The following is a 121896-nucleotide window of genomic DNA, read 5'->3' on the forward strand; positions in this document are numbered from 1 at the left end:
ATATTCAGGCATCGCTGCGCCACTGGAAATACCATCTTTCAAGAAGAGACGTTAAACCGAGGCCCCGTCTGCCTCCACAGGAACTATGTCAAGGAAGAGCAGGGGTGCTATCCCCAGTGCCTTTGTCAATATTTACCCCACAATCAACAGAAACAAGATCAGATTGTCTGGTCATTATCACATTGCCGTTTGTGGGAGCTTGCTATGTACAGACTGACGGCCAGGTTACCAACATTACAACAGAGACGACACTTCATAAAGTACTTCACTGGCTGTAAAGTGCAGCGTGATGCCCAGGGATCATGAAAGACGCTATATAAATGCAAGTCTTTCTTTCTTTCAAGCAACGTTTGTTCTGACTGCTGATGATCAAACTCCTTCATTAAGGCAGTTCTTTCACCTCAAGAATTATTTCTTTGCCGTGTAAATAGAGCAGCAAATGGCAGTCCATTCAATAATACCCCACATCTGAGTGGATCCTGCTCTACTGGTGACCGTTCGCCCTCGTCTTCTAATTAATGGAATCAACTTTGGACTTAAGCCTATTGCAGATTTAGTAACTTCCATTTGCATAAGTGTGAGGGATGCAAATCACTGAATGCCATTTCTTTTATTATTCAGTGGCCGTACTTGCATATTTTATTCAGCTGTGAAGACAAAAATTGCTTCGCTATTTTTGTCTCAAACTATGCAATTATCTTAATCATAGGTCCAAATATGTGACATGGAAGTAATTTACATTTTAGCTCCATTTATTCAATATAACTAGAAATAGCATCAAAGTGCAAATACGTTATTAAAATCCCCATCACTGCCTCTGTTGATAAGGCGACAGAGGGGCTCATGTTAACTTTAAATAACAATCTAATTGGAGCAGAAATTGGATCAGGAGGGATGTGTAAGACAATGAAAAAGTTAAACTCTGCCCCAAAGTCTGAAACTGAGCCACATAGGCCACCAGCTCTGGGGTTGAAGGAGGAGTGGGGGATGTTTTTTTGGCTGCGTTTGTGGCCAATGCCACGCATGCACAGTTCTGGTTTTCCCCTCAGACTCTGTACCTGTGTTTCAGGGGGTTCCAGACTTATTTTAGCCGCCTGTGTGAGGGGTACCTTGAGAGTTGAAGATATTCTATTCCTGTGCAATGACTAGGGGCGAGATTCTCCTTCGATCGACGCCGGAAACGGGAAACGCGATCAGGTGGAGAATCCCACACCAGCCAAAAATCGAAGCCACGGCCAAGCGCCCGATGGAATGCCACGCTCGGTGCCTCGACCGCGGCATGAATGTGTTCTACGCCGCACGTATAGTAAACGCCGTTGGCATATCACTAACGGGCCCGTCCCGGTATTCTCCGGGGCTCCTGCGATGCTCCGCCTCCACCCGGAGGAATTACCAATGGCGAGGTTCACTTGTGGTTTTAAAAATTGGGAAACAGGTGCAGTGGCTGCTGAGGGAGAGATGGAGGTAGGACATATTCCCAGAGGCGCAACTGTGGCCTGCCGGTCCTGCCGCAAGCATAAGGGCGTAAGGCCGGGCCGAGGGTAGTAGCGGGGATTAACAGGGGATAGGCTGTTGCGTTGGGGTGACCCCAGGACCGGGTTTTCCAGGCACAGACCGCCATTGCCGCGGCCTGCAAGGTAGCCACCTTGAAGCACATCCCACTGATCACCCAATGTTGCCCATGGTTACGTAGAACGACAACAGTCTATGGATGGTAGGGGAGAGGGGGGGTGGGAAACATGCAGGAGCAGGGGCTGCAGTGCAGGCCGGGGTCAACCTGAAGCCTGTTAGTTCTCGTTGGGCACGGGGGGTATGCACCATGCTAACATGTCGCCCTTTCACTCCCTGCAGACAATGGATTTTGGAATCCAACCAGGAATGGTTGCCATCATCCTAGCTGGGGGATACACTGAGGTTGTACAAGCAGGGACTGCTTGGGGAGGACTCTACAGCATTCAGGCCTGCCCCAGAGGAACAAAAGCCAGCTGGAGAGGATGGAGAGCCAGCCGCACAACAGCCTGAGGAGGAGGTCGAAAGGAGGTGCCTCATGAGACCTCATGTGTACCAGCAGAACCTATCATTTGAGGACGTACCGGACTGGGCAAGCTGTCGAAGGCCTCGGCTGAGCAGTGGGACCAAATAGCATGGCACAAGTGGAACCATGGGAATAAGGGGGAGGACCTCCACTCCCGGTGGCTGTCAAGGTGACGGTTAACCTGAACGCTTTCTCCACAGGGTCCTTACAGGCACAGTGGGGACCTGTCTGAGATCTCACAGACCTTAGTGCACAGGTGCATCCGTGCCCTAGCCCCTATCGCTGTCCTGTGAGCTGCACCCATGTCAACGTAACTGGTGTCTAACTTTCTTGCCTTACAGGCCCTAACATTCTATCAGGGGTGGAGGCGGCTGCTGAGTTTCCCGCCCTATGACCTGGGTCCCCTTTGGCGTCTGTCCTCTGGAGCGACAGGTCCAGCAGACTCTCGGGCCTCTCAGATAGCATGTTACCACCATGTTCTGCCCGTTTCCCATCGGATACGCCAGGGACAGGAAGGGGGTGTCTGAGGCGCTGTGGTGTCCTGGGCCCTGCCCTACGGGGGTCACCGGAAGGGGTCCCATCACCTCCTCCTCCCTTGGGGTGTCGGTGGGCCCCGGGCTACTCCTTGGGATGGGGGTGTGGCCGGAGCGAGCTCCAGGGGCTCCCCGGGCACCGTGAACTTGCAGTAATGGAGGGCCGCTCTCGTCCGGACCAGGGTCAACAATGCTCACGGTCATGGAGCACAGGGCCTGGGCCACCTCCCTCTGGGACTGTGCCACCTCCCTCTGTGACTGGCCCAGGTCAGCCAGTCCCCTGGCAATGCTGCCAAGGCCCACAACCATGGCCCGTTGTGACTGTACCAAGCCCTGGAGCGCCACAGTAATGTCCAGGTGCCTCAGCCACTGCCCACACAGAGTGCCCCAGATCTTGGACATCCTAACCCATGGCTGATACCTTCACCCCAAGGCCTCCACCCCTGACATTACCCAATGCAGCGTTGGCCTCCCCCTGCATCACGAACCAGCTGTCCAGCCAACTGAACTAAACCTACCCATGGTTTCTCCATCTATATGTAAATCTAATAGAAGTGTAGGTCTGTGTGGATAAATATTTCCTGATTATCAGTCTTAAATCAAAAGTTCAAAGTGAAGTGAATTTTAAAAAGGCTTTCTGGCAGGATGGGCACAGCAGGGTCATGTCTGCTGTTGCTAATGATTGTGGACGCGCACATAAACAACCAGAGGTCGCGTTAATCAGGTCAACAACAACTGAGCAAATAACTGAGGAACTAGACAAAGTATTAGCAAGCTTTGAAACACCGGAGCAGATTGTCAGTGATAATGGTTCGCAGTTTACTTCAAAGGAGTTTGAGGACTATATGAAAGGAAATGACATACAGCATATCCAGTCATCTCCAGATCATCCAGCAACAAATGGATTGGCAAAATGTTTTGTGCAGCCATTAAAACATTCCAGCAAAGCATCAGAGGATCAGAGAATACCATCTCGAAGAGTAAACAAATTTCTAATATCTTCTCGGAACACTGTATATGCTACCACGCAAAGTTCACCAGCAATACAGAGGAAACTACAAACACAGTTTGATTGGTTAACTCCAGCTGATAGTTCAGATATTGTTAAACAACAATAACAAGCATAAATTGCTAGTAGGGTGAAAAACTCTAAACGGGAGAGTGCTAGCTAGGATTGACATCACTAAGAGGAAATGGGTACCTGCCTTGGTCCTAGCAAAGGCAGGTCCAATATCATACCGGACAGACGGATGATGGGAGAGTTTGGCGATGTCATGCTGATCAGCTACTTACTGCACAAAGTGAGTTTGCAGAAACTTCTCAAGAGGCCCTACCTGTAGATGATCCAGGGAGCTATACTTTGGAACGGAGACCAGAGTTTAGATTCTGTTTCTGAGGACTTTTCGAAGCCTATGATGACAGGTACTGAAGTAACTACTCAAGGAATGAGGGCACCTCTGAGGTAGCCAGGTTCCAAAATGCCAAATTCTACCAAAAAGGAACCGATGACACCGCAGAGATTGTACAAATGTATAGGAATAACATCTCAGGGGATCTGTTCTATGAATGTTAATTGATGTTGCACTATTGAAGTGAAGAGGGAGGGGTGTAATGTCATACATTCGTGTCGGTCCTGCGTCACGTGATGTGTAGTGACATCAGCAGAGCGTTTGCGCCGGCTTTGAGCAGATCATCACCTTGATTACATAAGCAACACCCTTAATAAACTCTCATTGTGTTTTACAGCAATCCAGAGTGTGGGCACCTCCATGCCTTTTCTTTTTGCGGCAACAAAGAAATATAACAAGCACAGTGGCCTCAATTTGCCAGTGTGTATGGCTGTCAGCTGAAGCATGCTAGCTGCAATGTGAACACGCGTACAAAAGAAGAGGGCACGAGGAAAGATGGACTTTGTAAATATGTTGTCATTTTGCTCGGTTACCTTTGAGGGTGAGAGAACGTGCTTTCAGGACTTTACCTCGGGCAATTAAACAGATATGGTAGAGTTGATGACCGTGTAGTTTGTTCATGCTGCATGGGCACATTCCACACTTCCTACCATCTCCCTCACCTCAGTCCACTGAACATTAGGAAGTCCACTGGCATGACTGGAGAGCTGTCACCTCGAAACTGAAGCCAAGAATAATCATCTGATAAAGTTCTTCAATTAAAATATATTTTTTGTTTAGGACGTTTCATTCATCAATAAAGTAACCAACAGACATAATCCTGTCAGGCTGTGTTAGCTGAAGTGGATGTGTCTTTTGAAATCCACCAAATCAACAACGCCACAGATTTCCACATGGAATTTGTATTGCCTTACAGAATATTAAGCATGAAAATCATTCAGAATGTATTTTATCTATCGATATGCTCACTCACAGACACGCAGTTGTCTGTTGAAATTAATATGGTTGGCACATTTTTGTGGTTTATGAGATTCCCCCCACTGAAAGTGAGGCACGGATCAGGGATTTAGGGAACTTTCTCCTGGAAGATGAGGCACAATTTAACGCGGGTGATCAAACCTTTCCAAGACATTCTGACTGGAACGCAGCGTAGTTCCACAGAGTTCAGTTTATAACCGCTTAACACTGAAGCTGTGAGAAGAGTGTGCGGGTTTAGGAAAGATATTGAAGAGTGAGTTAGCAGACTGAGCAAATACATCTAGTAAGAATGGCCTTTCGGATTAGGAAAATTCGAATTACAATCCCTGGCTTGCGCTGAATGACAGATGAGGGACCTGAGCTGCAAGGTATGTTTTCCTTAGAGTTAAGGAGATTTGATGGAGGCTTACAAGATCACGACGGAGGTGGATAAATAGACAAAGAAAATTTGTTCATGTTCGCTGATGGTTCAAGGACTAGGTGACACAGATTTAAGAATTGGGCAAGAGATGAAGCACACTTTTTACAGTGAGTGGTAATAACTATAGTGATATCATGGTTGTGTTGTAATTCACTAACTGGCCACTAGGAGTCTCATTAGTATATAAATGAATGTTAGAGTCAGGTGACCTCAGACTGACTAGGGAGCTGGGAGAGAGGTTGCTTGTGCATGTTCATACTGTTATTCATCTGTTGCTTTGTGTATATTTGACCCACAGTTAATGTTAATAAGTTGTTTATAGCTTTAGCTGCAAATGTTCTTGTAATATAAATCAGGCCATCCGAGAAGAACATTTACAGATCTCTCTGGCAAAGCATTCAAAGCCGGGTGAAAGACCGCGGTACACACATGGGGGAGACCATTCTTTTGCATAAATTCCTGAAATAATTAACTTGTAAATGTAATGCCGTTATCCAACATAAGCAAATCTGGTAGATCACAAGATGAGAAAATTTGATGTCGCTTCTCAATTGTCACAGGTGTTGCAATATTACTCATGATGTGTGCTTCCAACCATTTCAGATGTACATCCACGATAACCAAAAGCATGAGGTTCATGAAAGTTCCTGCAAAGTCCACAGTCTTCAGTCTGGGTCATGGCTCATCAGGCCACTCCCAAGGATGAAGTGGTGCTGGTGGCGCCATCTTCTGGTTCATCAGATCCATATTAGGCCACCAAACATACAACCTGGCTGGACTTTTCACTCTAGAGGCACCTGAACGAGTCTCATGAATTTCCTCCATGACTTGCAGCTGACCAAGGGGCAGAACGATCACAGGGGGACTGATGGAATCATTTCACCCTCTTTGTCCAACTATGAAGATCCCGTTTCAGCCTTTGTCAGCGTTGTAGATGCAAAATCGATGGGTTTTATGGGCCCATCCTCCATTAAATGAGAGAGTACCACCCCACACTAAAGGGCAAGGCATAAGTTCCCTTTCAGGATCAAATGGACAAACAGACTAGCCAAAAGCAGCAGCATTTACAGATCTTTGAAAGCTTTCTTCTGTGCATAAACTTTCTTCCATTTAGTTACTTTGTACAGAGGCAGATACAGCGGAGCCAACACCATTGACAGGTCTGACAAAAACTTAGAAATAAGCCTTGCGCAGCGATTCTGTGGCCCAGATACTCCATGCTTTGTGCATGGAAAATTCACTTTATTCACTTCCGGTGCAGTCCCACCTCTGAAAAGCTTTTAATAACTTGATCCAGATTGCTGTGGGTGCTCCTCCTCAAACTTCCCTGTAATTAAGACGTGATTCAGGTAGATTGTCAGCTGCGAATGCCTTGTAACAAGTTGCCCTTCAGCCTCTGAAAGATCGCCGGACTGGAAGATATGTCAAAAACCAAACGATTGTTCTTGAACAACCCTTTACGCATAGTGATGGTCAAATATTGCTTTGAATATTCCTCTCACAAGTTGTTATGCCAGGCTCATGTCCCGTTTTGAAAGGATCTCCCACCTCCTCCTCCCCCCCCCCCCCCCCGCATGAGTTGAAAACAAATCTTCTACCCTAGGTAATAAATAAGCACCCTACTTGGAAACCTGGTTAATGGTGAGCTTGTAGTCACCACGTACGTGCACCGTGCCATCATTTTTAAAGACAGGAACAATTGGAGCTGCCCAACGCGAAAAATGATTCCAAGCCTCTGTAGCCGCTCCAACTCCTCCTCCACTTTCCTGCTCACGGCATAGGGCAATGTCCTGGGCTTGAAAAAGTGAGGAGCAGTCTGGGGGTCTACCTACATCTTCAGAGTTGTACCACACTCAGCGTACCCAGTTCGTCCTTGAGCGCGTCCGGATACTTCCAGGCAACATCCTCGGTCGCCCTCCTGTGCTTGATCTCACCCCACTGCAATGGAATTTTGTTGAGCCAGTTACACCAAGAAAACTCGGCCCCTTCCCTTTGACCACAAGGAGGCGCGCAGTTGCTTCTTGACTATTACATGCAATATGGATTTCCAACGCCCTAAACAAAGGTATGGTCTCTCTGATATACATCTGAAGATTAATGTCAGCCACAGTAAGGACTGGCACTCGGTTAGAGTCCCAGGTTGACTTGTAGGTCTCCTCACTAATTATGTACGTGGATGTTCCTATGTCCAACTTCATCTTCATTTGCTTACCATCGAACACCACTGCGGCAAAAATAGGCTCTGCCTGTGTCTCATTCACATAAAAAATGTAAATATGCTCCTCCGCCTGCTCCGAACTTTCCACATGATGCACAGCTCCTTGTGGCTTCCTCAAGTTTAAATTTATTTTGCTCAGCCTTTGCCTTGCTCTTCCCACCCCTGCATTCCTTCGCTAAATGCTCCTTCTTATTGCATCGCTGACAATGTTTAGAAACTTGCAATGCTTCTCACAGTGTGGCCTTCCACACCTAAAACACGCCACTCCTTTCACCTTTCTGCTTGCAGCCTCTTTCTGTGCTTGGTGCAGCCTCCACCCCAACCCCCCCCCCCTCTCCCCCCCCACCCCCCACCCCCCCCCCCCAACACCCGGCCTGGGTACCACCATTAGCCTGCGGAATGTGTTTACCATTGTTGCCAGCCATTTCCATGCTCTGAGAAATTTCCAGAGCCTTCTTAAAAGTCAAAATGGTTTCGCCCAGCAACCGACGCTGAATGCTGTCCTCATTAATGCGGCAGACCAGCCGCTCTCTAAGCATATCTTCTAAAACTGCTCTGAAAACACAGTGTCTCATCCTCGTCATCACAAGATGTGATAACTTGAGACCACAAAGCAGAGAGTCGAATGCCTTACCTAAAAGATGGAACTTCCTGATATAAATAAGTAATGAAGTTTAACAATGACAGTACTAACTGAGAAAGAAAACAGGAGCTCGAGTAAAACATGCCTTGCTTGCAGGTCACCTCTTGCAGACTGCAAGTGCCCGCCCAAAGCTTGCGCATGCTCAGATGCCTCAACAGGTGCCAGTAAAGCAATTACATAGGAGAAAGGTTCATAAGAACTGTACTCAAAATGACAATACCTGCATGCAGGCTGGATGCAATCTGGTCTGGGCTTGGTCTGATAGTCTCCTCAGTTCAATAGTCTATCAGCATGCATAGGTGGCCACACAGTTCAGATCCAGGTTATGAAAATGTAGTCCAGCAAACATTGAGGCCGGAATTATCCGACATTTAGGATTCTCTGTTCCTGCCAGCAGCGCTTCCCCGCCTGCAGGGTTCCCGGCGACGTGGGATAGCTTCAATGGGAAATCCCATTGGCGGGAACAGAGAAGCCTGCCACCAGAGAACAGCGTGCCGGAGAGAAACATGCAGTTGGGAGAACCAGAGAAGGCAGCCCTAAGTAACTTCAGAGTCAAGACAGCTCGAAAATAAAGAACTAGGCAGTAACGGGCCGGTGTGCAGAGGCTTGGAAAGACATTCGCAAACATTACTGGACTGCTTATTTTCAGCATCCCAACCATGTCAACAAACAACCAAAACCACTCACCGTCTGAGGATATAGAGTGGAATAAGATTCTACAGAAGCTTACAGTGCACTATGGGGATGCACTTAAAATGCTGTTTTCTGTATTGCTCTTCATGTTAAAAAATGATGTGTTGACTTTGGGCAAGGGGCAAAGGACATGAATAAGACCTATCCTGTCTTAAATGGATTACTCACAAGAAACAATTATAGAAGCTTAGCTTCAGTCCCCAGAGAAGAAAGTTAAAGGAAGATAGTTCATCAAAGTATATGAAATATTTATCAGGTGAAGAGAAGGCGAACCTAGATTATTACTTCAGGAAAACACTATGAAAGGATATAAATGGAAAATAGCAAAAAGAAAAGTAAGTAGATAACAGGTAGTCACACAAACAGTTGTAATTATGTGGAATAATCTTTCAGCCAGGATGCTGGGTGCTAGAATATTGGATCTGTTCGAAAAGGAGGTGAATGCTATGATGGGGGTTAGTTTGTAAGAGGGATGACTTCTTTGGGCTCAATGATTTCCCTCATCTCTTGTCTTAAGTTATGTCAATGGCTTTGATGTGAGTTGAAGCCAAAACCTTGTGTTCTCGTGCTTTGAACACCAAACACAACCTCAGCAATTATACAAATGTAGAACACCATAAATACTGTGAATCTGAAGATCTAAATCTGCAATTCAGAGACAGAAAACGTTTTAAAAATGGTTACACCTGAAACCTTTTCTCGGTTCTGACGAAATGGCATCAAGCGAAGGCATAGGCTTCCTTGACAGGCACTGCCTGACCTGAGTGTAGAATATCCTCTGCAATTGCTGCTTTTCTCACACAGCACTTGACAGACGTGAGTAGCCAGCACCGGGGAGAATTAATGCTTTAGGGTTTCCGTAAGTATCAGTGTCAGAATGCGTAGCCGTGAGTAGGTGTTGCAAAATGTGGATTATGGGAATGTTAAAGTCCTCCCCTAAATAATCCGCCTCAGTTGTTCACTGCATGTGTGGGTTATAATTACTGATCAATACAAGAAAGTTCAAGCCTCCTCTCCAAATATTTCCCTTTGATTGTTTGATAGAGCTAACCAGGCCAGCTGATTGGTGACTCCAGTAACTGGAATTGTCGCATTTTATCTACATGGTATCTCAAACCTGTCATTTTAACAAGGGCACAGAGAATCCATAGAAAGGATAGGGTGCAGAAAGAGGCCATTCAGCCCATCGTGTCTGCACCGGTCCTCTTATCACTGCTAGAGCGCAGTGGTTAGCACTGTTGCTACACAGCGCCAGGGTCCCGGGTTCGATTCCCAGCTTGGGTCACTGTCTGTGCGGAGTCTGCAAGTTCTCCCCATGTCTGCGTGGGTTTCCTCCGGGCGCTCCATTTACTCCCACAAGTCCCAAAAGACGTGCTTGTTAGGTGAATTGGACATTGGTGAATTTTCCCTCAGTGTAGCCGAGCAGGCGCCGGAATGTGGCGACTAGGGGCTTTTCACAGTAACTTCATTGAGGTGTTAATGTAAGCTTACTTGTGACACTAATAAAGATTATTGTTATTAGTGTTATTATTGAACAAAAATCAATTTCCAGATTCTGTATATAGTTGCCCAGGGTGCTGCATTAGGTGCGTGTTTCTTGTAGGCAGAATAATTCAGATTTTCTTTTGAATTTAATTATATAAATGAAAATCGCTTATTGTCACAAGTAGGCTTCAATGAAGTTACTGTGAAAAGCTCCTAGTCGCCACATTCCGGCGCCTGTTCGGGGAGGCTGGTACGGGAATCGAACCGTGCTACTGGCCTGCTTGGTCTGCTTTCAAAGCCAGCGATTTAGCCCTGTGCTATATAATAGTAACGTTTAGAAATAAGAAGTGTGCGTGAGACCCCAAGACTCCTCTTTTCTTGATAGATTGACTCTGCCGACGCACCTCAATCTCACTCCTCGCATCTAAATGTCTCTTCTTACTAGCTGCTTAAATGGGCTTCCCTGGTAATACGTCTTATCCCGGCACCAATGTAGCTTTTCCTTGTAAATGATGTTTGTTTTACGTGACACAGAGTTAGAATTGTTTAGTATACTGGTCCCATGAAGCCTGGTTGATGCTAGTTTGAATTCAATAAGTAAATAAACCTTTCTGTATTAGCGATATTATTAGCCACACCAAACTCTGCAATTAAACTCACAAAGGGTCAAGAGACATGAAATTGTAATCTTTTTCTATTCTCTTGCAGATGCTGCCTTATTGGCTGGGAGTTTCCAGCACTTTGACCTTAGAAGGAAAAGTGACGAGTTCAAGAGGAACTTCTGATACTGTTCTAGAACTAAGGCATGTTCTAGAACTAATGTATAAATTTATGTATAAATTAATGACAATATATATTCTTACCGTGTTGGTTATAATTGTAATAACTAGGGCAGCACGGTGGCCTAGTGGTTAGCACAACCACCTCACGGCGCTGAGGTCCCAGGTTCGATCCCGGCTCTGGGTCACTGTCCATGTGGAGTTTGCACATTCTTCCCGTGTCTGTGTGGGTTTCACCCCCACAACCCAAAAATGTGCAGAGTAGGTGGATTGGCCACGCTAAATTGCCCCTTAATTGGAAAAATTAAGGTAATCTAAATTTATTTAAAAAAAAAAAAAATAATAATTGTAATAACTTGCACGGAGCACACGGGGCTCGGTTGATTGTTTTCCCCGTGTGGCTCGAGGAGTGTGAGCTCCCCTGCTAACTACAGGGCTGGTACCATGCGTATATAAGATAGGAACCGACAGAGAGAGAGGACCTGGTGAGGTTCAACCGGGCTCCATTGTAAATAGTACTTATTATAAATAAGCATCTTCTTTATATGACTTGTCTGACTCCCTTCATCTTTATTAACATTATCACTGCTCACGGCCTCTAAATAACAGGAATGGTTTGTATTCATCGTTCACTCTCCATAGTCAACATCCACTGTCAATAATCACTGTGCACTTTTCTCGGTCAAATCTTCAAAATCAAAAGAGATATTTTCTTAATCAAAGAACTTTTTTGCAATAGCAACTATTCATAAAATATTAAATAAGAAAACGATCACATTGTTAAAGCAGTTATAAACGGAAATAATAAATCACCTTTGAATGGACAGAATGCACTCAAACTGAGCCAGAAGGGAGCCTCTGTTCACTCCATTTCTCTTTGGTTCTACAACTTTGAGTCATTTCACTCTCGCTGGTCAGAAGGTATAATAGCAGCCTCATCCCCATTGCTACTCTTTAATCAGCTACATAGAACCTCTGCACCTCTCTCCCCAGTAATTCAGTTATTAGGACAGAGGGAACTCATTATGCAGAACCCATGCTCCGCCAGTTTATTACCCTGAATGCTGCACTAACTAAGTGAGCCACCAATTCACCCTACAACAGAGATTCTAATACAGTGTCCCATTTCTATTTGGAACACACTAACATATTCTCTTCAGGGTGCCAACGCGACAGTTGATCGGATAACCTACTGGAGTGTAAGAATTTGTGGTATTTTCACTGCAAATGGCAAAACTCTAGAAAAGTCAAGCCAACATCGGCCTTGGCAAGAAGAGTACGGATCCATAGATACAAGTGCTGCATTGTTAAAGCCGTGTTAGTAATATTTATTTGAAGGGGATAGGAACATAGGAAGATTTACAACACAAGGTGTCATCAATTGCACCATCGCTTCTGTGCTGGCTGCAAAAGAGCCAATCCCACCTTCCAGCTGTTCGTCGGCAGTTGTGAACGTTACAGTACATCTCCAAGTGGTTTTTAAAATGGATAAGTATATTAATAAATAATAATCTTTATTAGTGTCACACATAGGCTTATATTAACACTGCAATGAAGTTACTGTGAAAATCCCCTAGTCGCCACATTCCAACGCCTGTTCGGGTACACAGAGGGAGAATTCAGAATGCCCAATTCACCTAACGAGCACATCTTTTGGGACTTCTGGGAGGAAACCGGAGCGCCCGGAGGAAACCCCTCAAACACGGGGAGAACGTGCAGACTCTGCACAGAAAGTGACTCAAGCCGGGAATTGAACCCGGATCCCTGATGCTGTAAAGTAACAGTGCTAACCACTGTGCTATATATATTATATTATTGTTTTATATGAATATAAAAAAGAGAGGTTGATGCCTAAGAAGGGAGATGGGGAGAAGCTTTTTCACCCAAAGGGCAGTGTGAGCCTGGAACTTACTGCCTAAAAAGTGGTTGAGTCAGGAACTCTCGTAACATTTAAGAAGTATTTAGATATTCACTTGCGCTGCCATAGGGCCCAAGTGCTGGAAAATGGGATTAACATAGTCAGATCTTTGTTTTTTTAAATAAATTTAGAGTACCCAATTAATTTTTTCCAATTAAGGGACAATTTAGCATGACCAATCCACATACCGTGACTGGCATGGACATGATGGGCCACATGGCCTCCTTCATAGAATCTATGAACTTGTATTTGCCATTTACCTGCTGTGTTTCACAAAACACCATTGAAATTGTGATAAGAAAAGAAAACGCTGGATAAACTCAGCAGGTCTGGCAGCAGCTGGGGAGAGAGAAACGGTTCTGTAGACAGGTCGCACGGACTCGAAACGGTAACTCTGGCCGGAATTCTCTCGTCAATGTCTCCCGCCAGTGGCGTAGCCGCGCCAGCGGGTTTCGTGATGGCGTGGGGCAGTTCCAATGGGAAACCTCAGACAAGGGGCCAGAAGACACAACCCCACCGCCAGGCAATGGCACACGGCCGGGAGCACGCGGCTGGAAAACCGGGGGATCCAGCTTTCTGTTTCTCTCTCCCCAGAGGCTGCCAGACCTGTTGCATTTATCCAGCATTCTCTGTTTTTAGTTCAGATTTACAGGATCTGAAGGACTTTGCTTTGAATTGAAATGTTGATACTTGTTTCGTATCGGAAGCCAGCTTAACTCCCAACGGCCTCGCCAGTTCAAATTTCATAAACACTGACTGATTTTGGTTAACTGGAAGGGACGGTGGGTTGTGATACTGTCCTTCATTTTTGGGGTCCTAGGTTTAAATCAATCGCTGCTTCGATGACAGTCTCCTATTATCAACAAGTAAGCTTCCACTGCTCTTCTGGACAAAGAACCCCAAAGATTCACCAACTTCTGAGTGAAGAAATTCCTCCTCATCTCAGTCCTAAATGGCTGACTCCTGACCTCTGAGACTGTATCCCCTAGTTCTCCCCCCCCCCCCCCCCCCGCCCTCCCCCCCAGCCAAGGGAAACACACACCCCGTCGGGGCCTGTAAGAATTTTGTACGTTTAAATTTGATCAAATCTCACTCCTCTAAACACCAGAGGACAAAGGTACAGTTTATTTAATAGACTGTAGACTGTCAGTATTACTAGAGAAAATGAACTAGGGGCAATTTCAACCCAAATCTGTATGCGTTGGGCCTCCTGCCAAAATCTGTCCGTCCTATCCACTCACTTCCTGAATTGGCTGGGGTTGCCAACTAGAATTAAATCGATTCCCGGAGGTTTCATCACATGACTTGCCCACATGCTTCAGCCATTACTCGAGCAGCACATCCATCCTCGTGACCCATTGTCTTCCTACACCAATCAGAAGATGCTTGTCTGTCAGCCGAACAGCTACCAGTGCCACGAGCTAGTCAGAGTAGGAATGTCAGGATATATAGGATGAATGCGTGGCTCGAGAGATGGTGCAAGAGGGAGGGATTCAAATTCCTGGGGCATTGGGACTGGTTCTGGGGGAGGTGGGACCAGTACAAACCGGACGGTCTGCACCTGGGCAGGACTGGAACCGATGTCCTAGGGGGGGGTGTTTGCTAGAGCTGTTGGGGAGGGTTTAAACTAATGTGGCAGGGGGATGGGAACCGATGCAGGAAGTTGGGAGGTCGTAAAACAGGGACAGAAGCAAAAGGAAGTAAGGGGGAAAATGCAAGGCAGAGAAGACATAGTCGAAAATCAAAAAGGGCGACAGTACAAGGTACAGTGACTGAGGGGAGCTCAGTGAATAGGCCCAGTAATACTACAAGGAATAAAACTGGAGATGTTAAGATTCAAAACAGAGGTAAAAAACCAACATAAGGGTACTTTACCTGAATGTTCGTAGTATTCAGAATAAAGTAAATGAGTTGATGGCACAAATCATCATGAGTGACTATGATTTAGTGGCCATTACTGAAACATGGTTAAAGGATGGTGACGACTGGGAGTTAAATATCCGAGGGTATCAAACTATTCGGAAGGACAGAGTGGATTGTAAGGGAGGTGGTGTAGCTCTGTTATTTAAGGATGACATCCGGGCAATAGTAAGGGATGACATCGGTGCTATTGAGGATAAGGTTGAATCCATTTGGGTGGAAAGCAGGAATAGAAAGGCAAAAAAGTCACTGATAGGAGTAGTCTATCGGCCACCAAATAGTAACGTTATGGTGAGGCAGGCAATAAACAAAGAAATAACTGATGCATGTAGAAATGGTACAGCAGTTATCATGGGGGATTTTATCTACATGTCGATTGGTTTAACCAGGTCGGTCAAGGCAACCTTGAGGAGGAGTTCATAGAATGTATACGCGATAGTTTTCTAGAACAGTATGTAATGGAACCTACGAGGGAACAAGCGGTCCTAGATCTTGTCCTGTGTAATGAGACAGGATTGATTCATGATCTCATAGTTAGGGATTCTCTCGGAAGCAGCGATCACAATATGGTGGAATTTAAAATACAGATAAAGGGTGATAAGGTAAAATCAAATACTAGTGTTTTGTGTTTAAACAAACAAGATTACAATGGGATGAGAGAAGAACTAGCTAAGGTAGACTGGGAGCAAAGACTTTATGGTGGAACAGTTGAGGAACAGTGGATAATCTTCAAAGCGATTTTTCACAGTGCTCAGCAAAAGTTTATATCAACAAAAAGGAAGGATGGTAGAAAGAGGGAAAATCGACCGTGGATATCTAAGGAAATAAGGGAGAATATCAAATTGAAGGAAAAAGCATACAAAGTGGCAAAGATTGGTGGGAGACTAGAGGACTGGGAAATCTTTAGGGGGCAACAGAAAGCTACTAAAAAAGCTATAAAGAAGAGTAAGATAGAGTATGAGACTAAACTTGAGATTGGCAAGCTAATGGGGCTAAAGGTAGACAAGTGTCCTGGCCCTGATGAAATGCATCCCAGAGTGCTAAAAGAGATGGCTAGGGAAATTGCAGATGCACTAGTGATGATTTACAAAATTCACTAGACTCTGGGGTGGTCCTGGTGGATTGGAAATTAGCAAACGTGACACCACTGTTTAAAAAAAGGAGGTAGGCAGAGAGCGGGAAATTATAGGCCAGTGAGCTTAACTTCGGTAGTAGGGAAGATGCTGGAATCTATCATCAAGGAAGAAATAGCGAGGCATCTGGATAGAAATTGTCCCATTGGGCAGACGCAGCATGGGTTCATAAAGGGCAGGTTATGCCTAACTAATTTAGTGGAATTTTTTGAGGACATTACCAGTGCAGTAGATAACGGGGAGCCAATGGATGTGGTATATCTGGATTTCCAGAAATCCTTTGACAAGGTGCCACACAAAACGTTGCTGCATAAGATAAAGATGCATGGCATTAAGGGTAATGTAGTAGCATGGATAGGGGATTGGTTAATTAATAGAAAGCAAAGAGTGGGGATTAATGGGTGTTTCTCTGGTTGGCAATCAGTAGCTAGTGGTGTCCCTCAGGGATCCGTGTTGGGCCCACAATTGTTCACAATTTACATAGATGATTTGGAGTTGGGGACCAAGGGCAATGTGTCCAAGTTTGCAGATGACACTAAGGTGAGTGGTAAAGCGAAAAGTGCAGAGGATACTGGAAGTCTGCAGAGGGATTTGGATAGGTTAAGTGAATGGGCTAGGGTCTGGCAGATGGAATACAATGTTGACAAATGTGAGGTTATCCATTTTGGTAGGAATAACAGCAAACGGGATTATTATTTAAACGATAAAATATTAAAGCATGCCGCTGTGCAGAGAGACCTGCGTGTGCTAGTGCATGAGTCACAGAAAGTTGGTTTACAGGTGCAACAGGTGATTAAGAAGGTAAATGGAATTTTGTCCTTCATTGTCAGAGGAATGGAGTTTAAGACTAGGGAGGTTATGCTGCAATTGTATAAGGTGTTAGTGAGGCCACACCTGGAATATTGTGTTCAGTTTTGGTTTCCTTACTTGAGAAAGGACGTACTGGCGCTGGAGGGTGTGCAGAGGAGATTCACTAGGTTAATCCCAGAGCTGAAGGGGTTGGGTTACGAGGAGAGGTTGAGTAGACTGGGACTGTACTCATTGGAATTTAAAAGGATGAGGGGGGATGTTATAGAAACATAAAATTATGAAGGGAATAGATAGAATAGATGCGGGCAGGTTGTTTCCACTGGCAGGTGAAAGCAGAACTAGGGGGCATAGCCTCAAAATAAGGGGAAGTAGATTTAGGACTGAGTTTAGGAGGAACTTCTTCACCCAAAGGGTTGTGAATCTATGGAATTCCTTGCCCAGTGAAGCAGTTGAGGCTCCTTCATTAAATGTTTTTAAGATAAAGATAGATAGTTTTTTGAAGAATAGAGGGATTAAGGGTTATGGCGTTCGGGCCGGTAGGTGGAGCTGAGTCCACAAAAGATCAGCCATGATCTCATTGAATGGCGGAGCAGGCTCGAGGGGCCAGATGGCCTACTCCTGCTCCTAGTTCTTATGTTCTTATGTTTCTCATTGTCAACACCTTTATAGAGAAATGCACAAAGAAAATTACAAAAAAAAACATTTTTTTTAAAAGATCCCAATCAATGATGCTTTGTCAGGATTGCAGTGCCCCCAATTCCTGGAAATTCCAGGCCAATCCTGGAGGGCTGGCAACCTTCGGGATTTGACACAGCATTAGCTCAGCTTGGGGGTTGGTCAGTTTCCCCTTTGAAGAATTCTGCTTCTATGGTTTGAGCAATTTCCAACATTACACATTGCTAAGCACTGCTCCATTCCTTGCAAAAGGAGACCTAATTTATTCAGCGGCAGAGAGAGGGTTCTGATTTTAAAAGCATTAAACTATAGATGGGTGCGCCATTGGGTATAAAGTTGCAACCAAGCAAAGATTATTTTGGCCGGACAGCCTCATGAGAGATTACCAGTGGGGCCAGACTAATTTGCTTTCTCTATTACAATTTACAGAATGGCTTAAATATTTTCTCACAGAGCGTAACCAGGACCACGAAACTGCTCATTGAGGTGGGTACAATACAGCCTTTGTCCAGTTGTTTTCTTTAGCTCAGTTTCCCAGAGCAGTGAAAGGACAAATGACATTGAGCAAATCGAAAACATTTTGATTTTGAAAAGGATTCATAGCTCGGGGATTTCAGCCAAAGCTGTGTCTAAATCAGCTCAGGAAATGTTCATTCTGCTTCCGATACGTTAAGTGTGTGTATTGTGGGGATGGCAAAATGTAACTGTTGGCACAGTAACACACGATGACTACTTTAATCACATGGTTTCACTATTGAAACTGTTCAGCCTGTGCTGACTTATCTCACTCTGATGTCAAGATGAGTTTGAGCAGTACAGACATTTTGGTGGGTTTCACCATCAACGAAACAGACTGTCATAAGGGTCTGGATGACGCTGTTCTGGGTAAGTGAGCCTGCCTGTTCATTAAAAATTGTATTGAAGTGGGTTGTATGAACTGCATGCTCTCTCTGTCTGTCTCACAAGTGTTAATGGAAATGTGTCGGCTTCTATTTTGCAGGATTGAAAATCATGGACTTGACCATAGCCTCCATAGCACTTTGTATACTGGTGGTGTCTGGAATTATCTGTAGCCTCCTCTATCACAGGCGAAGAAGGTACAGTAAAATATTCTGAGGATGTATCAGTTAAAGGACATCCAGTTATTATTCAGACACTCATTAGCCTCCAATAGATTTGATTTGGTTTATAGTGCAACATAATCAAATGAAGGGATTGCCTTTCTGTTCCCCATTCAGGAGACCTTGACACACATTATCCAGCAGCTAATGAACACTGTGTTGTTAGAAACATCAATTTAAAAGGAAATATATGCTGAGGCATGGGTTCAATTCCCACACAATTCATAGCAATTATTTAATAGAAACCATTTGATGCACGGAACATATTTGATTGCTGTTGGATCGAACCTATTATGAGACCTACACTACGTTTTACTTCACATAAAGGTTACTTTATTGAAAGACAGGATTGCAAGGCAAAACCTACATGACATTCTGTTTAAGTGTTCAGATCAAAACATTATTGCAAGGAACGTTAATCCTCCAAGAAATGAAATCTCCTTGTCAGCCTTCAAAATACCCTCCATCTTCCTCATCAAGTCTAATAAATCACTTCCTAGAAACCACCGCAGGCTATTGCAAAGCAGGGGTTTACAAATTGTTACCTCGCCACCCTGACTTGGAAACACATCGGCGTTCCTTCACTGCCGCTGGGTTGAAATCCTGGAACTCCCTCCCTAACAGCACTATGGGTGTACCTACACCACATGGAGTGCAGCGGTTCAAGAAGGCGGCTCACCACCACCTTCTCAAGGGGCAATTAGGGATGGGCAGTAAATGCTGGCCTAGCCAGCGATGCCCACATCCCGTGAATTTTTTTTTTTTAAATCACTCGCCATCAATCATGAGTTGTAAAATGAGACTGACACATATGGCCTGCGGCGCAACAGATCTGTAAATGGTTAAACTGTAGGAATACCTGAAAATCTCACTCACTGGTAGCCTCACATCCTATTACTTGATATATTTCACCCATGCCACGTTCCATTGTCCGAAAATGGGGCAACCCTTCTGCTGTGGTTTTCCATTAGATCAGCTTAGATATATTCTGGGGAAATAAGCTATCTTTAATGATACACATTCAGACTTTATTAGAAACACAAAAGGTATTTATTGATAAGAAATACTTTACAAAGGCCAGCAGCCCACCCGGCTGCCCCAATCCCAAATGCCTTCTGCCTAAGGAAGGGCTCCTTGGGCAGCACGGTAGCATTGTGGATAGCACAATTGCTTCACAGCTCCAGGGTCCCAGGTTCGATTCCGGCTTGGGTCACTGTCTGTGCGGAGTCTGCACATCCTCCCTGTGTGAGCGTGGGTTCCCTCCGGGTGCTCCGGTTTCCTCCCACAGTCCAAAGATGAGCAGGTTAGGCGGATTGGCCATGATAAATTGCCCTTAGTGTCCAAAATTGCCCTTAGTCCAATTGTCCAAAATTGGGTGGGGTTACTGGGTTATGGGGATAGGGTGGAGGTGTTGACCTTGGGTAGGGTGCTCTTTCCAAGAGCTGGTGCAGACTCGATGGGCCGAATGGCCTCCTTCTGCACTGTAAATTCTATGACTCCACCTCCAGGGGTGAGGACCCGCTTTGCCACCCAATTGGTTCCCCAAGCCAGGTGGCCCTCTTCTGCTGTTTTGCCTTTAAAGGGACAATCACCACAGATCACCACACTGTCATCCTAACGTAGGATATAAAATGAACAATGTTACTTTCCCTTACCCAAAATAAAATTTGCATTTCATAGATTATCATAGAATTTACAGTGCAGAAAGCGACCACTCGGCCCATCGAGTCTGCACCGGCTCTTGGAAAGAGCACCCTACCCGAGGTAAACACCTCCACCCTATCCCCATAACCCAGTAACCCCACCCAACACTAAGGACAATTTTGGACACTAAGGGCAATTTATCATGGCCAATCCACCAAACCTGCACATCTTTGGACTGTGGGAGGAAACCGGAGCACCCGGAGGAAACCCACGCACACACGGGGAGGATGTGCAGACTCCGCACAGACAGTGACCCAAGCCGGAATCGAACCTGGGACCCTGGAGCTGTGAAGCAATTGTGCTATCCACAATGCTCCTTTCATGACCTCAGGACACCCCACTTCTGACGTGTAGTCACCATTGTAATGTAGGAAGTGTGGCTGCCAATTTACTGCTAGCAATGTCCCACAAAAAGCAACCAGGATTTACGGACATTGGCAGAAGGATAATAATAGTCAGGGCAAAGAGCTCTTTGAAACAGTCCCGCGGGATCTTTCTCGCGCACCTTGGATGAACATCTTATCCAAAAGATAGTCCCTCCCACAGTGAAGAACTGGGAGTACCGCCTCAGTTACCAAGAGTGGTACTTGAGCCCACAGCCCTCTGCCTCAGAGGGGAGAGTGCTTCCCACTGAACAATGGTTGGGTAATTCACCTGTCCACCAAAGGTTAATTTTGGATTCAAAATTCCGTTTTTGACAATCCCAGTCAGTTAAGGGAAAAGCCAGGTGAAATGAATTTTCTCCCCTTTTGAGCCTTGTTCATGTCCTGGATTACGGAATAGGCTCGTTATGTCCATTTCACAAACTAAACAAAAAAAAACAAAGTAACTGAGTCCCTAAACTTAGGTTAAGTTTTGTTTGCAGTAACGGCTTTTACCACCACAGCTTAGGAATGTTTGGAAAGAAACGATTCTGAGTTTGGCCTCAATACTGCACACGTTTCTAATCTTCATTCTCCTCATGTAAAAGGAAGCAAATCTAACACTTTGATGCATTTTTAATTGGAGCACTTTTCAAATGAGCTTGTACCACAATTGCCACTGTCGCTCAAACACATAACATACAGGGGCTGATCCAACAGATTAATTTACCAATTTCCGATTTGATAACAATTTTGTGGCTGCATGTGATGATGATTAATGTCAATGTGCCCATTTTTTCCTGTAAGTTAACACTGAACAAGAAATAGGAGTGGAATATTCGCTCCATCAAATGCTGTTCCATTCATAGCAGATCTGTTTATGGCATTAACTGCACTCTCCTGCCTGTCCCCTGTAACTCTTGACTCTTTTCTGGATCCAAAATCTATCTAACTCAGTCTTGGATATATTCAATGCTCCCTGGAGAAGAGAATTCCAAAGACGAACAACCCTCTAAGAGAAGAAATTCATCCTCACCTCAGTCTTAAATGAGGGACCTTCTATTTTTAAACTGTGCCCCCTAGTTCTACATCCCCCCACGAGGGGATCTATCCTCTTTGCATCCACTGTATCAATTCACCTCAGAATCTTAAATGTTTCAATAAGGTCACCTCCCATTCTTCTGAACTCCAATGAGTATAGGCTCAACCTTTCCTTATAAGACAACCACTTCACCCCAGGAATCAGCCGAGTGAATCTTCGCTGAACTGCCTCCAATGCAAACATATCCCTCCTTAAGCATAGGGACTAAAACTGTACACAGTACTCCAGGTGCAATCTCAACAATGCCCTTAAGAGTTGTAGCAAGACTTTGTTACTTTTATACTTCACCACGTCCTCTTGCGTCTTAGTACGTTCTAGTCACTTGCTATATTTGCATGCTACGTTTTTGTGATTCATGTACAAGGTCACCCAGATCCCTCTGTACCAGAGTATTCTGAAAACCTTTTACATTTAAATAATAGTCCACTTTCCTATTACTTCTGGCAAAATGGACAATGTCACATTTTCCCACATTATACTCAATCTAGCAATTTTTTTTTGCCCACTCATTTTACCCAGCTATATCCCTTTTCCAGACTCATTGGGATGAATTCTCTGCTGGCGGGTTTCTCCTCCGTTCTCGCCCAAAGCGGATCCCCGCCCATGGATTTCCCGGCGGGGTGGGGTGGCTGTAATGGGAAATCCTATTGGCAGCCACTGGAATGGAGAGCCCGTTGCCAGCGACGACTCGCCGCCAAGAAACAATCGGCTGCAGAGGCGGAGAATTCACCCCATTGTATCATCCTCACAGCTTTCTTTCCTACCTATCTTTTTTTTTAAATAATTTTTATTGGAATTTTTTACAGAAAATATAAAAATATAACAAGTAATAATATGCAACTAACAGCCCCATAACACCCACAAATCCCCCCAAACCGTAACATCACATGTATCACACTCCCCCCACCCCCCCCCCCCACAAGAAAACTTAACCATAAATTAAAATTAAATAAATAAAGTAAATAAACATAGTCATCGTCTCCCCCCACCCCCCCCCCCCCCCACCCCGGGTTGCTGCTGTTACTGTCCCAGTACCCTATCGTTGAGCCAGAAAGTCGAGGAAAGGTTGCCACCGCTTAAAGAACCCTTGCACCGATCCTCTCAGGGCGAATTTGACCTTCTCTAGCTTAATGAAGCCCGCCATGTCATTGATCCAGGTCTCACGTCCAAGGGTTTATTCCCGGATAGACTTTTTTGTCCTGAGCAGGGGATTGATTCCGAGGGTGCAGGATGCCGAGTACTCGGCCATAGCGATCTCGGACCATGCCCCGCACTGGGTTGATCTGGAGATGGGAGAGGTGCGGGACCAGCGCCCGCTCTGGCGCCTAGATGTGGGGATGCTGGCGGAGGAGGAGGTGTGTAAGAGGGTTCGGAGAAGCATTGAGGGGTATCTGGATACCAATGATACGGGGGAGGTCCAGGTGGGGATGGTCTGGGAGGCTCTTTCCTACCTATCATTGCATCATCAGCTAAGTTGAGTACTGCACAGTAAGTCCACGTTACATTTTGCCATCTGTTGTCATTTATGAAAACTCTGTTTCCTGTTAGTTAGCCAATCCTTTATCAATGAGGCTCTTATCTTGTGTAGTAGCCTTTTATGTGGTACCTTATCAAATACCTTTTAGAAAACCAAATACACTACATTTACTGGTTCCCCTTCATCCACCCTGCTTGTTACATCCTCAAAGAACTGGCAAACATGATTTCCCTTTCACAAAATAATGCTAGCTCCATCTGATTGTAATATAATCTCCAAAATGTCCTAGTGCTTAATGGATTCTAGCTGGCAGAGGCACTGTCGGGGTACCAGGTTGGCACTGCCAAGGTGCCAGGTTGGCATTTAGATGTGGCAGATATCGGGCTGGGGGTGCCCCACGCGGGTGTTGGGTGGGGTGCGGGGGCCTAAGGACATCTCCTTATTGTGAGTTGGAGCTTGGGGGTCACTTGGGGGGGGGGGGGGGGGGGGGCTCCAGAAATCAGATGCCATTTAAAAATGCAGCCGATCTCTCACTACACTGAGGAGTTCCCAGGAGCAGGGCCCCTCAGTGCAGAAAACGGGGCTATGTGTGGCCTCAGTAGCGCGTTACCCACTGAGGCCCCCTATCTAACCCGACTGACGTTTGACAGCGTTGTGTTTCTCGGCCTCCAACTACATTCTCCAGTTTGATTTGTCTGATTTAAATCACCTGGGATTATTGTAGTACATTTCTTACAAGTTTGAATTATTTCTTGATTTATACTCTGTCCTCTAGTGTAGGGTTGGGGGAAGGGGGATATAAACCAGTCCCACAAGTAACTTCTTCACTTTTCTATTTCTTCTCTGCACCCAAACTGATCTTACATTTTGATCCTCCAAACCAAGATAATTTTTCATCACCACACTGATCTCATCCTTCATTAATGGGGCTTCCCCCACCTCTTTTTCCTATCTTCCTGTCCTTCTGCATCGTCAATTACCTTTGAATATTCAAGTCCCAACCATGGTCACTTTGCAACCATGTCTCTATAATAGCTCTCATATTATTATAACTATGCTCTCAGTTCATCCATCCAGTTATGAATGCTGTGTGCATTCAGATAGATAACACTTCATAGCTCGTAAGTGACAAAGGCAACAGCGATAAATGCTTCGGGAATATTTGCCACCACATTTAGGTTACAAGGAGAGACATGGGCCAGGATTTGCTGCGCCCGTTCACATTGGGTGGGTTCGACGACGGGAGCAGAAAATATCGCGAAAAGTCCAAAGTCGCGCTTTATGTCTGCATGAAAGATTGCCACAATCGTCTCCTCCCTCTGTCAGTGGCTGGTCAGGTTTCATACCCTCCTGTCAATATTTCCATCCAGGCAGGCATGCTGTCAGAATAGGGCAAATCATAACTGGCTTCAAAAGGCATGTCCCGCTCCGAAGGGAGCTCGGAGAGAGCGCAGAGCTCGTAGAATGATTCAACATCAAACCGGTTTGACTTGGGGGACAGGAGGTTTTACACGGGGTACCAGAGTATGACTCAGCGGTACTTGGGCAACACTCGGGGGACAACTGGATGGCCTCGAGGGTACCGGTGTTGACTCTTCTGCAGGGCATTGGCATTGACCATCGCTGCCACCGCCTCCTACGGTGCTAGGTTCCAGTCCTTCTGCGGCGTCAAGGAATCCCTCCAGGGAAGTGTCTGAGAACTTCCGGGGCAGCCATCCTGGCGATCTGTGTGCTGGGGGCGACCTTTAAATATGGTGCCCCAAGAATCTAGCCCTTGGGCGAATTGCACCCAGGAATTACTTTTTTTTGATTCATGCGATGTGGCCTGGGCCAGCATTTATTGACAATCCCAGATGGCATTTAAGAGTCAACCACAATGCTGTGGATCTGGAGTCACATGTGGCCAGTCCAGGTAAGAACCATTTCCCTCTCTAAAGCACAGTAGTGAACCAGATGGGTTTGTATGGTCACCTTTGGACTTCATTCCAGATTTTTATTTACTGAATGCAAATTATTCACCATCTGCCATGGTGGGATTTGAACCCGGTTCCCCAGAGCATGACTCTGGGTCTCTGTATTACCTACCAGTCCAGTGACAATGCCATTATGCCACTGCTTCCCCTTATAAACGTAAGTATAAAAACGGCAGAGCTTATTGTGATTAAAAGCTGAATAGCCATTCCTTTTGACTACACCTTCATTGGCCAGCACATTTGGATGTTGTTTCACCAGACCATCCATTGTCATAGGAATGTAGGCACAGGAAGAGGAGTAAGTCACCCACATCCAAGAGTAAATAGTAGCTAGGTTTCTTAAAGTTCTGAAACGATTAGTAAATTAGGATGTGTAGATGGGACGTTGCATAAATAAGTCCTGCAATAACCAAGAGAGAGCACTTGTGATCGGAGCTGAAGCCTGTTGAAGAATCAAACTCAAAACATTAACCTATCTTCCTTTGGCGGACACTGAACAACCTGCGGTGATTTGATGGAGGGTTACACCCAAAGCGGGATGTGGGTTCTCTGGCAAGGCCAGCATTCATTGCCCATCCCTGTCGCTCCTCGCTCCCGGTGCAAACATATCCGCTGCCCATTTCTAGAATTTGCTCTTTGTGTTTCGGCCTACCTTAAAAAAAACTTCACAAAATCAGGTGTGAAGCAACGGCGATTGCACTCGCTCATCGCTCCCTGCAATAAGTACATCAAAATCTAGCCTGAGGAGATTTTATTTATAAAATCATGCTGCCCGGCCATTCATTACAGCATCAATTGTAAAACACATGATTGTTGACGCACCTTTGAATTTTGACCTGGAGAAGGCAGACAGCTGGACGTATATCAGTTGAAAGGAAAATGAGAAAAATGCAGGAAGAGATAGGACTTAAATAATTAGCTTTTGAGAAAGGGCTGTTGGTGTTTGGTTCAGCTAAACAGGAGTAACTACGTTGCCAAGGTGACCAACAGAAGTGTAATTTTGATGAAAGTGGTTTGGGCAATATACCATCAGACTTTAATTTGTTCACATTAATTGTAAAAGATCTGAGCTATTGATGTGTTCACAGTTTGATTTCCACCTCACAGGCGGCTTCAGAGAGCCAGGCTGTACGAGAACACGATCAAGAGCACGTCAAACGTGAGGCGTGTGAAAAGGAGACAGGGTTTCGGCAAGTTATCGATTTTCACCGGAAAACAAGAAAACAAGCACAGCACAAAAATATTCTTCATTTACCAAAATCCAACAATGGCATCGTCGGAGGAGTGCATCATTACCATCTGAATGGGGAAACCTTCACAAAGTTGCATATTTGCCTGTGCTCTTTCCTCAGTAAAGAACGCAAGAATAAAAAATGTAATTTACAACACACAATCACGGAAAATTACCTTTATAACTATATACACCCCCCTAGATTGCATTGCTTTCTAATCTCTGGCTGCAGCAAAGCTATCGCTCCTATCCACTAATGACAGCGAAGGCGGGTGGAAACCTCTTTGCCTCTTCCTATGTGCCTTGTCAGAGTGGCTCAACCGGTATAATTCATCGTTAAATCAGAAGTCATCAGTTATCAAGGTTTGAACACAGAGAATGCTGACTGTCGAGGGTGCAATCTTTTGGATGCAATGTTAAATCAAGCTCGCCAACAAAGGTGGTGATGAAAGATCCCATGGCATTTATGGAACAGGGACTTGCCCCGGTGTCCTGGTCAATATTTGTCCCTTATTGCTCACACTTGAGAGGCAGTGCAGTGCACAAACCGGCTGCTACGTTCACCTACAGGGCACGAATGGCTTTGCTTCAAAGGTAATTCAATAATTGTGAAGTGGCTTGAGATGTTTTAAGGATGCAATCCTTAACTCCAACCTCAGAAAAGCACCACCTAATTCCCCCATCAACTATCAGTGAGGCCTCTGAATGTGATTGTCATTTTGTGGGCTGGGAATTGTTAAATTATTTGCACAAGTGTCTTGCATTGTCAATGGTATACCATCTCTCAAGCATCTGTAATAACCCCCACCGGGATGTCCCGATTGATCTCCCAGTGAGGCTCATGGAATACAAGCTTCCCCGCTAAGGGGCGGAGGTCTAACAGTGGGGCTCGTTAAAACCCACCGATAAAAGCTGACCCAAAAGGGACCCGACATCTTCGGATGGGCCCGGCTGGGACTGATGTGTTAGGCAGGTTGGTTTGACGTTGACTGCAACCGGATGCAGGGAAGCTAGAAACAAACATCTGACACCGGAGATGATCCAACACTGTTTTATTTAACTAGTGGACTGCTGTACATGTTCAGCTGTGGGTTGACACTCTACTAATCACCTCTTACTGGCTTGACCAGACTTACTAGCTACCGCATGGTAATAGTACTCACTAACTTGTGCACTCTGACTGTCTCAGTAGCGGGGTCCTGAGAGAGGGAGTCTTAATGCCCTGTGGGCTTTATAGTGGTGGTGTCCTGTCTGGTGATTGGTTGTTATGTGTTGTGTGTTCATTGGTCATCCTGTGTGTCAATCACTGCCTGTCCGCATCTCATTATATACGAGTGGATATTATGACAGAGACTAGATGCACTCCCGGCCGCTTTGGGCTTTGCTTTGGACCAGCAAATAAACCTTTCCATTTGTGTCCTTCTCGGGATTCCTTGTAATGGCATCCAAACTGCTGTCAATGTATTTATAATGAAGGTTAAGTCTTTAAAGCTCATTAGAAAATTAGAGAAGCACCGGCATTTGCAAATATTAAAAGTGCAAGTATCCTGGCTTGTCTCAACTATAATCGAGATCAGTAATGTTGGGATGAGCTGGTAGCACTTGATTTGGTGCTCCTGTAATTCCTGAACATGCAATTTCTCCTAAAACAAAAGGTGAGATCGAGCGGCCTCTTTCGCCACAGGCACATTTCCCAGAACGGCCGCTAAATCTCGTGATCTGAGCCAAAACAATATTTGTGCCGGTGAGATCTCAGTTTGAGATCTTGCCCGCTAGTGATGAGGGCGTGGAACCGCATTGGATGATTTTACATAAATTTTTATATAATGAAAGGGCTTTACGTCACAGCGTCCACTCACGACACATTCCCCAACCCCTCCTCACACCCATCGCACCAGCACGAATCACGACTGGTTCACGAAAGCGAAAATGACCATGCCGGGGTCGCGGAGTTGCGGGCACTGCCAAAGGCAACACATGAAGGCAGCTCTGCCAAGTGGGGTGGGGGTAGGGTGTCGAAATAACCCTCCTCGATTGGTGGGAGTTACTGGTGGTCGGGAGGAGGGGAAAGAGGGGAGGACTCCAGTGACTGCAAGGGAGGATAGAAGAGTCCCAATGACTGTACAGCAGGGGGAGGGGGTGCCCCAGTGTTGCCGTTGTGGCTGCGGTGGGGGGGCACGTTGCCCCAATGCTTTGGGAGGGAGGGTTGGATTGGCAAGGGCCTTAAATATAATTTTTAGATCAGGGTGCCCTTTATGAACGGCACCCAATTCTCAGAATCCCAGTTATGCTAGTGTGTTAAAGCCCCCCCCCCCCCCCCCCACCCCCCGCGCAACTGGCTGTGAGATCTTTGCCAGGACTTTGAAATTGCACAGACTGCTGTTACATCAGGTGGGGAAAGGAGCCAGTGAAGCTGGCCAATTTCTCTCAGCTTTTCCCGCCTGATCCTGCACTCCATGTAATTTGGGAAAAGTCTGCCGAAAGTATCTGAGCAGATGTAACCAGACAATCCAATTGATGCATTTGGAATGCTAATAATTGGTCTGTTTCTCTCACAATACTTGCATTAAAATGTATACCGAGTCAATTGGGTTCACCTCTGACATCATATGCCTGTTCGCCCTCCCACTCCAGGATCAAGAATCTCTTTTCCAAATCTATTTCAATGTCTAACACAGTTTTCCTGTTTATGCTGCAGGCGCGTTCATAACACATCCCTTCAGTGGGCGCTCAGCAACTTTCTAGGGAAGAGAATGGATGGTATCAACATCACCGGGAAGTTTTCTATTTGACAGAAGCAACAATATCTTCTGATCCGACAACGGTGAATACAGTAGAGAGCAAGGTGGGAAAAGACCATTTTGTCAAACAAGCCTGCCCTGTCCACACTTGCTGCAGCCAAGCGCACCATAATCGCCCACACAGGGAGACAAGCGATACCTTGGACTGATTTAAGAGACATTTCTCAGAGAGCAGTGGTAGGATTCTAGAGTACAGCCTAACTCATATGAAAGTACTTGAGGCCTATGTACCAGAAGCAGCCCGGGGCAGGCAGCACTTCCCTTTCCCGGTCTTGACATCTCCACATGCTTTTCATCAACAGACACCAGGCAGAAACACAGCCCACAAATCGGGTAGCAGTTCGCAAGAAGCGCAAGTGAGTCTCCGTTGCTTACCAGAAGCAGAGTAAAGGCCTATGTGAGCACCAGAAATAAACTCAGCATCTTTAACCTCTTCCAGTCAAAATTTCAAATGCGGACTTGTATATGGAACAGTTGATTTTATAACCGGTGATCAGAATCAACAAGTCCAACAGTATTCCGGCTTCTATCGCTTACTTTGTCAAATGTCAGCCTTCATTCTACGGGAGCACTCTCGCTTCGAGTCAGAAAAGTACCCCCAAGCGCTTTGCAACAAGCCAGGTATTTTTAAAATGTAACCACCGCTGTAATGCAAGATCTCCCAAACAGCTTCAACGGAAATAGTTGTAAAATTTGTTTCTTTGGTGGTGTCCATTGAGGGATGCTTGTTGGCCAGGGCTGAACAGACATGAACTTCTAGTACTGCCACCTTCAGGAAGCAGATGGGATCTCAGCTTCATGTCTTATCCAAAAGATGGCACCTGCCGTAGTGCCTCACTCCCTCGGTACAAAAGCCAACCTTGATCGTGCTCTCTGGAGTGGGATTTGAACACCATAACTTTAAGAGATGCAGCAGCTCCTCCCAAGTATCGGCAATAACTCTGGTCTTCAAAGATTTCCAAACAAGAAATATAGCCTGAAATCACAATGTTTGCTGAATCATGTTTCAGCTCATCCGTAAAGATTACTGCTTCAACAAAGCTGTCTTTCAAAGTTACCCACTGTTGAATTTGGCCTATTTTTAACCTTGCCCACAACAACAGCAACAACTTGCATTTACATAGTGACTTTAACATAGTGAAATGTTCCAAGGGATTTCACAGGAGCAAATTGGTGAAGTGCAGAGATCTCAGAGGGTTGTAGGGCGGGCGGTGGTTACAGAGATAGGGAGGGGGAAAGCAAGGATCAGAATTCTAAAATTGAGGCCTTGCCAGACCGTGAGCTAATGTAGGGCAGCAAGCACAGGGTTAATGAAGGAGCGGGACTTGGTGCGAGTTAGGAAGCAGATTTTTGGAAGAGCTCAAGTAGTAAAGCAGCTTCTTATAAACAGTAATCTTAGACTTGAACACTTGAACTGCACCCTCATCATCACGGCTCACATTGACAGGTAAACGTCCTGTTTTTAAAAAGGCAACTCCAGTCCGACAACCCTCTGAGAACTCTGCTCATCTCCAATCTGCTCCCGTGGCGTGTCTTTGAACATTTTACTGTGTTAGAGCATAAATCAAAGATGCTATATAAATGCACGTTGTTGCTTTATAAACTGGCTATATTCAAGCAGTGGGCGACTTTAAACGACAGCTTTAATGAAGCAGTCATCTTGATGGACAAAATAATATCCTCTAAGTGGTAAAGCAGCCAAAATAGTTGACTAAAAATACATAAAAACCCACCTTTAAGAAAAATGTATTTCATTATATAAAGATAGCTAGCAAGGAATTAGTCTAACTCATAACATTTCAGAAAATTGTTACACAAAGTAATAAACAGTTACCAAAAAGTTAGAAGCATGGAATATTTTATTTGTAAAAATTACATATTAAATCTGAAGGAGACATCATTACAGCTTCAGTCAGTGTACTGTGGATGTTCTCTTCTCTGCTTAGGCGATAGGCATTATTGTGCATGATAAACAAACGTGTTCCCTTTGGTAAACTTTAATTTGTTAATCAGCGATTGGTTGCGCTTCCTTGATGAGCCACTGCAGGGCCTGGAGTCTTCCCTGCTTCTCCAGTTCCGCTCCAATCACTTCTCTGCACGTCTGATGGTAGAGGTTGATCCAATCGCGCTGAAGGACATTGATAAAAAGTGGCGTTATTCATCACAAAATGAAACCATAACAAACAAAGCTGCTGAGTGGTTGCATCGCTGGAGACCCGTTTGGGGAGCACCGGTCAAAACCGGTTTTGGAAGACAACGGAGAAATGAAAATTCACACTTTGGTGCCTGGGACACGCAATGTCAGTGGGTGTGAAAACAGGACCAGATGGGCTTCCCACACTCTAATGGGTGTCTGATGAATCTATAATTGCTCTAATCACATATGCTTCCACAGTATGTATGCTTTCATGTCAAATAGCCGCACACATTACGGGGATGGATATGAAACTGCAAACTTGCGCACCTGCTCAAATGCATTGCAGGGAGCAATTTTAAGACTCTCTTTAATCCAATTATTTCCCTCTCAAAATCTGGAACACTATTTTAGGAAGATATAAATCTACAAGTTAAGCTCTTTGTACATTTTAGTCCTGTCTCTATCCTTTTCTTAAACTAGTATGAAATTAATCTGTCTGTCCAAAACCTCAATTTCTAAAGACTTTTAAAGCCATTCATTTTCACCTCGCTCTTATTCGTTTTACCTCTCGTCATTCAGTTTGGAAGCGGGATCTTCTTTAAGAATTTTCATAGACTGAAATATAATTTAAATCAGCTAATTACAATCTCCATATGCTCCCATTGATGCTATAGTCTTGCTAGCAATCCCCGAGCATTAAAACTGACCAAATTACTTTTCCAGGATTATTTCAGCTCAAAACAGCGTCACCTCATCACTGCAACAAACTTTGTTCCCTCGTCACCAATTCCATCCCTCTCCTTTGCAACTTTCTGTTGCTAAACCAGACACTGAAAACCCGTCACGTTTGACGCCAAGATGAGCTCAGAATCACATATCTGCACCAAGATCATTTATTTCCACCTGTTATATTGCCCGAATCCATTCCTGCTTCAGTTTACCTGCTGCTGAACCTTCATTCAGGCCTCTGTTACCTCAAGCCTTGACTATTCCAATGCTCTCTTGGTCACCCTTCATCAACCGGATATCATCCGAAACTCTGCTCCCAGTACCCCAACTCGCACCCAAGTCCTGTTCCGCTAGACACACACCCCCACCCCTGTGCTTGCAATCAATGCTGGCATACAGTATGGTAATGCCACGGTTTTCATCCTTGTTTTCAAATCCCTCACTGCCTCATCACTACCCATCACGGGAACGTCCTCCACCCCTACAAGCCTCCAAAATCTCTGCACTCCTTAATCTTGGCATCCCTGATTTTAATCTCTCTCCTGCTGGCAGACGTGCTTCCAGCAGTCTAAGATCCAAACTCTAGAATTGGCCCTTTAAATCTCTCCCCCCCCCCCCTTTCACCTCCTTTAAGGCATCCTGTCAAACCCAACTCTTTGATCAAACGTTTCGTAGTCTGCCCTGATATTGCCTGCTGCCGCTCAGCACAAGTTTTGATTAACGGTTCTTATTCATTCATGGGACGTGAGTGTTGGTGACAAAGAGAGCATTTACTGCTCATCCTTAATTGTCCTCGACAAGGTGGTGGTGAGCAGCCTTCTTGAATCGCTACAGTGGTGTAGGTAACCCATGGTGCTGTTTGGGAGTGAGTTTAGCATTTTGACCCAGCGACAATGAAAGAATAGTGATATATTTCCAAATCAAGATGGCGTGTGGCTTGGTAGGGAACGTGCAGGTTCCATGCACCTGCTGCTCTTGTTCATTTTGGTGTCGAGCTTTTGTCTGGTGTTTCAGTAGACGTGGCGAGTTGCTGCAGTACGTTGTACAGATGGTACAAACTGCTGCCATTGTGCACTAGTGGTGGAGGGAGTGAATGTTCAAGGTGGTGGGTGGGGTGGCAAATCAATCGGGCCACTTTTTTCTGGATTTTTGATCTTCATGAGGGGATTCATGCAGGCAAGTGGCGTGTATCTAATCACGCTCCTGCCTGATAGATTGTGGACAGGATTTGTAGAGGCAGGAAAGGAGTTACTCATCGCTTGCGATAATGCTCATGAAGTACTTTGGAATGATTTTCTGCATTAAAGGTGCTTTGTAAGTGCAAGTCATTGACACTAAATAAAACCAGGAAAAAAAAAGTAACCATCAGAACAAAGCTCTACTTTGCAGGGTAGCACTGCAGAGGGAAATTATGTTCCGCTTTAATGGAAACACCTTAACGCCAGTGTAATATGGACATGGCTCCACAGCCCCCGCGATGACAGTGCATTACAAACATCAACCATTGCCACGTGACTTTTGCCACAGCTTTTTCACAACAAGATGCATAGATGGGAGATACATCCTCCACCTCGTTCATTTCCAATAATTATAATGGAATCTCACCTCTTTTCGTGTGAGTAACTCAACGTTGATCATTTTGGTTTGAATTGGAACTAGAGTCAATGCTTCAAATGTCAGGCTCTCTCGGTTCAGATACCGGTACTAAACAAAAATAGAGTAAGAGTTAATAAATCTTGTCCATAATTACACAGAGTGCGCTGTTCCAAAAGTTATGTTCGTGCCACAACCTACGAGATAAAATACATCATCTGAAGAAGGTAGCGTCCATTACCTAAAGTCAAAACCTTGGTAAGGCCACATTTGGAGTACTGTGCGCAGTTCTGGTCACCTCATTTTAGGAAGGATGTGGAAGCTTTGGAAAAGGTGCAAAGGAGATTTACCAGGATGTTGCCTGGAATGGAGAGTAGGTCTTATGAGGAAAGGTTGAGGGAGCTAGGCCTTTTCTCATTAGAACGGAGAAGGATGAGGGGCGACTTGATAGAGGTTTATAAGATGATCAGGGGAATAGATAGAGTAGACAGTCAGAGACTTTTTCCCCGGGTGGAACAAACCATTACAAGGGGACATAAATTTAAGGTAAATGGTGGAAGATATAGGGGGGATGTCAGAGGTAGGTTTTTTACCCAGAGAGTAGTGGGGGCATGGAATGCACTACCTGTGGAAGTAGTTGAGTCGGAAACGTTAGGGACCTTCAAGCGGCTATTGGATAGGTACATGGATTATTGTAGAACAATGGGGTGTAGATTAATTTGTTCTTAAGGGCAGCACAGTAGCATTGTGGATAGCACAATTGCTTCACAGCTCCAGGGTCCCAGGTTCGATTTCGGCTTGGGTCACTGTCTGTGTGGAGTCTGCACATCCTCCCAGTGTGTGCGTGGGTTTCCTCCGGGTGCTCCGGTTTCCTCCCACAGTCCAAAGATGTGCAGGTTGGGTGGATTGGCCATGATAAATTGTCCTTAGTGTCCAAAATTCTATGATCTATGATTAACCTAGGACAAAAGGTCGGCACAACATCGTGGGCCGAAGGGCCTGTTCTGTGCTGTATTTCTCTATGTTCTATGTTCATGATGATGTGATTTGTGCATAAGTGTGACGGCTAAACATTCACAAAGTATGATGAGAAAAATAGCTAATTTTGCACAGACACCGGCACTGTGCAACAGCTGTAGGTGCAGTTTAACAAACCAGCCTTTTGAATAAGCAGTGTGTTATAAGATGTGCTCGACATGAAACTGCTTAGGGCACAGAGGCTGATTGGCGAAGACAGATACAAAGAACAAGGACAGCAGATGTATCCAGCTATAACCAGTGTAAGGCAAACTGATGACCCCCAGGCCATGAGTGTACGTGGCTAAGAACTTTCCCAATGCTGGAAAAAACTAGCTACAAAAGGAGGCTAGAAGCCTCTGGGACGAGATCGTCAAGAACAACCATTGCGTAAGGAAGCCCTGTGTCCAGGATTCAAGGCTCAGAGAAGAAGGTGGCCCATTGAAGGGAGACTGACAATCTCACCTCGCAACGGGTAGCACTCGAGTCCAAGCAGTGTGTCTTGTGATTCGTTGTAACAAGTAATCAGTACTTCAACAAGTGGAATAAAGAGCAGTTCAGTGTTTATCTAGTGTTTTAAACATTAATAAAGATTCAGTGTTATGAAATATCTTGTGCAAGTGCTTCCTTTACACCACGTCAGTCGATATCTCAGTCTGAGAGAAAAACGTGATAAATCTGTAATCTCACCAGCTGACCAAACATGTACTGAATTGTTTGAACAGGAGTTTTTAAAAGACAAGGAAAGACACTTTCTAAAGATGGCTGCCACACGCCATCTGATATCTGATAATGTCAGTTGACCATGTTGCTGGAAAGTTTGAATGTGGAATTACAATTCAAACTTTGCAATTTGAACTGAGACAAATCAAGCTATTTAAAAATACAAGATCACCTTCTGAGGTGAAGATGAAAAAAAACAAATAAATCACCCTGTATGAAGAGAGGGACATTTCCTACAAGTCAAAGATCCATCAAAACTTGCCACAGTCTAAGGAAAAGAGATATTAAAATGCAAAGCTCTGGATATTGAAACAATGGCTGTCACAGACAGACAGACTGGAGCTGTGAAGCAACTGTGCTAACCAATGTGCTACCGTGCTGTTTAATGCTGAGTATGAGATACTAGCAGCCAATGTCTAAAGGTTTTCTGACTTAATTCAAGGAACAAATCATTGTTGAACCAATTGTAACTCAGTGATAGAAAGTGCGGCTCCCAATAAGGTGAACAGAAGGCCAGATTAGTGTTGAACAAAGGCAGATGTTCTTAATTTTATTCTCCTCAAGTTTTCCTCTTGCTGCTTGTTTTGGAGACAAACGCAAAACCAATCTGTGAAAACATTATTTCAGTGGTCAATCAATGGAACAGGCTCCCGAAGGAGACAATGGAAGCAGTTATGGCACTGATTTTTTTTTTTCAGGTGAAAATTAGACACATTTCTGGCAGGAAAAAATATTGTGGGTAAAGTCTGAGTGATCAGAGACATGATATGCTAAGTATATCGCGTTTGGGAGGAACACGTGACTTTGGACCTATTGCTCTCACAGCTCTTCATCACTGGGGCTTTCATTGTGTAAGGTCTGTTGTATGGCAACCTAATAAAGTTTGATTACGATGATTAGCAGAAACTTAATTATCATTCGATCATACTAGAACCAGGATGATAGAAGGCAAACTTGGTGGGCTATATTCATTTTTTATTTCTAGCTGTTTCCATTTTTCCTCATGATGGCAGTGAGTCCTGGGACACTCAGTGAATAGCCATGCTTCTTGCGTGACCTTGTAGTGGGTACTGCAGGGCGAAAGTGGGAAAATTGGGCTATTTGACCTTGGGGAGCAGGAAAGACAAGTCCAACCCCCTTTGATCAGTATTCACAACTCGTGGGCGCACTGCCATCGAGAGTCTCTGAAGAACAGACTGTGGGAAACGCGCACCACGTTAGATAGACACACAGAGGGAAAGGTACAGAATGGACCTGGTGAACTATTGTATCTGGAACGTCAGCCTGTTTCCCACTTTCCAAAGATGATTATCCTGCTGTGCCTATCCAGCTATTTGTTTTTAACATTTTGAGATTTCCAATACCCTGGGATTTTATTTATGTCTTGCTGGCAGAGAAAGAAAAAGAAACTATATCACCACTGAGGCAAAACAGAACAGCCAGAAAATATTCTGTCACAAATTCAGTGATACGAAGACAGGCAGCCAGAGGCAAATATTATGAAAGAACGGGTTCAGAATAGGTGCATGGGTAGCCAACAGTTAAAATTACACAGAATTACCTGCTTCAGATATTATCCAAGGAGCCTCTCCAAACAGAGATCATTGAGAAAAATTAATAGCTCATAATGAATAAATCAGTTACCCGAAGGAGAATAGACTGCAACTTGTGGAGGCTGAAAGATGCGACCGCAATCCAGGTTTTCCTATTCCAGTGCCCTAGAAGGCTCTATTTTAAAGCCATTGCTGTTTCCGCGACATGTTAATACTGTAATCTGCCACTGGAAGGAATTGAATATCAGGATATCTGTGCTCGGATGCTGTTTGCCTGCGTTGGTACTAGAACGTATCCCCGGGTTAGCTATCCAGAATACCCGGAGATTGAACAAAAGTCTGCACCGAAGTACCAAAGTGTTGCTCGGAGTGATAAAAAAGTCACAGTCAAATCAAAACGAGCGAGCAATTTCTCAGCAGCCAATTTCATTTGCATGGTACTCAGACATGCAGAGTATGAGGATCTCAATTTCAACTTCGGTCTGTGGTGTTGGCCATGTCCACTCAGCACTAATTGGAAGTCAACACCATAGCAGGCCTCATGTACTTGGAGTCTGCCCTCCACACACTGGCTGTCTCACCACTTGTGAAAGACAGTGGAAGACAGCCAATGGCGCTGGAGTTTGCAGGAGAAACATGCCACTGTCTCCGGCGAAGGATACACAGCATGTGCAACAACGGCAGCACGGTAGCACAGTGGTTAGCACAGTTCTTTCACACCTCCGGGGTCCCAGGTTCGATTCTCGGCTTGGGTCACTGTCTGTGTGGAGTCTGCACGTTCTCCCCGTGTCTGCGTGGGTTTCCTCCGGGTGCTTCGGTTTCCTACCACGGTCCAAAGATGTGTGGGTTAGGTGGATTTACCATGATAAACTGCCCTTAAGTGCCCAAAAAAGATGAGGTGGGCTTACTGGGTTACGGGGATGGGGTGGAGGCGTTTGTTTAAGTGGTGTGCTATTCCAAGAGCCGGTGCAGACTTGATGGGCCGAATGGCCTCCTTCTGCACTGCAAATTCTATGATTCTATAACAACAAAAAAGTGGATTGCGACAGTTTAAATCAAAACAAATTTGCTAAAATCAAAATATGATTTTTTTTTTAAATCATTAAATTCTTGAAAGTCAGATCTGGCCCAAGTTTGCTGGGCTACAATTTTAACAATTCTTAAAACATCCTATGTAATTTTTGTTTTGCGCATGGCCTTTTGACTGAATTTTTTCCCTTATAGCTACAAGATCATTATTTTGAAACTATTTGAAAATTGATGGTCAATCAATCTAATAATGGAGGCCACTGACAGTGTTGCCATTTAACCAAAGGTTAAATCCAGGCACACTAAATCACACATTTAACACAGGCACGCACAGGGATAATATTTGCCGAAAAGCCTTGGAGCATATACTCTGAAAATAATACTTTTTGTTTTCAACCAAGCCTCATTTCAAATTCTTGCCTCAGCCTAAATCTAAATGTCTCCAGAAACATTTCTTCTGACCTATTTTTGGGTGACCCTTGGAAAGTATTTGAAAAATACTGAGACTAGAATTAATCTCTATATCTTCTGTACTGGGTACAGAGCAAAGGGCATTGTGTGACATTACTTGCTGCGCAAGGTATCACGATAAGTGGCTGGGAAAATAAAGTGGATTCAATCGCAGCATGTCAAATTATTGAACGTTGAACAACCTGAGGTAATTCATGGGGCCACACAAGTGAATGAGAACAGGCTACCTTACCCCTCACCATCCTAGACCAGGGGCTGGTTTAGCACACTGGGCTAAATCGCTGGCTTTTAAAGCAGACCAAGGCAGGCCAGCAGCACGGTTCAATTCCCGTACCGGACTCCCCGAACAGGCGCCGAAATGTGGCGACTAGGGGCTTTTCATTTGAAGCCTACTTGTGACAATAAGCGATTTTCATTCATTTGAAGCCTGCTTGTGACAATAAGTGATTTTCATTTTTCATTTTCAAATGCTCAATTCAACATTGACACTATGAGCTTCACTCCGGGGTTCTTTGTTTAGAACTGCAGATATTTTAAATCCTTTTGCAGGACAATTTGCACTTCTCGCACCAGAAGTCTCGGATTCATTCAGAGAATGCTGCAAGCGAGAACAGGACAAGCAATTGGGTACGTCCTCAACCAATCAGATTGAAGAACCCTTACAGTCAGGCAAACTCTGAACCAGGAAGTTTCAGTTGGCATACTCAATTAAATGTCAGACCTTGCAAAAAGCAAAAGGGAAGGTTGGAAAAACAGAATTGAGAGAAACGGGGGGGGGGGGGGGGGGGGGGGGGGATAAAAAGACAGAGTAAAACCAGAAAATGTAATCTTCAACAATAATTAAAAGCTGAAGGAATGAGACTTCAATGCCAGGTGTACTGCAAGACGGAGGCTTCCGGAGCACCAGGGAAACTCAGACAGAAACTTCCCGCCTTCCACGTTTAGTTACATATGTGCAGCTCCCAAAAGCAACAGTAAAATGTACTGTTAAGGAACAGTGAGCACTGATAGCTTTAATGTTATTTATACTCCAAAGATGGGCAGATTAGCTGGATTGCCCACTCTAAATTGCCGCTTGATGTCCAAAGATTGTAGGTTAGGTGCGATTACGGGGAGGGGGCGGGGGAATGGGCCTAGGTGGAGTGCTCTTTCAGAGGGTCGGTGCCGACTCGATGGGCTGAATGGCCTCCTTCTGCTCTATAGGGATTCGAAGATCTGGTTCATTGTCTAACATAGGTTAAAGCTGTTTTTTGCGGATATTGTTCAAATGTAAAATGCTGATCTGTGGCAGAAAAGCTAGATATGGAAGTGGAAACACAAATAACGGCTTTCGGAACTATACAGCTTCTACACTAAAGGCACTTGTCTAATCAGGTGGCTGAAATATATAATTAAAATATCATAGAACCTATTGCAATAAAATTAATTTGAAAGTAGACATAGTCAAGAAGAAGCTTTCTGCTCTGTTTTAAATTAAGTTTAATGGATCCATAGGGCTGGATTTTCAGTCCCATCTGTCAGGTAAATAAAGGTAATTTTAAATTAGCTATATTTGTACTGTTAAATATTAGAAATAAGTTATAGTTTTATGTGAGTTTAATTTAGTGTCGCTGGTTAAGGAAGGGTAAAACTCTAACTAGATTTATGCCTTGGGTTTGGTACAGCCCAAACTACGCTTTTATTGTGCTTAGAGGGGGTTACAGCATTCAAAATAAACAGGGTGAGAAAAGTAACAGCTGCTCCTCAGCAACCAGGAGCACCTTTAGGGTAGGAATTCCTTTGGCGTTTAGTTTTAGCTGGATTTATTGCTGTTGGTTATAGGGAGCTCTCTGCTCTGCTGGAAGCAGAGAAGCCACACATCAGAGTAAGATGCACAAAGGCAAGCTCCAGGGGAACTAAAGAACAGTTAGTTCCAGAAATCAGGGAATGAAAAAGAATCTCCAAGAATATTTCAGTAATAGGGATCAAAGAGGAACTGCCTGTAGAGATCCTCGTGTGACAATCGCCTGGCGAGATTGAGAGAGAAATCCACACAGGATCGGCCGTTTAGTTCAGAGTGGGGTATTATTTTTGAAAACTGTATATATTTGAGAAGCCAAAATGTTTTGAGCAAATGTTTTTTTCTTGTTAAAACTAAATGTGGTGCGCTTTCCTCAAAAAATGTAAAAGTTACAATGAGCCAGGGTTCCTTCCTGGAATCTCCCAGTCCAGTAGTAACACCAACTGGACAACATAACCCACCCACCCAGGGACCGAGTGCAATGGACCTTTCACTAGTCCATTAAACTATCCGTCCCACCGGCGGCGATTCCCACGGCGGGCGGAATAGAAGAATGTACCCCCATGGTCTTGTTTTGAGCGATTGGGAGATTCAGTGTGTTCGACCACCTCTCTTGCGCTGTCAGAGTTCAAATCCAACCTGCACCCATGGACTTTTAACTCTTTTAACTCACCCAAGAGAAAGCTTGGGCAGCCTCAGGCCCGGCTCGTCTACAAGTGAGTCGTTAAGACTAGCCAGCCATAATTCTCGCTTTAAGTAAACCATCAACCTCAGGAGTCACACAGATGGCAGCGGTGAGAAATGGAGATTTGAAGCAGTGTGCGGTGACCTGTATGTAACCCAAGCTGCGACTGAACAAGCACTGCCTAATGAGAGTCAGGCGGCCAACAGAGCATGATGCTCTCTTTCCCCAACAACTTGACTGCGATTGAACAAATTTCAAATTTTTCTTCTAAAAAAGGCAGGCCCTAAACAAAACGGATTAAACAGACTTGGGTAACACCCAGAAGAGGTGAAGAGTCCAGTCTGCAGGATTCCAGTTGAGGTCCACATTTGCAAAGTTGAATGGTTTGAATTGAGAAGGAAGTATAGTGGCTGATAATCTACCTTGGTTTGTACAGGAACTACAAGCATAATGCTTTCAATCCGTATTCCAAAACTGCCGTCTTCATAATAGCCAGGCTCTATAAATAAAGAGAGATTTATCAGTTAATGTCCTACAGATATCAAACACTGTATCCATTACTTATGTCAGATGGCTATTTCTGCATGAAGAGCAAGGAGTATTGCTAATTTATTTTTAATGCTTTGTCTCATTTTCTCACTATTAGCTTTGATAACAACGAAACAAATCAGTTTTTTTTAAGGTCTTACTGAGATATACATTATGGTATTTTCAAAGCCTGCCTTCCCCCGATAGGATTCCTTTCTGTAACATGAATTTTAATCATGATTGCTCACATAATTAAGCAATCAGTGGCGTCTAGCTGGGGAAGGGAATGAAATGCAAAAAACTGAGACTTGTTTATGATGACTAGTGCATTAACAATTTACCATTTGTTTTCAATGTTCTCCCAAGTCTTTGGTACATTAATGCACCACTTTTACAACATACTATTAATTTGCAAAATCGTGTAATGTCATAAAGTCGAATGTATTTTTGACACTGAATGTCAAAATTCTGTGACTGAGCCTCCAAAAGCTTAACCTGGCCCTGAGCTGACAATACATCAAACATAAATAAATAAATAAAATATTTATTGTCACGAGTAGACTTATATTAACACTGCAATGAAGTTACTGTGAAAAGCCCCTAGTCGCCACATTCCGGCGCCTGCTCGGGTGCACGGAGGGAGAATTCAGAATTCTCAGCTGGAAGGGGAATTGAACCCCGCGCTGCTGGCCTTGTTCTGCATCACAAACCAGCTGTCTAGCCCACCGAGCTAAATCAATCAGAGAAGAAAATTCTACTCCAGCTCTTGGAGAAGGAGAAGTTTGCAAGATTGGTACCACCGCACGACTCCTTCAAGCCAGGGTCTCTCTGATAGAAGCTGCAAATCAGATTGCCCTGGATAACCGGCCCGGTTACAGAAAGAGACAGAAAACAGAAGCTCGAGATAAACAGAACGAGCAATGGAGAATTTAAACAAATTATTAAAGTAATCGCGGGGCTTCTCGAAAGCCCCTCTTGTAACTATTTCAGAATAGGACGACACAGGAGCTGCTATATCCATTGGAAGGATAGAACTGTAGCTCACTGGGCTAAATCGCTGGCTTTTAGAGCAGACCAAGGCAGGCCAGCAGCACGGTTCGATTCCCGTATCAGCCTCCCCGGACAGGCGCCGGAATGTGGCGACTAGGGGCTTTTCACAGTAACGTCATTGAAGCCTACTCGTGACAATAAGCGATTTTCATTTTCATTTCATTTCTTGCTTTGCTATAAAAAAAGCAAGCTACTGTGAATGCTGGAAATCTGAAACAAAATCAGAAAATGCAGGAAAAACGCAGCAGGTCTGGGAGCATCTGTGGAGAGAGAGAAACAGAGTTAATGTTTCTCGAATGAGAGGGAGAAAGAGAGAGAGAAATGAGAGATATTTTATATTGTATAAGAGGGGATGGAGCAGTTTTGATGATCCTTTAATTGCAGAGACTGGTGGGGTATGAGGGGAGGACAGAATTATCCTCTGCCAGTTCCGCACACTCCGGTAATGCCACCATGAAACACATCTTTCCCTCACTCCCAGTCAGCATTCCACAGGGGCCATTCCTTCTGGGACACCCTGGTCCACTCCTCCATCACCATCAACTCCTCATCCCCATTCTCCGGCACCTTCCCCTGCAATCGCAGAAGGTGCAACACCTGCCCCTTTACCTCCTCACCATTCAAGGCCCCCCACTCAGGTGAAGCAACATTTCACTTTCATCTCCTTCAATCTGACCTATTGTAGTCGCTGCTCCCAATGCGGTCTCCTCTACGCTGGGGGCTAACTGCAGACTGGGTGACGACTTTGCGGAACACCTTTGCTCAATCCGCAAGCATGGCCCCAACCTTCCTGTCGCTTGCCATTTCTACTCAGCATCTTGCTCTCGTGCCCACATGTCTGTCTTTGGCCTGCTTCAATGCTCCAGTGAAGCCCAACGCTAACTGGAGGGAGAGCACCTCCTTCCCATGAGGTACGTTACAGCCCTTGGGACTCAGTATATAGAGTTGAACAACTTGTGACCTTGCTCCTCCATCTTGACCCCTTCTTTTAATCCTAAATATATTTGTCCCAACTCAAACGCACCCTTCCCCCCCCACTGGACCATCTGCAACTTGTTCTTAAGTTTTGCATTTGGTAAACCAGACCTGCTGAGTTTTCCCAGCATATCCTGTTGATTGTTTTGCTATTTTCTGTCAACGCGCCAGAGACCAAATAGGGAAAACTCTCAGACTCTCAATGTCAGCTTGAGGCACTTCGCACATCACAACTACTTTATGTAATGAACTGCTGTTATGTAGGAAAGTGTGACAGACGTTTGGTCAACAGCTAATAGCTCACAAAACGAATGAACAGTGGTGTTAAGACATGGGCAACTGAGGGCTAGCAAGCACCCAGCAATTTCCTGGAGTCCAGCTGGATCACACAACTGCAACATTAAACATGCGAGTAACATTAAAATAGCCAGCAGGAGTGGCTGCCTACATTAAGCTAATGAGAAATGTTACAGCACTTAAAAGTTTATGCTGCGAATATCGCACTAGAATCCTTGAGTGGTGGAGAAAAAAGGCACTATGAAAGCATTAATGTCAATATGCTGAACTTATCAACTCCAGATTGAAGCCGCCCTCACTTTACTCGCTACTGCAGGCATTTCTGTCAAGTACTGAATTTGCTGATGGGTTTGACTCCACATCTCATGTCAGGAATAAAAGAATGACTAGGGTAAGAGTAGGACCAGTCAAGGACAGTGGTGGGAAGTTGTGTGTGGAGGCTGAGGAGATAAGCGAGATACTAAATGAATACTTTTCGTCAGTATTCACTCAAGAAAAAGATAATATTGTGGAGGAGAATGCTGAGACCCAGGCTATTAGAATAGATGGCATTGAGGTGCGTAGGGAAGAAGTGTTGGCAATTCTGGACAAGGTGAAAATAGATAAGTCCCCGGGGCCGGATGGGATTTATCCTAGGATTCTCTGGGAAGCCAGGGAAGAGATTGCTGAGCCTTTGGCTTTGATTTTTATGTCATCATTGGCTACAGGAATAGTGCCAGAGGACTGGAGGATAGCAAATGTGGTCCCTTTGTTCAAGAAGGGGAGTAGAGATAACCCCGGTAACTATAGGCCGGTGAGCCTAACGTCTGTGGTGGGTAAAGTCTTGGAGAGGATTATAAAAGATACGATTTATAATCATCTAGATAGGAATAATATGATTAGGGATAGTCAGCATGGTTTTGTGAAGGGTAGGTCATGCCTCACAAACCTTATCGAGTTCTTTGAGAAGGTGACTGAACAGGTAGACGAGGGTAGAGCAGTTGATGTGGTGTATATGGATTTCAGTAAAGCGTTTGATAAGGTTCCCCACGGTCGGCTATTGCAGAAAATACGGAGGCTGGGGATTGAGGGTGATTTAGAGATGTGGATCAGAAATTGGCTAGTTGAAAGAAGACAGAGAGTGGTAGTTGATGGGAAATGTTCAGAATGGAGTTCAGTTACGAGTGGCGTACCACAAGGATCTGTTCTGGGGCCGTTGCTGTTTGTCATTTTTATAAATGACCTAGAGGAGGGCGCAGAAGGATGGGTGAGTAAATTTGCAGACGACACTAAAGTCGGTGGAGTTGTAGACAGTGCGGAAGGATGTTGCAGGTTACAGAGGGACATAGATAAGCTGCAGAGCTGGGCTGAGAGGTGGCAAATGGAGTTTAATGTGGAGAAGTGTGAGGTGATTCACTTTGGAAAGAATAACAGGAATGCGGAATATTTGGCTAATGGTAAAATTCTTGGTAGTGTGGATGAGCAGAGGGATCTCGGTGTCCATGTACATAGATCCCTGAAAGTTGCCACCCAGGTTGATAGGGTTGTGAAGAAGGCCTATGGTGTGTTGGCCTTTATTGGTAGAGGGATTGAGTTCCGGAGCCATGAGGTCATGATGCAGCTGTACCAAACTCTGGTACGGCCGCATTTGGAGTATTGCGTACAGTTCTGGTCGCCTCATTATAGGAAGGACGTGGAAGCTTTGGAACGGGTGCAGAGGAGATTTACCAGGATGTTGCCTGGTATGGAGGGAAAATCTTATGAGGAAAGGTTGATGGACTTGAGGTTGTTTTCGTTAGAGAGAAGAAGGTTAAGAGGTGACTTAATAGAGGCATACAAAATGATCAGAGGGTTAGATAGGGTGGACAGCGAGAGCCTTCTCCCGCGGATGGAGGTGGCTAGCACGAGGGGACATAGCCTTAAATTGAGGGGTAATAGATATAGGACAGAGGTCAGAGGTGGGTTTTTTACGCAAAGAGTGGTGAGGCCGTGGAATGCCCTACCTGCAACAGTAGTGAACTCGCCAACATTGAGGGCATTTAAAAATTTATTGGATAAGCATATGGATGATAAGGGCATAGTGTAGGTTAGATGGCCTTTAGTTTTTTTTTTTTCCATGTCGGTGCAACATCGAGGGCCGAAGGGCCTGTACTGCGCTGTATCGTTCTATGTTCTATGTTCTATCTCAAAAAATATTACAGCTTTGCTGACGAAAACGTTTCCTTTTTCTTTGTTCATGGGAGGGGAAGAGAGGAAACAAAATTCTTCCGTGAGAAATTCAGAGTTTTAAAAAATCTTGGGCTTTTTCGTACATCCGTTGACATCACTCCCGAGATGCCCATCGTAATTCATGAATGCACTAATACATAGGTTTGCAGCCCCTTTAGGCTTCACAAGCACAGCGGTTACCACTGTTGCTTCTCAGCACCAGGGTCCCAGGTTCGATTCCCGGCTTGGGCCACTGTCTGTGTGGAGTCTGCATGTTCTCCCCGTGTCTGCGTGGGTTTCCTCCGGGTGCTCCGGTTTCCTCCCACAAGTCCCGAAAGATGTGCTGTTAGGTAATTTGGACATTCTGAATTCTCCCTCCGTGTACCCGAACAGGTGCCGGAATGTGGTGACTAGGGGCTTTTCACAGTAACTTCATTGCAGTGTTAATGCAAGACTACTTGTGACAATAATAAAGATTATTTTTTTAAATAACCAGAGAATGTGCAGAAAAGATGTGCGATCAGATCGATCAGAATTAGGATAGGCCAGTGGTCGAGATGTCTTGACAATGAAGGAATGTCTCCCAGTGAGAATGAATCAGAGCCAGGGTCTCCTGGTGTTTGCACAGGTTTTGGCTAGAGTAGAGAGACACTGATAGAGAGAGAGAGAAAGAGGGAACACAAACTGGTCCACATGTGAATCACTTGGTGTTAGACGCAGTGGGCTGAGGGAGAATCCTGCGGAGTGAGAGTGTTGCCTGTGGTGAGTAGGACTAGGAGCTTTGGCCTGGCAAAAACGATAGAGAGAGAGAGAGAGAAACAAAAATAGAAAATATATATATATGTTTAGTTGTATGACTGAACTAATTTTTACACAGAAAATATACTTGTGTAACATTGTGGAATCTTTATAACACAAGAGATTTAGGCCTCGGAAGAAGTCGCAGAACCTTCTCTATAATAGACGATTCAAAGTTGATGTTATACCGCCATCTGGTGACAGGAATCCAATGCTACAATTTCTTGAAGACTTTTTTGTATTTTTTATATTCAGTGACACGGTATAAGGTATACTGCATACGGATGGTTAATGCATTATTATTATCCGTCGCATGTTGTCAATGGGGTATTTTTGGACAACCCAAACCTGTATTTATTTACAAAAGGGAGCAGTTTTCGAGGAACGCGCTGATCAGGTTACATATCACCAGTGTCAGGTCCTGTGTAGACTTGTCTCACTTGGAACTTGGCCATCTTTTCCTCCTGCCCACTGACCTGGAACAGAGAGGTCCAACATCGTACGTCACCTTTACTCACCGTCACTCAGAATCATTCCAGTCTCAAGAGGCTCATCCATGAAAGTTTTGTAGCTAATGCTGCAAGGCCCTTCGTGGACATTTAGGAAAGACCCCACTCCGTGTCCTGTTCCGTGCAGGTAATCCAACCCATGATCCCAAAGGGTGGCTCTTGCAAAAGAGTCGAGGAGGTGCCCTGGCAGGAAGGAGCAGAGCAGAAGTGAACATTCCAAGTGTTTTATGTGTTAAACCTCACCGCTGTGTCGAAGGAACCGCGAGAACAGGATCTGCGGACTGCTGGCTTGTCGGGAATTCATCACAAAGCCATTGATGTTCCTCAGGATTAGAACCAGGCCTGTATACATCTGTGGAGCTCTATTTGGTAAATAGGACATTTCTCAGGGCAGAAAATAAGATACATTTATCTCCTTTACAGTACTGGCGAATGTGATTAAATATCAGGAGATCACAAAGGAGATTGTCCCCAATGCAACAGTCTCCAAAATTGCAGCCGACTGCGGCTTCATTGCATCGACAGCCCACTCCCGTCATTCACAGCCCAGCGTACTGCCAGCTCAAGTCTGTTGTTTCTTAAGCTCGGTCAGCCAGTGAGTTGGCAGAACTGCTTGGTCAGTTTTTGTGAAGCCATGATCTTCAGTCTCCGTCACACGGCCTCACCACTGCTTCCGACCCCCACCACTATCTCAGCTCGAATCACCTGGTCCATGATTCTCGTGCCCTGTTTAACCCTGCATTGAGCTTCATACCCCATCACCAAAATCACTTGCAACAGGCTGTACAACAACATTGCTCACCACAGTCCCTCTGCCACAGAGATCTGCGCACCTGTCTTTATTGGTTCAAGTTGGGGTTGCAAGGATGGGGAGGGGGAAATGGGTGAAGGTTGGGTTGCTGTTTCAGAGGGTCGGTGTAGACTCAATGGGCTGAATGGTCTCCTCTGGGGTTTCTATGACTCTAAGGGACGACTATTCCAAAGTTCTTTATTGTCCCACTCTCCAGAAATACAACTTTCCCATTGTTCTGCTACGTGCATCTTCTGTCTCACTCGATTACTCCGACAGGGCTCCAAACTTAAAAAATGTTCGCTCTCATCTGTAAATTTCCCCATGAACTTTCCCCACCCTATTTCTCAAATTCTCCTCTGGTTGGCCTTATGCGCAGTTCCCTCCTCCCTCTCCGCCCCTGAAATGAAATGAAAATCGCTTATTGTCACGAGTAGGCTTCAATGAAGTTACTGTGAAAAGCCCCTAGTCGCCACATTCCGGCGCCTGTCCGGGGAGGCTGGTACGGGAATCGAACCGTGCTGCTGGCCTGCCAGGTCTGCTTCAAAAGCCAGCAATTTAGCCGAGTGAGCTAACCCAGCCCCTGTCAATGTTGGTCGCAATTTCAGACCCACATTTCGGAGCTCCCTCAACGTCTATACCTCCTCAGCACCCATCACCAACCAAGCCTTCCACTATCCTCCTAATCTCCCTCTTGCAGCCATACGCCTATTTGTGAGGCACCTTGGGACACAACCCATGTTCAAAGCTCGGTCTCAGCCCAGTTGCTGGTTCAATAGCTGTAAAATTCATAGGGCTTTGAAAGCAAGTGCAGGGTGGCCAAGTGCTTCAGAATGGAGTGTCCAGAACTGGGAGCTGGTGTGAATGACTGGGTCTGGCTGCAGTGCTGGGGGATATAGATAACCGGGGATAGAATGAGTGCTCATGAGCACCGCAGTTGCCTGATCAGCTGCTTAGCCAGCTGTAGCCTGGAAACTATTCAGTTGGTGCAATGCAGGAAGGATGCCAACGTGTGCAGAACAAGCTGATAGGCAGCAGGATCTACATTTGATTTTCTAATATGGTGCTTGCAAACGCACTTTCCCAGTAAGACGGCATTTTCAGCAGCGTTTTCAGTTGAGCCTCCGACAGTAACAATGTTCAACGTACAGTGATGCGCTCCCACTAGACTGGCTGCCTGCTAAACTGTTCTAACTAACGCGCGTGCGCCTGTGTGTTTGCAGCTAATGGTTCTGCAGTGTTGAAACACAGGGCACAGGTGTTTTCCTGCGAGGAATGGACACGTGGAGTTTCCAGGTAAGCGTTACAGCTCCAATTGTTCACTGCCCTTGTCGGGACTGCTCTCTAGTTTCCAGGCTGGGGCCTCTTTTCTGGGAGGTAGGGGCCCCTTTTGTCAGGGGGTCTCTATGGGGAGGGGGGGGGTCCCTTTAGTTAGGGGGTCTCCCTATTGCAGTTGTCCTTGGGGGGGTGGGAAGGGGGAGTGTTATCCCTATTGTCCCAGAAAGGGGAGGGTGGTCTCTCCCTCTTGCAAGTGTTCCGGGGGGGGGGGGGGGGGGGGGGGGGGGGGGGGGGGGGGGGGGAATCATCTGGTAGAGGAGGGGTGGGCAGGTAGTGCAATGTGGACCTTGTTCCCACAGCCGGGGTTGGGGGGGGAGCATTGCGATTGCATTGATTTCTTCTGCTGATAAAAGACAGACATACTATCCGAGCCTTTCCTCCTCTCGAGCTCATCAGGTTAGTGTGCAAGACCTTTTCAATGGTAATGGGAGAACATCAATTCATACGGCACGATGACAGAACCCATCTGCTTCACTAATGTCCTTTAGGGAAGGAAATCTGCCATCCTAACCCAGTCTGGCCTCTATGTGACTCCAGATCCACAGCATGTGGTTGACTCTTTGGTACCCTCTGAAATGACCTGGCAAGCCATTCAGTTCAAGGGCTGTTAGGGATGGGCAACACATCTGGCCTTGCCCACAATGCCCACATCCGTAAAAGAATAAAAGCAAAGAATGCTGATTGGTTGGCAAGTGAACTGTTTGATAGAGGCGTTGCCATGGAGAATGCAGCATGGAACCTCCCAACTTTGTTCAAATTCAAACCAGGCAGGTCAACTCCGATTGGTCAAAGCATTGTCCTGGTCAGTGATTCGGGGAATGACTATGAAAGGTGCAATATGTGGACACGTTTAGATACTGCCTCCACCAATCAGAGTTCACTTGCCAACCAATCAGCAATCTCTTCTCATGCAGTGCAAATTGTTGTTCTCTCATTCCCATTGGGGATTTGAGCGCAAGATGGAAAACCTCGATATCATGTCTTTTTTTCAGCTGTACTCAAGTTCTGCACAACCAAATGATTCTAAACTATCTTACCTTTAGTACCACTTGGGAAAATTGCTGAACCCAAACAGATATGCCCCTTCAGCACATAAGTGAAGCATTCCTGAGGAGAACAGAAAGCACAAATAAAAACAGATGAAATATATTTCAACACAAACATATTTTGCAGTTGCTAGAAGACCTGAGAGCTTTTTATTGAATAAATAATCACATTTGAATACATTACATATGGGATTCAGAATATCCTCCGAATCGACCGAATATTGTTTTTTCATGAAACTGTTGCAAGGACGGTCACCAATCCTCTCAAGACATTGATAGTCACAAAAACTGGTCAAAAACTAAACCTTGCAAAAACTCCAGAGGAATCCATCAATACCAGAGACCAAGAATGATTTCGAAGAGACTGCCTAACTTTGACAGTGATAAACTAGACGATCTTAACTATTGGTCAACTCAGGACACATATTTGTGGCAATCTATCACAGCCCCTACATTTACGCTAGCCACCCACTAGGGGCTGGTTTAGCACACTGGGCTAAATTGTTGGCTTTTAAAGCAGACCAAGGCAGGCCAGCAGCATGGTTCAATTCCCGTACCAGCCTCCCTGAACAGGCACCGGAATGTGGCGACTAGGGGCTTTTCACAGTAACTTAATTTGAAGCCTACTTGTGACAATAAGCGATTTTCATTTCATTTTTCATTTCACTACAGATGTAAACCTGTGCAAGCTCTGATAATCCTCTGCTAACCTTACAAACCAACTGACTCACTGGTGGAGATCCACACATGCAAATAAGTGACTTGTTAACCAGATGTTATTGATGGTAATAAAGAAACTTACTATCTGATGCTTCCATAGAAAGTGGTAGGCACTGTTGCCTCACAGCGCCAGGGACACGGGTTCAAGTCCGACCTTGGGCGACTGTCTGTGTGGAGTTTGCACTGTCTCCCCGTGTCTACGTAGGTTTCCTCCTTGTGCTCTGGTTTCCTTCCACAGTCACAAAGATGTGCCGATTAGGTGAATTGACCATGCTAGCTTGCCCCATCATGTCCAGGAATGTGCTGGTTAGGTGGGGCTGTGGGGTACATGTATAGGGAGTGGGCCTAGATAGGGAGTTCTTTCAGAGGGTCGGTTCAGACTCAATGGGCTGAATGGCCTTTGTCTGCACTGTAGAGATTCTATGAACGGCTACTTACTCAGTCTCAAGAAAATGTATAATGCTAACTCGGAACTCTCCTTAACACGGGGCAGACACACTATCACTCAACTGAGGTTCCAAATAACATTACGTAAAGTTGCATAGAGAATACAGCACAGAAACAGGTCATTCTATAACCAGTCTATGCTGGCATCACTGCTCCTCATCTAACCATCAGCATATCCGCCACCTCCCTACTTCCTCAAATGCTAATCTACCTTTTCCTTAAATGCTATTCACTTCAACTGCTTCCTTTGGCAGCGAGTTCCACATTCTCACCATGGAGTAAGGAATTTCCTTTGGAATGCCATCATTGATTTTTCTGGTGACCATCCGATGCACGATCAATTGTACAAAGACTAAGGTTGGATACAACTGTGGCTTTATTGCAGTGTGATGTGTGGCCTCCCACAGCAGCTGGCGAAATGGCTGCTGAATAGAGGACATGCTCCTCCTACTGGGCGGAGCCAGCAGGCAGGGGCTACCGGCGAACCTGTAGTACAGGTCCTACCTTACATCACCTAATACAGGTGTAACAGTGGTTTATCACACCATCCTATGCTCTTCTTCCCAAGTGGAAATACTCCGTGTCTACTTCACAGAAAAATTCAATCTTCCCTTTTCAAGAGAAAAGCAACCCAACCCTTTCCTGACATCTGGCACCTTTAGCAACTGAATTAACCAGTCCAAGGTGCATTGGTGCTCACAAACAAGGTGACATACCTTCTCGTACTCAGTAGGGGTGCCAAAGTGCATTGTCCGTGTGACATCTGTTGTTCCATCCCTAGTTGAAACACAAACAGCATCTTACACTTATATGAAGAACCGTCAACCTAAACATCCTTAAACAAAGAACAAATGTGTCACATGCATTTACAAGTAAAGACGGCTGCACTAATGCCGCAAGATCCCATAATGTTAGATAACGCATAACGCATCCCATAACGCAAGATAACTTACAAGGAAATCCTGTAATGTAGGAAACATGTTACAAGGTCCCACACATAGCAATGATATAAATTACCCATCAAATCTGTTTTAATGCTTTTGGTTGAAAATAAATGTGAACCAGGATGTTTCGGAGGATTCCCCTGTTTTGTTTCAAAATAGTGCTACGTGGTCTATCGCATCCATCGTAAGAGGGCAGATGGAGCCGCAGTTTAACTTATCACCCAAAAGACTTGGGCGCGATCCTCCGGCCACGCTGCTCTGGAAAAGCATCTCGCCACGGCACAGCGTGGCAGGTGAAAGCCGGAAGACCCCGCTCCCGGGATCCACGCAGCTCACAAAGCTTTGTGAGGTTCAAAACAATCTCGCGAGACGTTGCAAGGGAGATCCTGCCCACGATGGGTGGGATCACACTGTAGCAAATCCGCATATTAGAGCGTTGCCTAAGTTTCCCAAAGTATGTAAGGCTTTGGAATTCAATCCCTTTGCCTCGGGGACCTCAGGCAAGCGCCATTTGGTACAGGTCCCCACAAACGGAGAATAGACGGAACGGCACTCATGGGGGTTTCCAAGGGGATCGGAGGCCCCCAGCTGCATGCCCTTTGGGAAGGGTGGTGCCCTGGGACTGCTGGTGCCGGCCTAGCACTGCCAGCGCCACCTGGGTGCCAACCTGGCACTGACAAAGTGCCCAGGTAGTGTTGGCAGGGGCACTTCCAGAGTCCCAGGCTGGTATTGCCAAGGTGGCACTTTTTGCTCGCGTGCTATCGGGCTGGGTGTGCCTGCCATGGGTGTTGGAGGGGTGTGGGTGGTCCATGTTGCGTTTGGGCTTTGGCGGGGGGGGGGGGGGGGGGGCATCCCGATCACTTGCTACCCTGGGGAGTTCCGGCGAGCGAAGCTCCTCATTGTAAAAAATGGGACTATGAGCGGTCTCGGCCACATGTTCCCCATTTCGACCCCTTATTCAAAGCGAGTCACTTTGAACAGCCATGTGTTTCTCCATACTGCAGTGCTGGGAAACACGCAGCTAAACGCGCTCGCTCGGGGACTTTATTCCCTTTTCAGAAGATTGCGCCCGATACCTCTGACAGCGCAGATTCTCACAGTACTGGATTACATCTCAAGTCTCTGGAGTGGGGCTTAAACCTACGTCCTTCTGTCTCAGAGGCGCAAGCACTCCCAAACCTTCAGACCCCATACATGGCTTGTCATCATGCAATAGGAGTGAAACCCCTTTGGACATTATTCCTTTTCATGAAGAACCCATTCTGGGGCCTTATCATGAATTCTGTCACAGGACAAAACAACAGGAAAGCCCCAAACAATAGCTGGCATGCTAAATGTCCAGAAGAATAAAACACATCCACAATATGCCAGATCAGAAGAGGAATGGGAGATTGGTAACAGCAAGAAAGAGCTTGTATGCAAAGGTTGACTCTCTTTCAAAGAGCGAAGGAGATTATCCTTAAATGTTGATAATTTTCTGATGTTGAACTACTGCAAGTTTTTTAAATCGGTGGTGGAATCTACATACTGACGTTATCAGTGTGCAATTCTCCTGTTTTCCATTCAAACAGGTTAGGTTCTTTCCACTGAATGTGGAGCTCCACAATCAATAAGCAATGGGGAGCCTTTGCATAAATATGAACTGTTAAAGTTGGTTCCCTAACCCCAATGGTCGGATTTTAGATCGACATTTTCCGAGGGCTACAATGTCATCGAGCGAGAGGAGCCAGACGTGCTGTCAATATGGACGCAGAAAGGCCACCAAAGGGCAGGATGAAACAGTGCAATTCTCCACTCTTCTGAAAGTGGCCACCTGCTCTCCCAGTCTTCTTTAGTTTCCATTGGAAGAACCCATGACCGAAATGAAATCTATAGGCTCGAGCCTCTCCCTCAAGGACGTCAGCACACAACCCCCAAAGTTACTGTCATGCAATCATAAAGGAACGATTCACAATCATCGATGTCACTTTTGAGATCAAGGCACGGCCTGCCTGGGCAGGGGAATGTTAAAAATCCCACTGCACTTTTTAAAAGAAAAGCAGCGAGTGCTCAACACTCCCCCTTCGCCAAAACAGATTATACGGTCAGTCACCTCACTGATATCTGTGGGATCCTGCTGTGCATAAGTTAACTTAATTACTGAGCGCATTGCAAAGGTCATCTGTGAGAAGCACCGAGAGGATCGTCAATGACATGAGACGGTGCTCGAGAAACAAAAGCCTCTCCTTTCCCCTCGGAAATAACTAATCACCTGCACACAGATCCCACCCATGATAATTTCTGCTTTATGAAAAGTCCACCTCTCAGAATGTACTACAATGTCTTACCTGTACTGGGCACCAGAATCCAAAAGATAGATTTCATTCGTTGACAAAGTTCTGTTTGTATGGGGGGTGGGCCTAAAAATTAAAAGAAGTCTGAAATTTAAATAAGCTTCAAGCATTTATTATATTGCATACAGATTTCCCCCACAAGAGGTACAGGGGTCATGCACACAGCCTGCAAGCCTGTTCTGGCATTCAATTAGACCATTACTAAACTGAATCGGAATTTCCAATTCATTCCATATCCTTTAATAACCTTGCTCAAGTCTAATTACTGCAAATTATTTGTTTGTAAATGCAATAATACCTTAGGAAGTGCAGTGTATAGTTGTGTTGCTAAAAGCAGTATATTGTGTGGGAATGAGCCATACGGACCTAGAAAGCCTCAACTACGAGTTAGAATCAGGAGTAGGCCATTCTGCCCCTCGAGCCTGCTCCACGATTCAATAAGATAACGGCTGATCCGATTGTGGTCTCAATTCCACATCCCTCCTACCCCCATAAACCTTGACCCCCTTTGTTGGTCAAAAGTCTAGCTACCTCTGCCTTAAAAATATCCCATGACTCGGCCTCCTCTGCTGTCTGGAGAAGATAGTTTCAAAGATTCACAACCCTCAAGATTTCTTCTGATCTCCGTCTGAAATGGGAGGCCCCCTTATTTTTAAACTGTGTCCCCGAAGGGGAAAACATCTTTTCCGCATCCACCCAGTCAAGTCCCCTCAGGATCTTGTATCTTTTAATAACAAGATCACTTCTCGATCTTCTGAAGTCCAATGGATACAGGCCCAGTCTGTCCAACCTTCCTTGCAAGATAAACCCCCCCTGCCCTCGCCCAGCCCTCCTTATCCCAGGTATCAGTCAATTGAGTCTTCTCTGAACTGCTTCAAACACATTCCTTTCCTAAACAAGGAGATTAAAACTGTACATAGCACTCTAAATGTGGTCTCATCAACGCCCTGTACAACTGCAGCGAAACGTCACAACTTTATATTCCATTCCCCTTGTAATTAATGACAACATTCCAGTTGCCGCATCTGCATACTAACTTTATTTGGTTTAATTCTCCTGAATTTAATGATCCAGAGTGTTATAATTGGCATTAATACCTCAGAGTCAAGAGGGTTATAAAATGAATCTCAATTTTGATTGCTGTTCATCTTTATACATTGGGTTAACCCCCCCTCCCCCTAGCAGCTGACAGTAACCAACTTTTAAAGTGAAGAATAAACAGAACCCATCTCTTGTGGAACCTCTCAATCACCCCCCTCAAGATAAACTTAACCTTCTCCAAATACAGGAACTCCATCAGGTCCTCAAGCCATGCTGAGGCACCGTGTAGAGAGGATGACTCCACCCCAGCTGGGCCCACCTGCGGGCAATAAGTGAGAGGCGGAGGCTAAAACGTCTGCCCCCACTCCCGTCTGCAACTCCCAGCAAGTCCCACAATGTAACAAAGGCCCCCAGGGCTCCAAATCCAAGTGCAAGATCACCAACGTCGTGCTGAAAAAAGACCCCCAAAATTTCTCCAACTTTGGACAGGACCAGAACATAGTTACATGGTTGGTGGGACCTCTCCCACACTGCTCACAAGAGACCTCCGCCCCCTCAAACAACCGGCTCATCCTCAACCTCATCAGCTGCACTCTGTGCAACATATATAACTGTATCAACCTCAGTCTCTCACAGGAGGTTGAGGCATTTACTCTCCGCAACACCTCACACCACAACCCCTCCAACAATGTTACTCCCAGCTCCTCCTCCCACTTGGAATTAACCCCCTCCAGCGACGTCATATCTGCCTCCAAAATCTTCCCATAAATCGCCGCAATTACCCCCCTTCTTCCAACCCTATCACCGACAACACCCCCTCCAACAATGGAGGAAACAGGTGTCACAGGGAATTTCGGGAAAACCTTCCTTGCAAAGTCCCGCACCTGCGTGTACCTAAAGGCCTCCCTGCCGCGGAGTCCCAAACTTCCTCAAACATTATTTGTAACCAATCAGCATTAATGTCACCAATGCAACATCACGACTGTTCAATCCATACATTTGTACCTGTAGTGAATTATTGCAGCGTTGGGGCCTGTGCTGGAGATGGTGCAAAAGCTCAAGTCCACAAATTTCTCTTGTTGGCTGCAAAACATTCACAGAGGCATCAGTGAAAACTGGTCATATTTTGAAATGCATTCTTAAACTGCAGAACTCAATACGAAATGCATTGGAAGCTTCAAAATAATCCAGCACTTTCGAACATCAAACTGGTATTTTGTTGAACCATCCAATTTCACAATTACTAAATTTTACCCTGAACCAACACGGTGAGATTTATTTTAATCATTAAGAAAATGTGCGTGGTATTTTCACTGTTGTGTCAAAATTATTGAATAATCTGGGTGGCACAGTAGCACAGTGGTTAGCACTGTTTCTTCACAGCGCCAGGGACCCGGGTTCGATTCCCGGCTTGGGTCACTGTCTGTGCGGAGTCTGCACGTTCTCCCCGTGTCTGCGCGGGTTTCCTCTGGGTGCCTTGAGAGAGACTCACGTTTGGTATGTTGCCTCACAGGTGCAAGGGTACGTGATGTCTCGGATCGTGTTTTCCGGGTCCTTAAGGGGGAGGGGGAGCAGCCCCAAGTCGTAGTCCACATTGGCACTAATGACATAGGTAGGAAAGGGGACAAGGATGTCAGGCAGGCCTTTAGGGAGCTAGCATGGAAGCTCAGAGCGAGAACAAACAGAGTTGTTATCTCTGGGTTGTTGCCCGTGCCACGTGATAGTGAGATGAGGAATAGGGAGAGAGAGCAATTAAACACATGGCTACAGGGATGGTGCAGGCGGGAGGGATTCAGATTTCTGGATAACTGGGGCTCTTTCTGGGGATGGTGGGACCTCTATAGACAGGATGGTCTACATCTGAACCTGAGGGGCACCAATATCCTGGGGGGGAGATTTGTTAGTGCTCTTTGGGGGGGTTTAAACTAATTCAGCAGGGGCATGGGAACCTGGATTATAGTTTTGGGGTACGGGAGATTGAGAGTATAGAGGTCAGGAGCACAGATTTGACTTCGCAGGAGGGTGCCAGTGTTCAGGTAGGTGGTTTGAAGTGTGTCTACTTCAATGCCAGGAGTATACGAAATAAGGTAGGGGAACTGTCAGCATGGGTTGTACCTGGGACTTCGATGTTGTGGCCATTTCAGAGACATGGATAGAGCAGGGACAGGAATGGTTGTTGCAGGTTCCGGGGTTTAGGTGTTTTAGTAAGCTCAGAGAAGGGGGCAAAAGTGGGGGAGGTGTGGCGCTGCTAGTCAAGGACAGTATTACGGTGGCGGAAAGGATGCTAGATGGGGACTCTTCTTCCGAGGTAGTATGGGCTGAGGTTAGAAACAGGAAAGGAGAGGTCACCCTGTTGGGAGTTTTCTATAGGCCACCTAATAGTTCTAGGGATGTAGAGGAAAGGATGGCGAAGATGATTCTGGAAAAGAGCGAAAGTAACAGGGTAGTTGTTATGGGAGACTTTAACTTTCCAAATATTGACTGGAAAAGATATAGTTCGAGTACATTAGATGGGTCGTTCTTTGTACAATGTGTGCAGGAGGGTTTCCTGACACAATATGTTGACAGGCCAACAAGAGGCGAGGCCACATTGGATTTGGTTTTGGGTAATGAACCAGGCCAGGTGTTAGATCTGGAGATAGGTGAGCACTTTGGAAACAGTGACCACAATTCGGTGACCTTTATGTTAGTGATGGAAAGGGATAAGTATACCCCGCAGGGCAAGAGTTATAGCTGGGGGAAGGGCAATTATGATGCCATTAGACATGACTTAGGATGTGTAGGTTGGAGAAGTAGGCTGCAAGGGTTGGGCACACTGGATATGTGGAGCTTGTTCAAGGAACAGCTATTGCATGTTCTTGATAAGTACGTACCAGTCAGGCAGGGAGGAAGGGGTCGAGCGAGGGAACCGTGGTTTACCAAAGAAGTGGAATCTCTTGTTAAGAGGAAGAAGGAGGCCTATGTGAAGATGAGGCGTGAAGTTTCAGTTGGGGCGCTTGATAGTTACAAGGAAGCGAGGAAGGATCTAAAGAGAGAGCTAAGACGAGCAAGGAGGGGACATGAGAAGTCTTTGGCAGGTAGGATCAAGGAAAACCCAAAAGCTTTCTATAGGTATGTCAGGAATAAAAGAATGACTAGGGTAAGAGTAGGGCCAGTCAAGGACAGTGGTGGGAAGTTGTGTGTGGAGGCTGAGGAGATAAGCGAGATACTAAATGAATACTTTTCGTCAGTATTCACTCAGGAAAAAGATAATGTTGTGGAGGAGAATGCTGAGACCAAGGCTATTAGAATAGATGGCATTGAGGTGCATAGGGAAGAAGTGTTGGCAATTCTGGACAAGGTGAAAATAGATAAGTCCCCGGGGCCTGATGGGACTTATCCTAGGATTCTCTGGGAAGCCAGGGAAGAGATTGCTGAGCCTTTGGCTTTGATTTTTATGTCATCATTGGCTACAGGAAGAGTGCCAGAGGACTGGAGGATAGAAAATGTGGTCCCTTTGTTCAAGAAGGGGAGCAGAGATAACCCCGGTAACTATAGGCCTCACGTCTGTTGTGGGTAAAGTCTTGGAGAGGATTATAAGAGATACGATTTATAATCATCTAGATAGGAATAATATGATTAGGGATAGTCAGCATGGTTTTGTGAAGGGTAGGTCATGCCTCACAAACCTTATCGAGTTATTTGAGAAGGTGACTGAACAGGTAGACGAGGGTAGAGCAGTTGATGTGGTGTATATGGATTTCAGTAAAGCGTTTGATAAGGTTCCCCACGGTCGTCTATTGCAGAAAATACGGAGGCTGGGGATTGAGGGTGATTTAGAGATGTGGATCAGAAATTGGCTAGTTGAAAGAAGACAGAGGGTGGTGGTTGATGGAAAATGTTCAGAATGGAGTTCAGTTACGAGTGGCGTACCACAAGGATCTGTTCTGGGGCCGTTGCTGTTTGTCATTTTTATAAATGACCTAGAGGAGGGCACAGAAAGTTGGGTGAGTAAATTTGCAGACGACACTAAAGTCGGTGGAGTTGTAGACAGTGTGGAAGGATGTTGCAGGTTACAGAGGGACATAGATAAGCTGCAGAGCTGGGCTGAGAGGTGGCAAATGGAGTTTAATGTAGAGAAGTGTGAGGTGATTCACTTTGGAAAGAATAACAGGAATGCGGAATATTTGGCTAATGGTAAAATTCTTAGCCGTGTGGATGAGCAGAGGGATCTCGGTGTCCATGTACATAGATCCCTGAAAGTTGCCACCCAGGTTGATAGGGTTGTGAAGAAGGTCTATGGTGTGTTGGCCTTTATTGGTAGAGGGATTGAGTTCCGGAGCCATGAGGTCATGTTGCAGCTGTACAAAACTCTGGTACGGCCGCATTTGGAGTATTGCGTACAGTTCTGGTCGCCTCATTATAGGAAGGACGTGGAAGCTTTGGAACGGGTGCAGAGGAGATTTACCAGGATGTTGCCTGGTATGGAGGGAAAATCTTATGAGGAAAGGCTGATCGACTTGAGGTTGTTTTCGTTAGAGAGAAGAAGCTAAAGAGGTGACTTAATAGAGGCATACATAATGATCAGAGGGTTAGATAGGGTGGACAGTGAGAGCCTTCTCCCACGGATGGAGGTGGCTAGCACGAGGGGACATAGCCTTAAATTGAGGGGTAATAGATATAGGACAGACGTCAGAGGTAGGTTTTTTACGCAAAGAGTGGTGAGGCCGTGGAATGCCCTACCTGCAACAGTAGTGAACTCGCCAACATTGAGGGCATTTAAAAGTTTATTCGATAAGCATATGGATGATAATGGCATAGTGTAGGTTAGATGGCCTTTAGTTTTTGACTTCCCATGTCGGTGCAACATCGTGGGCCGAAGGGCCTGTACTGCGCTGTATCGTTCTATGTTCTATGCCCCGGTTTCCTCCCACAAGTCCCAAAAGACGTGCTTGTTAGGTGATTTGGACATTCTGAATTCTCCCTCAATGTACCCGGACAGGCACCGCAGTGTGGCGACTAGGGGAATTTCACAGTAACTTCATTGCAGTGTTCGTGTTAGCCTCCTTGTGACACTAATAAAGGATTATTTCATTATTGGCGCAAAGTAGCTTCAAATTATGAGTAAGCTGTAAATGGGAAGTCTGGCCTAATTTATAATGCATGATATATTTCATTCCCCTCTAACACTCACCCCTCTACATGAGAATTGTTCTGGGTCATGCAGTTACCTTGACAAGCAATGGACGGGTGGTATTCTTCCAGGTCGCTGTCACCCATAAAGGTTTGAGGAGTGCAACTCAACCCTCAGTTGTACTTAACCACCTATTCAGCTAACATTTTTAACCCCAATGGAGCGTTGTGTGTAGTAAAAATAATAAGAACAAGATTACGATTTTGCCACTCTGCAGTGTGGAGACAACCTTTAATTCCATATGGAGAATGGGAGGTGTAAGCCTTTTTCCTATTTGTTCCATAGTACTTTGTATTGCAGAGCAATCGAATAATCATAAATGACAAATGAGCAAAATTCAATCTCATTCTTGTTTTATGCATCTCACTGATTTTACGCTGCAGGATAGGGCATCACTAAAACCACTGAAAAACATTCTGCATCTCATTGCCAACTATCATTCTATATTCATGCTGACGAGCAGGGTATTTAGCACTGAATCACTAAAATCAGACTTTGGTTGCAGATACTCCAGAGCTAATAATCTTTATTAGTGTCACAAGTAGGCTTACAATAACACTGCAATGAAGTCCCCGAGTCACCACATTCCAGCGCCTACTTGGGTACATGGAGAGAGAATTCAGAATGTCCAATTCACCTAACAAGCACGTCTTTCGGGACTTGTGGGAGGAAATCAATGCAGACAGTGTAGCCATCTAAGATGGCCACGCAAAGGACTATGGGAGTTATGGCCAACTCAGGACTCAGAGACAGAGCCTATGTGTATTTGAAACACGGGTAACTAGACCTGATCGATACTCCTCGTTGGTTTGCATTTTAATGGCCCATTTTCCCAGGACAATAGAGCTCCAATCAAGAAACCGGTACAGCCACAGACTGATCGGCGCCACTCCCTTTACTCAGAGAGCCCAACTGCCAAGGTCAATGGCCGCTAAGGACCCGCCCAGCCACCAGCCACCCTTTATTGGCCGAAATCAAAGACAGTGATCAGAGCCCTGTCAAACTATTGAGTCCAAGGTTAACGACCACCCCAAAGAGCGCAAAATCCCAGAAGGATAAAAGAGAGCACAGCCATGCGTTCTGTCTCTTTTGGATCCAGCCTGTGCCAACCCAACTGTAGCAGGAACAGTCAGCCAAGTTCGAGACCAACGATCGGTACCTGACGGATGAGCTCAGCAGAGACAGAGCCACTTTCTTCGAACCAACCAAGTGAAATCCCGATAAAGGCCTTATCCATTTGCACAGTGCCGGTCACCCTGAAGTTAAGTATAGGTTATTGTAGCTGATAGGTGTAGCTTAACTCGTAGGAGATATTGTGTTTGCATGTTGACACAACTCTTGTGTACGTAATTAAACCACCTTTTGAACGAACTAACTGGTTGTGTGGTCATTTGATCGATAAAAGGGAAGGCTTGTGGTTCACCAGCAATATCATTAATATTAGTAACAGTATTGGCGACGCTGTTGGGATCAAAATGATCAACAAGGAGAACGTGAAGACTCCGCACAGTGACCCAAGCTGGGAATCGAATGGCGGTCTCTGGCACGGTGAAGCAACCGTGCTAACCACTGTGCTACGGTGGATTTACAAGCTATAAATAGGCAACAGTACAAGTGGTTGGGCGTCCATGATATTGTATCTCAACTTGGGACAGTCTTTTGAGAGGGCAGAAGACTGCAGGACGATAGTAGTAGGTGGATGGCACTATTTTAATGAATTGCAGGGCTGTGCTTCCCAATGTCCTAGCTAATGTTTATCCTCAACCAGCATCACTAAACAGATTAACTGGTCATAATCAGATTTTATACAGGGTCTTACTATGCACAGCTTGGCTGCAGAGTTTCCTACATTACAACAGCAGCTGTACATCAAATGTACTTGAAAGAGAATCAGATTCCAGCATCCACAGTCATTTGCTTTGATCAAATGTACTTGATTGGTTGTCAAGCACTTTGGGTTGCCCTGAGGTTATGAACGACGCTATATAAATGTAAGTTCTTTCTCTCTCAATAACAGAAGGCCCACTCATCTGATCTTCACCACGGATCTTCACTTGCAGAATTTAGCGCCACATGGATCTCAAGTTACCAACATCTTGATGTTCTGACTTAAAGTGGGAAAGATATCGAGGACAACCCTATCCAAACCACCAGTTTCACAAGATGAAAAAAGGGCGTAGTGGCAAATATGTTATAAGAGCAAACAGATGCCAGCTGCATTAGTTTGCAGAGATGAAGAGCCACATCCTTTAGGAGGTCTTTGAAATATACACTGGCCGATTACCAAGGCCACTGATTTAGGACGACCAATTAAGTCACATTAAATTTTTATTACCAGAGATTTGCGAGGTTATTTACTGGCACCTTGAGAATCACATTCTGTCCATTAATAATTGCAATTGGTTTTTAGATGCTGAAATTCTGTTTCAAATGTTCTTTCAGCAAAGATCACATTTTATTGTTTAAAAACATTTTAGAGTTTCTGATAAAGTTTGAGAATTTTAGCCATGAGGAAAGTTTGTGTAGACTGGGGTTGATTTCTTTGTTACAGAGGACGCCGAGGAGAGATTTAATTGAGATGTACAAAATTATGAGGGGTCTGGATGAAATGGGCAGGAAGGACTTATTTCTTTTAGCATAGGGATCAATAACCGGGGCACTGATTAACAGTAAGTGGCAGGGATTGAGGAGAATTGTTTTTAATTCGGAGGGTTATGTAGTGCTGGAACTCATCATGTGAAGAGTTGCAGAAGCCGAAACTGACTTTACATTTAAAAGGTACTTGGATATACACTTGGAAATGCCGTATCCTAGAGGACCATGCTAGACGGTAGGATTAGGCTTGTTAGCTCTTTCTTAGCCGGCATGGGCACAATGGGGTCGATGGCCTTGCTCTGCACTGTAAGCTGCTCTGTTTCAATTCAAAATCGCATTCCATGATCAAGCACAGTCAACCTTCAAATCAGCAATGGTGAAATCAGCATGCAGACTACAAGATCCTAACATCCTCCCACAGTCCAAAGATGTGCGGGTTAGGTGGATTGGCCACGATAAATTGCCCTTAGTGTCCAAAAAGGTTAAGTGGGGGTTACTGGGTTACAGGGCTAGGGTAAAGACACGGGCTTGAGTAGGGCGCTCTTTGTAAGAGCCGGTGCAGCTTCGTTGGGCCGAATGGCCTCCTTCTGCGCTGCAAATTCTATGATTAACAAAATTATTCCCCAATGCTTCTAACCAGTAAAACAAGAACAGATGACATTTGGGCTTCTGTAAAACAATTAACTTACAGCGAAACATGTGTCACACAGGCTGCAGCATTATGACCTACCTGCGGAATTCAGCTGCTTTGTCTGAAGCATCCAGTTCAGTTATGTTGCCTTTTGGAACCTGCAACATTGCAATTTCAGTGAGTCATTTCAGTAAGTACCTCAGAAATAATTAAAATTGCAAAGCAAACTCAGTCCAAGTGGTGTGTTTTATTAGTCATTTAGCAAACGTAAATGTTGCCTCAGTCCCAGAGGACCGGAGGCTGCACTACCCCTTGAGGCAGAGCTGACTATGGCGATTTAACCTGAGGGTCACCACACCCCAGATCAGGGGCAAGGTTGAGCCTTCATGAATATCTTTGCTCTCCATCGCGAAGCAACGGTCCAGCCAACTGTGTTGACCGACCCCACCCTCCCGTATTACATAGTACATTCTGTGCATGGTTTAGTATGCATGGGACACATTCATGATGTCTCGTGATGGTGCAGGAGATCTGCTGAGTGACTAAGACAGCGGAGGACCCTGCGGATCTATCCAAGAGTTAACACTGATGCCGAGACGAACAATGAGAAACTTTCTTACCTCCTTCTCAAGCCAGGCAAACAACTCACAGAGTGCCACAGCATCTTTAATCTAACATTTAGAAGCAAAAAAATAAAATCAGTTCATTCCCAATCATTTCTTCTGTGCCAGCTTGCTGGTCGCTATTTTTCCTCAAATTACAGTTTATTTCGCGAGACAGGGTGGAGCAACCCCATGAAGCTCCGTCTGTGTAAAATCTGACATGTCAGCTCCCGTCGCCACAACCTGATCCTGAAGCAGGTAACAATTGCAGGACTTTTGTGTAAGAAAAAGGACACGGTGCTTCGCAGCGTCGAAGAAAAAGATGAAAAGTGGAGGAAGAGCTGAAATCACTCCATTCGGGGGTTTTAAAGCAGCATCTGAAAGCTTTGTTACTAATTGGTCAAAGGTCAATTTCAATTTTCAATGAAAAATGATCAATCTTGCATGTTAACCCTGCATTTCAGGGTCCCAGATATCCCCAAGTGCTCCACAAACAACAACAGCTTTTTTTTTGATGTGTCGTCACTGCTTTAATGTAGGAAGCAAGATAAACACCACCCTGGGCACATCCAAGATCTCATAGACAACAATGTGATTAATGGCTAGATAAACCAGTTACAGTAAGTAGCGTTAAGAAATGCAGATTTAAACATCGTCTCCGGCTGTACAGAGTGACTAAAACGAGATGAGCGCCAACATCACTACACCAAAATTAAACTTTAAACTAAGTTCACTTATCACTCACATGAGCTCGTCTCATCCCTTTGACTTCTGCTGCATTCTTCAGAGCTTTTGCAATGCAGATGGGGGTGTAAACAGTCTGCAGTCTCAGCATCTATTAAGATCAAAGCAAATAAACTTATTTTTGCTCACAGCCGCCTCTTACTCTAATTTCAACTAGCATGGAGTGACACCTTGGTTCAGGTGATCTGGGTCACCTTCCATACCGATACAAATAAGAGCAAAAGCAAGCTGCACAATTTAATGATTGTATTGTTGATCCCATCTCAAAGGGCATAAAGAGGCTAACAGTTTGCATTTGATAATATGGCCAAGCTACGATGTGTGTCGCAATGGCAAGAGTCGCAGAAAGCCGGGGGGGGGACGGTGCGAACACAATTCGCACACTTGGGATGATTTTCTACAATTCTTAGGCCAGCTCTGCATGCCTCTTCAATAAAGTTTCAAAAGCAGACAGCAAAAGATGGAAAAGGAGCTGCAAACAGATAAAATGGGAAATGCCCAGGAGGTTGGATCTAATCTCCTTCAGTTACTGACTAATCCACTGAGCATTCCCGTTGTATTGCTGATTTTGAAATTTGACAAGGTCCGGAAAGTGATGTTATAACAGTCGTAAATCAAAGACTGTCAAAAGGTAAAATAGGCTCTGGCTCGCCGAAGAAACCTCTGCTGTAACTGAGCAGTAATAGCAACATGATGTCACATTGATGTGCCTGCCAAAACCCGGGTTTATCAACTCCCCATCGATCAGCACATGGTCATCTCCAGAAACGCCCAAATTTAGATGCATTTCACATGAACGCAAGTGAGCGTTGTAGTAAACACACCAACCTAGGGGCTGGTTTAGCACAGTGGGCTAAACAACTGGCTTGTAATGCAGAACAAGGCCAGCAGCGCAGGTTCAATTGCCGTACCGGCCTCCCCGAACAGGCGCCGGAATGTGGTGACTCAGGGCTTTTCACAGTAACTTCATTGAAGCCTACTTGTGGCAATAAGTGATTATTATTATTATTTTTTTTTTAAAAACTGATTCCAGCCTTCGACTGCAATGAACAAAATTGAAACCACGGCCATCAAGGCACAAGGGTATAGTGAAAATGAAATGAAAATCGCTAGGGGCTGGTTTAGCTCATTGGGCTAAATCGCTGGCTTTTAAAGCAGACCAAGCAGGCCAGCAGCACGGTTCGATTCCCGTACCAGCCTCCCCGGACAGGCGCCGGAATGTGGCGACTAGGGGCTTTTCACAGTAACTTCATTGAAGCCTACTCGTGACAATAAGCGATTTTCATTTTCAATTTTCATTTTCATTTATTGTCACAAGTAGGTTTCAAATGAAGTTACTGTGAAAAGCCCCTAGTCGCCACATTCCGGCGCCTGTTCGGGGAGGCTGGTACGGGAAGGTGGGGGGAAATGTAAGCATCCTAGATGTTGGAAACATCAAATACATGCAGAGAAAAAAAGGTGGAAAGGTCTTGATCAATCAGCATCTAAAAATGGGAAAATGAACCAGGTAGGGAAAGGAAGAGGAGTCTGCAAGCATTTCTGAGGATTCAATCCTTTTCACAGGTTTGTAAACAAAAGCCTAAAGTCTGCCGGCATCACAAACCACAGCCTCTGAAAAGTTCCCATTTAACAAGTTACATTATCCGGAACTGATCGAGCACAGCAAATTGCAGGCAGTCAAATTGACATTGCATCTTTAGTGCTGGCAGGTGCCAGGCACATTCCTCTTCCTTCCTTCTCTAAACTCAGTGTAAATTGAGTCATAGCCCAACCTCACAGCCCAACCTGGTCTCTAGAGTGAATCGGTGATATTTCCCAGAGACAGCAATCAAACACCCTGCGCATTCATCAGCAGGTGGTGTACATCCGAGGGCTTTGACCTCAACCTGAATCTTGCGAGAGCAAGGAATTTCCCCTATTAATTCTCCAGGTTATTTTTAATTTCATGTCAGTCGGGAGGGTGTGTGTCGAGGACGCGAACAGGCATTTCTTCCGCTCAGTATTGTTGAAGAATTTCAGGCCGCAGCCAGGCCCACGTCTGCAACATTCGGCCTGACTGCACCCAAACTGCAGCTATCGACCCGCAAACAAAAATACACCCTTAGATCATGGGTGTTCGCGGTTAACATCCATCAACAGCTAAACAGTATTTGTATGCTATTTTTCCAGTTTAACTTCCCTTGGCTGTCCATCACCACTACCCCATGTTCTTCTCCAGTTGTAACAGTGTGCTGCAGTGCCCACACTCTGGGGATGGCGATCGTCTGACCTAATTGTCCCAGTTCGCTGAGGTGGCGCGCTCCTTTGGAATTCCTGGCAGCCAAGTCAAGAAATAGCAACACTTTGCCTGTGAAGTGGTCCAGTGCAGGCTGGACCAAGAATCACGGAGAGTCAGCAAACCACCCCAGAGATTCTTATTCTGCTGCTTTTCGTTCTCAATACAATTGCTGCTCCCCCCCCCCGCAATTTTCATTCTATTTTCACACACATACAGAACTCTTCGCGGACCTGTTTTACCAATAGAACTGCAGGCTGCAGCCTTGATTCCGAGTTCAAAAGATTTTTTTCTGTTTTGACAAATTATTAGATGGCAGTACTGCCTCTCAACAGACCTTCGGGATTGCTTCACACAGAGCATGGCTGGCTTTGCTGCTGATCCACACTTTTTCCTTCGCAGTCATATTGGAACAAATAGTCTGCAGTTCAGACAGAACAGATTCATACGGGAGTACTTGTATTTTGAAACTGGCTGCTGTGTCACAGTCAAGCTGCAAGTGCTCTCGCACAACAGGGTCTTCCATGTGCGTCTCGTTGATGAACAGTCTGCGGTAGAGAGATACAAAACAAAACATGTTGTCGTTAGCAACTAGCCTCCAGAGAATTTTGTGGCATTGGTTTTTATTGTAAAGATATGCTCATTTGAAATAAACACAACTCTTTCGCACTGAAGACCCGTCACGCTTTCCCTGCACTGCATTCTTGTAGTCCCATAAAAGCTGGATTCTTAACCATAGAAAAATAAAAACAAAATACAGGGAAAATATTTGACAATCTGATATTTTATAAAAACGCGTACGTGGGATGGGACATTGCTGGCAAGGCCACACTTATTGCCCATTCCTAATTGCCCTCAAGGAAGTTGTGGTGAGGTGCCTTCTTCAGCCACTGTAGTCCTGGTGTCGGAGGAACACCAATAGTGCTTTTAGGAAGGAAGTTCCAGGGTTTTGACCCAGCACAACTGAAGGAAGGGCAATATAGTTCCAAGTCAGGATGCAGTGTGGGTTGGAGGGGGACTTGCAGGTGGTGGCGTTCCCATGAAGCCGCTGTCTTTGTCCGTCTAGATGGTAGAGGTCACAGGGGAAACTGCAATTGAATAGCAGCAGGGTAGCATGGTGGTTAGCATAAATGCTTCACAGCTCCAGAGTCGATTCCCGGCTGGGTCACTGTCTGTGTGGAGTCTGCACGTCCTCCCCCTGTGTGCGTGGGTTTCCTCCGGGTGCTCCGGTTTCCTCCCACAGTCCAAAGATGTGCTGGTTAGGTGGATTGGCCATGCTAAATTGCCCGTAGTGTCCTAATAAAAGTAAGGTTAAGGGGGGGGGGTTGTTGGGTTACGGGTATAGGGTGGATACGTAGGTTTGAGTAGGGTGATCATGGCTCGGCACAACATTGAGGGCCGAAGGGCCTGTTCTGTGCTGTACTGTTCTATCTATCTATGAAGCCTTGGTCCGTTGCTGCAGCGCATCTTGGAGATGGTACACACTGCTGCTATTGTGCATTAGTAGTGGAGCAAGTGAATGTTCAGGAGGAAGCAGACATGGATCATTGATTTGACACTCCTGGCTGCAAATACCTAAGCCGTATCTTTTGCACTGATGTGCTGGAGGGGCCATTGCGGATGGGGATATTTGTGGAGCCTCCTCCTCCTCCAGTGAATTGTTTAATTGTCCAACCACCATACATGGGTGGATACGACTGGACTGCAAGAGCTCAGCTCTGATCCTTTGGTTGTGGGATCGCTTTGCTCTGTCTATTACTCACTGCTTTTACTGACAGGTAAGTAGTTCTGTGTTGTAACTTCACCAGGCTGACAACTCATTTTTAAGTATGCCTGGTGTTGAGCCAGACATGCTCTTCTGCACTCTTCCATCGAGCCAGGGTTGATCCACCAGTTTGGTGGTAATGGTAAGGTGGGAGATATGCCGGGTCGTGAGGTTGCAGATTGTGGTTACATACAGCCCAGTATCATTACCACTGTGCTACCATCTCATTTGTTTCCAGGTATCTCCAAGCCCAGCACCACGACACCAGCTTGGTTAAAATGCTTGAACCTCCCACACTTACTCTCCCTCTCAGATGAAATGTGGGGCTGCTACGGCAAAGGCACTGGAAATAAAACAATCGCCTGTGACCGTGTGGGTGGCAAGCAGTGAAATCAGTGGCATCCTATTAATACGTCCAATTTACTGGGAACATTTAACGTGCTTAGACCTAATAGAGTTACGGGGAAGACAAATGAGGCTAAAGGCTCATTTTGCAGCTGGTGTCAAGAGAGTAAGCCCTGTGCATTTACACAAGTAAATCCAGCCCTCCTATCCCTGCAGCAGAACCTGTAGATAAGAAAAAAAAAGAAATTGGGTTAGCAAGTCTGCCTCTGAGATAAGCCAGCTGGATTTAGTGTTGCAAATGCTTGAGCCAGCTTGCCATTTCCCCCAATCTAAACTAAGCGGTGCTAGTTAATTAGGCCACAAAAAAAAGGCATATACAGCAATGGGGTTTATTTATAGAGGGACAGGATTGAAAAGCAGAGAAGTCATGTTAAACTTGCATCGCACCTGGATTCCATAGAATCCCTACAGTGCAGAAGGAGGCCATTCAGTCCATCGAGTCTGCAACGACCCTCCAAAAGAGCACCCTTACCTCGGCCAACTCCTCTCCCCTATCCCTGTAACTCCGCGTATTGATCATGGCCACTCCACCTAACCTGCAGATCTTGCCAGAGCCACTTACACATCACCTACTCAGCAATGTACACCTACGTGGAAGAATGAACGCATAAACTGCAACAAACCAGTCTGCAATTTGGAAACAAAATGAACCAAGAAGATTATTGACATTGAACTGGCGATGTAATGGCTGAAAACAGGATGGTGTAAAATTTAACAGGACAAGACTGTCATATCCCGCACCAGACCTACGGGGTGGGAATGATTATTTTCCCCATGGGGAGTATGAGCTCCCCGCTGAGGGGCGGGGAACTTAATTCAACTTCGGATAAAAGGTCAGTCAGTAAGGCACTGACCGTGGAGAGATCCGGTATGGATCTACCAGGAGTTGTACATAACGTAACTGTAAAGAAACCAAAGTTCTTTATTGTTACTCGGTGTGGACTCCCCGTGACCTTATTAAAGAAACATTGAAAAAGCTATTCTAGGTGGATGCCAAGGCTAATAAGTGGTTTCAATCCATGAGGGAACTGCAATCAAGTGGATGCCTGAACAAGGAGAACATTGGAAAAGTTGCCTGCTTGCTTCAATTAATTTAGATATATTGGATCATAAACATTTGGAAATTTAAGGGTTAAAAGCCTGAGTTTGCATGTGTTTGACTGCAGTAGTCATGTTTTTAAAATAATCTGGTTTTGCAAAACCAGAAAGTTTTTTGGAGCCAGAGGTGAAAAGCCTTGGTTAATGCACTTTGTTGAGTTCTGATCTGGCTAACCCTGAATCCACAAGTAATGTCTCTGGCTCTCACAGTAAGAAAGTACAAAAGATCAATAGTGTTTAAAGCAGTGCGGACTTGTCAGAGGACAAGAGGGAAGCTGGAACAAACCATCCGAAGCAGCTTTTTGAAGACATTCAGCCAGAGTCTGCAGCGGTTTCAACAGGAGCCAAATCTGTTCTGGAAAGCAAGTATTACTCTGTGCCATTGGGATGTAGGATGGACTGAGAGCTGTATGTTTTTCCTCTTTCTTGTTATTTAACTGGGAATAGAGATAGTAATTAAGCCTATTGTGTTCACTGGATTTAGTTGTATTGTTTATGGGGCAATTGTAAGCTATTTACGGGTGTGAGGTTAAATATTTTAATACTGTGTTAAAAACAATATTTTGTTTAAAAAAAAATACTGTATCCCTATTTTTGCGTCAATCACTCCTGGAGCAAATGATTCCGCACAGTCTTAGAAAATAAATTAAAATATTGGGGTTTGGTTCAGTATCCTAGCCACTGTTGAGGTCTAGTCTTGGATCATAATAGGGGTTACTAGATATTAAAATAACAATATTTTAGTTGCTTACACTGAACTAAAAGTGGCAATCTTAACATCTGTATACCTTTCTTGCCAAATTTTTCTATGGTGAACTAGAGTCCATATTTAGAAAAGAAACACCCTGACCTAAAATGGACATGATAGAATTACTACATCCCACTTCAGTGGAGGTTCTGGTGGGAGGATACAATTACAATGCGACAAATTTGCACAGACTTTTCAACTCATTCAAGAAAAAAACAAATTACATGAGGAAACACCCTCTCTCTATCTGCTCCTATGTCTGATAGCTGTTAATAATTAAGAATTGTTATTTTCTGTCAACATAAAACAGTGAGATAATTACAGTTTGCTACAAAATTCAACTCTTTCTTGGAAACTTTGGAATTTGATTACAAGAAAGAGCCTTCTTCCGTTTATAGAACCAAAAACAAAAACTGCAATGTAGGTGCAATGAGGGATCTTTCAGTCATTACTCTCCCCCTCTCAGCCCGTTTAATAATGTCGATTAACAATTTCCTTTTGCTCCCGAGGTTGTTCCCTAGTTATTCTAATAACAAAAAGCTTTTGAGCAGAAACTAATGCAATTTTGCATCAGTACAGCTGTCTAAACGGCACTGGAAAGTCCTGAGAACACTCCGACACAATCAGAATTCTGCTCAGATTTTTGCAGCTTTGCGAAAATAACGATGGAAAGATGCAGAGAAAGGAAATGTGTAGGGATCCAACATTTTAAAAATTACTACGATAATATACAAGGTAAAAATATGGGACTGGATTCTCCGGTCCCCAGCCACTTGTTTCTCGGTGGCGTGCCATTCACTGCCGACGGGATTCACTACTTCTCCCGTTTATCAATGAAGCCACCCCACGCCACCGAGAAACATGGGGGCTGCCTGCCGGTAGAGAATCCCAACAGGCGGAGAAGTCCAACCTCGTTGAAATTGGAAGTATACTCTGAAATTATAACAGGAAGTTGACATGAGTCGAATACATACCTAAAAACAATTAAACGTGTATTACTTTACCCTATGTTAACTATTTTTTTGTGTGGCGGTGGATTTGATATACTTTGTGTTAAAGGGCAACATTGCAATGTCAATGTCCAAAAACATAGGAAGGTAGATGGGAAGCAACATCCAGTGCATTACTTTCCCAGTTCCACCCCATCCCAGTGGATTTTAGTACATTTGCCCATCCATATATATATATATATATATATATATATAAGGGGAGCAAAAAAAACTCCAACCTTTTCAGGCCTCATCCCCGATCATAATAAGTCAAGAGTAGAAACAATGGGCGGAATTCTCCAGCTGGGTCGGAGAATCGCAGGCGGGTCACGTGAATTGTGCCATGCCGCACCGTTGCCCGGATGTGTCACTGGGGCCGTCGTGGTTGGCATGGCGCCGGTAGGGGTATGTGCCGACTCTCCGGCCTGGGCCGGCACAGGCCGGCGCGCCGATCCTCCGGTCCGGACAAGCCGAGTAGCCGTCAACAAAAAGCAGAGTACCGCCGGCGCCGTTCTAACATCCTCTGTGCCGGTGGGACCTCTATCTTGAAGGGTCCGGGAGTGGCGTGTGTGTGTGTGTGTGGGGTGGGGGGGGGGGGAAGAACTGGGATCAAGGCCCACCAATCAGTGGGCTGGCCTCTCTGTCAGGGGCCTCCTTTCCTCTGCGCCATCTCCTGTTGCCCTGCGCCATAGGGCCGGCGTGGGGAAGGAGGCCACTGCGCATGTGCTAGTTGGCGCCGGGCCAACTGCGCATGCGCGGACCCCGCGGCGCCGGGTTCACACCGGGGTCGGCAGCTGGAGCGGCCTGCTACCCCACTGCGGCCCAGAAAATCGAGTCTCGGAACGGGCGCCAACGCCGGATTAAAGCACTCCCGTTTTTACGCCATCGTCGGCACTTAGTCACCCGATGGGAAAATCCCGCCTAATAATTCTCAGCTGCTCCCGGATCTTTGTGCCAATTATGTTAAACCTGAGCCTGCAACTCTTCCTGAAAGTTGAAACAGTTTATCCCTATTCACTGACTCAAACCCCTCTAATAATTTTAAATGCCAAATTCAGTGTTTTCTTTTTAACTCTACTCCTTGCTCCAAGAACAACCGCAGGTTCTCCAGTCTCTCTGCATCTTTATGAATCTACAGTTGTTAAATTCCTGCCAGTCACCTGCAAATTTAATAAATCTTCAAAATCAAGACTTGTTACAGCGTTAGAAAAAGTGACATTAAAAAATAAAACCCCCAGGGGTAATCCATGAGGACCAGACGGGGTTCGTGAAGGGGCGGCAGCTCAACACGAACGTGCGGAGATTGCTGAATGTAATTATGATGCCGGCAGTGGAGGGGGAGGCTGAGATAGTGGTAGCGCTGGACGCGGAGAAGGCATTCGATAGGGTGGAGTGGGAGTACCTGTGGGAGACGTTGGAACGGTTTGGGTTTGGGGAAGGGTTTATTAAGTGGGTGAAGTTGCTCTACTCGGCCCCGACGGCGAGTGTAGTGACAAACGGGAGGAGGTCGGAGTATTTCGGGCTCCACCGAGGGACTAGGCAGGGATGTCCTCTATCCCCCCTACTTTTCGCACTGGCGATTGAACCGTTGGCGATGGCACTGAGGGGTTCAGGGGGGTGGAGAGGACTGACTAGGGGAGGGGAGGAACATCGAGTATCGCTGTATGCGGATGATCTACTGCTGTACGTGGCAGACCCAGAAGGGGGAATGCCGGAGATAATGGAACTATTAGCAGAGTTTGGGGACTTTTCGGGGTACAAACTAAATTTGGGCAAAAGCGAGGTTTTTGTGATACACCCGGGGGACCAGGGAGAGGGTATTGGGAGACTCCCCTTCAAGCGAGCAGGAAAGAGCTTTAGGTACTTAGGGGTGCAGGTGGCAAGGAACTGGGGGACCCTCCACAAGTTGAACTTTTCCAGGCTGGTGGAACAGATGGAGGAGGAATTTAAGAGGTGGGACATGGTACCGTTGTCGCTGGCGGGGAGGGTGCAGTCAATCAAAATGACGGTCCTCCCAAGGTTCTTGTTTTTATTTCAGTGCTTGCCCATCTTCCTCACTAGGGCCTTCTTCAAAAAGGTGACGAGTAGCATCATGAGCTACGTGTGGGCGCATGGCACCCCAAGGGTGAGGAGGGTCTTTTTGGAGCGGAGTAGGGACAGTGGAGGGCTGGCACTACCCAATCTTTCGGGGTACTACTGGGCGGCAAATGTGTCAATGGTGCGCAAGTGGATGATGGAAGGGGAGGGGGCAGCTTGGAAACTAATGGAGAGGGCGTCCTGTGGCAACACAAGCCTGGGGGCCCTAGTAACGGCACCATGGCCGCTCCCCCCCACGAGGTACACCACGAGCCCGGTGGTGGCGGCCACCCTCAAGATATGGGGGCAGTGGAGGCGACATAGGGGGGAAATGGGAGGTCTGTTGGCGGCGCCAATAAGAGGGAACCATAGATTCATCCCGGGGAACATCGACGGGGGATTTCAGAGCTGGTACAGGGTGGGCATACGGCAGCTGAAGGACCTGTTTATAGAGGGGAGGTTTGCGAGCCTGGGAGGGCTGGAGGAGAAGTTTGAGCTCCCCCCGGGAAACATGTTCAGGTATTTACAAGTGAAGGCATTTGCTAGGCGGCAGGTGGAGGGGTTTCCCCTGCTCCCCAGTAAGGGGGCGAGTGATAGGGTGCTCTCGGGGGTCTGGGTCGGAGGGGGGAAGATATCAGACATCTACAAGATAATGCAGGAGGCGGAAGAAGCATCAGGGGAGGAGCTGAAAGCCAAGTGGGAAGGGGAGCTGGGAGAGCAGATAGAAGACGGGACGTGGGCGGATGCACTGGAGAAGGTCAATTCTTCCTCCTCGTGTGCGAGGCTGAGCCTCATTCAATTTAAGGTGCTGCATAGAGCTCACATGACGGGGACAAGGATGAGCCGGTTCTTTGGGGGTGAGGACAGGTGTGTCAGATGTCTGGGAAGCCCAGCGAACCATGTGCATATGTTCTGGGCATGTCCGGTGCTGGAAGGGTTCTGGAAGGGGGTGGCAAGGACGGTGTCGAAGGTGGTGGGGTCCAGGGTCAAACCAGGATGGGGGCTTGCGATCTTTGGGGTCGGGGTAGAACCGGGGGTACAGGAGGCTAGGGAGGCCGGAATACTGGCCTTTGCGTCCCTAGTGGCTCGACGAAGGATATTAATTCAATGGAAGGACGCGAGGCCTCCAAGCGTTGAAACTTGGATTAACGATATGGCTAGCTATATTCAGCTAGAAAGGATCAAATTTGCCCTGAGAGGGTCGGTACAGGGATTCTCCAGGCGGTGGCAACCTTTCCTTGACTTTTTAGATCAGAGGTAGACGTTCGGGGTCGTGGCAGCAGCAACCCGGGAGAGGGGGGGGGGGGGGGGGGGGGGGGAGGGAGGGGGGGGGGGGGAGGGGAGGGGGGGGGGAGGGAGGGGGGGGAGGGGGAGGGGGGGGGCAGCAAGGGTCGTGGGGGGACATGCACGACTGTAACGCGGGCAAGTCTGCTCGCTGCTCATGTCTGAAACTGTAGGCTGCCTTGTTTGTTAAGGTTGCCTGGGGGGGGGGGGAGGACTGGTGCGCGCGAGAGGGCGGGCGAGGGAGGGACATTTGCCTAGAGGGATTGTGTTGTAAATAATTTAAAAAATTAGTAGGGGTAAATGTTTGTATGGAAAAACTCTTTCAATAAAAATTATTTAAAAAAAAAAAAATAAAACCTAAAAATTAAATGTTTTAATTATGCAACAACGTTTTAGATAACTTGAGTTGAGGGTGCTTTTTGCACCCAAATTACCGAATAGAGTTTAGACCAATGATTGCGAAGGCGAAGAACACTGGATTGTATTGTATCTCAGAGCCGCGAAGGTTGAACAGCCCTGTGGAGGGAGAAAATCAGAATCAAAACAGTATAGCCAAGATGGTAACTGAGAAAACAGCGCAATAAAACATAAATCTTGCCAAGATCAGAGATGAAACGCAGACATGGCGATTGCTTTGCTGAGCAATACCATTCATTCGACAAGCACGGCATTGGGTTTTCAGTCACTTACCATTTTAATTCTTCGCCACACTCCGACAATTACCTCCGACAATGTTCCAAGAGAAACTCAACAAAAGCTCGTGGGACAGACCCTCATCTTTCAAATAGGCGATTTGCAGCCTTCCAGACTCAACACGATGTTCAACAATTTCAGATCATAACCACTGCTACCATAATAATCTTTATTGTCATAAGGAGGCTTACATTAACACTGCAATGAAGTTCCTGTGAAAAGCCCCTAGTCACCACATTCCGGCGCCTGTTCGGGTACACAGAGGGAGAATTCAGAATGTCCAATTCACCCAACAAGTAGGACTTGTGGGAAGGAACCGGAGCACCCGGAGGAAACCAACACAGACACGGGGAGTCCGCACAGACAGTGACCCAAGCCGGGAATCGACCCTGGCGCTGTGAAGCAACAGTGCTATCTTTGGACAGCAGCTGTTGGTAATGATGTTCCTCCTTTACATCACTCTTTTTAGTTCTTTACCTGTCGCACTATGACCCCTTTTGCTTTGCCCTATCATCCTTATTGCCATGCAATGCTTTATCCCTTCCACCCTATCATAGACCTTTCCATCTTTTCTTCATTCCTCCCCTGCCTCTGAACACGCTCAAAAAAAAAATCACATCTCTGAAACGTTAGATTCTCCTTTCTTCACAGACGTTGCCCTGCGTACAGAGTATTGGCAGCAGTTTCTGTTAATTCAGACTTCCAGCATCTGCATTATTTCGCTTCAATGATTTGACTTACACGGACCACAAACTCCACAGGTTTGTCTATTCCGTTCCCTACTTTGTCCACAGCCTTGGGATCAAGCAGGCTGTCAGAAACCCTGCCCAAGACCTCATTTCTTCTCCGTCACAACTGCTGCCTGCATCCCTCCCTCGATCAACACACTTATCCAACTTTAAACCAAGATCTCGAATCGTGCCTCGGAGGTCTGTGGCAGAATTTCTTTCATGTTCACATTACATTCAGTGTTCAGTGAATACTGCGGGTTACAGGATAAGTTCTGATTTTATGCATTTATTCAAATGCACTTGATAAAACCTTGTGATATATATATGTAAATAACTACAGAACAGCTTTCAAAATATGTAGACATTTCCCAAGGGAATTCAGTGTTGCTGCGGTTTAAATAAGTACAGCTCAAAAATCACTGTCAGAGGTAAGATTGATTGAAAAGGACTCATACATATCCAACGCTGGAAGCGAGGGTTCCATGACCTGCAGCATCTTCCAATGGTAAAATACAAACTGCAATAATCTGTCAGGCGAAGCGTAATTATTACTTGAGAACAACATTGCACCAACAGGGAAGAAAATCTTGCAGCAGAGGCACACAATTTCAAGTGTAGGCCTATATAAAACGGTGGTGCCATAATTACCCTGCAAAGGAACGCAATATGCTGAAGGACAGCTGTGCAAGAGACCACAAATGTCTTAATTCTCAAATGGATCACTTGCCAAGACGCCACAATTTGCTCTCGAGAACTTAAGGGGGAATGCAGAACACGTTATTGAAATAATATTATCTCTCTCGTCTCCGGTCACTGTCCGTGTGGAGTTTGCACATTGTCCCAGTGTCTGCATGGATCTCACCCCCACAGCCCAAAAGATGTGTAGGCTGGATTGGCCATGGTAAATTGCCCCTTAATCGGAAAAAAACAATTGGCTACTCTAAATGTATTTTCATATTATCCCCAGTTCACGCTGGGGACTGCACAGTCCGGGGTGGAACCGAGTCTTCTACATAACCAAAGGCCCCAGGGCTCTAGCTCCAACCTGTCCTAGTTGGCTGATCTGAGCCAGGTTGTCAGCTGGGTCTGTTCCTTAACCCAGCAATGTGGAGGTAGATTGTACTGATCCAAGGTTAGGCCTTCCATCCCCGATTGATCTTCAGTGCCAGGAGCTGGTAAGTGAACGCAGGTGACAGCAAAATTGGTTCTTAGCTGTGATACACCTACAGTCAAATACCCTGTTGGCATTAAATGCCGAGGAGTAAAGGGATAGCCACGTATTGCAGGAAGGCTGGATTAGGCTATTCCGTTGGATGATCAGCCATGATCATAATGAATGGCGGAGCAGGCTCAAAGGGCTGAATGGTCTCCATCTGTTCCTATTTTCTATGCTTCTATGAATTCCAATATTTGTTTCCTTTTAAGCATTCCAATAAAGGGACAGGAGTTAGTAGCGTTAGTGAGCTGTGGCTCAAAGAATTAGGAAAGATCAAACTGCAATAAACAGGGAGGTCTTGTGGCACAGTGGTAGTGCCCCTACCTCCAGGTCAGAAGCCTCAGGTTCAAGATGTTTCGAGAAGATGCTTCCAGTTATTAGGGCGTCCAAAGTCAGAGGACATAACTATAAATCACAAATAAATCCAACCGCTTCTTTTTTATCCAGATGGCAGCTTGAATGTGGAACTTGCTACCACCTAAAGTAGTTGAGGCAAACAGACTACAGAAGTGCGGTGAAGGAGCATAAACCCCGGTCTGGGACAATGGGGTTGAATGGCCCGTTTCTGTACGCTTTCTGTACATGCTTGTTTGGGACTTCAGTGGCATGAACAGGTGATATATAAATATAACAAATATGAATATACAAGTGTAAATTCTTCCTCTTACACAATATTTCTTGCTAAAATGGCACTGATTTTCCAACTGCTAAATATGTACCCACATGCAATTTCATCGAGGGCTGTGATCACCAACCAGCTGGTATGTTTCTCTGTCATCTTTGCACGCTGTTGAACTATTTTGTCTTGCCACGACATGCCTGAAATAGAATTAAAACAAAATTACTGAAAACTATTAGCTTCAATAGGGTGGCACGGTGGCACAGTGGTTAGCACTGCTGCCTCACAGCACCAGGTTCCCGGGTTCAATTCCAACCTCGGGTGACTGTCTGTGTGGAGTCTGCACGATCTCCCCATGTCTCCCTGGATTTCCTCCGGGTGCTCCGGTTTCCTCTCATGGTCCAAAGATGTGCAGGTTAGGTGGATTGGTCATGCTAAATTGCCCCTCAGTGTTCAAAGCTTAGGTGAGAATACGGGGAGAGGGCGGGGGAATGGGCCTAGGTAGTGTCATGAGAATGTCACTTTTAAGAAATGTTTGTCTGCTCAGGTTACTACAGTGATGTCAGAGTGTGGGTGGAGTTGGCTCTGCTTTTTAGTTTCACTTTGAGAAAAGCTTGGGTGTGTCTGTGTTTTTTAATTTTATTTTAGTGTTGGAGCTGAAGCCAGCCAAAGAAGGTGTAATATTGTTCCCTCTGCCATGTAAAGACTATCTCTTAATCATTTAGTGAATTCAGAGTGATAACTGTTCTCAGTAGTGAATTTAAACCCGATGTGCTTCTGTTAAAATGTTTTTTTTTAATGTCTTACGGATGTTAAAAGGAAAGTTTAAGGATTACTTAGTGTTGTATTCTTTGTGGGTTGTATTTGAATTGGTTGCTAAGATGTTCACTGTATGTTTTTTAAAAAGTTAACTTGAGTTCATAGAATAAACATTATTTGCTTTAAAAAATACTGTTAGATGTCTGCTGCCCCACACCTGCGCAGTGTGCTGTGTGCTCCCCATATCACAATCTAGTAAAAGTCGTGGGTCAGGTAAACTCCATGATACACTTTGGGGTTCTTTAAACCCTGGCCCATAACAGTAGGGTGCTCTTTCAGAGGGTTGGTGCAGGCTCGATGAGCTGAATAGCCTCCTTCTGCTCTGTAATGAATCTATGGTTCTATGCTTACTTCTTTAAGATGAAGGAACAAGCAAGGATTTACATAGAGTGAGCCATTCAAAGACATCACATTATTCCACTGTTTAATCAGACAATGGCTCAGCTGTATCCTAATTACATCCACTTGCCTTGGCTCCATAATCCTTTCAAAGCAGGTTCAGGTTTAAAATTAATTGATTAGCATCTATTGCTTTTTGTGGAAGATAGAATTCCAAACTTCTAATTATCCTTGTCCTCGAATTCTCCGCCAGCAGAAACAGTTGCTCTTTATCTACCCCATCAATTTCTTTCAAAATCCTAAACACCTCAAATCAAATCGCCCATTGCAGGGAACATAAGCCTTGTTTGCGTAACGTCTCCTCAAACTAACCCTTGGAGTCCTGGTAACATTCGATGAATCTGTGTTGCATTCCTTCCAAGACCAAGTCAAAAAGGTTCAGGAGATTGATTTCACGGATAAGATGGAATAGAATGGGACAATAGTCCTTTCAATTTGGAGGAATGAGGGGGAAATCTCAATGAACCGCATAAACTTCCTAACATGCTTTTTACAGAGTAACGCTGAGAATCTGTCCCATTAGCTGGAGAGCAGACATAACATCAGGATGGGGAATTGGCCATTTAGGACTGAGATGAGGAAACGTTTCTTCACTTCTGAGGATCGCGAATCTTCAGAACTTTCTGCCCCAGTGGAGGTTCAACTTTTTCGGTATATTCAACACTGAGATCAACAGAATTTTGCACAGTAAGGGACTCAAATAATCTGGGGCTAGAGCAGGAAAGTGAAGTGGAGGTATGACCTTAAGGAATGATAGAACAGGCTCAAAGCTGCACGGTGGCACAGTAGTTAGCACTACTGCTTCACAGCTCCAGGAACTGATCATGTGATCAGTGCAGACTCGATGGGCCGAATGGCCTTCTTCTGCACCGTAAATTCTATGAAAGGGTCGTTTGACCCTCCCACTCCTATTCATTTTATGCAGAACACTTTTAAATCCGGTTTGTAACATTCATAACAAGGAACATGTTCAAAATGTTGCTGCAAACGTTTTTCTGAACAAAATAGTCACAATTTATCTAAAAGTTTATTTTCAAAACCAAACTACTGGAACTGGATGGTGGGTCAAGGAGCCTCTCCTTTCACCTCAGAGCCCTACAATCTAGCCCAAACTGTTGGGAAAAATCTCTTCAGATGTTTGGATGTTCTGATGAGATGTTACTGACACGATGCACCCATTTGCTTGTTTCTCCAAAGAGGCTGCAAAGCCTGCTGAGTACTTCTGGCATTTTCTGTTTTTGTATTACGGATTTCCAAAACCCAGAGCATTTTGTTTCTGAAAAAGTTTATTGCCTCTTTGCTGGTGGTAAGGGTCTTTTAAGTGGCCTTAAAAACTTGTAACATGGAGCAATTGAAGCTGAGGTTCAGGGATGTCATTGGACATTGGAATACGGTTATATTATAATAAGGTCATTGCAGCAGAAGGTTCATTCAGGGTTTGGGTATTTGACATTTAGACTAACTATTGACAGAAAAAACATTGGTCCATTTGCCACTACAATCGGATCCAGGCGGTTCAAGAAGAGAAATAAGGGATGCGAGAACAGAGTGGGCACATGTGATCAAGGCTGCTCCTCATATGAAGGTTAAGCACTAACATGCACTGATTCAACCAAATTGTTCCATTTCCATTTTATGATTAATGGTTATTAGGTCAACTGATGTGCAGCATCAAGATTTAGGTTCCATACCTGCTGTGCCTGGAGTTTAGATGACACATCCAGTCTTCAATCATCTCACTACAATTTGCGAGATAATGTTTTATGTGGAACAACTGACATTTAGCTGCACAACTGTGGTCAGAATTCTCCGGCCATTGGGATTCTCGGTGTCCGCTGGCAGCGCAGTTTGCAACAAGGTTCAAAACGACAGAGGAACGATTCCTGACAGTTAACCGACTCACCAGTATAACTCAAATCCATAACCAACAAAGGTTCACAGGGTCGACGTGGCTGGTCTTTCCAAATCAAATCAACAAGGTTTTCTTTGACAGGCACAAGGGTGTGTCCTGCACTCCTCATTGCTTTGGACAGGATCTTCCATTGGTCTGCAAGATAAATACACTATGATCTGGATCTGGACCTTGAAGAAAGCGAGGCACAAAGATGCAGCCACCTCCGTGGCTTGGGTTTCCTTTCTCCCAACTTTAGCTCAAATCTGGTCACAAGTCAAGGAGATCTCCATGTACCTAGCAACAGTGATTTCACCAAGCAGGGTCAGCAGCCAATCACATTGACATATTCTCACAGACAGCAAACAAGGAAGCAAAATGCACTGACGAGTTATACAGATTTGAAATGTTAGCTATTTTCCCTCTCCACACATGTTGCCAGACCTGCTGACCTTTCCCAGCATTTTCCATATTTATTTATAGAAAAATGTACTGATTTATTCTTGACTTCTTATAATTTTACTGGCAATGAAATAATTAATTGGGACACACGCTCAAGATTAAAATAGTAGCTGAGCCAAAAAACTTAAAATGATTTAAAAATATGAAATTCATCATAATGCAGAAATTTGGCATTCCACAAATAATAATTTTTCAGGCACCAAGGAGACGTTCAGCAATAATTGCGAACTGAGTACACCATTAAAACTCAGTTACACCCCATTCACAAGGGTTGAACTTTTTCAAAAGATTTTTTTGCAGCAAAACTAAATGCGCTAAGGGCAGGCTCTCATCAGTTCAGAGATTTCTAAGCGACTGCAGTCTGTGACAACTTCAACAGTGCATCCCAAAGTACGGCGCGGTGGCGCAGTGGTTGCATTTTTAAACTTCTTAAGGCTTCCCAAAAACTGCAACTCTGATGAGCGGGGCAATGTGGTGTGTCATCAAGTCGCTAAACCTCTTGGGTTCGATTTTAATGTTATAAAATTTAACACATAATGGAACAAAAATGAATGCATGTAAAGGAATGATGATCCTTCGTAAAATGTTAGCACAGCAGATAGATTCCACTTACCGGCTGCCAGGATGAAAGGATCCGCGCCAACCTTCGACGCTTCAGGGAGTACCTGTATTAGCCAATCTTCCTGACTAGGCGTGGTCTTCAGACCTGAAACACAAGGGGAACTGGGGTCAACATAAAGACCAGTTGCTGGTGCACATATCCCACGAGGAATGGTAGGCAGGTATCAAACACCTTGACTGTTACATTGGCTTGTCATAACACATCCTGATAGAAGAACATGCGGAAACTGGAATGCCGGCATGCCACACCAGAAATACTGGAAACTTTTCCCTGCGAGAATGGGGCCAGCACGGTAGCATAAGTGGATAGCACTGTGACTTCACAGCGCCAGGGTCCCAGGTTCGATTCCCCGCTGGATCACCGTCTGTGAGGAGTCTGCACCTTCGCCCTGTGACTGTGTGGGTTTCCTCCGGGTGCTTTGGTTTCCTCCCACAGTCCAATGAGTGCAGGTTAGGTGGATTGGCCATGATAAATTGCCCTTAGGAGGGGTTATTGGGTTACGGGGTAAGGTGGAAGTGAGGGCTTAAGTGAGTCGGTGCAGACTCGATGGGCCGAATGGCTTCCTTCTGCACCGCATGTTCTATGTCTATGTTCTAATGCATAGACGTATACATGTCACATCTAAGCAGATTTTTTCTGAGATTACCAATATTTTAAGAGAATAAGTTATGAAACTGAAGCGCATCAATCCAGAACTAGATAAGAAAGGTAAAATTATTAAGCTTCACAGATCATCACCATTTGTCAAGTGTGAGCAGTATCTGGGGAAAGTGCAGGGGTGTGGGACTAACTTCAAAGGGCCAGCATAGGAATGATGGGCCATATATCTGATGTGCTGCATCATTCTATGGATTTTACCAATTTGCACTTATCCCAATTTAAAGTGTACAGGAGAAATCATGCAAAAAGAAAAGTCAACTTGGGCTGTACGAACATTTTTATTAAGGATCATGAAATGCTTTTGCTGCCCATTGTTTCCACTACTGCTGATCCTAATGATATTTCGAACATTTTAAGTCTGATTTAATCCTGACTCTGCTCCACTTAGAATCCCTGTTCATTGACAGACCAACAGTGACATGCATGGACCTAATTTCATAGCCACTCACCCAATTTCATCAGAGTCCAGTTGCTGTCCATTTGTTGGGAGGCCTGAAGGAAGTAACGGCCATCTGTCCACATTGCTGCATGCTCCTGAGTTACAATCGCAGTGCCTACAAGCAGCCAAATCGCAAGTGCTTAAAACATTCTTTATTACTCACAATTAAAGTCAAAATCACAACTCTCAGCCAGCGGGAGAAGGTAAAGTGACATTACATGCTTAAGCCACCAATTTTATTCCATTGAAAATTAATGGACAGAAATTGTGGCATATGCACGCACCATTCCTTGACATGCAAGTCCAGCTGGTGGTAGCATGTGGGAAGGGTGAAAGTCTTGGTAGTATAAACACCGGTGCCAAATGCAGCAGGATTGGCGTCCTCTCACTTGTGATGGCCCACGTGCTTCTGGGAGGAAATGACCTATATTTTATGTCAGGGTGGTGGTCCTTTCTTTGGAAGATGATTTCTTGTGAAAAACAATTGGGTCCAGGAACTGATCATGTGACCAAGCTGCCTGGGAGAGAGAGACAGAAGAAAAGCAAAGGGTAACTAAGAGGTTTAGTGCAGGGAACATTTCTTCCATGTAGATTAGTTTAGTGTAAACTGGCTTTAGGGAACCATCACTAACTGAAATTTTCTGTGCTGGCAAGAAGTTTTAGTAACTGAAGGGCTCTATTAACAGTGAGTTGGGACTTCTGGGATGGCCAAGCTGAGACAAGAGAAAGAGTGACTTCATATCGGGAGAACGCCAGAGTTAAAGAACATTAGAACTGGAAGAATTCTGCCCCAACACTTAAGACACTGGCGATGTTTGTGCTCAACACGGAGCCTACAACCATGGGACAGTTAACGGAAATCTGAAGGGAAAACATTGCTGGAAGTAAATGGAAGGCCCAAGAAATCCCTTTGGAACAGTGCTCAGGCCAAATGGTCAATCTTCTCATTTCTGATATATATCTGACTGAAGTTTTTAAGGTGCAAGTGTAGAGGGAAGTTTGGATTAAAGTAACTGTGCTCACTATATTTCAAATATCTTTTAACATGAATGACTATTTAAGATATAGTGCATATAATATAATATAATTATAATAATATTTATATTCATATTCTTGATTTTTGTGTTATAAAATTCTTTGGTTTTAAAAGTGAACTTTCTGGCATCATTCTTTTGGGGTTTTGGATTTTTTTTTAAAAAGCGTTTTATGGTCACAACCAAAACACTCCAGATTTTTAGTTTTACGCATAATCCAGAATAGCCACGAAGACGATGCTGAGCAAGTAGCAAGGGAAGAAAGGCACATTGGGAATAATCGGCTTTACTTAGCTGCTCAACTCAGAGGGAACTATAAACATATCCTGCCTTATTTCTAATCTATAATGAAACATCACTGCTGCCTCCCACCAATGTGTGGCGCACGCACAGCTTTATCAACATCCTCAATTTTCTGCGACGTCAAATAGGATCCTGATTGATCCAAAATTCTTCATGTCCTCTTTCCTTCCCTTTTCCCATAACCCTCGATTCCCTTACTGATCTAGAATCTATCTCAGCCTTAAATATACACAAGGACTCTGCCCCACAGCTCTCTGTGCCAGGAGTTCCAAAGACTCCGAATTATCAGAGAAGAAATTCCTCCTCATCTCAAATTGAGATCCTTTATTTTGAGACCCTCTGATCCTAAACTCTCCCATGAGTAAGGCACAATTCAGTATGCACTCGCCTGACTTACCCAAGACGCGGAATCTAACCCCAGCACCTTGGAAGGCCTGAGTGACCGGTCAGTATTGGTCTCCACCAAAGTGGACCAGGCATAGCAGCACTTATGGCGTCTCCTAGCAAATCAGGGCCCTTGGGTGGTCGGGATCTGGACAGGGTGGCACCTCCGATGACACCTGGCATTGCAAAGGTGCCTGGGTGGAATTTTGCCCTAACCGGGATCAGGCCCAGGGGTGCCCCGCCCTTATGAGTTGGTGTGCTGGGAGCACGATGACTCTATTATAGATGTGTTGGGGAATCTGGAGGCCACGGTGGGGGTTCTCGAGATTGGGATCTCTTTCTGCCCTGGCGAGCGGAGTGGGGTTGTTCTCGGCACTGCCAGCACTGGGAAACACCCAGCTAAGCGCGCTCAATGCCGGACTCTATTTCATTTCTGTTAAATCATGCCCAATATCTTTCCTTAAATAAAGTGACCAAAATTGCTCACAGTGCTCCAGATGTGGTACCAGTGCCTTGTATAGTTGTAGCAAGACTTCCCTATTCTTACACTCCAATCCCCTTGAAATAAGGGCAAACATTCCATTAGCCTACCTGCTGCACCTGCTTGCTAATCTTCTGTGTTTTGTGCACAAGTACCCCCAAGTCCCTTTGTGTTGCAGCTTTCTCCAAGTTTTCTCTATTTAAATAATGCTCTGTTCTTTTGTTCTCCCTTCCAAAACGAAGGACTTCATTTTCCCACTATTTGCCAACATTTTGACCATACTGCAAACAGTTGCAGTCCCAGCACTGATCCCTGTGGAACCCCACAGGCCACCAACTTGAAAAAGAACCCCTTCACCCCACTGGCTGCTTCCTGCCATTAGTCAATTCACTATCCATGCCAATTTACTACCTCTTACACCATGGGCTCCTTTCTTATGACTTAACCTTTTGGGAGGTATCTTGTTGGATGCCTTCTGGAAGCCCAATACAACACATCTATTATCTGAATGGACATAAATTAGGAGAGGGGAATGTGCAACGAGACCTGAGTGTCCTCGTACACTAGTCACTGAAGGTAAGCACGCAGGTGCAGCAGGCGGTAAAGAAGGCAAATGGTATTCTGGCCTTCATTGCAAGAGGATTCGAGTACAGGAGCAGGGGTGTCTTGCTGCAATTATACAGGGCCTTGGTGAGGCCGCACCTGGAATATTGTGTGCAGTTTTGGTCTCCTTATCTGAGGAAGGATGGTCTAGCTATGGAGGAGTGCAGCAAAGGTTTACCAGGCTGATTCCTGGGATGGCAGGACTGAATCGTTAGGATTGTATTCGCTGAGTTCAGCAGAATGAGGGGGCGGGGGATCTCATAGAAACCTATACAATTCTAACCGGACTGGACATGGTAGATACAGGAAGGATGTTCCCGGTGGCGGGTGTGTCCAGAACCAAGGGTCACACTCTAAGGATACAGGGTAGACCATTTAGGACAGAGATGAGGAGAAATTTCTTCACCCAGAAAGAGGTGAGCCTGTGGAATTCATTACCACTGGAAGTAGTTGAGTCCAAAACATTGTATGGTTTCAAGATGCAGTCAGATATAGCACTTAGGGAGAAGGGGAAAAAAGGATATGGGGGAAAGTGGGATTAGGCTACTGAGTAGGATGCACAGCCATGATCATAATGAAAGGCGAAGCAGGCTTGAAGGGCTGAATGGCCTCCTCCTGCTCCTATTTTTTCTTTGTTTCTATCTACTGGTTCCCCTCCATCCCCTCTGGTTGAGAACTTCCTCGCAAAACTCTAATTAATTAATCAGACACGATTTCCCTTTTATAAAGCACCTAGAAAATTGGCCTGGACTTTATCCTCCCTTACTAACCAACGGAAGACCATTTTCAAAGAAGGACAAAGTCATGAAGGGAGTCAAACACAAGGATGAGGTTTTACAAATTTGAGCCATTGCTGATCCAAGAGTCAATGCCAATTAGTGAACACACCCAAGATGCAAGAACGGACCCAAGTTAGAGTTTGGGTATTGTCAGAGGAGTTTTGGATGAAGGTTTTAATGGTGGATAGACTGAGGCAGGAGCAGAGCTGACATGGCACGGCATAATGTGTTTGGAGGTTGGGAAGAGGGTGTGGAACATGTGCAACGGTCTATTGATCGAGGTGTACAAGATTATGAGGGGCATGGACAGGGTGGATAGGGAGCAGCTGTTCCCCTTGGTTGAAGGGTCAGTTACTGGGGGGTGGGCATAAGTTCAAGGTGAGGGGCAGGAGGTTTTGGGGGAATGCGAGGGAAAGCTTTTTGAATCCAGAGGTTGATGACGGCCTGGAACGCACTGCCTGGGAGGGTGGTAGAGGCGGGTCGCGTCACATCCTTTAAAAAGTACCTGGATGAGCGTTTGGCACGACATGACATTTAAGGCTATGGGCCAAGTGCTGGCAAATGGGATTAGATGGGTACGTGTGATGTTTTTCATGCATCAGTGCAAACCCGATGGGCCGAAGGGCCTCCTCTGCATTATCTGTGATTCTGTTTACTTTGATTACATGCAAATATTTGGATCCTGATCCAAATTAAGGTGCATATTTGTATTAAATATTCAAATTACTCGTACATTTTAAAGAGTGCAGCTGTTGCAGCAATCTATTCAACATACATTTCATGGGTATTGTGTGTACTCTTTCATAGCTATGCTTTGTTCTTTATTACCACTGACCTGCAGAGCCATCAAAGCCTGAAAGAAACTCGCGTCTACAGTCACATGGAGCAATGTATTCACTCTGAAAATCACAAAAGCTCTTAAAATTAGACACTGAATCCAAGGCACACCATTCGACAATGTAGATTAACTACTTCAAATGAATGAGCAAAGCAGATGTCTTTATGAGCAGGGAAGCACTGTTATTAGACCCATTAACAGAAATGTCAGATGTTGCTCACAATGTCACGAAAGGGCACCTCTGATTCAGAGTTTAAACGGACTTGGCAGGTGCAAAACAAAATAGGTTAATGAACGGCAAGTTGGAACAATGGAGCTTTTCAGAAACAAAACCACCTCAAATATGGAATATCCACATAATAAAGTTAACTATCTTCCCTTTAAACATTTGAAAACATTGTACTTCATTCCGATACAACACTCACGGGCTTTATATTAATATATAACTTGTGGTAGAAGAAAAAAAAATTCATAGCAGCAAAGCAGTATTTAAACTAGGAAAGAATAAACAGCCAGTGCAGATGGGATTGGACATGGCCACACATAGTCCCCATGGCAATTCAGTCCCTCAGAACTCAAGCAAATTGGTCCTTAAATATCTCTGTTTTGAGCCTAGAGATTTAGGAATAGCTAGCCTTAACGCCGCTGTCGAGCTGCTTAATGAATTCCCAAATGCAAGATAAGTTTGCATGAACAGCTTAATAATACAAAATAATGGGCATGTGCATTTAAAACGTTTTTTTTTGCGCTTGCGTTGGATCTGGGTGTCACTGGCTGAGCCAGCATTTATTGCCCATTCCTAATTGCCTCAGCTCTTGGACTGAGTGGCTTGCGAGGCCATTTAAGAGTCAATCACATTGCTGTGGGTCTGGAGTCACGTGTGGGCCAGACCAGGCAAGGGCAGCAGATTTCCTTCCCAAAAGAACAGTCATGAACCAGACGGGCTTTTATGACAATTGGCAGTGGTTTAATGGTTGTCGCTAGATTTTAAAATCCAGATTTTTATTGAGTCGAAATTTCACCATCTGTCTTGACCCTGGGACCCCAACCCAATACCCTGGGTCTCTGGCTTACTAGTCCAGTGACTATACCAATCACCACCTCTGTGTGGCCACACCCTCTTCCCAACCTCCAAACACATTATGCCGTGTCATGTCAGCTCTGCTCCTGCCTCAGTCTATCCACTATTAAAACCTATTTGAAAGGGGGTATTAATATTGACAAGTATGTTAACTTGGTATGCACTGTCTTGTAGGATGATTTGCATCGCAGTGTCATGCGCTTTGTAATTAAATTGTGACTCTAAAATGTAGGGCGCTTTCCATTGTCCAAACCCTGACCAAACCAGGCAATTTTCTTAAAAGCTTTAACTCTTTGTATCATTGCGTGACATGTCTCTCATATCATGGAAGAGGAAGTGCAAGGAGAATGTATACAGTGCAAGGGCATAGGCCAAACCATCAGCAAATACAAGCTGTATTGGATTTGAAGTCATAGTGTTTAGGGTGTAACTCAGCTACTGAAAGGCTTAAAAACTAACTCCGCTTAAAAGAAAACTTTGCCAAGAGCTGAAAAAAGCAAAATCATACACCAAATGAAAAGGCCTTGAGGACACTACTAGACAAGGTTTTGAGACTGTTTAGAAGATGAGGAACACCAGCAATCAAACAAAACGCACAATTTGACCCTTTAGGAATTCTTAAACAAAGACCCTTAAGGGTAAGATAGACAATCGTTATGTTATTCTGAAAGCAGAAGATTTTCTTTAAATTAGGATCTGAGGTAAACATCAGAGCAGATTTCCACAGCAGACAGAGTTGAGATCTTACAGGTCTCCTCTTACCTGAGACATAGGCAGGAACTATGCTTTATACTTGGATTGCAAGTACAAACCTAGTTTATTATTTGCTCGACTATCCCACATTTGGGTGGATTTATATTTTGCACTCATATTTTAGTCTATTACTTATTCCAAACATTACTATAATGTAATTCAAGATTTAAGGTTATAATAAAGCATTAAGTTTCATAAGGTTATAATAAAGCATAAAAAGTTGTAGACATACTTTGTGTACCTCAGGACCATAATTACTCTAGAACCTATCACTGAGGGATCTTTGAGAAAGGTCAACTCAGAACAATTCTTTCAGCGAAATATACCGAGAAAGTATATTTCATTCTGAGCCATCTTTGTTTAGTCTAAATAACCGTGGGATGTAGGACATTTTATTTTAAGACTAAGCCTATAGCTGGTATAGCCGACTAAGCTGATCAAAAACCTTTCTTAGTCAAGGATTCAGACTAACAATACGTTAGAATGAATAAATTTACCTTGACGGTTGGGGGAGATAGAACAACATTAAAAATAGGGAATCTAATAAACCATCATCATAACTATACCTTACAATAGAGAATGGCAATACTCACATGGAACATTAGGGGGGGGGGGGGAGTGAAAAAGGAAAAATGTTAAAAGAAAACACAATATAATCAAAAAGATAAAATATATTCTAAATGTAATAGATAACACAGAACATAAATCTGATTCTTTAATCTTCCATGGATAAGACCTTATCATGAGATTAATTAAATTAGGAAAACCATTAATGCCAGTTTATGAAGCTTCGAACAATCGAATCAAACAACATTAATTAAGGGTATATTTTGGGAAAAAAACAAAATTTTTTTTTTCTTATAAATTTAGTGTAAATTTTTCCAATTAAGGGGCAATTTAGCGTGGCCAATCCACCTAGCTTGCACGTTTTTGGGTTGTGGGGACGAAACCCACGCAGACATGGGGAGAATGTGCAAAATCCACATGGACAGTGACCCAGAGCCGGGATCGAACCTGGGACCTCAGCGCCGTGAGGCGGTTGTGCTAACCACTAGGCCACCGTGCTGCCCTGGAAAAAAACAAAATTTAAATTTTAATCTGGTAATTGTAGCGAGAAGATGATTAAGTCCAGGTACCTGATGATTGTCCCCTGATGGCACAATCAGGGCTTGGATTGCTTCACGCACGTTCTTGGTGCCCTTCATCACCTGCCTCAGCTGCTTCAGCAGCTCTGTCGTGGCTTTTGCAGGCATGCTTTTTCCTATAGAAATCAGGCATAGCATCAGCAAATACAAGCAACTTTAAACGGCTTCTGCAGCAAGCATGCTTAACCCAACTAAACCCACCTCCTTTCATGGGCTGTATGCTCAGTTCGGTGATTGTTCACATCACTGCGTCAGCCACCGCAAAAGTCGCAGTTGGCCCACCGTGTTTAGTTCGCTTAATCCATTTGCAACGAAAACAACAAGTAGAGGAAATGCGGCATACCATGCACACTTAAAACAGCTGAAGTAGAAGCTTGGCTCAATAGTATTGCATTAGATTAGGGGTTCAAGTCCCAGTTCTGCTTTTTTGCACCATAGCTAGGCTGTGTGTCGAGAAAGGAGCGCTGCACTGTCATGGTCCACGATGCCCGATAGGGAAAGATCACGTGGCATTCCTCCCTCCCCCCCCCACCCACCCCCCCCCCAAATGGGTAGGGAGTTCATCAGAGTCAGGGGTTGAAAAGAGTGCACTTGCTTCCCTGGCAGCTAGCCTTTCTCTACCTGGCTGAGAACACTTGGTGGTGCCACTGGGATCAATACAATGGGTTGTTCCGCACCCTTGACAAACTCGAATTTTACACAACATAAAAGTTTTCTTTTCATAAAATGATCCAAAAAAATTATTTCAAAAAAAAATGTAAGTGTGCGACTGAAACAAGATTATAATTAAATGCCTCAAGAGAAAAAGTAACCTTAATTCGTTTTTACAGAGGGCAGCAGCTGCCGTTGGGCAACTACATTTTAATTTGTTTTTGTGTCTAGGCTGATCTTAACGCTGAAAAGTACTTTGCTCCAAATAAACCAAAGTCAGCTCTTTCAGATTGAAGAGGGAGATTATTTTATAGTAACTAAAATATAGGATCCATCATTAGCGTCAACGCCCTGCCACCTCACCCCATCCAGTTTACCCTGGCTTAGAAATCTGCTCTTCGCAACATCTTCCAGCTCCAAAGAAAGGTCATTGACCTGGAACATCAACTCGGCTTCTGTTTCCACAGATGCTGCCAGACCTGTTCAGCAGCACTTTCAGCTGCTATTTCAGATTTCCAGCATCTGAGGTATTTTTGGGTTTGTTTTACGTGTTCAGATTTCAGGTGCACCACTGACCCCTATTAGTAAACACCTGCACAATGCACTAAGGAAAACGTGATGCATTAGAACCGGGAAGGCAGGCTGGTAAACTCCTGAACGTTTTGGGGTGGGACCTAAAATCCTAACCTGCCCCAACCCTACTTGGCATTTCAAACTTTTTTTTAGCCTCTCTAAAATTCGAAAATTAGAGAGTAATTCTAAAATTAATCCCATCACTCCGACGGTCTTAGCCAATGCCAGGGCTCTAGTATTTTTACTCTGCAGTGAATCAAGGCAAAAAGACTTGCAGCAAAATAAGATCCAAGTACATTTCTCCACAATGCCTCCAACAGCTAATTTTGTGGACATTAAGAATGTACAAGGTGCTGTGCAATGAGTAATCTGTTCTGTTGCTGATGGTCTTAGCTGTGCTGGAATATTGGCTCGGACATCCGATGAACTCCCTTTGCAGCCTTCAAATAAGGCCACCTGAACCCAGCGGAGCAGGCAGCGAGGGAAAGCCTTGGTTGAACATCTCAGCCAAAACAAAGTGTCACTGACTCTGCAGCACTCCTTCAGTATACCGCAGGAGTGTCAGAGCCACAAGCTCAAAATCTTGAGCAGGGTTTGAACCCACAGCCTTTTGACTCAGAAACAAGTGATATGAACCACGCCAACAAGCCAAGAACAGAATCATTAATGCAGTATCTTTTCAAATTAACAAAACAAAAAAGCTTTAAAACAAAACAATACCTGGACTGCTAGGAGCCAGTGAAGGGAACAACGCTATAAATCTTTCTGATGTTCCTTTTGCATCCACGGGTCAGGGAAACACGTTTAGGGCTGAGGCAAAAGCCAAACCCGCCAGTCCATATCCAGAACCATTAGATTCAACACTAAACACACATTCGATGCAAATGGAACAGAGTGTGGCGGCTAGTAGAAATGTCCAACCTATTTTATCCTCATTTCAATTGCGTCACCTCTGAATTTTTGCAAAACGAATCAAATTTGGAGGAACATTAAAAATGAGAATAGCCAAGGGTACACTTCCATTCCCCTCCAAATTTAGTTTGAGCATAGTCATGCTCACTGGTGATATGCATCACTGTATATACACAAGGGGTTAATGTAAATACACTACGACTAAATAAACATGAGAGGGAGCACCAGAGATGTCATGACATGCAGATATACAGCTAATGAACACATAGAATAGGACACGACCAATGGGCAGTCAAGACACCCAGAGGTGACACCACCACAAGGGGGAAACCCATATAAAAGGACAGGGCACACATGCTCTGTCTCTTTCCACAGGCGACACTTAGAGAGTAGGACAGGGGCAGATCAAAAGTATCACACCCACCACATGGCTTAGAGCAGACTGGTTAGTTAGACTGAGTTACTATAGCGAGATTAGCAGGAGAGTCGAACTCATAGAGAACTGTGCTGATGGTTCATTAAATCTCATTGAACTTACTTCAAAGTGTGGAGTATCTTTTGGACAAAGCTACATCGAGGTGTAGTCTGTGTTATCCCAGAGTACATAACACAACACTCACCTAGGGCATTATGCCAGAGGGTGCACCTGTAACACACTTTAAACAAGTTCAGCGAGCCTGAAAGGCTCAAATGAGTATTGCCATGCCCAGTTCAGCACCAACGCCATTTCATTCCTACTGGCTGCACCCATATGAAAGCAAAAGAAAAATTAGCAGCAACACAGAAACGTAGGAACAAAAAAACATAGGACATCATCACATTTTTCTGGGTTGTGCAGTGGATATTTAGTTCAGAGTCACCAATCACTCCCAACAGGGGACTCTCAGACCAGATCCATCGTGTGCCTTCTTTGTTTATAATCTAGGTAAATGAAAGGAAGACCTGGGATCATGAGGAAAACGTCTCCATACGTTTGTTATTGAAATGGATCACACCCTGACGTGCAGGTCTCCGAAGTGGACCAAACATTCATTCTTACCAGCCTGAATCATCAGGCTTGAAACCAAGTGTTTTCTCCTCAACAGGGTGGGCGAACTGTACGACAGTAAGATACATGTTATTTTCCTTCATCCAACTCCTAAAGATGTCATCCACACTCTCCCCAATAATAGAGGATAATTTTACCCTGATCCACCCACCAAAAGGTGATAGCATTAGGTTGGCTGCTCATTTTACACTTGCCTGATTTACCCTCACGTGAAGCTCTGAGGGCAGAAACAGTTATATACTCCGAGACATTTAGAATTAGAACTGCAACTTCTTGTCCTGGTCTTCCCTGTCGACTCCCACTGCTGGGACATGTATGTAAGGTAGCCTCATATGGGGAAAACACACAATGCAAATTTCTATAGATTGCAAATTTATAGATCTAATCCAGATTCATTTCTTACATAAGAATTAGGAGCAGGATTAGGCAATTCAGCCCCTCGAGTCTGCTCTACCATTCAATACGATCATGGCTGATCTCATCTCAGCCTCACCCCCATCTTCCTTGCCACTCCCCATAACCCTTCATTTCGCTACAAATTAAAAACGTATCTATCTCTTTAAATTTGTTTAGTGTTCCAGTGTCCACTGAACTCTGGGATAGGGAATTGCAGACTCACAACCCTCCAAGTGAAATAATTCCTCTTCATTTCTATGTTAAACCTGCCACCCCTTAGCCTTAAACTATAGCCTCTCGTTCTGGAACGTCCAACAAAGGGTTGATCTGCTCGCCGTCTATTCTGTCAATCCCCTTTAGTATCTTATATACCTCAATTACACCTCCTTTCATTCTTCTAAACTCGGGTATAGGCCTAAACTGCTCAATCTCTCTTCACAAGACCATAAGACCACAAGACATAGGAGCAGAATTAGGCCACTTGGCCCATGGAGTCTGCCGCCATTTAATCATGGCTGACATTTTTCTCATCCCCATTCTCCTGCCTTCTCGCCATCGCCCCTGATCCCCTTATTAATCAAGAACCTGTCTATCTCTGTCTTAAGTTCACTCAGTGATTTGGCCTCCACAGCCTTCTGTGGCAAAGAGTTCCACAGATTCACCACCCTCTGGCTGAAGAAATTCCTCCTCATCTCTGTTCTAAAGGATGGTCCCTTTAGTCTGAGATTGTGTCCTCTGGTTCTAGTTTCACCTACATGTGGAAACATCCTCTCCACGTCCACTCTATCCAGGCCTCGCAGTATCCTGTAAGTTTCCGGTTAGACAAATCCTTCATTCCCAGAATCAATCTAGTAAACCTTCTCTGAACTACCTCTAATTTATTTACATCCTTCCTCAACTAAGGGGATCAAATCGTGGACAGTATTCCAGATGCGGTGGTACCAATGCTCTACACAGTCGTAACAACACATCCCCACTTTAAACTGTATTCCATTATCAATAAATGCCCAAACTCCATTTGCCTTCCTTATTACCTGCTGCATCTGCATACTAACTATGATTCAGGCATGAGGACACCCAGATCCCTCTGCGCTAAAGCATTTTGAAGTTTATTTTCATTTAGATAATCAGATGCTTTTTTTTATTCTTCTAACCAAAAATGGATAACCTCACAATTATCCACGATAAATTCCAACTGCCAAATTTTGGTCCACTCACCTAACCTGTCCAATGCCCATTAGTAAATTTCTTATTTCCTCATTGCAACTTGCAATGCCACTCAGACATGAGGAGAACGTGCAAACTCCACACATATAGTCACCCAAGGCTGGAATGGAACCCGGTCCCTGGCGCTGTAAGGCAGCAGTGCTAACCACTGGGCCACAACCACATCAGCTAAAAGTAAAGACACAAAATTGATTGGTGGTTAATATGCTATTGGAAGTGGATTTTCCCGCCAAAGAATGTAAATAATAAGCATCTTGATGATTGACTAACATTTTGCAACTGTTGTGGCAGGAAGTCCCTGCTCCCTAGTGCTTAGAATAAGGGGCGGGATTCTCCGATCCCCAGCAGGTCGGAGAATCGCCGGGAGGCAGCATGAATCCCGCCCCGCCGCCGGCTGCGGACCGCGCCGGTCAGAAGCCATTGGCAGCAGCCCCCCCCCGGCAATTCCCCGGGCCCCAATGTGCCGAGTGGCCGCCCGTTTTCGGCCAGTCCCTCCGGCGTGAAATAGACATGGTCCATACCAGCGAGACCTGGCTTGGAGGGCAGTTCGCGTTGTCCTTGGGGGAGAGCGGGGGGGTTCCGGGTCCCCCACGATGGCCTGACCCACCAGTCTGCGGGCGGGTCTGTGCCGTGGGGGCACTCTTTCCCTCTGCACGGGCCTGTGTAAGGCTCCGCCATGGCCAGTGTGGAGAAGAAACCCCCTGCGCATGTGCAGGAAACACTCCAGCAGTTCTGCGCATGCATCAGAACACGCTGGCGGCCCTGCGCATGCGGCTACTCACGCCGGCCAGCGGAGGCCCTTCGTCGCCGGTTGGCGCGGCACTAACCCCTCCAGCACCGGCCTAGCTCCCGGAAGTGCGTAGGATTCCGCACCTTCCGGGCGGCTCGACGCCGGAGTGGTTCATGCCGCTCTGTGGCGCCGGTATGGGCCGCCCCGCCGATTCAGGGAGAATCCCGGCCAAGGTGTCTGGCAGATCTTCCCTCTTCGATCAGAAACCAGGCAATCAGACACAGCAAAAGCTGGGAGGAAGTTAGAATGAAGGAGAGTTAGTAGTTGCTCAAATTTTTTTTAATTTAGAGCACCCAATTAATTTTTTCCAATTAAGGGGCAATTTAGCGTAGCCAATCCGCCTAGCTTGCACATCTTTGTGTTGTGGGGGTGAAACCCACGCAAACACGGGGAGAATGTGCAAACTCCACACAGACAGTGACCCAGAGCCGGGATCGAACCTGGGACCTCAGCGCTGTGAGGCACAGGGCTAACCCACAGCGCCACCGTGCTGCTCAAGTTAAGCAATTTAACTGATTGATTTTGGGGAAGTATATCATGTTCATTATTTTGTATAGTTACACAAAGACAAATTTTACTGATTCGATGAAGTAAATCGGATTAAAATGATTGCCCTTGCAAGGTCACGTGTGAAACGAAGCAGCTTTTCAATTTGTAACCAGCTGTGCCTTTGTCAAATATTTCTCTCATCTGCCAAAAGAGATTTTGTAGGCATATGCAAAAAAGATATTAAATCACTTAGGATTCATGGCACTCCTGGACCCAGTAGAATATCGAAGGCAAGACCATAATCATCCTGAAGCATTCGAATGTCAATAAGATAGGAACTGGCAGATACGGCAATCAGGTGTCACTTCTGTCCTCACAAATTTAGGTGTGTTCAGAACTGGCAAAGACCATCTGGTCAAGTCATTTTACTCCGTCGAAACCCCCAATTAACCCAGCACCCTTTTATTGGCATTCCTCCATCTTGGGAAATGATGGTATGCGCCCGGGGCGATGTCAATTCTGGATTGAACATGGTCTGTTACAGCAGTAGAGGCCGACTCGTGAGTGCCAATCTCTACCGTATCCGAGTAACATTGTGCCAAGGTCCTTTCGGAGGCCTCTCTTTTCCTCCAGCTGGTCATTTATTTTCACCTCTGCTTCTACCACACTCTTGCGGACGGCTTGTCTGCAGGTCCTCAGGTCAGCAGCATAGACATCCCATGCATCGACTCTAATCCTTGTCAACTCGAGGTCTCGCTTACAGACATCCTTGTATCACAGACCTGGGCAACCTTTTGGTCTCATGCCAATAGCAAGCTTGCCACAGGGCATGTCTTCAAGGCTGTGGCTATTAGCCATTCAGCGCACGGGACCTAGAGTCGCCACTGTCTCAAGAGGGTGAACATATTTTGAATCATTCGAAAACTTAGGGCTGGATTCTCCGATTTTGTGGCCAAGTGTGGAGGAAGTATCTCGTCTTACGAACAAAATGTCAGGGCCGCACCGATGCTCCGTCTGGTGGGGGGCTAGCAGCTGCGCCACGCAAAGCCCCGGCTTTACCTGCAGATACAGGCGGAGAATGGCCGGCTACCGCGACATACAACATGGCGCCAGCCGCAGGCGACCCAGCCTGCCAGATAGTGGCCCCCTGTAATCCCCCTGGTCACACACCCCCACCAGTCCCCCCAGACCCCGCAAAAGCCCCCCTGGCGAGCGGAGCGGCTCCCGCTCCCTGACTGTGGCAGCGCTGGACACAGTCCACAGGCGCCATGCGAGGTCCCTGAAAACTGAGAAGACACTCGACCGACGCCGTCGGGAAGTCGGCCCATTGGGGGCGGAGCATCGGGGGTGAGTGGAGGGCCCCAGGTGACGTCCTGAGGCTGCCCCAACAGCGTGCGGCATACTCGCCGATTGCGTTCTTTTTGAGGAGCATCCAAAAAACGGCACCACCCCCGATTTCGGCGCCAGAAACTGGATTCTCCGACCAATCGCCGGACACGATTTCGGTGTCAGCAATCGGAGAATCCCGCCCCGAGTTTCTCTTCCCACTACTAAGCCATTTGGGTAGGTTGCCAGCCTGCTCGCGAGCTTTTCTCCACTGAAACATAGCTTCATGTACCATGACCATTTTCTTCTCTGATTCAACCAATTTCTGATTGACTCAATAAATCTCCCTTGTTCAGGTCAACCCGACCTTGTGAACCAGCCTTCTGTGCAGTCCTGTCGGACGGCTACAGACAAATTCAAGATCCAGTGATTGATTTAAGAACCTTTTTTATTTATTCTAAAGGAAGCCAATGAATTAGCTGTTTTCAGGCCAGATGGGACGATACCAAGAACCTTCAAGAATGTGAGTGATGAAATACTCGAGAGTTGGCTTGATATTTTGAATAGAGGAGCTTTTCCTCATCGGGATAACATTTGAGATATTAAGTTACAGGCCAGATAATGAAACAGCCACAGTCAAAAAATTGATCAATTACATTTTACAATGCATGATAAAAAGCACAGTGAGCATTAGGAATTGGCGAACAAAGATAGCCAGAACATCCAATGTCAGATATTTCAGAAAGCAGGCTAGATACTTAAAAGGAAGATCAGGCTGTTGAAATTGACCAATTATCTCACTAGATGTAACTGATTGCGGAAGGTGATTATTTCTCCAGTGTAAACTCAAACAGTGAACAGTGGCGGGATGCTTAGATGTCGGGGAGGAAAGCAAATTCCAAACTCAACTGCAAGTTCCATCCAAGGGGACTCGTGGATCCAGAGTCAGGTTGCATAATCCCCACTGCCATTTCCACTGAGATCAGACTGACGCTGAATCCAGAGGCCCACAACTGCTTATTATTAGTGTGAACACAAGGAAACACCTCATCGGGAGTTTCGAGCAGAAATTAAATTAAGGATACATGGCACAAGACTATGATGAATGAAAGCTCAGTATCTGGCGAACATTATTATAGGGCTGCAGTTTATTAATCAATAAACCACTACCGCAGAATACCACATTACTGATTACCCAATGTGGTAATCCTGGGGTCCAAAGTAACAATAACCTTTGCTTCAAAGTCTCTTCACCTTCCAACTTGCAAGGTGTGTTGAGCTAGAAGAGTTGCAGTTATCATTTTTATGGCGTTAAAGGAAAGAACCAACTCGTATTCATACAGCACCTTTCCCAAGCTGTGGATGCCCCGCAGCACTTTACAACTCTCCCCCCGCCCCCCCCCCCCCCCCCCCCAACTTCCTGGAGGCAGTTCTAATGTATAATCACCATAATATAACAGGAGACACAACAGCCAATTTGCTCACGAGTGAGTTCCCACAATCAGCATTGAGATCAATGGACACAATGGCCGGGATTGTGCGATGCGAGTCCGCCCCACTACCGCTGCTATGAGGACGGAGAATTCGACGCTCAGCCAAACCTGCCCTTCAGGGCAGCGGACCGGAGAATCCCGCTGCTGGGAACTGACGAAGATTCCCGCCCAATGTTTCAGTGGTTACTCCGAGATGACTATTGTCCAGGACACCCGGAAGAACTCCCAGGCTCTTTATCAAAATGGTGCCATGGGATCCTTCGCCTTGAGTAGACACGGCCTTGGTTTAGCATTTCATCCGAAAGACAAGTTAAAATATCATTTTGTTGGGCGGCACGGTGGCACAGTGGCTAGCTGAGGTCCCAGGTTCAATCCTGGCCCCTGGGTCACTGTCCGTGTGGGGTTTGCACATTCTCCCCGTACTGTGTGGGTTGTGCCCCCACAACCCAAAGATATGCAGGCGAGGTGGATTGGCCACGCTAGATTGCCTCTTAATTGGAAAAGATCAATTGGGTACTCTAAATCTTTAAAAAAATATACAGCATTTTGTAAACACCCCCAGAGATGTGCTGATCAATACGTGATAAATTGAGCTGGCTCATTCCTCTGGAGCTGTAGCTTCAATTACCTACGCACCATGCCAGATATCGATTACTCCGTCTGTGAGTAAATGCTTTTTGATAGCAAACTTGCCTCTTAAAGATTTGTGGCCAGGTGCCCTTATCATGATGCAACTTCAGACAGAACTAATCCTTCTTAACGGAGTACTGCACCCAATGTGAAGCAGTCTTGTGATTTGCCTCCTCAAAGTCAGGAATCTGCTGCTTGCCAGATCTCAGCTACCTCCCTTCCAATTTATGCAACACCTTTTGCAAAGAAGAATTAGCTCAATGTGAGCGTATTGGCTGCTCCGTTTCCGACAACTGTAGCTACATTTCAGTGGCAGTAAGTGAGCTGGGACATTCAGTCAGTGAATCAACAGGAGGCTGCCATTCAGCCCATCGAGTCTGTGCCGACCCTCTGTGAGAGCAACTCATCTAGTCCCACTCCCCCACCTTTTTCCCTCAGCCCTTTCTCCCCAGTCTTGATGGATTCTGCCCCCAGCACATTCTCAGGCAGTCCAGATCCTTGCTGTCCAAAGTGCAGGAAGGGCACTATTTAAATGCAAGTTGGTTCTTTCTTTTATCAGTTTCCTTTACAAAACTAGATTAACCACAACAGCATGAAAACATCCAGACCCCAGCTGGGTAACAACCCTTCCAACTAGTGTCATCTCCGAATATTCCTTGATACCACCTTATCTCTGATGGAAACTGTTGACAAAGTTACTCTACAATCCTGAATAAAAATGCAAAGGACTGAACACATTTTGTTCATTAAAGAATCTTAATTCGAAGATCGCAGACTCCTTACCTCCACCGTCCATGTTTTAGAGGGTACAGTACAAGTGTCTTGAGATGTCAAGAGTGCAATATTAGCAAAGTCTTGATACGTCCTTGCCCTTTAGAATACACAATTCATATGCCAATCTATTATCACTATTTTTATTCTTACGCAGCATAAAACAGCACCTAAACCTGTAATACATTAAACCTCAATTACAATAAACTTGCTCAAGGACCATTGTTGTGAAATGCTATTTTACTGTCAGGTCAATTTAGTAAGTGGGGAGGAGGCGTGTTTATAATTTACATTATTGTCCAGCTCCAGACTTTGGATACGAGTGAAGAAGCACCAAATTGCAACGTCAGATCTTTCTTTTTCTTTTAAATTTAAAGTGCCCAATTCTTTTTTTCCCCCATTTCAGTGGCAATTTAGCATGGCCAACCCACCAACCCTTGCACATTGTGGGGGCGAGACACACGCAGACACGGGGAGAATGCGCAAACTCCACACGGACAGTGTGGGGCTGGGATCGAACCGGGGTCCTCGGCACCGTGAGGCAGCAGTGCTAACCACGGCGTCACCGTGCTGCCCTCCGTGTGACTTTATTGTGGAACAACCAGATCAGAATTTGGGGTTTTTAAATTACCAAGTAAGTCCCTTACTTGTTCAGCCAGACTGACTGCATAAGTCCACCTGGGTAACAACCCTTTCAACTAGTGTCATCTCAGAGTCCTGTATAAATTGGTATTACGGCTATGCTGCATTTTGCCACAAATAATATCAGGCATTACATGAACTGCTAAACCAGTTACCAAATCCAGCACAACTTGTGCCTATAATCAATTCAGATACTCTGCACAATAATTCAAGTAAATGATTAAACCGTTTTAATCAGCTGAATTTGCAATTCTCAAAACCATAGCATGGCTGAATAAGCTGAATTATTCTACTATTGACTGCCGTGCATTTTGCAAAATTAATTAAAAACACTCAAGCATTTTTTTCGCTCCGATTATTGAATATTGGAACTAAAAGCTGGCTTTTAAAGCAGGCCGACAACACAGTCCAATTCCCCGTACCAGCCTCCCCGAACAGGCGCCGGAATGTGGCGACTAGGGGCTTTTCACAGTAACTTCATTTGAAGCCTACTTGTGACAATAAGCGATTGTCATTTCATTTTCATTTTTTCATAAGGACTCTCACTAACAGTCAGAGCATTTGGATGCAGGTCAGAGTCCGGACACTTGGAGCAGACAATCTCGACTGACACTTCACTGAGGTGCCGTCTTTTGACCGAGACGTGAAAGCAAGGCTCCACGCATCTGCTCAAGCAGGTTGAAAGAGACCTCAGGCATCTCTTCGAAGAACAGCAGAGAGTCCTCCTGATGTCTTAATCAACCATTCTCTCTTAACCAACTCAACCTAAAATATTAGTGAGCCACTTTTGTTTGTGGGATCTTGCGATGTACATTTTTGGCAGCCATGTTTGTCAACAAAACAGCAGTGACTATTTTTCAAGAAGAAATTCATCCGGAGCGACGTGCCCTGTATGTCCACTGGATGTAAAAGGCAGGATAATGCAGTACAACGGTGACTAAAAGTGCTTTGAGATAGCCGGTGACCGTGAGAAGTACCAAATAACTACAGGTCCTTATTTCTTTTTCTTCCATTCTTCAGTCCAACGTAATTTTTTTTAAATTCCGGAGGACTTCCAGTTGCAGTGATGCGGAGCTAAGCCGCACGTTCGGTAGCTCCCGCTATTTTTGGACTTTCGGGCTCTTTTAAGGGCCCGCAGTGGCGCTGGCTCGACTTTTCCCCGTGTGGGAACGTGGCCACTGTGCTCAGCTGCCGGTGGATGTGCTGGACCAGGAGCGGAGTGGTCAGAAAATCGACTTTGAAGCAGAGAAAGGTGCGAGGCAAGGAAAACAAGATGGCGGCGGGCGGGGAACCGACGGCGTGGCAGCAGTGGGCGCGGGAGCAGCGGGAGCAGCAGGAGCTGCTTCAGCGCTCCTTCAGGGAGCTGAAGGCTGAGATCCTGGAACCGTTTAAGGCCTCGCTGGACAAGCTCATGGCGACTCAGACGGTTCAGGCTGCAGAGATCCGGCAGCTACAGCTAAAGACCTCGGAGAACGAGGGCGAGCTCCTGGCCCTAGCAGTGAAGGTGGAGTCGCATGAGGCGCTTCACATGAAATGGCTGGCAAGGATTGAGGAGTTGGACAACCACTCCCGTCGGATGAATCTGTGGATTTTGGGCCTCCTGGAGGGGCTGGAAGGGTCGGATTTGGGGGCCTACGTGGTTGTGATGTTAAACTCGTTAATGGGCGTAGGGTCGTTCCAAGGACCCTTGGAGCTGGAGGGGGCCCATCGAGTGCTGTTGAGGAAGCCCAGGCTGAACGAGCCGCCTAGGGTGGTGCTAGTCCGTTTTCACCGCTTCGTTGACCGTGAGTGCGTGCTGAGATGGGCGAAGAAGGAAAGGAGCAGCAGGTGGGAGAATGCGGACATTAGGATCTATCAGGACTGGAGCGCGGAGGTGGCGAAGAGAAGGGCTGGCTTCAATCAGGCGAAGAAAGTGCTTCACAGGAAGGGAGTGAAGTTTGACCTGTTACAGCCGACTCGCCTTTGGGACACTTACAAGGACCGCCAGCTCTACTTTGACTCTCCGGGGAGGCCTGGGCTTTTGAACAGGCAGAGAAATTGGACTCGAACTGAGGACTGAGGGGCTGGGGAATGATGTACATTGTCCGGAGGCTTTGTCCTCCTTGGTATCCTTTCGTTTTTATTGGCTGTGTTTGATGTCGCTTTTTTGTTGCTCTGCTTCTTCGTTTTTAGGGGCTATTTATTTACTGTGGTGCTTTTTAGTTTTTTCCAGTGGTGGAGGGTTGGGGAGCTGTTTGCAGTCCCGCTAGATCATGTGCCCGTCTTTTTCCCGCATGTTGGGCTGGGGCGTCGGGGTTCGGGATGGAAGCACGGGCTTTCTTCCCACGCTGGAGGAATTGGGGGTGGTTGCGTTGCATCGGGGGGGGGAAAGAGTAGGGGGGGGATACCGGGTTGCTGCTGCAGGGGCCGTAGGGAAACCGCTGGTGATGGTGGGGGGGGGGGGGGGGGGTCTGCCACTGTGGGGAACGGGCCTGGGGGATTCCCTGGGCACGTGGTGAGCCGAGGGAGAGCTATGGCTGATCGGCGCAGAGGGAGGGGGAAGACCCCCCAGATTCGGCTGGTCACATGGAACGTGAGGGGGCTGAATGGACCGGTGAAGCGGTCCCGGATCTTGGCACGCCTGAGGGGGCTGGGAGCAGATGTAGCTATGCTCCAGGAGACGCACCTTAAGATGGCGGATCAGGTGAGGCTGAGAAGAGGCTGGGTAGGGCAGGTGTTTCACTCAGGGCTCGATGCGAAGAATCGAGGGGTGCCGATCTTATTCTGGAAGAGCTTGTCGTTTGTTGCGTCTAATGTGGTGGCGGACAGCGCAGGTAGATATGCAATGGTGAGTGGTAGACCTCAGGGGGAGCGGGTGGTTCTGGTCAATGTGTACGCCCCCAACTGGGACGATGCTGGCTTCATGCGGCGTATGCGGAGCCAGATCCCGGACCTGGAGACAGGGGGGTTTGATCCTGGGTGGGGACTTTAATACGGTGCTGGATCCGGCTCTGGATCGCTCGAAGTCTAGGACAGTTAAGAGGCCGGCGGCGGCCTCTGTGCTGAGGGGGCTCATGGATCAGATGGGAGGGGTAGACCCTTGGAGGTTCTTGAAGCCGGGGGGGGTAGGGAGTTCTCCTTTTTCTCCCACGTCCACAAGGCTTATTCCCGGATTGACTTTTTTGTCCTCAGCAGGGCGCTGATCCCGAGAGTGGTGGGGGCGGAGTATTCGGCGATAGCCATATCTGACCACGCCCCGCATTCGGTAGACCTGGAGCTGGGGGAGGGGAAGGATCAGCGCCCGCTGTGGAGGTTAGATGTGGGGCTTCTGGCAGAGGAGGAAGTGTGTGGTCGGGTCCGTAGGGGTATAGAGGGGTATGTGGAAGCCAATGACACCGGAGAGGTGCAAGTTGGGGTGGTTTGGGAAGCGCTGAAGGCAGTAGTTAGAGGGGGTACAGGAAGAGGATCGAGAGAGAGAAGCTGGTGGAGGAAATGGTAAGGGTGGATAGGAGGTATGCGGATGTCCCGGAGGAGGGGCTTTTGAGGAAGCGGCGCAGTCTCCAAGCGGAGTTCGATATACTGACCACCCGGAAGGCGGAGGCGCAGTGGAGGAGGGCGCAGGGGACGGAATATGAGTACGGGGAGAAGGCAAGTCGGATGCTGGCCCACCAGCTCCGGAAGCGGGAGGCAGCGAGAGAGATAGGGGGAGTCATAGATGCAGGAGGGAACTTGGTGCGGGGTGGCAGGGACATCAATTGGGTGTTCCGATCCTTTTACGAGGGGCTGTACCAGGCAGTGCCCCCTAGGGAGGCGAGCGGAATGGACCGCTTTATGGATAGGCTGGAGTTCCCAAGAGTAGAGGATGAGCGGGTGGAGGGTCTGGGGGTCCCAATTGAGTTGGAGGAGCTGATGGAGGCGATGGGAAGTACGCAGACAGGGAAAGCGCCGGGACCTGATGGGTTCCCGGTGGAATTTTACAAGAAGTTTTCAGATCTGCTGGACCCGCTGCTTGCAAGGACCCTGAACAAGGCGAGGGAGCGGGGGCCCTGCCCCCGACGATGTCTAGGGCAATCATCTCTTTGATCCTGAAGCGGGACTAGGACCCCCCTCCAGTGTGGGTCCTATAGGCCGACCTCGCTCCTTAACGTGGACGCAAAGTTGTTGGCAAAGGTACTGTCCAGAAGGGTGGAAGATGTGGTCCCGATGGTTATCCATGAGACCAAACGGGGTTTGTGAAGGGGAGGCAGCTGAATGTCAATGTACGGCGGCTTCTTAATATTATGATGATGGCGCCGGTGGCTGGGGAGGCGGAAATAGTAGCATCGATGGATGTGGAGAAAGCTTTTGACAGGGTGGAGTGGAGCTACCTGTGGGAAATGCTGAGGAGGTTTGGGTTTGGTGAGAGATTCATCAGCTGGGTGAGGTTGCTGTACAGCTCCCCGGTGGCGAGTGTGGTGATGAACGGGAGGAGGTCGGAGGACTTCCGGCTTTCCCGGGGGACGAGGCAGGGGTGCCCCTTGTCTCCCCTGCTCTTCGTGTTGGCGATTGAGCCCTTGGCCAGGGCGCTGAGGGATTCGAAGAACTGGAGGGGAATTGTGTGTGTGGGGGGGGGGGGAGCACCAGTTGTCGCTGTACGCGAATGATTTACTGTTGTACGTCGCGGATCCGGCTGGGGGGATGCCAAAGGTGTTGAAGATACTTGGGGACTTCTCGGGCTACAAGCTCAACGTGGGGAAAAGTGAGCTGTTTGTGCTGCACCTGGGGGACCAGGAGAGGGAGATAGGGGAGCTCCCGTTGAAGAGGGCGGAGAGGAGCTTTAGATATCTTGGGGTCCAGATAGCTAGGAACTGGGAGCCCTGCACCGGCTTAACTTTTCGAAGCTGGTGGAACAGATGGAGGAAGAGTTCAGGTGGTGGGACGCGCTGCCGCTTTCGTTGGCGGGCAGGGTCCAGTCGGTTAAAATGACAGTGCGCCGGAGGTTTTTGTTTCTTTTCCAATGCCTCCCCATATTGATTCCGAAGGCTTTTTTCAAAAGGGTGAATAAGGGTATTCTGGGGTTTGTGTGGGCGCGGAAGGCCCCGAGAGTAAGGAGGGTATTCCTGGAGCGAAGAAGGGAGGCAGGCGGTTTGGCGCTGCCCAACCTGTGTGGGTATTACTGGGCTGCAAATGTGGCAATGATTCGCAGGTGGGTGATGGAGGGGGAGGGTGCCGCATGGAAGAGGCTGGAGGTGGCGTCCTGTGTGGGTACGAGTTTGGGAGCATTGGTGACAGTCCCGCTGCCGCTGCCCCCGGCAAGGTATTCCACGAGTCCAGTGATGGTGGCGTCCCTCACAATTTGGGGGCAGTGGAGGCGGTACAGGGGGGGGGAGGTGAAGGCCTCAGCGTGGGCCCCGATACGGGGCAACCACCGGTTTGCACCAGGGAGAATGGATGGTGGGTTTTTGAGTTGGCATAGGGCAGGCATCAGGCGGATGGGAAGTTTGCCTCGATGGGAAGTTTGCGACTTTAGAGGAGTTGGAGGGGAAGTGGGGCCTCCCCCCTGGGAATGCTTTCAGGTAGATGCAGATTAGGACATTTGTTAAGCGGCAGGTGGTGGAGTTCCCACTGCTGCCACCTAGGGGGGTGCAGGATAGGGTGCTCTCGGGGACGTGGGTCGGTGAAGGGAGGACCTCGGCGATTTATCAGATGATGCAGGAAGAGGAGGAGGCCTCGGTGGAGGAGCTGAAAGTGAAGTGGGAGGAGGAGCATGGGGAAGAGATCGGCGATGGGACGTGGGGGGACGCCCTGGGGAGGGTGAACTCGTCCTCTTCTTGCGCACGGCTCAGCTTAATTCAGCTGAAGGTGCTGCATAGGGCGCACATGACTGGGGCCAGGATGAGCCGGTTCTTTGGGGGAAGAGGACAGGTGTGGGAGGTGTAACGCTGTGGAATTGGGCAGAACAGCAAACGTCTGATCTCTGCTGCTTCACCTTGAGGAGGCATAAGCAGAGTTGGCCCGGTGTACGCTATCTGAGGAAGAGCCACAGTAATAGAGGAGCAGACAGCCAGTCAACCTGTTCACACTCCCAGTGGCCCATGTTATACAATCAGGGACGGTCCACGAGAGGCGTGTGTGCTCGCGGAGAGAGAGCGAGAGAGTATGTGCATTTGTATGTGAGCGACTGAGTGGTGGGGAGGACATGGGAGTAGGTAAAACACACTTAGAAACTAAAATATATTCAAAAGTGTGCTCTTAGGACTTTATATCTCCAGCTCCTAGCTGCATCATGTACATAGAATCCCTACAGTGCAGGAGGAGGCCATTTGGCCCATCGAGGTTGCATCAACCCTCTGATGAGCACCCTACCCTAGGTCAACTCCCCTGCCCTAACCCCACCTAATTTGCACATCTTTGGACGGCAAGGGACAATTTATCATGGGCAATCCACCTAACCTGCACATCTTTGGACTGTGGGGGAGACCAGAGCACCCAGAGGAAACCCACGCAGACGCGTGGAAAATGTGCAAACTCCACTCACAGACAGTCACCCAAGGCAGCAATCGAACCCGGGGGTCCCTGGCATTGAGGTAGCAGTGCTAACCGCTGTGCCACTGCGCCGCCTGCAGTAGTGACTTCTTTGGCCGCAGCCTAGTGAGAGATGGGATGAGAGTGACTGCCCTCAACAACAAAACAGCATTTGACCAAACAAAGTATCAAGGAGCCTTTGTCAGAACAAAGTCAATGGTATCGGGGAAAACTCTCCACTAGTTGGAGTCATGTCGAGCGCAAAGGAAGATGGTTGTGGCTGATGGAGGCCAATCACCTCATCCTCAGGTCATTGCTACAGGAGTGCCTCAGGGTCGTGACCAAGGCCAACCGTCTTCAGCTGCTTCATCAATGACCTTCCCTCCAGTATAAGGTCAGAAATGGGCTGTTTGCTGATGATTGAGCAATGTTCAGACCCATTCGCATTATGGAAGCAATTTGCACCCACATGCAGCAGGTTCTGCATAACATCCAAGCTTGGGCAGAAATTGGCAAAAAAATATTCCTATCACACATAAAAACATAGGAGATAGGATCTGGAGTAGCTCGTTGAGTCTGCCCCGCTGTTTAACAAGATCATGGTCCACCATTGACCTCAACTCTGCTTGCCCATTTTATTAACCCCATAATCCAATAATTCCCTCAGATACCAAGAAATCTATTAATCTGGAATATACTTTTTAAAGAGTACCTAATTCATTTTTTCCAATAAGGGGCAATTTAGAGTGGCCAATCCACCTACCCTGCAGATCTTTGGGTTGTGGGGGCGAAACCCACGCAAACACGGGAAGAATGTGCAAACTCCACACGGACAGTGACCCAGAGCCGGGATCGAACCTGGGACCTCAGCGCCGTGATGCAGCAGTGCTAACCACTGTGCTGCCGTGCTGCCCCTGTTTTGAATATACTTAACGACTCAGCGTCTCTCGATAGAGAATTCTAAAACTTCAAAACGTTGTGTGTGAAGCAATGTTTTCTAAATTCAGACCTTAAAGGCTGGTCCCTTGTTTTGAGGATGTGACCCCATGTTCTACACCCTTTAGCAATTATCCTGGCAAGCCCCTTAAGAAATGTGTTTCAATGAGACCGCCTCTCATTTGTCTATACTTTGGAGAACATAAACCTTGCCTACTCAATCTCTCCTCATAGGACAATCCCTTCATCACAAGAGCCAGTCTAGTAAACCATTGCTGCACACCCTCTAGGTAAGTGTTTCCTTTCTCAGGTTAGGAGGCCAAAGCTGCAAACCGTTCTGTAGATGTGTTTTCACTAATGTCCTGTATAATTGTAGTCAGACTTCCTTACTTCAAGTGGTGCCATGATATGCAGACACACACAATGGTATACAGACAAGCAGCTAATGGACACAGAGAACAGGACATGACCAATAATCAGGCAGGACACTGAGGGGTGGGAATTTGACTATAAAAGACACGAGGCACTCACACTCCGCTTCTTTCCACTGATGAACATCTGGAAAGTCAGTCAAGGGTGTTGTTACAATATCACAACCACGTGGCTAAGAGCTAGTCTGGTTCAGTCAGACAGAGTAACCACACTTAAGTTAGCAGAGAGTCGAACTCACAGAGAACTGTGCTATTAGTTCAATAAACCTGATTGAACTAACTTCAAGGTCTGGAGTATTTTTCTGATCTAAGCTGCATGCAGTTGCAGCCAGTGTTAGACCAGTGTACCTAGCACGACAGGTGGCACAGTGGTTAGCACTGTTGCCTCACAGAGGCACGGACCCAGGTTCGATTCTGGCCTCGGGTGACTGTGTGGAGTTTGCACTTTCTCCCCGTGTCTGCGTGGGTTTCCTCTGGGTGCTCCGGTTTCCTCACACAGTCCAAAGTTGTGCAGGTTAGGTGGGTTGGCTATGATCTATGGAGAAGGTTACGGGGACAGGGTATGTAAGTAGGCCATGGTGGAGTGCTCTTTTGGTGAGCCGGTGCAGACTCAATGGGCCGAGTGGCCTCCTCCTGCATTATAGGGAGTCTAAGTATTACTCCTGTACTCCAATTGTTTTGTCAGAAATGTCAATGCGTTATTTGTAGCAGGTATATGGGAACACCACTACCACCTGGTGGTTCCCCTCCAAAGCACTGGCCATCCATCCTGACTTGGAGATGTATCGCTGTTACTTCACTGTTGCTGGGTCCATATCCTGGAACTCCCTCCCAAACAGCACTGTGGGTCTACACACCACAGGGAGTGCAGAAGTTCAAGAAGGCAGCTCACCACGACCTTCTCAAGGGCAATTAAGGTCGGGCAATAAATGCTGGTCTCGCTAATGAAAAGGGTATGACAGTGAAGAGAAAAGTGAGTGAGTGAGGGCAAGTGAGTGAGTGAGGGTCAGTGAGTGAGTGAGGGTCAGTGAGTGAGTGAGGATCAGTGAGTGAGTGAGGGTCAGTGTGAGGGTCGGTGAGTTAGTGAGGGTCAGTGAGCGAGCGAGCGCGGGTCAGTGAGGGAGCGCGGGTCGGTGAGCGAGCGCGGGTCGGTGAGCGAGCGAGCGCGGGTCGGTGAGCGAGCGAGGGTCGGTGAGCGAGCGAGCGAGGGTCGGTGAGCGAGCGAGCGCGGGTCAGTGAGCGAGCGAGCGCGGGTCAGTGAGCGAGCGAGCGCGGGTCAGTGAGCGAGCGAGCGCGGGTCAGTGAGCGAGCGAGCGCGGGTCAGTGAGCGAGCGAGCGCGGGTCAGTGAGCGAGCGCGGGTCGGTGAGCGAGCGAGCGTGGGTCGGTGAGCAAGCGAGGGTCGGTGAGCGAGCGAGCGCGGGTCAGTGAGCGAGCGAGCGCGGGTCAGTGAGCGAGCGCGGGTCGGTGAGCGAGCGAGCGTGGGTCGGTGAGCAAGCGAGGGTCGGTGAGCGAGCGAGCGTGGGTCGGTGAGCGAGCGAGCGTGGGTCGGTGAGCGAGCGAGCGTGGGTCGGTGAGCGAGCGAGCGTGGTCGGTGAGCGAGCGAGCGTGGGTCGGTGAGCGAGCGAGCGTGGGTCGGTGAGCGAGCGAGCGTGGGTCGGTGAGCGAGCGAGCGTGGGTCGGTGAGCGAGCGAGCGTGGGTCGGTGAGCGAGCGAGCGTGGGTCGGTGAGCGAGCGAGCGTGGGTCGGTGAGCGAGCGAGCGTGGGTCGGTGAGCGAGCGAGCGTGGGTCGGTGAGCGAGCGAGCGTGGGTCGGTGAGCGAGCGAGCGTGGGTCGGTGAGCGAGCGAGCGTGGGTCGGTGAGCGAGCGAGCGTGAGCCGTGAGCGAGCGAGCGTGGGCCGGTGAGCGAGCGAGCGTGGGCCGGTGAGCGAGCGAGCGTGGGTCGGTGAGCGAGCGAGCGTGGGTCGGTGAGCGAGCGAGCGTGGGTCGGTGAGCGAGCGAGCGTGGGTCGGTGAGCGAGCGAGCGTGGGTCGGTGAGCGAGCGAGCGTGGGTCGGTGAGCAAGCGAGGGTCGGTGAGCGAGCGAGCGTGGGTCGGTGAGCGAGCGAGCGTGGGTCGGTGAGCGAGCGAGCGTGGGTCGGTGAGCGAGCGAGCGTGGGTCGGTGAGCGAGCGTGGGTCGGTGAGCGAGCGAGGGTCAGTAAGTGAGCGCTGGTCAGTGAGTGAGCACGGGTCATTGAATGAGTGCGGGTCAGTGAGCGCGAGTCAGTCAGTGAGTGAGCGAGGGTCGGTCAGTGAGTGAGCGAGGGTCGGTCACTGAGTGAGCGAGGGTCGGTCAGTGAGTGAGCGAGAGTCAGTCAGTGAGTGAGCGAGGGTCAGTCAGTGAGTGAGCGAGGGTCAGTCAGTGAGTGAGCGAGGGTCAGTCAGTGAGTGAGTGAGGGTCAGTCAGTGAGTGAGCGAGGGTCAGTCAGTGAGTGAGCGAGGGTCAGTCAGTGAGTGAGCGAGGTTCAGTCAGTGAATGAGCGAGGGTCAGTCAGTGAGTGAGCGAGGGTCAGTCAGTGAGTGAGCGAGGGTCAGTCAGTGAGTGAGCGGGGGTCAGTCAGTGAGTGAGCGAGGGTCAGTCAGTCAGTGAGCGAGGGTCAGTCAGTGAGTGAGCGAGGGTCAGTCAGTGAGTGAGCAAGGGTCAGAGTGAGGGAGTGAGGGTCAGTGAGTGAGTGAGGGTCAGTGAGTGAGGGTCAGTGAGTGAGGGTCAGTGAGTGAGTGAACGAGGGTTAGTGAGCGAGGGTCAGTCAGTGAGCGAGGGTCAGAGTGAGTGAGGGTCAGTGAGAGTGAGCGTCAGTGAGAGTGAGCGTCAGTGAGAGTGAGCGTCAGTGAGAGTGAGCGTCAGTGAGAGTGAGCGTCAGTGAGAGTGAGCGTCAGTGAGAGTGAGCGTCAGTGAGAGTGAGCGTCAGTGAGAGTGAGCGTCAGTGAGAGTGAGCGTCAGTGAGAGTGAGCGTCAGAGTGAGCGAGCGTCAGAATGAGTGTGAGGGTCAGTGAGTGAGTGTGTGAGGGTCAGTGAGTGAGTGTCAGTCAGTGAGAGGGTCAGAGTGAGTGAGGGTCAGTGAGAGTGAGCGTCAGTCAGTGAGCAAGTGAGGGTGAGTGAGTGAGGGTCAGTGAGTGAGTGAGTGAGGGTCAGTCAGTGAGTGAGGGTCAGTCAGTGAGTGAGGGTCAGTGTGAGTGAGGGTCAGTCAGTGAGCGAGGGTCAGAGTGAGTGAGGGTCAGTGAGAGTGAGCGTCAGTCAGTGAGCGAGTGAGGGTCAGTGAGTGAGTGAGGGTCAGTGAGAGTGAGGGTCAGTGAGTGAGTGAGGGTCAGTGAGTGAGGATCAGTGAGTGACTGAGTGAAAGTCAGTCAGTGACTGAGTGAAAGTCAGTCAGTCAGTGAGTGAGGAGTCAGTCAGTCAGTGAGGAGTCAGTCAGTCAGTGAGTGGCCAAAGCACTGGCCATCCATCCTGACTTGGAGATGTATCGCTGTTACTTCACTGTTGCTGGGTCCATAGTGAGGGTCAGTAAGTGAGCGCTGGTCAGTGAGTGAGCACGGGTCATTGAATGAGTGCGGGTCAGTGAGCGCGAGTCAGTCAGTGAGTGAGCGAGGGTCGGTCAGTGAGTGAGCGAGGGTCGGTCACTGAGTGAGCGAGGGTCGGTCACTGAGTGAGCGAGGGTCGGTCAGTGAGTGAGCGAGAGTCAGTCAGTGAGTGAGCGAGGGTCAGTCAGTGAGTGAGCGAGGGTCAGTCAGTGAGTGAGTGAGGGTCAGTCAGTGAGTGAGCGAGGGTCAGTCAGTGAGTGAGCGAGGGTCAGTCAGTGAGTGAGCGAGGGTCAGTCAGTGAGTGAGCGAGGTTCAGTCAGTGAATGAGCGAGGGTCAGTCAGTGAGTGAGCGAGGGTCAGTCAGTGAGTGAGCGAGGGTCAGTCAGTGAGTGAGCGAGGGTCAGTCAGTGAGTGAGCGAGGGTCAGTCAGTCAGTGAGCGAGGGTCAGTCAGTGAGTGAGCGAGGTCAGTCAGTGAGTGAGCAAGGGTCAGAGTGAGGGTGAGGGTCAGTGAGTCAGTGTGAGGGTCAGTGAGTCAGTGTGAGGGTCAGTGAGTGAGGGTCAGTGAGTCAGTGAACGAGGGTTAGTGAGCGAGGGTCAGAGTGAGCGAGGGTCAGAGTGAGCGAGGGTCAGAGTGAGCGTCAGTGAGAGTGAGCGTCAGAGTGAGTGAGCGTCAGTGAGAGAGCGTCAGAGTGAGAGAGCGTCAGTGAGAGTGAGCGTCAGAGTGAGAGAGCGTCAGTGAGAGTGAGCGTCAGTGAGAGTGAGCGTCAGAGTGAGTGAGCGTCAGAGTGAGCGAGCGTCAGAATTAGTGAGTGAGGGTCAGTGAGTCAGTGTGAGGGTCAGTGAGTCAGTGTGAGTCAGTGAGAGGTCAGAGTGAGTGAGGGTCTTGAGAGTGAGCGTCAGTCAGTGAGCGTGAGGGAGTGAGTGAGGCAGTGAGTGAGTGAGTGAGGGTCAGTCAGTGAGTGAGGGTCAGTCAGTGAGTGAGGGTCAGTGTGAGTGAGGGTCAGTCAGTGAGCGAGGGTCAGAGTGAGTGAGGGTCAGTGAGAGTGAGCGTCAGTCAGTGAGCGAGTGAGGGTCAGTGAGTGAGTGAGGGTCAGTGAGAGTGAGGGTCAGTGAGTGAGTGAGGGTCAGTGAGTGAGGATCAGTGAGTGACTGAGTGAAAGTCAGTCAGTGACTGAGTGAAAGTCAGTCAGTCAGTGAGTGAGGAGTCAGTCAGTCAGTGAGTGAGAGTCAGTCAGTGAGTGAGGAGTCAGTCAGTCAGTGAGTGAGAGTCAGTCAGTCAGTGAGTGAGAGTCAGTCAGTCAGTGAGTGAGAGTCAGTCAGTCAGTGAGTGAGGAGTCAGTCAGTGAGTGAGGAGTCAGTCAGTCAGTGAGTGAGAGTCAGTCAGTCAGTGAGCGAGAGTCAGTCAGTCAGTGAGCGAGAGTCAGTCAGTCAGTGAGCGAGAGTCAGTCAGTCAGTGAGCAAGGGTCAGTCAGTGAGCGAGGGTCAGTCAGTGAGCGAGGGTCAGTCAGTGAGCGAGGGTCAGAGTGAGTGAGGGTCAGTGAGAGTGAGTGAGGGTCAGTGAGTGAGTGAGGATAAGTCAGTGAGTGAGGGTCAGTCAGTGAGTGAGGGTCAGTCAGTGAGTGAGGGTCAGTCAGTGAGTGAGGGTCAGTCAGTCAGTGAGCGAGTGAGGGTCAGTGAGTGAGGGTCCAGTCAGTCAGTCATTGAGTGAGGGTCCAGTCAGTCAGTGAGTGAGGGTCCAGTCAGTCAGTGAGCGAGTGAGGGTCAGTGAGTGAGGGTCCAGTCAGTCAGTCAGTCAGTGAGCGAGTGAGTGAGGGTCCAGTCAGTCAGTCAGTCAGTGAGGGTCCAGTCAGTCAGTCAGTCAGTGAGCGAGTGAGTGAGGGTCCAGTCAGTCAGTCAGTCAGTGAGGGTCCAGTTAGTCAGTCAGTGAGTGAGGGTCCAGTCAGTCAGTGAGCAAGTGAGGGTCAGTCAGTCAGTGAGTGAGGGTCAGTCAGTGAGGGTCCAGTCAGTCAGTCAGTGAGAAGTGAGTGAGGGTCCAGTCAGTCAGTCAGTCAGTGAGTGAGGGTCAGTCAGTCAGTGAGAAGTGAGTGAGGGTCCAGTCAGTCAGTCAGTCAGTGAGTGAGGGTCAGTCAGTCAGTGAGTGAGGATCAGTGAGTGAAGGTCAGTCAGTGAGTGAGTGAGGGTCAGTGAGTGAGTGAGGGTCAGTGAGTGAGTGAGGGTCAGTCAGTGAGTGAGGGTCAGTCAGTGAGCGAGGGTCAGTCAGTGAGCGAGGGTCAGTCAGTGAGCGAGGGTCAGTCAGTGAGCGAGGGTCAGAGTGAGTGAGGGTCAGTGAGAGTTAGTGAGGGTCAGTGAGTGAGTGAGGATCAGTGAGTGAGTGAGGGTCAGTCAGTGAGTGAGGGTCAGTCAATGAGTGAGGGTCAGTCAGTCAGTGAGCGAGTGAGGGTCAGTGAGTGAGGGTCCAGTCAGTCAGTCAGTCAGTGAGTGAGGGTCCAGTCAGTCAGTCAGTGAGTGAGGGTCCAGTCAGTCAGTCAGTGAGTGAGGGTCCAGTCAGTCAGTGAGTGAGGATCCAGTCAGTCAGTCAGTCAGTGAGGGTCAGTCAGTGAGTGAGGTCAGTCAGTCAGTGAGCGAGTGAGGGTCATTGAGTGAGGGTCCAGTCAGTCAGTGAGCGAGTGAGGGTGGGTGGGTCAGTCAGTCAGCGAGCGAGTGAGTGAGTGAGGGTCCAGTCAGTCAGTGAGCGAGTGAGGGTGGGTGGGTCAGTCAGTCAGCGAGCGAGTGAGTGAGGGTCCAGTCAGTCAGTGAGGGTCAGTGAGTGAGGGTCCAGTCAGTCAGTGAGGGTCAGTGAGTGAGGGTCCAGTCAGGCAGTGAGGGTCAGTGAGTGAGGGTCCAGTCAGGCAGTGAGGGTCAGTGAGTGAGGATCAGTGAGTGAAGGTCAGTCAGTCAGTGAGTGAGGGTCAGTGAGTGAGGGTCCAGTCAGGCAGTGAGGGTCAGTGAGTGAGGGTCCAGTCAGGCAGTGAGGGTCAGTGAGTGAGGATCAGTGAGTGAGGGTCAGTCAGTCAGTGAGTGAGGATCAGTGAGTGAAGGTCAGTCAGTGAGTGAGTGAATGCTCAATGCCCCCGCCGGGCTCCCTCCCCCCCGGGTACCCACCTGATTCCGGTCTCTGCTGTGATTTGATTCACCGCCTGGGCGCCGCCATTTGTAAATTACGTCACTTATCGGTGAGCCGGCGATTCTGCGATTGGACGCATGCGCGTTTAGTGCTCATAAGCAGCAGACCTGCGCATGCGCTAGGAAACCCCTCAAGGAGCAGAAACCCCATCAGCTGTCAAATTAACATCTTTAATGGAATGGACATTATTTCAATCATGGAGTTCTACTAATTCTTTCACCAATGAGAGAATGAACACTTCTCACTGGAATAGCTGCATAAAACTTTCCATCTCCAAAGATGTGCAGGTTAGGTGAATTGGCCATGCAAAATCCCCCTTAGTGTCCAGGAGTTTAGGTGCAGTTACTGGGTTACGGTGGAAGGGTAGGGCAGTGGGCATGCGTAAGGTGAGCTTTCCAAGACTCGGTGCAGTCTCGATGGGCTGAATAGCCTCCTTCTGCACTTTTTATGATTCTGTGTAAAACAAACCAAGAAATATAAATATAAATGTCCAGGATTGTAACTTGTACATTGACATAAAATGAATGTCTAATTGGGAGCTGTTTTCTCCTGAATTTCAAAGGTAGGTTTATGTCTATTCAAGGAAAATGCACTGCTGAAGTAGCCCTTCTCTGTCTGCTCCAACACAGTGACATGGTGGAACAGTGGTCAGCACTGCTGCCTCACAACGCCAGGGACCCGGGTTCGATTCCAACCTCGGGTGACTGTGTGGAGTTTTATGTCCTCCCTGTATCTGCGTGGGTTTCCTCCGGGTGCTCCGGTTTCCTCCCACAGTTCAAAAACGGTGGATTGGCCATGCTAAATTACCCCTTCGGGTAGTTTTCGTAGGAATAGGGCAGTGGATTGGGCCTAGGTAGGGTGGTCTTTCAAAGGGTCAGTGCAGACTCGATGGGCCAAATGGCCTCCTTCTGTACTGTAGGATTCTATGATTCTATGACACATGAAAAACACCTGACCTACATACCTAATCACATTTGCCAGCACTTGGCCCATAGCCTTGAATGTTATGATGTGGCAAGTGCCCATCCAGATACTTTTTGATTTGATTTGATTTATTGTCACATGTATTGTCACACCGAAGTACGGTGAAAAGTATTTTTCTGCGGCCGAGGGAATGTACACAGTACATACATAGTAGACAAATAGAATAATCAACAGAGTACATTGACAAATGGTACATCGACAAACAGTGATTGGTTACAGTGCGGAACAAGGGTCCAAACAAAGCAAATACATGAGCAAGAGCAGCAAATGGTGTCATGAATAGTGTTCTTACAGGGAACAGATCAGTCCGAGTGGGAGTCGTTGAGGAGTCTTGTAGCTGTAGGGAAGAAGCTGTTCCTATGTCTGGATGTGCGGGTCTTCAGGCTTCTGCACCTTTTGCCTGATGGAAGGGTCTGGAAGAGGGCAAAGCCTGGGTGTGAGGGGTCTCTGATAATGCTATCTGTTTTCCTGAGGCAGCGAGAGGTGTAGACAGAATCAATGTGGGGGTGGCAAGCTTGTGTGAAGCGTTGGGCTGAGTTCACCACACTCTGCAGTTTCTTGCGATCTTGGACTGAGCAGTTGCCATACCAAGCTGTGATGCAGCCGGATAAAATGTTCTCTATCGCGCATCTGTCGAAGTTTATAAGAGTCGATGCAGATATGCCAAATTTCTTTAGCTTCCGTAGGAAGCAGAGACGTTGCTGGGCTTTCTTGACTGTTGCATCAACGTGAGTGGACCAGGACAGACTGTTGGTGATGGTGACCCTCGTGAACTTAAAGCTATCAACCATCTACACTTCGGAGTCATTGATGCAGACGTGAGTGTGAGTCATGCGATGCTTCCTGAAATCGATGATCAGTTCCTTGGTCTTTCGGACATTTAGCGAGAGGTTGTTTTCGGTACACCATGCAACCAAGTGATTTATCTCCCTCTTGTAGTCTGATTCGTCGTTGTTTGAGATACGGCCCACCTCAGTCGTATCATCCGCAAACTTATAGATTGAGTTGGAATTAAGTCTTGCCACACAGCCATGTGTGTATAGGGAGTACAGTGGAGGACTAAGCACACATCCTTGCGGGGCCCGGTATTGAGGACTATTGTGGAGGAGGTGCTGTTGCCTATCCTGACAGATCGCGGATTTTTAAAGGATGTGAGGCATCTCACCTCTACCACCCTCCCAGGTAGTGTATTCCAGACCATCACCACCCCCTGGGTAAAAAGTTCTGCCTCACGTCCCCACTAAACCTCCTCCCCTCGTGATTGACCCTTCAACTAAGGGGAACAGCTGCTCCCTATCCACCTTGTCCATGTCCCTGATAATCTTGTACACCTCGATCAGGTCGCCCTTCTCTGCTCAAATGAAAACAAGGCAACCTCTCCACATAATTAAATGTTCCATCCCAGAAAACATCCTGTTGAATGTCGAGTGCTGGGCCACACCTTTGAAAAGGGGTTTCTGTGTTTACTTTGATTTCATTATTGAATTGGAACAGTTAAGGGCGAATTCATTAATGGTTATATATAGATTACTGTAGCTGTATGGGGTCTTTATGTTTGTAGTTGATAAAAGTTCTTACCGTGTGTTTATACAAATGTTAACTAAATTTGTAGAATAAAGTTTGTTTTTTGATTAAAAGCACCTAAGAACTGTTGAATAACACCTGAAGGCAGGCTCTTGTGCTCATCGTAACCAAAATCAATAAACAGTTGTAGGTCAGGTGAACTCCATGATATACTTTGGAGTTGTCTAAACCCTGGCCCAAAACATTTGTCCTGGATGGTGTCAAGCTTCTTGAGTGTTGCTGGAGTTGCACTCGTCCAGGCAAGTGGAGAGTATTCCATTACACTCCTGACTTGTGCTTTGTAGATAGTGGACAGACTTTGAGGAGTCAGGAGGTGAGTTGCTCACCATAGGAATCCCACCCTTGGACCTGTCTTGGTAGCCACAGCCTTAATGTGGCTAGTCCAGTTCAGTTTCTGGTCAATGGTAATCCCCAGGATGTTGATTGTGGTGGATTCAGCGATGATAAGGCCATTGAATGTCAAGGGACGGTGGTTAGATCCCCTCTTGTAGGAGATGGTCATTGCCTGGCACTTGTGTGGCGCTAATGTAACTTGCCACTTGTCAGCCCAAGCCTGGATATTGTCCAGGTCTTGCTGCATTTGGACACGGACTGCTTCATTATCTGAGGAGGCACGAATGGTGCTGAACATTGTGCGGTCATCCGCAAACATCCCCACTTCTGGCCTTATGATGGAAAGCAGGTTATTGATGAAGCAGCTGAAGATGGTTGGGCCTCGGACACGACCCTAAGGAACTCCTGCAGTGATATCCTGGAGCTGGGATGATTGACCTCCAACCACCACAACCATCTTCCTTTGTGCCAGGTGTGACTCTAACCAGTGGAGGGTTTTCCCCCTGATTCATTGACTCCAGTTTAGCTAGGGCTCCTTGATGCCATACTCGGTCAAATGCTGCCTTGATGTCAAGGGCAGTCACTCTCACCTCATCTCTGGCATTCAGCTCTTTTCTCCATGTTTGAACTGAGGCTGTAATGAGGTCAGGAGCTGAGTGACCCTGGCGGAACCCAAATTGAGCATCCACGAGCAGGTTATTGCCGAATAAGTGCCGCTTGATAGCAGTGTTAATGATTCCTTCCATCACATTGCTGATGGCGGAGAGTAGACTGATAGGGCGGTAATTGTTTGGGTTGGATTAGTCCTGTTTCTTGTGTACAGGACACACCTGGGCAATTTTTCACTGGGTAGATGCCAGTGTTGTAGCTGTATTGGAACACCTTGGCTAGGGGTGCAGCCAGTTCTGGAGCACAAGTCTTCAGTACTATTGCTGGGATATTTTCAGGGCCCATCGCCTTTACAGTATTATGGCTGATCTCTTCCTGGTCTCGAATCCA

The 121896-nt window shown here is 46.6% G+C and overlaps 1 protein-coding gene across 2 annotated transcripts; it reads right to left on the reverse strand.

Moving 5' to 3' along the window:
• Positions 1-31262: 31262 nt before the first annotated feature.
• On the reverse strand, positions 31263-118057 carry xpnpep1 (X-prolyl aminopeptidase (aminopeptidase P) 1, soluble). Of its 2 annotated transcripts, XM_038821852.1 has the most exons (21): positions 117975-118038; positions 102797-102884; positions 92470-92594; positions 89497-89560; positions 85088-85192; positions 83970-84062; positions 82907-83050; positions 79890-79985; positions 76961-77042; positions 68499-68709; positions 65888-65977; positions 65161-65211; positions 64640-64698; positions 57147-57224; positions 55095-55166; positions 52540-52600; positions 50648-50717; positions 47492-47665; positions 41561-41637; positions 33893-33991; positions 31263-31549 (listed from the first exon to the last, which is right to left on the reverse strand). In XM_038821852.1, exons 2-21 carry the CDS (start codon positions 102807-102809, stop codon positions 31427-31429), a joined length of 1887 nt encoding a protein of 628 aa, XP_038677780.1. In that variant the 5' UTR covers positions 102810-102884; positions 117975-118038; the 3' UTR covers positions 31263-31426. The 2 variants fall into 2 exon arrangements, with proteins under 2 accessions (XP_038677780.1, XP_038677781.1); XM_038821853.1 differs by lacking the exon at positions 102797-102884 and having other exon boundaries at positions 117975-118057.
• Between the last annotated feature and the right edge of the window lie 3839 nt (positions 118058-121896).

This window comes from Scyliorhinus canicula, chromosome 16 (assembly GCF_902713615.1).
Source record: "Scyliorhinus canicula chromosome 16, sScyCan1.1, whole genome shotgun sequence".
In the NCBI taxonomy this organism is placed as follows: Eukaryota; Metazoa; Chordata; class Chondrichthyes; order Carcharhiniformes; family Scyliorhinidae; genus Scyliorhinus; species Scyliorhinus canicula.

Coding starts and splice junctions, on each gene's coding strand:
- xpnpep1 (XM_038821852.1), bottom strand. Junction 79,986..82,906: donor TATGGATTTGAGTTATACTG/GTGAGTCGGTTA, acceptor ATTCTATTTCAG/GCATGTCGTGGCAAGACAAA. Junction 31,550..33,892: donor AGTTACTCACACGAAAAGAG/GTGAGATTCCAT, acceptor AATGTCCTTCAG/CGCGATTGGATCAACCTCTA.